The 128,995-nt window shown below is 50.0% G+C and overlaps 9 protein-coding genes across 12 annotated transcripts; 6 read left to right on the forward strand and 3 right to left on the reverse strand.

Moving 5' to 3' along the window:
- Positions 1-12,639: 12,639 nt before the first annotated feature.
- Positions 12,640-16,930, forward strand: LOC136450089 (uncharacterized). Of its 3 annotated transcripts, XR_010758265.1 has the most exons (10): positions 12,640-13,000; positions 13,100-13,152; positions 13,575-13,634; positions 13,974-14,051; positions 14,304-14,433; positions 14,551-14,603; positions 15,478-15,627; positions 16,159-16,400; positions 16,523-16,587; positions 16,675-16,930. XR_010758265.1 is itself a non-coding variant. In XM_066450373.1 (8 exons), the coding sequence occupies exons 1-8, from the start codon at positions 12,682-12,684 to the stop codon at positions 16,303-16,305; spliced, it is 990 nt and encodes a 329-aa protein (XP_066306470.1). In that variant the 5' UTR covers positions 12,640-12,681; the 3' UTR covers positions 16,306-16,448. The 3 variants fall into 3 exon arrangements, 2 of the variants coding, with proteins under 2 accessions (XP_066306470.1, XP_066306478.1); XM_066450373.1 differs by lacking the exons at positions 16,523-16,587; positions 16,675-16,930 and having other exon boundaries at positions 16,159-16,448; XM_066450381.1 differs by lacking the exons at positions 16,159-16,400; positions 16,523-16,587; positions 16,675-16,930 and adding an exon at positions 14,712-14,860 and having other exon boundaries at positions 15,478-15,614.
- A 1,730-nt stretch (positions 16,931-18,660) lies between these two features.
- On the forward strand, positions 18,661-24,604 carry LOC136450076 (C-terminal binding protein AN-like). Of its 2 annotated transcripts, none has more exons than XM_066450362.1 (7): positions 18,661-19,847; positions 20,587-20,758; positions 20,875-21,005; positions 21,876-22,664; positions 22,764-22,811; positions 23,561-23,677; positions 24,226-24,604. In XM_066450362.1, the coding sequence occupies exons 1-7, from the start codon at positions 19,272-19,274 to the stop codon at positions 24,298-24,300; spliced, it is 1,908 nt and encodes a 635-aa protein (XP_066306459.1). In that variant the 5' UTR covers positions 18,661-19,271; the 3' UTR covers positions 24,301-24,604. The 2 variants fall into 2 exon arrangements, with proteins under 2 accessions (XP_066306459.1, XP_066306452.1); XM_066450355.1 differs by having other exon boundaries at positions 18,663-19,850.
- A 31,036-nt stretch (positions 24,605-55,640) lies between these two features.
- LOC136450111 (anthranilate phosphoribosyltransferase, chloroplastic-like) lies at positions 55,641-73,023 on the forward strand. Its single transcript, XM_066450402.1, has 10 exons — positions 55,641-55,951; positions 56,050-56,193; positions 56,304-56,465; positions 56,550-56,633; positions 71,113-71,301; positions 71,624-71,714; positions 71,849-71,908; positions 72,163-72,281; positions 72,560-72,694; positions 72,775-73,023. The coding sequence occupies exons 1-10, from the start codon at positions 55,784-55,786 to the stop codon at positions 72,787-72,789; spliced, it is 1,167 nt and encodes a 388-aa protein (XP_066306499.1). The 5' UTR covers positions 55,641-55,783; the 3' UTR covers positions 72,790-73,023.
- A 259-nt stretch (positions 73,024-73,282) lies between these two features.
- LOC136450117 (uncharacterized) lies at positions 73,283-75,348 on the reverse strand. Its single transcript, XM_066450415.1, has 2 exons — positions 74,660-75,348; positions 73,283-73,728 (listed from the first exon to the last, which is right to left on the reverse strand). Exons 1-2 carry the CDS (start codon positions 75,214-75,216, stop codon positions 73,548-73,550), a joined length of 738 nt encoding a protein of 245 aa, XP_066306512.1. The 5' UTR covers positions 75,217-75,348; the 3' UTR covers positions 73,283-73,547.
- A 1,546-nt stretch (positions 75,349-76,894) lies between these two features.
- On the reverse strand, positions 76,895-81,923 carry LOC136450103 (DUF21 domain-containing protein At2g14520-like). The gene is made up of 12 exons (XM_066450392.1): positions 81,463-81,923; positions 81,137-81,297; positions 80,869-80,982; positions 80,044-80,130; positions 79,477-79,616; positions 79,310-79,397; positions 79,085-79,158; positions 78,702-78,868; positions 78,343-78,545; positions 77,970-78,016; positions 77,633-77,885; positions 76,895-77,341 (listed from the first exon to the last, which is right to left on the reverse strand). The coding sequence occupies exons 1-12, from the start codon at positions 81,638-81,640 to the stop codon at positions 77,294-77,296; spliced, it is 1,560 nt and encodes a 519-aa protein (XP_066306489.1). The 5' UTR covers positions 81,641-81,923; the 3' UTR covers positions 76,895-77,293.
- Positions 81,924-83,882: 1,959 nt separating this feature from the next.
- On the forward strand, positions 83,883-84,772 carry LOC136469959 (fasciclin-like arabinogalactan protein 1). The gene is made up of 2 exons (XM_066467965.1): positions 83,883-84,028; positions 84,232-84,772. Exons 1-2 carry the CDS (start codon positions 83,883-83,885, stop codon positions 84,770-84,772), a joined length of 687 nt encoding a protein of 228 aa, XP_066324062.1.
- A 6,410-nt stretch (positions 84,773-91,182) lies between these two features.
- LOC136508995 (uncharacterized) lies at positions 91,183-94,107 on the forward strand. The gene is made up of 2 exons (XM_066503787.1): positions 91,183-91,795; positions 93,910-94,107. Exons 1-2 carry the CDS (start codon positions 91,233-91,235, stop codon positions 94,082-94,084), a joined length of 738 nt encoding a protein of 245 aa, XP_066359884.1. The 5' UTR covers positions 91,183-91,232; the 3' UTR covers positions 94,085-94,107.
- Positions 94,108-94,840: 733 nt separating this feature from the next.
- LOC136509002 (DET1- and DDB1-associated protein 1-like) lies at positions 94,841-101,371 on the forward strand. Its single transcript, XM_066503799.1, has 4 exons — positions 94,841-95,065; positions 95,645-95,702; positions 100,573-100,634; positions 100,728-101,371. Exons 1-4 carry the CDS (start codon positions 94,898-94,900, stop codon positions 100,830-100,832), a joined length of 393 nt encoding a protein of 130 aa, XP_066359896.1. The 5' UTR covers positions 94,841-94,897; the 3' UTR covers positions 100,833-101,371.
- Positions 101,372-103,992: 2,621 nt separating this feature from the next.
- On the reverse strand, positions 103,993-107,872 carry LOC136450125 (probable serine/threonine-protein kinase At1g01540). The gene is made up of 7 exons (XM_066450428.1): positions 107,024-107,872; positions 106,168-106,272; positions 105,934-106,056; positions 104,984-105,154; positions 104,759-104,888; positions 104,466-104,675; positions 103,993-104,378 (listed from the first exon to the last, which is right to left on the reverse strand). Exons 1-7 carry the CDS (start codon positions 107,752-107,754, stop codon positions 104,274-104,276), a joined length of 1,575 nt encoding a protein of 524 aa, XP_066306525.1. The 5' UTR covers positions 107,755-107,872; the 3' UTR covers positions 103,993-104,273.
- Positions 107,873-128,995: the final 21,123 nt, after the last annotated feature.

The following is a 128,995-nucleotide window of genomic DNA, read 5'->3' on the forward strand; positions in this document are numbered from 1 at the left end:
CATCAGATGAAGATTTAAGAGAGTGACATCTCGAAGATAGCTTTCGTGACTAGGTATGGGCAGTATGAGTTCACTGTGGTGTCCTTTGGACTCACGAATGCTCCCGCATACTTCATGAACATGATGAATAAGGTTTTCATGAATGAACTAGATAAGTTCATGGTAGTATTCATTGATGACATCCTTGTCTATTCACCCACCGCTGAAGAACATGAACATCATCTGAGAACTATGCTTGAGAAACTAGCTAAACATCAGCTCTACGTAAAGTTTAGTAAATGCGAATTTTGGCTACAGAAAGTTGCCTTCCTAGGCCATGTGCTATCAGCTAAAGGGGTTGCAGTTGACCCAGCTAAGATTGAAGCTGTGAAAGAATGAGATCAACCTCGTAACATGACTAAAGTCAGAAGTTTCTTAGGATTGGCCAGATATTATCGCCGATTCATCGAAAACTTCTCCAAGATAGCCTGTCCGATGACCAACCTTCTAAAGAAGACTAAGAAGTTTGAATGGATGCCCGAATGCGAACAAAGCTTCTAGGAATTGAAACAGAGGCTTACCATAACTCCTGTGCTAGCATTGCCCGATATCAGCAAATATTTCGTGGTCTTCTGTGATGCATCCCGTCAAGGACTTGGCTGTGTATTGATGCAAGGTAGAAGAGTGATAGCTTATGCTTCTCGATAGTTAAAAGAACATGAGAACTGTTACCCTACTCATGATCTTGAGTTAGCAGCAGTTGTGCATGCCTTGAAGATCTAGAGGCACTACTTGATAGGCAACAAGTGTGATATCTATACCGATCACAAGAGCTTGAAGTACTTTTTCACTCAGGAAGATCTAAATATGAGGCAACGCTGATGGCTAGAATTGATCAAGGACTATGACATAGAAATTCACTATCATCTAGGAAAAGCTAATGTAGTTGCAGATGCTCTCAGTCGTAAGAGTTACTGTCACACGTTGATCACTGAATCCGTACCACCTAAGCTCAAGGAAGAGATTGAAGATTTCCAACTTAAGATACTACCGCATGACTTGTTGAATGAGCTTTGTATACAGTATGATCTCACAGATCGCATGCGTCAAGCTCAGAAAAGTTGTGAAGAGATCGAATATCTCCGTAGTCTGATGAAACTAGGCTACAAGACCAACCACCAGGAAGATGAATAAGGAACCATCTGGTTCAAGAACAGAATCTGTGTTCCTTCTGACCTAGTACTACGAGAGGAAATTCTATCAGAAGCTCATAATTCCAAGTACTATATTCACCCTGGAGGCTCAAAGATATATCAAGACTTGAAGAAACACTTTTGGTGGAAAGGCATGAAGACTGACATTGCGGGACATGTGGCACGATGTGACACCTATAATAGAGTCAAGGTTGAACATCAAAGGCCTGCAGGATTGCTAAAGCCTCTTGACATTCCCGAGTGGAAGTGGGAGAGTATATCTATGGATTTCATAGTTGGATTGCCCCGTTCATAGAAAGGCAATGATTCCATCTGGGTGATTGTTGATCGTTTGACCAAGATTGCTCACTTTGTACCAGTTAAGACCAAGACCGATGCTGAAAAATTAGCAGATCTATATGTTGAGCATATTCTCAGACTGCATGGGGCTTCCTCTAGTATTGTATCTGATCGTGGTCCTCAGTTTGTGTCTCGATTCTAGGAAGCCCTGCACAAGTCCATTAGCACCAAACTTGATTTCAGTACCTCTTATCACCCATAGACAGATGGATAGACAGAACAAGTAAATTAGATCTTAGAAGACATGCTTCGTGCTAGTGTACTAAATTATGGCTTTGATTGGGAGAAATGCCTTCCCTATGTAGAGTTCTCCTACAACAATAGCTACCAAGCCAGTATCAAGATGTCGCCATTTGAAGCTCTATATGGTAGACCTTGTCAGACACCTTTGATGTGGTCTCAACCGGGGGAAAGATCATTCTTTGATTCCGCTAAGATCCAAGATGAAGAAGGAGTTGCTCAAGTGAAGGAGAATTTGGGGATTGCTCAAAGTCGATACAAGAGCTATGCTGACAAAAGAAGAAGAGAACTTGAGTTCAATGTGGGAGACTTCGTCTATCTCAAGGTATCCCCGCTATGTGGAACTATCAGATTCCACATAAAAGGCAAGCTCGCTCCTAGATTTGCTGGGCCATACAAGATCCGTAAGAGAATTGGAAAACTCGCTTACAAACTTGAGCTACCTAAGGAATTGGTGGGTGTACATCCCGTATTCCATGTCTCACAGCTACGCAAGTGTTTGAGAGTACCCGATGAAGTAGTTCCAACTGATACACTTGACATCTAGAACACTCTCGAGTATAAAGAGCATCCTATCAGAATTCTGGGTAGAGATACCAAAGAGACCCAAAGCAAAACTATTCCTATGTGCAAGATCCAATGGAGCAATCACACTAAGAGAGAAGCAACATGGGAGAAAGAGTCTGACCTCCGGTTACAATATCCTTATCTCTTCGAAGGGTACGTTACGCTTTAATCTCGAGGACGAGATTTTGTTAAGGGGGTAGGACTGTAACAACCCAAAAATCCACACACCAAAAATCACAACTACAAATTTTTTTGTTGTTAACCCCATGCAATGTTGAGTGACAACTGAAGGAGCCAACCCTAGGGTTTTCATTAGTTGTAACCCAACTAGACAATTTCATGAGCATAGCATGTCATTTGTTAATTCTGTTTATTTAAATTCTAACAAATAAAGTAATGCATACATTGTCAACTCAAATTGTGATTTGGATTTCCAAATACTTTACAACTTCTTTAAAGTAATAAACCACAAAGTAATTATTAATCAAACCAAAGAATAAATGCTTAAAATGAAAACCATTTCTATTGTTGTATAACAAAACTACCACTATTGTTGTTAAACAAAATAGCTAAATAAAGTTCCTAATATATATAAAAGAGTGTTGTGGGCCTCATATCTAAAAATCCAATGAATAAGGTACACCAGATTTGAATTCAAACTCCAAATCAAATTTGAATTCAAACAAAGAAGAAGAAAAGTAAAACAGAAAAAGAAAGGAAATGGAAGAGGAAAATGGAAAAGCCATCTGGCCCAGCTTGCGGCCTGTCCATCTTCTTGGCCTAGCTCGCCAATGGCAACAGCAGCCCATCAACCGCTAATCGGCTTGCGCCCTCCTCTGCTGGCCCATGCACAGCCACAAGCAGGCCTGGCCCGACCATGCGTGGCCCATGTAGCCAGCTCGCACACCACCACGCCGTCGTTTTCCCCTGTTTCACTGACGGATGGACCCTCGATGTCATCCCCCTCCTTGGTCCCCTCCTCTGCAATCGGAAAACAGAGCACATGTGCCGTGGGGGAAAAATCCAATGTCGCCTCAGCCCCTCTCCGCCGTCCGTGCCTCACAACCGACTGTGAGGCCCCACTAGATGGGTGCCACGTAGGCACCGGCTGCCCGACAGGGTCACGCATGGTGCGTGACCACTACCGCACGCGCCTACCATGGCCATGGCCGAGCCGTGACCCTATCGCCTCGCTGTCCCACGCCTTTTTGATCAAGGAGCACGAAAATGATTTTGCCATCGCACCCACAGCCACGTCATGACCCCATAGCCCTAGCCTCGACGCGATCACAGCCCACCATGTGCCCCTTGGCCATCCCTAGCCGCTCGCTCCATGCCATGGGCGAGCTTCGGCTATAAAAACCAAGCCCTAGAGCCCTAGCATGTTCCCAAGCCCTACCGCCACCTTGTGGCCATCCACTGCACACCCGAGCCAAGAGAGAGAGGGGAAAAAGAAAAGGAAGAAGAGGAAGAAGAAGGAGCGCCGAAGCCGTCCGACGTCGCCAATGTCGCTGGAGTGGAGGACATCGCCCCAATCGACCATGTCGACGCTGCTGCTCGGCATGGCACGACAATGTCTTGACATGGCCATGACTCGCCATTGCACCGCCATCCTATCGCCTTCGACATCGACGGTGATCCCATGCACCGCCTTTCGCTCATCGTCACCGTGTGCACCATGGCCGCCGATGTGATCTCCCCACCTAGGAGGCCCAACGTCCACACCTTTTGCAGCCTTGGAGCATGGCACACTCATGCACATATCCACAACCACACCTACCCCCTTATCAAGCCCCAAAGGATCGGGCACCTCGGAGCCCTGTACGCGCACCGAGCATGCTCGCCATGGCTAGAGCACGACCATGGCAGAGCCATTCTGTCAGATACGAGCCAGTAGAGGTAGGACGGATCAACTTGCCTTGATCTTGGGAAGCCGTATAACACTTAGATCGCCCCGTTAGTGCCCCATAGGGCTCCTGCATGCCTCACCATCGTCACCGTGCCACTGCGGACGCCATAGTGCCCCTACCGGCCACATGGGGACCCGAAACCCCGCCTTGAGCCCCTGGATGCCCTTGCCGTGCCCCCACGGATCTGTAGAGGCCCTTATCCACCCAGCCGAGCCACCAGGGAGCCCCCACGCTCGGCCTCACCGCCGGCAAGAGCTCTGCTTTGGCAGAACACTGGTGGAGAAACGGGGGGCGGAGCCTCTCGTCACCTCGAGCACCGGGTGCACGATGCACCACACGGCCTGTGACTGCATGGACATGGTCCACCGTAGACCTACCCGTGGTCCATGGACCAGTGCTCCTGAGTCCACCATGGACCGTGCCTATGAACCAAAGCCCATTAGAGGCCCACTAGGAGCCCAACTGCGCCATGTGGCAACCTTCGCAGCGCGACACGTGTCTGGGCTGGCCCGACCCAAATCCAGCCCTACCCAGGCCCACCAAAGCCCAGTCGAGACCCAATCCCGTTGACCGATTGACCGGACCCACATGTCAGTGACACAGACTCTGGACCCACATATTAGTAAGTGACGTCATGCTGACATCATGACAACATCATGCGGGTCCCCCTGTCAGTAACAACATAGCCGAGGTGATGTCACGACAACGTCAACTGCTGACATCACGGCGACGTCAGCTACTGACATCACGGCGACGTCAGCTGCTGACGTCAGCAACTCTGGCCCCACATGTCAGTGACTATGACCCGTTGACCGTTGACTCGCCTATTGACTTGATGTTGACTTTGACCAGACCCACATGTCATCGACCTAAGAGCCCTGGCCCCACCTATCGGAACTGATGACGTTGATGACGTCAGTAGGACCCCACTTGTCAGCTCGGAGCTGAGATGATGATGTCATGCTGACATCACGCTGGCGTCAGCATGCCGCGTGGACCAGTCACAGTGTGACACGTGTCAGCCCAGGATTAATTCAGCCTTATCCATTTTTAGAGATGATTTAACCTTCGGAAAGTCATAACTAATTCATACGACCTCTGAAAAATACGAAACTAGGACCAAAATTCATTTAAAATCAAACTTTACGCAATGAACCCGTGTTTGAGTGCATTTGGCTCTTTTGAATTTTCATGGCTTCTTTGTGCTATTCTATAGACGTCGCTAACGCGACTATAATTCGATCGTATGTAGACTCAGAGGAGAACTAGACTGATGATGATCGTGAGTACCGTGAGGAGTACAGAGATGACTACACTGAAGGTGCCACATCCCACCCAATCTCGTAGCACCTATTATGCATGGCTAATATAGAACTGCTATTGCTTTACTTTACTATTATAAACATACTATGATAGGACTTGCATGATAGTATGCTTACTTGATGGCCTTTACCTTGACGCAACCTTACCCCTACATACCCTGCTATTAGGCTAGACACACGCTTACTGCTATATTTCATTGCTTATACTTCTACTACGCTTATACTACATTAATGCGTGGTGGAAACTGGTGTTATCTGGACTATGGAGAGAGTGCTGTATATGTGACTTGGGTGTGTGGAGGGTGAGGGTTGTGTCGACCAAGTTAGAGTATATGATGAGCCTAGGGCAAGTCTTGCCATGGGGTGCTACCTGGGCACCCCTAGAAATGGATACCTGTGGTGGGTAAAATGGTATATGAGGTGGCCCTGGGTGTGAACCTGTGATGGGAGGAGCCTAGGGTGGAGGTGCTGTGGTGGCACGGTAAATGGAAATCCTGATAAAGACATTCTGGCTTGGTCATCCCTAAGGACTTACTAGTACTCAGATTCATCGAGAAGTCTTACGTACCACTCGCCCTATATGGTGCGGGAAGGCCAGACTACTTGGTAGGATATTGCCACTACTGCTTGGTTGATAGCGGACAGTGTAAGGAGGTACGGGGCACGGAGGATTCCTCCCCACCCTTCCAAGACTTCATGGAGACCTTGTGGACCTGGCTCATGACTCACAGTTTTAGCCACCCCACACTAAACTTGGGGTGTACCAGGGCTGAATGGTAGAGTGGCATTATTCTAGGCTAGCAAGCGGCCGGAATCAGCCCAGTTGACGACGGTCAGCGAGGAAGGCGGATCTTGTGGTTATGTAAAACCTCTGCAGAGTGTATGGTTGATCGATCGATACATGTGCCAACTTGTCGGCCATGGACCTTTCCTAGGTTTCGCTTAAACTAGATAGTGAGATGAGTCCTTCTCTTCTTCCCCCATGAGAGAGTGTCGGTCGTAGCCAGGGGCTATAGGCCTTGAGACAGTACCGAGAGGGAGTTGGCCTATCGACTAAGTGATGGTATGATGATGGTGTGGAGATGGTGGTATATCGATCCCAGGATCGAAACCTGGCTCTAGATGGGAATGGGGTGGAATGTGTGGGAATGGTGTTAAAAACTTGACCAACTATTATTAAACTCTTGATACGCTAATACATAGGAAACCCCAGCCTTATAGGTTCCTTTTGATTATATCCAACTTGCATCCAATTTCCACAAAGCAATGCTCATAGGGTGGGAGTGGCCAGTACAAATCGTACTGATAAATTTTGGCACACAGGTTCTGCTAAGGAGTATAGCTCTGAAGAGTTTGACGGTTGAGGGGTTCGTTCCTACGCTCGAGTTTGGCGATCTTATCTTCAAGCTATTATGAATGAATGCTACTTTTTTATTCCGCCAATGCGGTGATATAATAATTTATGTAATTCCGCACTTTATGTACGCTGATATTATCGTTGTATGGATGTGGTATTTGACTAGAATTTGGGTAATATGATCTACAACAGTCATAATACACTTCGACTCTGTGGATTTCCCTTCGCGGAAATCAGGTCGTTTCATGCTCCACAGTCATGACCTATGCTATATCCACACTCATGAATGCACCCAGAAAATATAACACCATAAAAATGGATGCACCAGATTATCTCTTAGCCATTCTCTTTCATTATTCATCAAAACTCGACGACTCCTGTTTAGTGTGTCTGCCCTCCATTGCCCTCCCACGGACCTCCCACATGCATACGCCTACAATTCAGGCTTGCATTGATTTCGGCCGCGGAGGCTTCAACGCTGCGTTCAACGCACAACGATCTGTGTTTGAAACCTGGTGTCGCCGAAAAAAAAAGAAAAGAGAAAATAGCCATGGCGCCCAGGAGGTCGGGGCGGCCTGGAGCTTTGCCTCAAGTCGCATCGTCTTGCCCGCCGCCGGCTCCCTCCACACCTCCCCCAAGTGCGTAGCACCCGTGAAGCCCGATGGATCTATCAAGAGACCGCCTCTGGAGGCCATGTCGATTGCGGTGGCCAGCTAGAGCGCCAACGGCCAGGTGTGTAGCTAGGGCGGCCAGCTGGTGCCTGCGCCCAGGCTCCTCGCGCGCTCGCCCGACGCTGATGGTGTCATACATGCGGGAGCATGTGTCGTTGTACCACGACCGGATGCAGGACCCGACGCTGCTGGAGTCCACCACGTTGGAGTCCCTCTCCCTCTCGTAGGAGTTCGAGGTCCACCACTCATGTACCCTTGGCCTTCTAAGTTCTGTACCGCACCGCACCCCCGGCAACCCACACACTGAAGGTTTGTTCCTCTCTTCTGCCCATTAGTCCCATTAGCTTGTTATAATAGCGACTTTTGTTAATTTTGAAAGGGAACCCTAAAATTATGATGACTTGTATACATTTGTTCTTCAATTTTGACTTTTTGTTGATCATATAATTAAAACTTATGCATCTCTAATCGGCAGAGAGCATAACCCTAATGAATTTAAGGAGTTTCTAACTAAAAATTGTACGCATGTTTTGATATATGATTTTGCTTGGATGATTGTTCATCTGCTGATTGAAATATCTTTCAAACAATTAAACAGAATATGGTAGTGATCCTGCTTTTCTTTTTCCTTTATCAACTATATGGCGGTCTTTATTTCTTTTGGTCCTAATGAGACAGTATGGTATGTGACGTGGAGATCAGTACACAATGGTATCCAACCAGCCAGCCATGGTGGCCAGGTGGTCAGGGCGATTCCCCATCTGCGATCTACTTACTTCCTCCTTCGCCTCTCCCTCCCAGTCCATGTTTCTGGAGACATTGAGGTATGGACAACACCATGAATTTGATGTTTTCTCAAATTTGTTCTTCATCTAGGTTTTTCTGATTTCTGAAATTAGCAAGATTTTTTTCCAGTCTTTTTAGGTTCTCTTTGTTGGTATGGTCATATGAATATAAATTCTTCAATCTGTTTATGATTTATGTGAAATACATGTGAGCTTACAGTTTCATTATTATAGGCAAGTCGTCAATAGTAACCAAAGTGTGTGCAGCATGCAATCGGTGTTGCAAATAGCGGGGGTCAATATATTTCTACTGTCTTTTTTAGAAGAAAACAACAACCATCTGCTTTCCAGTAGTCTACAAAGAGAGGTTTTACTCTGTCTTAGTGCAAAAATCCAAGGAAAAAATGTTGGGATCCCTATCTGTGAAGGAGCTGCTATGTCAAAGTCTCCATGGGATGAACCTTGTAAGCTTTTCCATCATGGCTTGTGCCTTCACATGATACTTATGAACGCTTTTACTAATCGTTAGCCATTCTATATCATTGCAGAACTTTTCAATCTTTATGTCTTTGAAGGTGAATCTATCAGAGAATGGTTGTTTTTCTTTGACAAACCAAGGAGCACAGGCAGGTTCATGCAGACATAGACGCAGGGGTGATAGCTCGCAGCTACCACATCGTTGCAGCTGAACTCATCGGTGCCACAGCCGAAGCTCGGAGCTGGTGGTGTTGGTGCAGGTATGTTGCCACTGCTCCGCATCACATTAGGCTTTTGGAAGCCCATCCTGAATTTTGCATTAATAAAAAAATAACAATCCAAATTCAACTTAAAAAAGCATGCTATTCAACGGCAATCCCACACTAAGTTTAGGTTATATGAAATATATGCTTAGAATCTGCTAGCAAACTATCAAGTAATAAACACCATTGCAGATTGAACTGGTACAACTTGCTAGAGTGTAATTTCAGCCTATATAAAATCTGAACATTTCAGCTTGTGGCTTGTGCTGTGGAAAAATCCAAAATTGCTATGCGAGGTTTTGTTAAGCATGTGAGCCTGGTTGATATGGTACTACCGCATTGCAAGTGGTGTGTGTTTTGACATTTGGGATGTATAGGTAATTTGATGTCATCTATTGATTGCTGAAACTGGACATGCCTAATGTTATGCATTTTGCAAATGTAAGTTAAGTTTCATGATGAACAGAAAGCAGAACACTGATGGGACAACGTCTCACTACTGGATTGCTGAAAGCCTGAAACTTACTGAAGCATCCATGTTGATAACCTATGTAGGGATATGTCGAGAGTATGTGTTTTTCTGATCAAGTTTGCAGCAACTACCCTTTGGGGCTGCTTGTACACTAAAGGATCACCGTGATGGCCTGCTGGTCCAGTAAGGGTTTATCACCGGTTGGTTACCAAGGAGGGTCATGAGAATCATGTTTTTTATTCTAATATAATATGTGATCGATGATTTTTTTTTCAAAATCACCAAAGCATATACACCATTTTGGTTGTTTAATTTGTGTTGTCCAAAATGTCACCGTAGCGTTAGCACGGATAATATACTAGTGTACTGTAATCCCTCTGTCTCATGAATCAGATCTTATATGATCCAAAGTTTGTCTTCACAAAGCAAGACATTCTATCATTTCTTAGCACTATATTGATATAGGGTAGCACCGTTTAGCGCTCTTCATCAGTGTTTTCTGAGTGGTATCTAGACAGTTTGCTTCATCAGCGATATGTCAAAAATCTTACGGTGTCACTTTTCACAGGACAAAGGAGGCAAGTCGTAAGTGTAATCCAGATTCATCGTGGCGCGCGGCTGATTCAATAAGGCAAGTGTGACATGGATTCATCACGGCGCACGGTTCACTACACAAGGCAGAGTTCGATGGGTTTGTGCATGTTCAACGGTTGCATGGCGTCACCGTCACACCAACGGACCTGAGCTGCTTTTGTGGCGTGTCATTTGTGTCGGTGCAGAAAGTGACCAACTAGTGAATATTTATAGTTTTGATGTACGTTATGATCGGAGGTGGCCTAACACTCAATGACACAGGATTTATATCGGTTCAGGCAACGTGCCCTACGTCTAGTCGGGGTCGGTCGGTGACTTTATTCCTGAGTCTAGGTGCTCAAAGTTTGTAGTGGGTTACAAACGAGAAGGAGGGAGAAGGGGTGTATAAGAGGTCCGGTCGACTCCGGTCGGAAGGGCCGAGAGTGACAGGAACTTTGCTATGAGCTAAGTGTTCAAGCGGGTGCTTGAGGTCCGAACCCGATGGTTCTGTGGTTGTGAGCTATCGATCTAAGGGACTCTGATCCACTGGAATTGGTCTATTGGAATCCGTCGTTTTTGTTGGAGGAAGCACACCCCCTTTTATAGATGAAGGGGACGGCTTTACAAGTGAGAGGGTGAGGGTACGTATACTGTCGAGCCTTGTTGCCCACACCTTTCGAGCCTTGTTGCCCACACCAGCGGGTACAAGATAGTGGTTGGCGCCTATAACACTGTTGCTGTCACTGTAGAATGTCAGATGCACACGGGAGGTCATGCTGCCTTTTTCAGGGATGGTGGACGTCGGTACCTGCAAATATTGTTTGATGCCTAGAGGCATATGAGGAGTCACGCTATGTTCATCCGGTACGGTAAATCCTGGTGCCCATATCGCTATTGATGTCCAGAGACACACGGGGGGCCTTACCGTATAGGAGTTTTAGCGGCCCCTACAATACTATAGAGGGAGATGTCGGCGCCTACAATACTGTTTGTGTCAGGGTGGCTGCAGAGTACTGTTTCCGTGTAGGGTATGATCCCTGGTACAGTGGTTTTGACTTGTGAGCCTTGTCTTGCCTTTCTCTGCACGTCTTTTGGTTCCTACCGAGCGGGCGTCCCCGGTCGGATGGCTCCAGTCGGCTCTGAGTGCGCCGGTTGGAGAAGAGTGGTGAGCAGGGTTCTTACGATCCCCCGGTCGGAGATGTGGGGTTGGAGCCGGAAGTAGTGTTTTGGGCCAGGCCTTCCGATCGGAGAGGTTGTCCGGTGGCGGGTCGAAGCGAACGCTCCGGTCGGAGAGGTGGGCCGAAGCAGCCGACGAGAGGGTGCCGTTCCTCTTCGGCCAGTCCTTCCGGTCGGTGACTGGACCGCCCTCTCGGTCTGTCGTTTTAGACTCTTGGGCCGAGCCTTGGCGTGGAAGCCGATCCCCGAGGGACCCTGAGTTTATGAACCCGACACTTTGATTCACAGATTTGGGAGTTGGAAGCATCACCATTTGTCGAAGGATATGGACTGTTGTCGTCATAGGCACCACCGGAGGGAGAGGCCCCAGCGACAATGGTAGTATCGTGACACCCAGACAAATCTTGACAATATGCACCTGGGTGCCTATGGAGAAGATTACTCCGACAGTGGCGGCGACGAACCAAGCCACATCCTCCTTGACAAACAATAGGAGCGTGAAGCAGGGGTCACCAGTGGTAAAAGCCATGGACACACGCGGCAATCCAGGTGAATGATGACGTGGGGTGCTTCAGGCAATGCGCCATATGAAGAAGCGGTGGTAGAAGGGAGAATGGTGGTAGGTCGGTGGTCGGCAATCAAGAGAGGGCACGAGTTTGCGCTTGATTTAAACTCAGGTGGCCAATGGAAGAGGAGATGAGACGAAGATGCACGTGGGGAACGACGGGCACTCTAGTTAATACGAAGGCTTGCACGTGCGCCTAACATCATCATAGGTTTATAAAGTGGTACGGTTTAGGTAGATAAAAAAACTATAATAACAGTTAGTAGTGTCTCATAACTTAACTATATCAATTATTACGTACTATCTAAATCCCAAAAAGAACATCATTCTAAAATTAAACTAAATCAAACTTTATTAAATTTCAATAGATTTATAGAAAGTACTATCAACATTTTTATATCCAAATAGGTTCATTCTGACAATGTATTTCATGGCTGATCTAATTGTACTTATTATACATCATAGATATTAATGTTTTTTTATATTAAGTTAAGCTTAAGATTAACACCTCGAAAAGAAAGAATGACATTTTTTAAATGAATAAAGTATTTCTAGTAAGAATCCCTTCAGAACACAGAATTTCACGGAAATCACACAAATTTTTTCTACGGAAATCACTTTATTAAATTTTATAGAAATATAGAAAAATACAGGTCTAGCTCATAATTATATTCTCACGTGGTGGACCTAATTAGGCTGATCGTTTTTCTTCACAAAATGATCCTCTGATCCCTCATCCCCCAGTGCACTCTAATCTCTATCCCCTCAGCAATGGCCACCGTGACGCCCCTAACCGCCTCCCCGCTCCGCTTCCGCGGCCACCTCCTCCACCGCCGCCGCGGCCGCCTCCGCGCCAAGCAGCACCCGCGTCCCCAGCACCACCTAACACGCACCGCGCGGCTACACTGTGCGCCGGACGGTGGCAGCGCCGAGGTCTCGGCCCCTCCCGCTTCCGCAGCCGTCGAGGAGCAAGCGCCGCAAGAGCGGCCGGAGGACTTCATGCTCCTGGCTGCCAACCGCAGCGACTTCAATGAGATCATCATGGTCATCGACTCGCCCGTAGCGCGGTACCTCCTCCTCGACCACAACAGTACGTATGGGTGGTTATTAATTGCCTACAGCTATTCAGTTTGACAGTGGATTTGGTTTGCTGATCAGTCGGAGCTCCGTGTCTGGTTGTGTCGCGCAGGGAATATCCACAGCATTCTCCCCAAGACAACTGTTTGGACCAACTCGTACTGGGTATCCACACTCGACACTTGCTTAATTACTTATCTAAACCGACCTGAAAATTTTAAGATCCGAGACTTGGACAACCATTCATTAATAGAATACTGTACCGTTTTGTACATTACTCACCAATCTTTTCGAGCCCCTCATAGGAAATACTAGTTTGATACTTGATAATGTGTTTATCTTTAGCCGTTCAGCATTGAGCACTTGATCAGAACAATACTAATTTTTTGATTCTCCTGTAGTATCATCAAACAATCATATATAAGTTAAGACTAGCGAGGAATTTCTCATGTAAGAACTAGTGAGGGGATTCTCAGTGAACGAACTTATATGTTTTCATAACTCCTTGGCTTGCGTTCCTTCTTGGAACTGTTGTTGAACACTGATGCTAATTATATATAACCTGCTTTTGCCTTTGCTTCATGCAGGATGAGTTTGTGAGCCTGCCACCTATTGTTCCACGGGGTCCTTTTGCACTTCTAGGGTTGGTAAATCACCTAATGAGGATAATTGCAAACTTTTTTTTCCTGTCAGTCATAGTTCATATTTTCCCAGCAAAGCTACTGTGCATTAGGCAAAAATCCTAGCATGCTCAGGGGGAATGGGGGGAGGGATGCTTTCTGTCTTGTTCTAAGGATGATTTACCATTTTCTTAGGGCATATGATTTACCATTTATAATCAGACTTTACATGAGTAAACTACATTCTCTAAGCTCAATAAGCGATTTCTTTAGGGAAAGACCATACCTACTTATTTTCATACTTTGCTCTTCACTCCTGTGAATAGTCTATGCCTAATGACTGTTTCATTTCCCTGTTTCTTTCAGGGTGCTGGGACCGCAGCACATCTGATGCTAAAGTTTTGGCCTTGGTTACAACTTATTGGCTGGGAGATTGATCCTATGGTGACAACTCTTCTCATTGGTCACTTTTGTTCTGTTTTCTTATTAATTACACTGCTTAAAGTTTTTTATAATTTTACCAATTTCAACCACGTGAACGATATATGTTATCGACTTGTCAGTTGTCACAAGAACATTAGTAATCTATCCTTGGTTATGCTCAACTTATCTTGCAGACTTATCTATTGTGCTTCATGCACATGTTTTTTCATGTACCCAATTTTCATTGGAAAAGCTGATTGTGTGTCATGACAGATAATTGAATTGTCAAGGGATTATTTTGGTATGTCTGATTTAGAGAAGGCCACAGAATCAGGTGGGTCACTTTCGGTGCACATTGGTGACGCACTTTCTCCATCAGCTACAGTTCAAGGAGGATTTGCTGGTGAATAACTAACCTGATGTGAATGGAATACATATTTTGCACTTGTACCGCCTTACTCTTTGAGCACATAATTTGATTTATCTGTGGTTAAATTGAAGTCTGCTATTTGGCCTGCAGGAATTGTTGTAGATTTGTTTTGTGATGGAAAGGTCATACCTCAGCTACAAGAAGTAAATATCCTTTTCCATCTCGGTTACTTCTTTTATTTTTGTTCTGTATCCAATGATGGTTAGCATATCGTACCTTTGAGAATTATTTTCAATCCTTTTTTTTGAAAGGAGATTTGCTCGGCTTTTAAGAAAGCCAATAACAAAGGTCTTACAAGCTGGGGTTACCGGTTCTCAAATGACAACAAAGAAGCTCGAACCCATGGAGACAAAACAGAACTATCATACCAAAGACACGTACTAGTCTAGCGCAGTTAAAGGTACTGGCAGTTACATAACCATGATATCAGAACTATGACCTAGATAGGGGGTCTTCTTGCCCATCCATTCAGTTAAGCACTGAGCCATCTTATGCATCTTGTCCTTGTCGTCCTCCCTCTGAAGCTCTACCCAAATGTGCATGTAATTTATAGTCGCGTGAATCACAGCATCTGGGTTAGAAGGGAAAATCTTTTCAATAGCCATTTTATTCCTATTCTTCCATATCGCCCAAGCCAAACCTGCAAAGAAAGTAAAACATAAACGTTTAGGAATGCCGAGCCTCCTTGGCAGCCATTGCCGAATCACTTCTTGAATTGATGTTGGAAACCCCTTTAAGCCAAAACCATCCTTGATACAGCACCATATGTATTGTGCAAAAACACATTCAAAGAGTATATGATTCACAGTTTCAGGTTTAAGGCAGACACAGCGCAGTGGATTATTTTCAATCCTATAACGTGTAAACAAAATTACTAAGTTATATAATGGATTTATGAATCACTTATAAGAATATATAGCTCTGTTCTGAACTAAATGCCTGGATGATTGTTTTATGGAGCTTCATTTATTCTACCATTGTTTCACTGTGTCTAGTTTTGTTTCAATATTGATACAGGTTGAAACATGGTTGCAAATTGCAAAAAAGCTAATGCCAGATGGTCGAATCATGGTAAATTGTGGTGGAGCAGACAATGAAGAATCTCTTTCATCGCCTTGGGTTCAAAATCCTACAGTTAAAGCACTCTGTTCCGCATTTCCTAGGCAGGTATGATACATTCATCAGCCATGCACGTATTCACACTTCAATAACCGAAGCCACTTATTTTCAACTGCTAGTTTGCTCCTAGTTGGTGTTAGAATAATTTTTAAGCAGTAATTTCTAAAGTATGAAGGAGTTTGTGTTGTTGTTTCGTGCACTCGTCACCTTTCCTCTTTACCTTTGTATTGTTTATAATTTTTCCTCTGCATTAAATATAATGCACCTTTATTATTGTAAGTGATGTATTATTAAATTTTATGGGTAACCATGTAATTTTTAGGAACCCGCTTTTGTAAACATGCAAAAAACCTGAACTTCATGTGGTAGCCTACCATGAACTTTGCTAAACTGTAAACTGTAAAGATATAGAAGCAGCATTCAGAAGTCTGAACTCTTGTAGAATAAGGGAATTTTTAGCATTGGTTGCCAGTTTCTTGCGGCCTGTTTAAACCAGTTATCTTGTGAGCAATTGAGCACTATTGTGCCATTAGTTGGCTCTAGATTGTTTTGCTAAAATGAAATGGTGTTGAATTGCAGCTAAGCTGGAAGAGACTATCGGAGAAAGAGAGTGTAAACTACGTTGCCCTGACGGGACCTCTGCCAGACCTGGACGAGTGGTCTGCTTCGGTTCCTAGTGAGCTAAGCACGAAGGTGAAACAATGGGTGCCATGCGAGCTTGTGTGATGGAAGGACTTTTCTTTTTCTTCTAGTTGCACCTAATTTGCCTCAGCAACTTGTCCATGACCTCTGTGGCCTTCTCCATGCTCCTTCAATTTCTGGTGAGTAAGCTCAGCTGTCGGTGGGTGCCATCCACAGCGCTTCATTTCTGGATCTACTGTCGGACCATGCAGCCATCCGGCACACTGAAAGTCTTGTCGCTCTCGTCTCTTTTTACTTCAAGGTGTGTTTGTGGCATCATCTGCATTGAGTTTTGTTACTGAACCCTTGAGTGCAAGTACAACAGAGGTAGCCAAAGGGCAAACAGTCTCCCTAGCTGTTGAGAGAATCTGAACCATGATAGTAGCTTAATCCAACTCTTATTCTTTTCTTCAGAGAGAGGACAGAGCATGTAAAAGACAGAATTTTGCAGCAAGAAGGTTGGAGCCTGTCGACACAGAATTTCGTCCCGTGCCGGGCGGAACGTGCCGGTGTTGCCAGACAGTTCCGAATGTGCGGCTCTGAGAGCCGATATGAGAGGAGATAGACTAAATAGTCAATTCCAGCAAATTGTATAAGAATAAATCGGATAAAGCTCATGAGGTTGTGTAAGAAGAATCGGTTATCATCCAAGATAGATATAATTCGAGCAATAATTTAATCAATGGCAATAAGATATCAATGATGATTGGTTTAAACTGAGTCAATGATTACAAGTAACCGAACCCCTTTTTATATAAAGAAACAATTCAACACCACTTAACCATTTAATAAAGATAAATCTAATGAACATGTTAGATCTCATCTATCGTCATGACCAGTCGGGTATGAGGCAGAATCATGTAGGCCGTAGAAACAACAATAGACTCAACGACCTTAACTCATTACTAATATCAGTGGGGTATGAGACAGAATCATACAGGTCGTAATACAATAACAAGATTATGGGGCTAACATATCTTTCAACTTATCTCTACTTCAATGATCTCGTAATGTGAACTGTTCGTGAGAGCGCTCGATATCGGCTAAACAGCTGATTCAGGCATAGCGCACAGTTAAGGTCATGTCTTCTCGGGAACGGATCTATCAACTAACGATCCTCACTTCACGGTGCTAACAGTGGGATGAGAGGCAGAATCCCACAGGTCGTGATAATGAGCCATGGAACGATTCTCGCTAACCAATAGATCTACTCAAGATCGAACATGCCTTAACCGCATACTATGCACAATTAAGATTGATATAAAAATAGCCGATAAAAACATAACTCATCGTTTAAAATATAGATTAGATCAGTTTTAAATTAGCAAACGATGGGTTAAATAAGATATAAGACCGATCCAGATCAATCTCAATCGGGCAGAGTGATATTGTTGTAATTAGATAAACAATGAAAGCAATAAGCGATATCGGTAACTTAATGAATCTACCAAATACTGCCATTCAAAGGTAGAACCGATAACTTGACCTTGATCTAGTTTAAGCAGTGGGGTGTGAGGCAGAATCACACATGCCATACTTGAACTAGGCAAGAGTCAATAACTACCCTATATCAGAGTCGCAGTGGGGGTTGACCGGATCGATGCAGCCATACGAACAGAGATATAAACCATGACGGTACTTACATACAAGCAGTGGAGGTCGACCGGATCGATGCAGCCGTACTTGCTGAAGAACTCGCCGAGATCTACTCTACTCGTACTCCTAAGGAGTGGCCAGAGCCGAAAAAAGTAAATTGACTTGTATTTGATTGATTGATCGTTTTTACAATAGCCGGGGCTTGGTATTTATACCTGGAGCCTAAACATGAATCCTACTCGAGCACGATTTGTTACAATCTTTGGCATAAAATGAAAACATTCCTAATTTAAGATAACTTGGACTCTAATCTTTCCCTTTTTTGTAGAGTCCAACATGTTTTTGTCCTGGCGTCGAGCGTAGCCTCCGTCGTTATCTGCTGGCACTGCCCGAAGAAAGCCGATTCCTAGATTTTGCATTTGAATCAGCTGTTTCTGATCTGTCTGCAACTGATCCCTTGATGATACGATTCTGGGAGCTTTTGGGCCCTCCTTCCAAATTTTGATGTAAACGGAGCCCATACAACAGAACATTTTTTGGGGGGGGGGGTCATATTCTGCTGCTAGCACACATGCATGCCTTTGTGGTGCCGCAAAGTGCCAAATTCATTTATGTGAACAGCTGTCCAGTAGCATTCACTGACAATGACTGTTCGTTTAGCACCCAACACTGATGGCTACATGTTGTAGTCCTCTGCTGTTGCTGCGGATTTAACTGAATCTAAGCTCTGAATGCATGCTCGGTGTGCTTTGGACACCATAAACGTATTGAAAGTTCATCAGGTAAGTTTACAGTTGCAGTGTTAACATCTTTCTGATGTCATGTTGCTATCGTCCTACTCCTACCTGCATATATATAACTAAAGAAAATGTAAGATAGTGTCACTACATCCGCCACGGTGCTTCTGACGCAACACACTGCCATTTCTGCCTCAAGCTCAAGCTCCGCCATCATCTCGGTCTTGCTGGCCTGCATCCCCCTCTGTTTCCGCCACCGCGCTCGACGTCTTCGCGTTCGCGAGTCGTCACTCGCCGGCGCCCGGCGGCAGCCAAGTGGCTTGTCTTCGAATATTCCGTAAGGAATGTCACTGTCACTGGACAGTTGAGCGTTTTTTTTTTTTGACAACAAGGTCAGTTGAGCGTTAGCTGCCGTGCACCGCATCACGAGAGGACAGACACGAACACGAGCGCAGCCGCTGCGAAACGCTACAAGATCCAACGGCTGCAACTCTCCCCTCGTGAACCGGTGGTGTGGGGCTACCGCTCTGACACCGGCAGTCCCTCTCCCCTCTCCCCAAAGCAAAGCCCCGACCCCCGTCCGGCGCCTGGACTCCTGGACCAAAACCCACGCCACAGCCCCGCCCCCGCTTACCGTTCCCGATCCGAGCGCCCCAAGCGGAAGCGGAGCCATCCAGGATGGCCCATTCGCCGGCGCCCAGCGGCGGCGGGGGGCAGCAGCCGCTGGTAGTGTCGCTCAACTGCCTCGACGACCCCTCGCTGGAGCAGGAGGTGCTGGCGGGCGTGGCCGCGGTGGAGCACGTGCCGCTCTCCGCCGTCGCCTCCGGCCGCGTCGAGGCTGCCTCCGCGGTGCTGCTCCCCTCCCTCGCCTTCCTCCCGCGCGCCGCGCAGCGCCGCCTGCGGCCCTGGCAGCTGCTGCTCTGCCTCGGCTCCGCGGACCGCGCGGCCGACGCGGCTGCCGCCGCCGACCTGGGCCTCCGCCTCGTCCACGTCGACGCCAACCGCGCCGAGGAGGTCGCCGACACCGTCATGGCGCTCATCCTCGGCCTGCTCCGCCGGACCCACCTGCTGTCGCGCCACGCCTCGTCGGCCCCCGCCGCCGGCTGGCTCGGCTCTGTCCAGCCCATGTGCCGCGGCATGCGGCGCTGCCGCGGCCTCGTGCTCGGCATCATTGGCCGGTCGGCGGCCGCCCGCTGCCTCGCCACTCGTAGTCTCGCGTTTCGGATGAGCGTGCTCTACTTCGATCCGCGCTACGTGGTACTGGATCTGCAACTTCCTTCTACACGTTTATTGTTTCATCTGCTTACTAGTTCGTATTAGTACTTGCACAGTTCAACAACTATGGATCCTCATGCTTGCATTGCTGGTTATGATATTTTTGACTTAATTTCTCCTTTATCTTATTTGCTGCCGAGTATCCGGCTAATAGGTACTGTGTAGCTTTTTAGTTAAACTACTAGGTTGTTTTCTGTTCAGATCTTGGATTTTACAAATTTTGTAGAATTGAAGTTGACGGGACCCCAAGCATTTGGAACGTGGAATTTAAATGATCTCACCCCCTCAGTTAATTGGAGGAGATTGTTATATAGGCTATGTAATTTGAGTACTATGATTACTACTAACTGTTCTTTTTTCTATGCACAGCAAGGCTAAGTGAACATTAGTAACATATGATAATGAAAAAATGCTTATGATAAATGGCAACCTAAGAATCATCTTACTAGCTATTACTTCTATGATGCAAAAAGTAGGGGGTGGCGGTAAGAGAATCAAACCTAAATATCATTTTTTCAAGTGCAACATTGCTGTCTTACGTTAATAATATGATCACCAAATTCATAATTTAATACTCCTATAAAGCCTCCTTATGCTACAAAATCATGTTATTGAATTCTTCTCCAACTCACATTTCTCTTCCTTTTGTACTCATTTTGAAATAAGATGTAAGTTAAGAATACTGCTTTCAATATTCTGACTTCTTGCACATCCGCAGAAGGCAAGTGGAAAAACAAAGCGGCCCTCTATTGTTTTCCCTTCTGCAGCAAGGAGAATGGACACTCTCAATGATTTATTAGCAGCAAGTGACCTTGTTTCACTGCATTGCGGATTAACAAATGAAAACATGCATATACTTAACGCTGACTGCCTGCAGCACATAAAACCTGGTATGTCTTTTCTCCTTTAACTGTGTTATGTTGCTTCTTGTTGTCTGAAATACTGCACACCCTTCCTTCATTTTAGTTTTATAACATCCTGTCATCGAATGTTTTGAATCCTTCAGGAGCTTTCATAGTCAACACTGGTAGTTGCCAGCTAATAGATGACTGTGCACTCAAACAGCTCTTAATTGATGGTACCATAGCTGGTTGTGCGTTGGATGGCGCTGAAGGTCCACAGTGGATGGAAGCATGGGTATGCAAATTAGAAGTAGAGTATTAAAGAATGTTTGTAAATGGTCATTTAGGATGAATAAATTTATCTAAAATCAAACTTCTCATCATTTGTAATGTTATAATTAAGGTCCTCTCTGAACAAAAGGCTAGAGAAACGTTCTACTAAGTGTCCTATATTTATGTATTGAACTTTACTATTTACACACAGGCCCCGTTCAGCTTACCCCATATTCGGCTTGTTTTTCATCCGGAACAGTGTTTTTCTCTCACAACAATTCAACCAGAACAGTGTTTTTCAGCCAAGTTTCAGACCAGCGAACGGGGCCACAGCATCTGCTTATTATTTCACATAAAATTCTCAGTTGGCATAAGTGGTATTTTAGTTAGGAGCTTGCTTTATGTATTGTAATTGTCTTACATGACCAGCTTCTGGACTTTTCTGTTCAACCGGCTAATAGTTATGCCCTTGCAGATAATTACAAATAGTTGGTGTCCTTTTTCCACTGTTACTGTTGCATTACCTGCCTGTTTGGTTCCAGGGAATAATGTTTAGTCCCTGTCACATCGGATGTTTGGACACTAATTTGGAGTATTAAACATAGACTAATTAAAAAACTAATTGCACAGATTGAGACTAATTTGCGAGACGGATCTATCAAGCCTAACTAGTCCATGATTCGACAATGTGGTGCTACAGTAACTTGTGCTAATGATGGATTAATTAGGCTTAATAGATTCATCTCGCAAATTAGTCTCCATCTGTGTAATTAGTTTTATAATTAGCTCATGTTTAGTCTTCCTAATTAGTTCCGAACGTCCGATGTGACAGGGTCCAAACACCCCCTACATTTTGTTCTGCAAAGTGGCGATTAATCATTGTTGGGTGCAGGTGCGGGAGATGCCAAATGTTTTAATTCTTCCGCGGAGTGCAGACTACAGCGAAGAAGTGTGGATGGAAATAAGAGAGAAAGCAATCACTATGTTACAGTCCTTTTTCTTTGATGGTGTTCTTCCAAGTAGTGCAATTTCTGATGAAGATGAGGAAATAAGTGAAGCTAGAAATGAAGATGATTATCTAGATCCAGAGGCAAAGGATAGCCAGTCACAGATTTTTGATGCTGAAATAGATGAAAGCCACTTAACGCTGGAGTATGAAAAGAAAAGAGCCATATCCCACCATAAAGTGCCTCAGGTGTCTGGAAAGTCTGTAAACATTGGCTCCCGACCTGAAGGAAGGCGTAGTCGTTCTGGAAAGAAAGGGAAAAAGAGGCCTGCCCATCGCAGACCTCAACAGAAATCAGATGACTTGTCTGCTGCAGAGAGTGGCAGTAATTATTCGTCCCGGAGAGATGATGACACTGCAATGAGTAGCAGGGACCAGGTTGTAAGTTCCAGTTCACGATTTGCCTCTCCTGAGGACTCAAAATACAAGCATAAATCTCTTGCTGAATCCCCGATTGAAATGACATCTGAGAAGAAGGTGCCTGTACTACTCAGTAGAAAGTACCCTGATAGACTAAAAGATGGGTTTGTTGTAGCTTTGAGAGCAAGAGATAATTCCAGGTACCATGTTGCAAGACAGAGAGCAGTTGGTGGTGGTGGCTGGATTCTTGATGTTGTCTCAAATGCTACAAACAGGGACCCTGCTGCTCAGTTCCTCGTTACTTTCAAAAACAAGGTACAATTGTAGGCTTATGTCCACCGCTCCCTCCTTCAGTTTTCATGCCTGCTACGGTTTTATGCACAGGCAGGCACTGACAAGACATGTACTTTTCAGGATACTATGGGGCTCCGATCCTTTGTTGCTGGTGGTAAGCTACTACAGGTATAAGCCTGTCTGATTCTTTGGTTACTTGACTAGTAGTACAACAACAACAACAACAACAACAACAAAGCCTTTTAGTCCCAAGCAAGTTGGGGTAGGCTAGAGTTGAAACCCAACATGAGACCCTAGTGCTAATCCTTCCTCCATCATGTGGACCCTTATGGGCATGACAATGAGGTGACCAGTGTTGTATTGTTTTGAGAAATAAATGAAACTAGTAGCCAAGCTGCTATTACACAACCTGATCTATTCGGTGTTGTATTGTTTTGACAAATAAATGAACCTAGTAGCCAACCTGATCTACTCTATTGTCTCTTGACATGAACTATAATTATCACAAACTTTACTTATGCGAGCTGGAAAAATATAACTTACAAAAGTCAATATCCACACATGTATGAAACACCTAATATAACGAGCACATAGACCTCAACACCTAATTTATTGACTCAGCCACCTACTTGTCCACATTTTTAATTTGACGCTCACCTGTTTGGTTTTTTCTGTCAGTAATTCCTTGTTAACACTTGGGCCCACAAGTTTGTACCTTGGAAATTTGGAATCCTCTACTGTATACAATAAGTTCTACGTTATTAACTTTCAAGGAGAATGACAATTGCTTTAGTGTGAAACTGCAAAGATATTTTCTTTTGGTAACAAGAAAAAGTTTGAGAAATAGAGGCATCCTTTTGCTTGGTGCCCTTGTTCGCTGATGTTCTTATAAAGATTTTATCGCAATACATTGACAGATTAATAGGAAGACGGAGTTTGTCTTTGCAAGCCATTCTTTTGATGTTTGGGAGAGCTGGATGCTGGACGGTTCCTTGCTGGAGGGTAGCAAGCTTATCAATTGCAGAAATCCTTCGGTATGCGCCTTTCTAATTGCTATTCTTCTTAGGTCAAGACGACGATTGACGAGCTAGTTCATAGCTTTTTTTAATCAACATTTGTAAAACAACCCCCATGGACCGGCCTGGAATGAGGTGGTAGTGCTTGTAAGGGTCTGTTTCTTTTTTTTTTCCCTCTTTAATACAAAGATACACAACTCTCCGGGAGGTATAATTGTTATTTCTGAACAAAGGAAACTAAGATGTAGCAGTAATAATTTTTTAATAGACTATGTAGTACCCTTGATACCTGGGGGGTAGTAAATTTGAACAGTTAAATTGTTGCTGTCTTTTCCTCAAACAAAATTTTCAAGTTTATACTCTACTCCCAATTTGAAGGGCGGGCCTGGTGCAAGCGGTAGAGTCTTACCACCTGTGACCGGAAGGTCCTGGGTTCGAGTCGCGGTCTCCTCGCATTGCACATGCGAGGGTAAGGCTTGCCACTGACACCTTTCCCTAGACCCCGCCGCTGGATACGCCCTTTTATACTCTACTCCCAATTGATTGGATTTTTTTTCCTTCTGCAGGCTGTATTGGATGTCTGCATTGAGATCCTCGCAGCACCAAGTGAAGAAGATGGAGTCACTAGGTGGCTAGATTAGCCACGCTGGGGACTGTAAAAATGATCTGACCCATCATTGTTGTTTGCTTCGGTTTGCTTCTTTTTTTTTTTTTTTGAAAATTTTGCTTCCAGTTTTTCTGTCCCTCTCCTTAAGTTCCCAATTTTGTCCTTTCTGATGTAGGGACCATGTAGAGTTGTATGTAGAAATATATCAATATCATGTATGCCCATCACGTTTAATAGTGTGGTATGTGTCAGGGATGGCATGTGAGTTGTCGCTATGATCGACAGATCTATCCTTGTGTAACATGTTTGCAGCTTCCACAGTATAGCTTTGCATATTTCTCTTGCCTGGGGCACATGCAGAGGCGTGGTTGATGCAGTGGCTTATGATTGCTACAAGTAAACAGCGGCCGTGCAAATTCCGGGTCTAACGCCGTGCAAATTCCGGCACCAGACCGCCGGGCGCCGGGCAGTTACCGGCAACGGCAGCGTATAAGCTTCTCCACGGGTCTTTGGAATTTTCTGCGGCGGTGGATTACCACGACCGGTCCGAAGGTATGGTTCTTAAGGAATTTAGATAGTTTGGATGAATTTGTGAGAGAAAAACATTGTTCTGGATGAAAAAAAAAAGAAGTAGATTCAGTCGGGTTTAAGGCACGCGAACGGAGCCCAAACCCCAGGTCACATCTGTCACTCTTTCTTCGTCTGTACTCCCTAATCACAAAAAGGGCACAAACCATCTAAAAAAACCATATAAAAAAAAGAGGGCACACACAATTTTAAGTTTGAATTAAATTTATAGAAAATTTAGCTTTGAGTTTGGTTCAATTATAAAGAAAAACTAACATTTGTTATGCCAAATAACTATTATTAGGTTAATCATGAATATATTTTTATATAGTAAATAAACCTATTTAGAGATAGAGATGTTGATACTATTTTTATAGTAAATAAACCTATTTATAGTAAATGAACCTATTATATTAATAATTTTTTATAGTAAATAAACCTATTTATTTTAGATTAATCATGAATAAATTGTAAGTGTTGATACTATATTTTGTAAATAAATTCAGTTAAACGTGAATGATCATTCTCTTGAAAAACGAGATGTACAGTCTTTTTTATGCTAGTAGATTGCTAGTACTCAGGTCGTCGCTATTGAAGCACATGGTGAACGCATTTCGTTCTAATATCTTTCATAAGTGCTGGTCTTCTATTAGATACTAAGCATTTAGAGGAGAATACTAAATTATTCGGTTTTATCGGACACACCTAGGGGAGAACTCGAAAATTCACATTTTTGTCATCAGGATCACAAATGAGAGAATAAAGCTTACATCATTCTTAACCATTTCTTACATCACTTTTAATACAACATCAGAGTATAATATTTATTATTTATAACAACGAAATGTAGTCATATTATCAGAGTTATAAATAATTTAATTAAACAGCGAAATATAAACAAGTGATCAGAATTACTGCGAAAATAAATATCTAATCATGACATGATGAAGTATTGATATATAAACTACGACAACAGATTATGAAACTTTTATTTATAAAAGCATTTGGTGAGAGTTATAAATAATAACTACGATCGCAGCGTAAAGGAATCCTCGCTGAGCCCACCAGGAGGTATCCACACACAAGGGTCAGCTCTAGCATCCACCTATCACCTGCAACAGGGGGATAAAACCTTGAGTACTCAATTGTACTCAGCAAGACTTATCCGACAGGAGAAAAGAAAAGACTCCAAGGATATGCAAGGATATCTGGCTTGTGGGTTGATTGCATTTGCATGAATCATTACTAAACGTGTGTCCTTATATTTGATTTTTATTAATAGCCGCATTGGTTCATTAACTAACCATTCTATATAAGCACATAAGCTACTTTCAAGCAGGTGGTAAGCAATTAGATTTTTTTTTTCATCTTCCATCTTTCATATTTCAGTTCTTACTACGGTGCTAGACACGAAACAAGCCGTACCGGATCATCCGGCGATTCGCGAATCAATGCCCCCACCTGGGTACCCCGAAAACACACGCCCCGCTTATACCCAAGTGTGGGGGTATGACCCCCAAGACATGGGCCGCACCATCGGAGGTGGCTCAGCCCACAAGATCAAGGCGTGCACAGCGCTGCTCGGCGTGCACCGCAAGACATTGTATAGTACCAAATATGATACTTTACTTGTAACCCTGTCTCTCTAGACTATATAAGGAGAGGCAGGGGTCCCCTAGCGGATAGGCTACATCAAGCTACTTGGTCGTCCAGATCAATACAATACACCAAAGACACAGGACGTATGATATTACGTCGATCAGACGGCCCGAACCTGTCTAAATCGATGTCTCTGCGTCTTATGTCACCATCCGGTTCCTGATTACGTGCATCCCCACCGACAAATCTACCATCGTGGAATACCCCTCGGTGGACTGCCGAGCATATTCTGTCGACAGTTGGCACGCCAGGTAGGGGTGTGCGCTTGATCCATGGCGAGCTAGATGGACCTCAAATCAACAACGCGTTCTCGTCGTCAATCTCGTGAAGATCCATGCCGGTCCACGACGACGATTCATCGCCGCTACACCAGCCCCTATGATAGCAGAACTGATCTCGGAACCACCTCCAAGGTCATCTTCACCAACAACTCACCGCCCGCCAGGTGCTCGTCGTCAATGCCGACCAAATAACACCATACGCCGCCGACTAGACGCTCCGTCCAAAGCTAAGTCACGCTTTAATATTTTTCTAAATATTCTCCAATCTTCGTATATCGCCATAATGTTTCTCCGAGCTGTTTTCTCCATATTTGCTCTCCAAACGATTTTCCAAACCCTCGAACAGTCACGTTGATGCTCGGACGCCTTCAGAGACGGTCCTGTCTCCGGCTCCTCCCTACACGTGCTACGGGCTCCGCACTCTGCGTTATGGATGGTCGACAGCGGCTCCTTGGTCACGCCTGTTCCTCCTACATGTGCATGGGCTCCGCGCTCGACGTTATGGACTATGGGCTAGCTAGGGCTAGAGACTCAGCTACACACTAACTATTCGGGCGGTTTATATTAAACATAAATATATTTTCACACCAACTGATCGCCAAACTGCATACGCCGTTTCATCACCATTGCTGATTTTTCTCTAGAGTTTATTTATTTGTGCGTTATGTACTACCCGTTCTATATATTTGTATTGTAGGATCGTCGTCCAGGTGATCGGATCACCTGGTGCTTGGGCTTCTCCACCGATCAACTGGTCGGACCACTTGGTTCATGGACTCCGTCACCGACTAGTTGATCAGATTGTTCGTCGGTTGCTTCTACTCAATGCTTACTTCGCCGCCGACTAGTTGACCAGACTGTTCGCCGCTCGTGCTTCATCGCCAGCTACGCCGGTTACTCCTCAGTGCTCAGATTCTTCGTGCTCGAGGACTAAGTGGGCACACTTCACCACACGGACATCGTTAGCTACGTCGGTGCTCGGACCTCGCCGCCTACGCCGTGGACTCCTCGGTGCTCGGACATCGCCGCCTACGCCGGGGACTCCTCGGTGCTCGGACATCGCCACCTACGTCGGGGACTCCTTGGTGCTCGGACGTCGCCGCCTACGCTGGGGATGCCTCAGTGCTTAGTCATCGCCAGCGACACCGGGGACTCCTCGCTTCTCGGTGCTCTGTCATCGCTAGTGACACCGGGGACTCCTCGCTCCTTAGTGCTCGGTCATCGCCGCCTACACCGGGGACTCCTCGTTCCTCGCTCCTCGGTGCTCGATCATCGCTGCCTACGCCGAGGACTCCTCGCTCCTTGGTGCTCGGACATCGCCGCCTACACCGGGGACTCCTCGCTCCTCGCTCCTCGGTGCTCGGTCATCGCCGCCTATGCCGGGGACTCCTCGCTCCTCGGTGCTCGGACATCGCCGCCTATGTCGGGGACTCCTCGGTGCTCGATCATCGCCGCCTATGCCGGGGACTCCTCGCTCCTCGGTGCTCGATCATCACCGCCTATGACGTGGACTCCTCGCTTCTCGGTGCTCGGTCATCGCCAGCGACGCCGGGGACTCCTCGTTCCTCGGTGCTCAGACATCGCCAGCGATGCCGAGGACTCCTCGCTCCTCGGTGCTCGGTCATCGCCACCTACGCCAGGGACTCCTCGCTCCTTGGTGCTCGGTCATCGCCACCTACGCCGGAGACTCCTCGCTCCTCGCTCCTTGGTGCTCGATCATCCCCGCCTACGCCAGGGACTCCTTGCTCCTCGGTGCTCGGTCATCGCTAGCGACGCCGGAGACTCCTCGCTCCTCGATGCTTGGACATCACTAGCGACGCCGGGGACTCTCTTGCTGCTTGAATCTTGCTACGTCTCGTCGGTGTGCTATCAAGCTGCTCCATGCTGTTCAGATCAGTGTGCTGATCTTAGGCAGCATGACTGGGGTCTTGATACGTGCATGTCAGACGACGTCGGTAAGCTTTCAACTTCTTTGACCCTGCTACAAGATTCATTCTTCATCTTCCAGCAGGCTCGAGGACTAAGTGGGCACACTTCACCTTGCGGTGAATGTGCTTATTCTCATCTCGAGGCTACGCTCGGGGACTAGCTACCTGCTCGGCTGGTCTTCTACTTTATGACCCTGACACCATGTGACTGCGTCACCTACTGTTAGGCTCAGAGACTAGCTGTGGGGGTATGGCCCCCAAGACATGGGCCGCACCATCGGAGGTACCCTGGCCCACAAGATCAAGGCGTGCACGGCACTGCTCGGCGTGCATCGCAAGACATTGTATAGTACCAAATAGGATACTTTACTTGTAACCATATCTCTCCAGACTATATAAGGAGAGGCAGGGGTCTCCTAGCGGATATGCTACATCAAGCTACTTGGTTGTCTAGATCAATACAATACACCAAAGACATATGATGTAGGGTATTACGTCGATCAGACGGCCTAAACCTATCTAAATCGCTGTCTCTGCGCCTTGTGTCACCATCCGGTTCCTGATTACACGCATCCCCACCGATAAATCTACCATCGTAGGATACCCCTCGGTGGACTACCGAGCATATTCTATCGACACCAAGGCACAAGCAGGACCAATCCATCACCCTCCTATTCTGGGTGTCCAGGTCCCCGTCCAAACTGGGACTCCAAGCTCCCGCCCCTGAGTCCCGGACTCAATGCGGTGCAAGGACCTCCTCCACAAAAAAACCCTGACAGTCGGTCCGAAAAGAGCCGGATCTACGACAAGAGAGCAACAAGTCTTCTAAGCGCCCATACCCAAGTATGTGCTTGGGATAATAAGTCTATGACTTGCCTTGATGGCTTATGCAACGATCGGTCCTTAACCGACACAGACTGGGAAAAGTAGTGTAACCAAGCCATGCCCCGCGTCCACAGCGACACAACTTCTTACACCCACCAATATCCAAACCATATCCCTGTCCGGTCACCATTTTTCCTTTCCACCATTTATATTTTCCAAGTGATAATAATCCAACAATATATTTTCTATCTCTCGCGAGTGACAGGCAATCACTCGACTTCTACCGGAGTCCTGCAGCATAGCAATCTACACGATCCTGTCGTACTAGTAAGACTCATAGGGTGTGTATATATATATATGCAAGTGGGTTTCATTCAACTCCTTTAAACTTAATGCACAAATATAATTTCAACTACAGAAAAGTATGGGTTATGCATAAGGGCTTGCCTAGGTAAGATATGTATTAAGTTAGTATTTGCATCTTCAGATCATCCACCATCATCTGAATAGAAAGCCCATTGCATCATCTCCTCGAGAGAATATCATTACACCATCTCGGATTCCCAATCAAACTTCAATTGACCCGTTGATCCATCATCGTACCTATATGATATGCAATGCGATGTAATGCAAGGACGTAATTAATTAACTGCAATCGTGACTCGTAAAATACGATTTACGCCTCTCAAGTTAACGAGCTAGTTCTAACGACGATCGTACTTAGGCCACATATTCATCTTGTCGAATTAAGTGTTATTTCCCAACAATTATTTTAGTTATATAAATCTAAGTAGTTTCTTTATTTTATTCTATTGATTTAATCATTATTCGAAATAGGACATCATTATCTATTTAGCAAACTAATTATTCTAGAGCTACAAAAATTACAGTGAGTACCTAATATTGCTAGGAGCCTACTATATAAATTTCAGATTCAACAATATTACCAATTGATCACAACAATTCCTACAAGTTATATTTTTACTATATTAAATATTTTAAATTAATTATATAGCTTCCAAGAATATTATCAAACTATGTGAACAAAATATACTAATAGGTAGATCAATATTTTAGGAGACTAAAAAAATTGATTTCACCATTTTTCGATCCTTATATTATTTTATATTGATTTTATAATTTTATTCCCAAGACCAAATTGGCAATCGCTAAGAACTAAAGGGCCAGCAGCCCTCAAAATCGGCCCAGCGGAGCACAGTGCGCATGCAGCGAGAGGCCTAGGCGAGACGCGCGGGCAGGACGGCCCATCGGTGTGGCGAGCAACAGGCTGACCCAAGCGGGGGCGGCGCGAGCGGCCCAGCCGAAATGGCCGACGGCCCACGCGGCGTAGGCGGTGGCCCAGCAGGGCGTGCGGCGCGCGCGGCCCATAGAGGAGGCCGGTGGCCCAAACAGACAACGAGCGCGCCCAACCAGCCAGCCCAACTGGCAAGCCCAGGGTGTGCTGGAGGTTTTACAAAAAACGACCCTACATTTACCTCTATTCAACTCGAGATCCATAGGCACTATTTAAATGAGTCACGTATTTCGCACTGAGAACCCCATACAAAAAAATTACTTAGATTCATACCCTTCACTTCATCTTCTTCATACCGAGGAGCATAGGAGGTCCGGTCGGACGGACGGCGGCAACGACACGATAGCGGTCAAGGCCGAAGGTGAGCATGGCTCAGGCAGGGGAAGGCGGTGGAGGCTCGGCCGAACACCGCCAGTGATGGCCTAGCCATGCGCGTGGCAACGCTCCGGCAGCAGGCGATGGCGGCACGCCAGCATGGTGCTTGTGCAAAACCACATGAAGCAGCTGTGTTGTCCCAGAAGCGCGGTCAAGCGCGGGCGCACACGATGGCCTGGTGCGCTAGGGTGTCGTGGGTGTGGGCACGGGCGGCGGCGTGTGGCCACAGTGGGCGCTGCCGGAGGAGTAGTGGCGTCTGTGGCACGGAGGCAGTGGAGCGCCGGCACGGCCACAATGCATGGACCGTGGAGGAGGCGCTTGGAAGGGGGCAACGCTGAGGAGATGGAGGTCTAGCGCGACCGTGGGGCACGCGTGTGGGGAGGGCCGGTACCGGCGACGCGAGGCGCATGAAGGAGAAGGAGGGGCGACGCTGCGGGCACACGGCGCATGGGAGGGAGAGCAAGGGAGGCGTCGTGCCGACGGTGGGGCACTGGGGCTGCTGCGGGTGGGAGCAGGCATGGCGGGCGCCGACGTCCGAGGCAGGCAGAGCGGAGAAGGATGACCCAAGAGGAAAAGTGAGGTGGCAGCATTGTGGGCACGAGAAGCAGCAGCTTGGCGTCCTCAAGAATCAAAGAAAAGGGCAGCAGCAAAGAAAAAGGGAGAAGGAGACAGCGTGAGGTAGGCAACGTCGTACACGAACGCAGTGCAGCTGTCGGGTACCTTAGAATGGGGTACCCCAAGCAAAACATCAAAATGGGTTGCTAAAGTCCCATCAAAAAAAAGAAAAAGCTAGAAGGTAAGTCGTGGGCCCCTCACCCGCCACGACCAAGCCCACCGGGTCCTCCCCCTCCTCGCCTCGAGCCTCGAGCGGGAGGTCTCGGCATCCTGACGCCAACTCCGCTTTGCGCGAGGCTCCCCAGGGAAGGCCTCGGCAGGGAACGCTGTCTCCGCCCCGCCCGAGGCTCTCCACGGAAGGCCTCGGTAGGAAGCGCATTCTCCGTATCGCGTGAGGCCTCTCACGTGAGGCCTCGGCAAGGAGCCTGATCTCCGTCTCGCGCGAGGCCTCATTCTCCGTGTTGCTCGAGGCCGGCTCATCCACGGTCCGTCGCCCCCCACCTCGGCCGACCCTCCCGACAACGCGTCACGTCTCATTAATACTTTCAATCACTTCCGCAATCTCAGCCGGACAGCGGCTCAACGTCACAGAATGGCCGACGCGACCCGAAGTCGCATCAGCGCCGTATCGGCTGGGACAGGGCACGGTGGGGGTTATCGGCAACTGTGTCCCAGCACTATGTCCACGATCAGCGCCTGGGATAGGGTATGATGGGGGTTACCGGCCACTGTGTCCTAGCACTATGTCCATGATCAGCGCCTGGGACAGGGTATGACGGCTGGGACAGGGCACGGCGGGGGTTACCGATAACTGTGTCCTAGCACTATGTCCACGATCAGCGCCTGGGATAGGGTATGATGGGGGTTACCGGCCACTGTGTCCCAGGACTATGTCCACGACCCGTCGCCCACCCAAGGCCTCGGCACTGTACACCGGGGCCTCGGCAATCTCGGGGTTCATGCCTACCGAGACCCCCCCACCGCAGTACAAGCCTCGGCATCGACCAGGCCTCAGCTTCACGCACAATCTATCCACCGGGGCTTGCACGTTCGCCGCCATGTCCGCTTCGAGACATTCCCGGGGCTCCCACGACACACAGGACCTGATGGGACAACCACGCCGCTCCAGTACTCCAAGGACGGATCGCTCCTATGACCACGCCGCCACCGGAATGGGCCACAGGGTTCGGACGTGCCACTCCTATTGGCACGACGTCGCATAGTGATACATGTACTGCCCTCGTCCTCCCTTCAACTATAAAAGGAGAGGACTTGTGCCTCTTAGGGGGGGAGGAGAAAGACGGGATAACACAGACACACACGCACACATTCTAGCCACTTGAGAGCAACGTCTCAGACGGCCCACTCACACCCTGCTAAGACCTGGGACTAGATCCCTCTCTCTCTTAGCTTGTAACCCCCTACTATGAGCACTTCGGTGCAAGGAATACAAGTTCTATCCCTCAGACTGGACGTAGGGTGCCGATCGCCCGAACCAGTATAAACCTTGTGTCTCTTTGCATCACCATCCGAAATCGGGAGCACGCAGAACAAATTCACTAGTCGGTCGAGGACTCCCTGGTCCAAAACACCGACAGTTGGCACGCCAGGTAGGGGCGCTGCGTGTCAGTTTCGTCATCCCAGTAGGTTTCGGATGGCAGACCCGATACGGCCATTGCATCTCGGCACTGTAGTTTGGTTCGGGAGCCTAGAGTTCATGTCTCTAGGGCATAAGTATGACATGGTACTCCTCACTCCTCGAGCCCTGCCGTCCAACGATGAAGTTACGCACCAGTAGCCCAAGCGCAGGCGGCGCCCGGGCGGCCGCTCTTGCCGCGCTCGCCAGGCACGACGCGAGCAGGGCCACCTCGACGCTACGCGAACCCAGGGCGACATGCCACTCCCCGCCGATATCCTACGACCAGCTGTTGGTATGGGGTCCCTGGCCGGGGACCTGTTTGGCCTGAGCTTGGACAAAGGGAAATCACCGGTGGCTTGCGATGGTGCCCAGTCGTCAAGCTCCGCTCCACCACTCCCTAAAGAACCAACCCCGGCGGAGCAGAATCTGGCAACGGCACCATCCTCATACCCCTTTGGGTTGAGAAATACCACCGCTTCTTACACCTACGCATACGCTGCCACTCACGAGGATCCCTCAGAGCGCTGCCAGCACTTCGGTCTTGACCTAAGCATCCATGCCGACTCCCCGGATCAGGACGAGGCATGGCCCGGAGTGGATTTCTCCGGGCTCCACGACCCTGGGGCTTTGCGACAGTTCTTGGCCGCAAGCGACTACTGCTTTGGTTGCTCCGACTTCGACGACGAAGGCACTTACGACCCCACTCGCGAGTGTTTCCATGTCGGGCTCGGGATGCCGAGGGCAGGCGAAGAGGATGAGGGGACAGGTAGCCGCTCCCCACTTCGTCTAGGGGCGGGCGCCGTCACACCCCCACACAATGTCCTGCCGGCCGCACGAAATGAGAACGTCGCTCTTGCACGACCTCAGCGCCCAGACCTAGAGCAGCTCCGTGAGCTCTAGGCCAAGGTCGAACAAGACCAACTCCTTCTATAGCAGCTTCGGGACTCTCTCGAACAGGAACAGTGAGGCCACGATGAAGGCGGGGGAGCCCGACGAAGAGCCCGCGATGTGCATCACCGCATCCATGACGACGAAGGGAGCGAGCAACCCCTAGTCTTCAATCGCGCCAGCCAGAATGTCGTGGCTGCGGCAATGCTAGTCCGCGCAATGCCCGAGCCATCTACTGCGGAGGGGCGGCGAGTCCGCGGTGAGCTCCACGATCTCCTAGAGACCGCTGCGGTTGAGCAGGCTGAGAGTTCCGCCTCCCGATGGCACGAGGGCGCCTCAAACCTTCTCACAGCACTGCCTCGGTAGGACAGGGAAGCCCGGGCTCGTCCCGAGCCTGACCGAGCGCCAATAGCCCACAGGGTCCCCGTGCTTCTGGACCGCCTCGGCAATCGACGTGAGGTGCAGGGAGACCATGAGGTGGTCAGTAGGCGACGATGCCACAACAATGAGGGGCCTGCTCGGGGCTACCACCCACACCGAGGCGGTCGCTACGATAGTGGTGAGGACCGCAGTCCTTCCCCTGAGCCACCAGGCCCTCAGGTCTTCAACAGGGCCATCCGCGCTACTCCTTTCCCCGCCCGGTTCTGACAGCCAGCCAATCTCACGAAGTATAGCGGTGAGACCAACCTGGAACTCTAGCTCACCGATTACCGCCTGGCCTGCCAGCTAGGTGGTGCAGACGATGACCTACTCATCATCCGCAATCTCCCTTTGCTCTTGTCGGACTCGGCATGAGCCTGGCTCGAGCATCTCCCCCCTCGCAAATCCACGACTAGCGTGACTTGGTTAGGATCTTTGTCGAGAACTTCCAGGGCACATACGTATGCCCTAGGAATTCCTGGGATCTTAAGAGCTGTTGCCAAAAGCTGGACGAGTCTCTCCAAGACTTCATCCGGCGCTTCTCCAAACAGTGCACCGAGCTACCTAGCATCAGCGACTCGGAGATCGTCCAGGCTTTCCTCTCTGGCACCACTTGTCGGGACTTGGTCCAAGAATTAGGTCACAACGTCCCGCGCTCTGCTGCCGCGCTCCTCGACATCGCCACCAGCTTCGCCTCAGGTGAAGAGGCTGTCGGAGCCATCTTCCCCGACACTGACACCAAGGGTAAGCGGAGGGAAGAGGCCCTCAAGGCCTCAGCCTCCCACCTCCCTAAGAAAAAGAAAAAGGGGCGCCTAGGGAAGCAGGAGGTCCTGGAGGCTGATCTGGTCACGGTCGCAGAGCACAAGAATCCCCGAGGCTCCAAAGGCCTTAGGCCCTTCGACGACATGCTCAAGAAACCCTGCCCTTACCACCAGAGCCCGGTCAGGCACGCTCTCGAGGATTGCACCATGCTGCGGTGCTACTACGCTAGGCTTGGGCTCCCCGATGACGACACCAAGCAGAAGGGCGTTGGCAGTCAGGATGAAGATAAGGATGATGGGTTCCCCGAGGTACGCAACGCTTTCATGATCTTCGGTGGGCCCTCGGCATGCCTTACGGCACGGCAGCGTAAGAGGGAACGCCGAGAGGTCTTCTTGGTCAAGGTGGCCACCCCCCAGTACCTTGACTGGTCTCGAGAGGCGATCACCTTCGATCAAGATGACCACCCCGACCGTATTCTGAATCCCGAGTAGTACCCATTGGTCGTCGACCCGATCATCGGCAACACCTGACTCTCCAAGGTGTTGATGGACGGAGGCAGTGGCCTCAACATCCTTTACGCCAACACCCTGGAGCTCTTGGAGATCGACCGGTTGAGGCTCCGAGGCGACGTTGCACCCTTCCACGGCATCATGCCAGGGAAGCGCACGCGACCCCTCGGGCGTATCGACCTTCCTGTCTACTTCGGCACCCCTTCCAACTATCACAAGGAAGTCCTCACCTTCGAGGTAGTCGGGTTCGGGGGAGCCTACCATGCCATTCTGGGATGGCCGTGCTACGCCAAGTTCATGGAAGTGCCCAACTATACCTACCTCAAGCTCAAAATGCCAGGCCCTAATGGTGTCATCACGATCGAGTCCACGTACGAACATGCATACAACTGCGACGTCGAGTGCATCGAGTATGCCGAGGCTCTTGCGGAGGCCAAGACCCTCATCGCCCACCTCGACCAACTCAGTGGCGAGGTGCCTGACTCCAAGCATCGTGCGGGGGCGTTCGAGCCCACTGAAACCATCAAACTCATCCCGGTCGACCCCGCCTGCCCCGACGACCGAGCGCTGAGGATCAGCGCCACCCTCGACATCAAATAGGAAGCCGTGCTCGTCGACTTTCTCCGTGCGAACGCCGACATATTCGCATGGAGTCCCTCGGACATGCCGGGCATACCAAGGGAGGTCGCCGAGCATGCCCTGGACATTCGGGCCGGATCTAGATCGGCGAGGCAATGCCTGCGCTGCTTCGACGAAGAAAAGCGCAGGGCCATCGGAGAGGAGGTGCAGAAACTCTTGGCGACCGGGTTCATCAAGGAAGTGTCCCACCTAGAGTGGTTGGCTAACCCCATTTTAGTCAAGAAGAAAAATGGGAAATGGAGGATGTGTGTAGACTACATGGGTCTGAACAAAGCCTGTCCAAAGGTCCCCTTCCCATTACCTCGAATTGATCAAATCGTTGATTCCACCGCAGGGTGCGAGACCCTGTCTTTCCTAGATGCGTACTCTGGTTACCATCAGATCAAGATGAAAGAGTCCGACCAGCTCATGACTTCTTTCATCACACCATTCGGCATGTACTGCTACGTGACGATGCCCTTCGGCCTCAGAAACACGGGTGCCATGTACCAGCGATGCATGACCCAGGTTTTTGGCGACAACATCGGGCAGACCATCGAGGCCTACGTAGATGACATCGTGGTCAAAACCAGAAAGGCTGAGAATCTCGTGAATGACTTGAGGGTAACCTTCAAATGCCTTAGAGAGAAGGGCATCAAGCTCAATCCTGAGAAGTGTGTGTTCGGGGTCCCCCGAGGCATGCTCTTGGGATTCATAGTCTCGAAACGCGGCATTGAGGCCAACCCAGAGAAGGCCTCGGCTATAACCAGCATGGGACCAATCAGAGACCTCAAGGGAGTACAGAGGGTCATGGGATGCCTTGCGGCCCTGAGCCGCTTCATCTCGCGCCTCGACAAAAAAGGTTTGCCTCTGTACCGACTCTTGAGAAAATCCAAGCGTTTTTCTTGGACCCTCGAGGCCAAGGAAGCCCTCGATAGACTCAAGAGGCTGCTCACCAATCCTCCCGTTCTGATACCCCCGACCATGGATGAGGTCCTCTTACTCTACATCGCCGCAACAACCCAAGTGGCCAGCGCCGCCGTAGTAGTAGAGAGGCATGAAGAAGGACATACTCTGCCTACCCAACGACCTGTCTATTTCATCAGTGAGGTGCTCTCCGAGACCAAAGTGCGCTACCCCCACATCCAGAAGCTAGTCTACGCCATGGTCTTGGCCCGGCGCAAACTGCGCCACTACTTCGAGTCGCACCCAGTGACTGTGGTATCATCCTTCCCCCTGGGTGAGATAGTTCATAACCGGGAGGCCTCGAGCAGGATAGCCAAGTGGGCTATCGAGCTCATGAGGGAAACCTTGACCTTTGCGCCTCGAAAAGTGATCAAGTCTCAGGTCTTGGCCGATTTTGTGGCTGAATGGATAGATATCCAACTACCACCTGCTTAAATTCAGATGGAGTGCTGGACCTTGTACTTCAATGGATCCCTAATGAAGACCGGGGCAGGCGCGGGTCTGCTCTTCATTTCGCCTCTTGGAGTACACATGCGCTATATGGTGCGGCTCCACTTCGCCGCCTCCAATAACGTGGCTGAATATGAGGCCCTCGTCAATGGCTTACAAGTCGCCATCGAGCTTGGGGCACAGCGCCTCAACGTTCGAGGTGACTCGTGGCTCATCATAGATCAGGTGATGAAGGAGTCAAACTGCCTCGACCCTAAAATGGAGGCTTACTGCAAAATGGTACGACGCCTAGAAGACAAGTTCGACGGTCTCGAACTAAATCACGTTGCGTGAAAGTATAACGAGGCCGCCGACGAGCTGGCAAAGATGGCCTCGGCACGGGCCCCAGCCCCCCCAAACATCTTCGCCAGATACCTTCACAAACCTTCCATCGGCTGCACCTCGACAGTAGAGGAGGGCCCACCTGGGGAACCCATTTCAAAGCTCGACGCCCCCTCTGCTACCAAGACCCCCTCGGCCGAGCCTGAGGTCATGGAACTCAATGCCGAACCTCCACAGACTGATCAGGACGCGGATTGGTGAGTCCCGTTCCTCGATTGGCTTGATCAGGGGGAGCTTCCCAACGACCGAACTGAAGCACAATGGCTTGCGCGCCGAGCCAAGACCTACGCCCTCTACAATGGCGAATTATATAGGCGAAGTCCCTTAGGTGTCCTTCAACGATGCATCAGTTCCGAGGCGGGCCAAGCCCTGCTTTGGGACTTACACGCAGGCGCCTGCGGGCACCATGCGGCGCCTCGGACTCTCGTAGGGAACGCTTTCCGCCAAGGGTTCTACTGGCCGACAGCGGTCACCGACGCTACCCAGCTAGTATGCTCCTACGAAGGATGCCAGTACTACGCTTGGCAGACACATCTCCCGGCCCTGGCCTTACAAACCATCCCCATCACATGGCCGTTTGCCGTGTGGGGGCTCGACATGGTTGGGCCTCTGCAAAAGGCCCCCGGGGGCTACACCCATCTACTGGTATCAATCGACAAGTTCTCCAAATGGATCAAGACCCATCTGATCAATCGAATCAAATCCAAGCAGGCAGTGCTGTTCTTCACTGACATTATCCACCGGTTTGGGGTCCCCAACACCATCATCACCGACAACGGGACGCAGTTCACCAGCAAAAAGTTCCTAACGTTTTGCGACGACCACCACATCCGTGTGGCCTGGTCGGCCGTAGGACACCCAAGGACCAATGGCCAAGTAGAGCGTGCCAACAGCATGATCCCACAAGGCCTCAAGCCAAGAATTCACAACCGGTTGAAAAAGTTTGGCAAGAAATGGCTCACCGAACTCCCATCGGTCATCTGGAGCCTAAGAAACACTCCAAGCCAAGCCACGGGGTTCACGCCTTTCTTCCTAGTCTATGGGGCCGAAGCCATCCTCCCCACCGACCTGGAATATGGTTCCCCGAGGCTGCAAGCCTATAACGAACAAAGCAACCGCACAACCCGAGAGGACGCCCTCGATCAGCTGGAGGAAGCCTGAGACGTCACGCTACTACACTCGGCCAAGTATCAGCAGAGCCTGCGGCGCTATTAGGCCCAACGTGTCCGACGCCGAGACCTAAAGGTAGGCGACCTGGTGTTGAGGCTAGCACAGAGCAACAAGGGTCGCCACAAGCTGACCCCACCATGGGAAGGACCGTACATCATCGCCCAAGTCCTAAAGCCCGGGACCTACAAGCTGGCCAACGAAAAGGGCGAAATCTTCACCAACGCTTGGAACATAGAACAGCTACGTCGCTTTTATCCCTAAATTTCTAAGCATTGTATATGTCGTTTCTCAAAATACAATTAAAAAGCGCTCTTTAGTTGGTCTTTACTTTTCGAGAAACCCCCCGAGCCCACCGTAGGTCTTGGCAGTACAATAAACACAATAAGGGAGACTCAGCTCTGCCTCAGCAGAACCAAGCCTCCCTCAGGGGCTAGATGGGGGACTCCCCCTAGGTCCCACGCACCATTTTTAGTTGCTTTTCGAAAAAATTCCTACGCCAAGTCTCTAGCAGGTTCTGACGAATCATTTGTAAAGACTCGCCGGACCAAGGTCCGTTTCCTAAGCAAGAGGCCGGTAGAGTCACGAGACGGCCTACGCCCCCGGGCTACGGCACTCCCTCACTACCTCTCGCTCAAGGGACGGCTTAGGCCCCACAGGGGTGTTTTGCAAACGAAATCTGATCAGAAGCAACAGAGGGCAAAGGCTCGGAAACATGAGAAAAACAACTAAGAAACACAAATACGTCAGAAATAAAGGCCTCGACGGCCACAAACGTTATGATACAAAAATAACCCCTATTCTATCTTTACATAGCCCCCAGGGCCCAGATTAAGGCTCAGGGCCTCCAGCACCGGCAGATGGCAGGGGAGGAACCACCTCGTCTTCAAAAGAGTGTCGCCAGCGCCGTGCCAGGGCCTTCCGCCACCTCCAGCAGCTTTGTGACCGCCGTGTGGGCCTCCTCCTCATCATCAGGTAGAACGTAGCCATCACTGATGGCCGGGAGGTTGACGCCAAGGTAGTGAGAGGAGATGACGGCCATCGCCCGCTTGACACCCGTGTGCAGTGCCCCTCGAAGCCGCTCGCGCATCTGGCTACTCAGCGCAATCAAGCAGCTCCCAAGGGAGCTACCCGACTGAACCCCCTCGACCTCCAGGGCCTCGCAGGTGGAAAGGGCAGCATGCTTTAGCGCCTCGTGCTCCCCGATCTCGGTCTCGAGCACCGTCTGCACCGCGCTGGAAGCCTTGGCGGCCCGAATGATCTCTGCCTCAGACTCTACACCACGGAAAATGGAATAAGGTCGAGCCAGAGAAGAAACAACCTAAGTTAGAGACGGAAGCCCACGGAGCTCACCCTTGGCCTTCAGCTCCTAGCGTCGGGTCTCGGCCTGACAGGCCTCGGCTTTCTCCTTCAACCGCTGGGCCTCGACCCGAGAGGCCTCGGCCGCCCTGGAAGCTTCACTCCCCAGCTCTGCGTCATACAAGGAAGTTAGGGAGCGAACATAAGAGGAAGAAAACAAAACAAGGGGACTCAAACTCACCCTCGACCGTCCCCCTCAAAACCACAGCCTTGATTTGCGAGGCCTCAACCGCAGCAAGGGTCTCGTTTAGAGCGCCTTTGGTCAGCCGATGCGCACTCTCCTCTACCCCCAGCTGCCTGGCGAGGGCCTTGCCCGAGGCTGTCGCTTCTTCAGCCCGAGATTTGAAGGCATCCCGATCGCTGACGGCGTGGGTAAGCTCCTCCTCCAGCTCCTTGATCCACGCTGCCAAGGGAGCAAGCTGTGTCTGGGCTGTGGCCGCCTCGACCTTCGCATCGGCACAGCGAAGGCGGAGGTCCTCCACCTCCGTGCTTCGTGCCGACAGAAGCTCGTTAGCATCGGTAAGAAGGCCCCTCTGCCTCTGAAGCTAGTCCTAGATTCCCCTCTCCCACCGAAGGAAGACCAACTTCCCGAGGGACCGGGTCTCGAGCTCATGAGGAGGCAGAGCAGAGGTCGTCGATTGCGACAAAACCAAGGAAAGAATAACGTCGCGTGAGAAAGGAAAACACGAACCTGGGTGACTCCGGGCAGTTCGTCGGCCACCACGGACAGCGCCATCCATAGCGACCGCTCCGCTAGCTCGCGGTACTGCTCGAAGGTACTCCAGCGCCCGCCCTTGGCCGTGTCCTCAAGGGCGAACAGAGGCTCCCCCTCAGGGTCGTCCCGGCTCCGCCACAGTACCCGTGGGTGATCCCACCCGCGGGGCTCGGGTCACACCCGCACGAGGGCCGAGCTTCCCTCGTCTAGGAGCGGTGCTGGCTGCTCCACGGCATTGGTCTCCTCGGTGCCGACCACCTCCCGCGCTCGAGAAGTGTCGTCGGAGGAGATTGGATAGACCTCCGCCTCCCGGGCACTCTCCTACAACAACAGTGGGCCTTGAGCCAAGGGCATGGCCGAGGCCTCCACCGCCTGCATCTCCGCCTCCTGCACAGACGGCCTCACCGCCATCACGACGGCCGTGGTGACCTCGGGGGCTCCGGCCTCTGCAATCATGGCCTCGGCGGTCTCGGGGGCTCCGGCCTCCGTCATTGTGGCCTCGGCAGACGCAGAAACGCCAACCGTGGACACTGCGGTCTCGGCGGTCATGGGCGTAGGGGCCTCCTTCGCCTCAGCCCTAGAGGCCCCGGGAGCCTCGGCAACAAAGGGTACGATGGCCCCATCTGACCGTGTAGGGGCCGCCTCGGCAACCCCTCCTTGGGCGACCGGTTCCTTTGGGTCGACCCTCGCCGACGCCGCGCCGCGTTGGATGGCGGCTTGCGCCTCCGCCACCCAGTGGGCAGAGGAGCCGGGGCCTGCCTTAAGCGCCTTAAGGGGCGCCAAGGGGAGGTCGTCCACAGGCCATTTCCGACTAAAGAAAATTAACCTACAGGGTCAGCGCGAGACCAAAAAAGCGAATGGAAGACACCATAACCCAGCCAAAAATACACTTACTTTGAATGGGGCAGCCCCAGCTTCGCCACAGCAAACCTCATCCGCGACGGCGGAGGCGGCGGCGGTGGCGTCGCATCCGTATCCATCGGCGCCGGTCGGTCCTCAGCGGACCCCGATGCCCCTTTGGTCCTCTGCAGGGCCAGTGGCGTCGCCTCCACCGCCACCAGCTCTGCCGTGACCGCTGAGCTTACCAGGCTAATGGCGCGTTTGCCTAACGCCCGCGCCTCGGGCGTGTCGGCCTCGGCCCCGGGTCCGCTTCTCCTTCCCTTCCCGGGGGTGCCGGGCTGCTTGCCGATGCCCCGGGCGCCACCTCCACGATGTCAGGAAGGTGGTCTAGGGGGCCTCGCCCTACCTCGCCCTTATCGTTCCCGTCCAAGGCCTCCGTCGACAACGACGTCGATGGGGATTCCTCCAACGGGAGACCATCCTTCCGTTGCTGACAGCGGCGCTTATCCAGCGCCTCGCGCGCAAGGATGTGCTTCATGCGCTTCACCGCCTTAGCATCCTTCCGCTTCTTCTGTGCATCGACATGAGCGCGGTTGATCGCTCGCTGCCCCGCATCCTTGGGAACGGGCGACGGGGAGGAGCGCACGTCCCTCATCCCCTGAAGAAACGACAAATGCTCATAAGGAAACAAGGGATAAAGGGAGATTGAGGAGGTTCAGAGGCTGCAGCGGCACTCGACTTACCAGCGAAAGGAACCCCCACGATGGTCGCATCACGAAGGGGGTGAGGTTGCCACCCCTCAACTTCACGTCTACCATCTCCCCCACCCGACGATGAATTTCCTCGTCAGAGAGGGCGGAGGAAGACATCTGGGTGCCTTCGACGGGCTCACCCAGCCTCATCTCGAACAGCCGCCGCCGCCGAGCCATCAGCGGCAGCACCCTCCGGTGGTGGAAGGCGGCCACGACCACAGCGACGGTGAGGCCATGGCCCCGTAGCCTCGCCAGCCCCTCTAGGAGCGGCTCCAGCTTGGGCTGGTCGACCTTCGGGACACCCCACTTCCATTTCTCCGGGCAACTGCCCACAATCCGCCTAGTATAAAAGGGAAGCCCTCCGTCGTCGTTGCAGAGGTAGAACCAACTTGTGTACCATCGGTGGTTGGAGGACGTGAGTTGGGCCGAAATGTAGAGGTGCAGGCGGTCCGGACGCACTTGGAGAGTGCAGCCTCTGGCCCTTGATGCCATCCTCTTGCCCGACGTGCCCGTCGGCTTGGTAGTAAGCCCCGCCCGGAACAGGTGGAGCCACAAATCCCAATGGGGAGCGATCCCCAAATACCCCTCACAGACGGCAACGAAGATAGCCGCCTGAGCGATGGAGTTGGGATTGAAATTGTGGAGCTCCACGCCGTAGTAGTACGGGAGCGCCCGCATGAATCGGTTCACTAGAACGCCAAGGCCGCGCTCGTGGAAGGAGACGAAGCTCACGACGTAGCCATCGCGGGGCCTCGGCTCTAGCTCGCCGTACGGAGCAATCCACTCTGGCCTACTAGGGTCGGTCACTAGGCGGAGGAGTCCACTGTCGACAAGCGACTGGAGCATCTCCTCGGTGACGTCCGATAGATCCCAAGGGTCCGCCTCGACAATGACAATGTTGCCGGCCATGAGTGCGACGGAGGAATCGGGTGCGGTGGTGAGTTTTTCTCTCTCCCTCCACGCTCTCGCTTTTTTCTCGCTTTCTCCCTAGGCTCGCTCTTCTCTCCTCTTCTTTCCGGCACCTGCTGCTCTAGCGACGGCTCGACGGAGGTGGCAGGCAAGGTAAGACAAGGAGGGGCAAGACTCTTTGGGTATTTATGTAGGGAGGAGGCAAAACGAACAAGCGACGAAATTGGGGAGGTCTTCCCCATCCGGCGCGGTTAACCACGAGCCGATTTCAGCAGCCCACGCACCCACGTCTCTCGCATTAAATGCGAGGACAGTTACGTCCCGTCCATCGCATCGTGCTCGGCCACTACAGCAGCAGGCGTCATTTCGCCTCCCCATGAAACCGCCTCAAAAGACGCGCCACCCGCGGCCGAGCCGATAGGGAAGATATTTCCCGCGGCCTGTTCCTTTCATAGGAAGGAACCGGGCTCTGAGCCTATTACGATCCAGGGGTTCGAAGGCTGGACCCCAAAGGGTTTCGACAGCCGCCCCAGGATAACAGAGTTAGGGGCGACTGCGGGCGAGCCTGTACGGGGCCGAGACCCAAGCGAGCGAAATGCTTGGGACACCCAAAGTCGTGTCCGAGACCGGCAGGAAAGTATCCGAATGGGATCCCACCGTAGGGAGGCACCGAGCCACCGAGGCCCAACGAACGGCCTCGGCACCCACTAGAGAAATCCTCTGGTACTCTTGGAGTGTGTCTCTGGACCGCTAGCCGTCCTCTAACGAACGGGGTTCGGACCTCCACTCGGACTACCTGATAATAGCTCACCGGAAGTGCCACCGCTCGTGCCCATCGAGGGTAGCGAGGCACATTCCACCCCTCCTTCCGAGCGAAAAGGAAGCGCGAGGGTCGCATAAAAAGTCAGCGGAACCCCTAATGGCCTTCTCGCCCTATGCAGAGGCTAGGGGCTCCTCCTGCAAATATGCCGAGACCCCACGTTCCGGGCTCGCACCCAAAGGGGCCTCGGCAAACAAACCCTCACGCGCGAGGGGCGTATAAAAAGTCAGGAGAATTCCCGACGGCCCTCTCACACAGAGGCTAGGGGCTCTTCCTGCAACCTCGCTGAGACCAGAACGGGCTCGGCAAACTAACCCTCCATTCGAACGAAAAGGACATGTGAAGATCAGATGAAAGGGCCAGAACACCCAAGACAAAGATAAACAGCCCAAAACCGCGCTAGAGGTTTCGCTACAAACACGATAAAAAGGGCGCCGAGCCTGTTACGGTCCAGGGGTTCGAAGGTTGGGCCTCCAAAAGGCTTCGACAGCCGCCCTAGGGCAATAAGTCAGGGATGACATCGGGACGAGCCTACGAATGGCCTAGGCCCGAGCGAACGGTCGCTCGGGGCGTCCTAAGTCATGTCCGAGACCGGTGGGGAAGTATCCAAATGGGATCCCACCGTAGGGAGCCACCGAGGCCCGCGAACGGCCTCGGCACCCACTAGAGAAACCCCCTGGTACTCTTGGAGTGCGTCTCTGGACCACTAGCCGTCCCCTAGCGAACGGGGCTCGGGCCTCCACTCGGACTACCCGCTAACAGCTCACCGGAAGTGTCCACGCTCATGCCCATCGAGGGTAGCCTGGCACATTCCACCCCTCCTCCCGAGAGAAAGGAAGCGTGAGGGTCATACCCAAAGTCAGGGGCCCCCTGACGAACCTCTCGCCCCGCGCGGAGGCTAGAGGGCTTTTCTTCTGCAGCCTCGCCGAGACCCCCGCAACCCGAACTTGCGCTTGGGGCTCGGCAAATGCAATAAGAACTACTCGTTCAGACACGGAAATGAAGAAAGCCCCTAGAGGAATAACTCCACTCCCCCAGGGGCTTAGGGGCTACATTCAACGGGTGCGCTCGTGCGCACCCACCAGAACCTCAAAAAAAACCCCAATTCCTACGGGGCAGGTATGAACCAAGCCTCGGCAAACCCTCAGGGGGAGTGCACGCACTCCCCCTGAGGCTCGAGGGCTACTGTCGGGTACCTTAGAATGGGGTACCCCAAGCAAAATATCAAAATGGGTTGCTAAAGTCCCATAAAAAAAAAGAAAAAGCTAGAAGGTAAGTCATGGGCCCCTCACCCGCCACGACCAAGCCCACCGGGTCCTCCCCCTCCTCGCCTTGAGCCTCGAGCAGGAGGTCTCGGCATCCTGACGCCAACTCCGCTTCGCGCGAGGCTCCCCAGGGAAGGCCTCGGTAGGGAACGCCGTCTTCGCCCCGCCCGAGGCTCTCCACGGAAGGCCTCGGCAGGAAGCGCATTCTCTGTATCGCGCGAGGCCTCTCGCGTGAGGCCTCGGCAAGGAGCCTGATCTCCGTCTCGCGCGAGGCCTCATTCTTCGTGTTGCTCGAGGCCGGCTCGTCCACGGTCCGTCGCCCCCCGCCTCGGCCGACCCTCCCGACAGCGCGTCACGTCTCATTAATACTTTCAACCACTCCCGCAATCTCAGCCGGACAGCGGTTCAACATCACAGAATGGCCGACGCGACCCGAAGTCGCATCAGCGCCGTACCAGCTGGGACAGGGCACGTCGGGGGTTACCGGCAACTGTGTCCCAGCACTATGTCCACGATCAGCGCCTGGGACAGGGTATGACGGGGGTTACCGGCCACTGTGTCCCAGCACTGTGTCCACGATCAGCGCCTAGGACAGGGTATGACGGCTGGGATAAGGCACGTGCGGGGGTTACCGGCAACTGTGTCCCAGCACTGTGTCCACGATCAGCGCCTGGGATAGGGTATGATGGGGGTTACCGGCCACTGTGTCCCAGGACTGTGTCCACGACCCGCCGCCCGCCCAAGGCCTCGGCACTATACACCGGGGCCTCAGCAATCTCGGGGTTCGTGCCTGCCGAGACCCCCCACCGCAGTACAAGCCTCGGCACTGACTAGGCCTTAGCCTCGCGCACAATCTGTCCACCGGGGCTTGCACATTCGCCGCCACGTCCGCTCCGAGACATTCCCGGGGCTCCCATGACGCACAGGACCTGATAGGACAACCACGCCGCTCTAGTACTCCAAGGACGGATCGCTCCTACGACCACGCCGCCACCAGAACAGGCCACAGGGTTTGGACGTGCCACTCCTATTGGCACGACGTCGCATAGTGATATATGTACTGCCCTCGTCCTCCCTTCAACTATAAAAGGAGAGGACTTGGGCCTCTTAGGGGGGGAGGAGAAAGACGAGATAACACAGACACACACGCACACATTTCAGCCGCTTGAGAGCAACGTCTTAGACGGCCCACTCACACCCTACCGAGACCTGGGACTAGATCCCTCTCTCTCTTAGCTTGTAACCCCCTACTATGAGCACTTCGGTGCAAGGAATACAAGTTCTATCCCTCAGACTGGACGTAGGGCGCCGATCGCCCGAACCAGTATAAACCTTGTGTCTCTTTGCATCATCATCCGAAATCGGGAGCACGCAGAACAAATTCACTAGTCGGTCGAGGACTCCCCGGTCCGAAACACCGACAGCAGCGCAGAGATAAAGCCGAGACAGACAGAGACGTTGATGGTGAACGCACGGGCAGCGCACGAATAAAACCGAGGTAGACAGAGGCAAGCCGTGGTAGGCAAGCGAAGGCAGCAGAGGCAGCACGACAAGGTTTTCAGTTTGACAAGACAATGAAGGCGGTGGTTACTCAGTGGTGCATGACAGAGAGAGGACATGACGTGGGCAGGGGCAGAACCACGTGCGCCAATTTCAAACGCCCATCGCAGTGGACCAGTTCAGATGCGACTGGATGGAACGCTTTGCAATGTAGAGAAATACAGAGGCACGACGAGAATGAGACGGTGAATAATTGCCATGCAACAAATACGCTGTACGTCAGAAAAAATGAAACTGCTGCACCCTCTCTCTCGTCAGTTCATGCTTATCAAAATAAACCCATGAGTATATATATATATATATCGTTCTATTTAATAATAGATTTATTTTATTTATAATAGTCGTTTTTCATGCTTAATCTAATAGAACCAACCATTTGCCAGAATCATCGTTTGACATTCCTGAATATCTTTACGCACTGAGGGCATGTTTGGTTGGAAGCCTGGATGACTTGCCTGGAGAAAAGTGTTGCCTGAGAGTTGCCTGAAATTCTGAGAGAATTTACCTGGCCAGGCAAGTTGAGAGTTATTTATTTGGTTAGATGCCTGGCCTGAGAAAGCTAATGAATAGAGATCATGTGTTTTCTTCTCTGCTGGAGAGGTAATTAATTCATTTTCTTAATTAATAGTGCCTCAAATATACACAAATAAACATACGGTGACAAAATAAAAACAGATAATAACGTGGATGTAATCTTAATCTGGATTTGAAAAAAATAATGGTTATGAACAATAAAAGATCCTTTCCATGCCTATGTGATAATAACGTGGATGTAATTTTTTTAGCAAACTTGTGTATCTTTTGTGAATAATAAAAGAACAGAACAACAATAGTTAATAATAGAACAAAACCTGTGTATCTTTTGTGAATAATAAAAGAACAGGACAACAATAGTCTTCGATCCTGAAAAGAAGAACGTAACATGTTTCTAAAAAAACACAATCCGAACTTCTCATTAGTTCATGTTTATTAGTATACGTTTTTTTCATGGAATTTCGTGTGCACAGTACCAGCTAATACAAAGAATAGCAGTAAATAAGGCAACAAGTGATTAGACGGGTGATTAGTCCAGGCAAGCCAGCAGCTGCACCCTAGGCGACCATTTTCATGCGCCTGAGCCTAGGGGTTGATGCCTGGGACAGGCAGCTCACCAGGGCTGCATCCAAATACCGCACAGGCAGCATCCAGTCATGCTACATACCAGGCATCTTCTACCCAGGTTTCAATCCAAACACGCCCTGAGTAATTTGACTTGGACGTTAATTCTAGTCCACAAAATTAAATCACATACGATTCCCTTACCACGACAAATACGTTTTAATTAAAAAATCCAAGAAACTCGCTTCAAAAACTTTTTTAGGCCTAAATTACGGTGCTAAACGAGCTCGTAGCACCAGGCTATTGCAGAGCTCTGGTTGGTTTCGGTTTCTCCGTGCGTTGTTGTAAGAAGTCATTTTATCTTTTTTTTCTTCAAATCAAAATAAATTACAAGCTTGCTCAACTGGGGTTGTAACACCCTAGGTGTTTGGCTTCCATGAAATTGCATGTCATTTTATAAACATATGCATCATCTATGTCATCATGCCATTGTCACTGAAACACACATATGCAACATTCACAAATTCTGTTTGTTTCATACTTGATTGCTTATGAATGGTAGTAGTGCAACCTGTGAATGCAACATGAATTTCTCATACCTTGAAACATGGCAATATGGTAGTAATGTGACAAGTATAAAATAACAACAAAATCATGAAACATGTGAAACATTGCATTGCAACATTTGGATGAATTGCTTGTTTTGTTGTTTCATCACATGTGATCATTTGACATGGGTATAGCACTTGTGTAAAGTGGTTGATCATGGTCTAATACACCTTAACTACACTTAGGGAAATTGTTTGGACATTGTTCATGTGGACCAAAATGACCAAATTGCCCTTTTGGAGAGGTTTGACTTGAATTGACCCTTAGAGTGCCACTATTTGACTGATTCAAAAGACTAACTTAGAGACTTTGCATGGCTGTGCACTCTTTACCAAAGTTGTAGCTAATTTATCAAGGAACAAAAGTTGTTTTATGACCAACTCATGAAAATGTGTGGAACATGGTCAAACAAGGCCCACAAGTCATATTTCCCTGTTGATTTCATACTTAGAATTTTTCTAAGTCCTGAAGTTGAGTTACAGTGTCGTGTACCAATGTTTGGAGACTTGTATCTTCCTAACCAGGCTGAACCAACTTGTGCTCCAATTGAAGAAGTTGTAGTACTCACTTAGGTCTTCAATTTTGTTAACTAGACCATGAACTAGATCACCACCGTTTGGGAGTTACGGATCATTAAAGTCACGCTGTCAGGCGTAGTCGTTGAACACTGAATCACCGTTTCAGAAAACGGTAAGAGCTTGCCGTGGCCGACCGGCGTAGGAGCTGCTCGCCGCGTGGCGCGCATGCTCTTCCGAAGCCTCTACGTCGCGCGTCCGAGCTCCAGAAGAAGGCCAGTGCCTGCCCGATGCACTCGCCTGCTCCATTTGCCTCTCTCGCCTCCACCGCGCGCAGCGCCGGGCCACTGCAGCTCCGCTATTATCAGCCGAGTTTCGCCATCGCCTAGCTCACGCGCCTTTGCAAAAACGCGTTGCCCAGTTCGCCCAGAGCCTCACTGTGATCCCCTCTACCACCTCCATCTCTCAGTCGGTTTGTTTGAGTCTTGGTAAGCGCGAATTTGTCAGTTCTTCCACCGCCGCCATGGCGGGACTCACCGGAGTTGGCGCTCCACACGGCCAACTATCATCGCGTCCCTTGCCATCCCTTCTCTCCCTTGCGCTAGGTCCAGTGAAGGCCACTGATGCTCGTAGGGACACCCAATAGCGCCGTGATGTAGTAGCCTCGCTGGAGTCGGCCATGCTATGGCCGTGCGCCGCCATGATCGTCGCCACCCCCTATAGCCACAGCAATAGCTTCAATTGAGGGCACCACTAGATGCGCATGGGTGAGGTGATCGCCATAGCACCGCTGGACTCATCGGAGCTATCACCGACGACGAGCTACGCCGTCGTCTTCCTCCTTTCCCCTGCCTGTGTCACTATCGCATGGGCCTCCTTTGTCAGTCGCTGCTGCAGAGGCGAGAGCCAGTCTAGGCTACGCCGTTCTGGGCCACGCTGGCTTTGCTTGTGCATGCACTATGGGCCGCCGGATCTGTTCGGGCCGGCCCAGCAAGTAGAGTTAGGGTTTCAAATCCATTTCTGTTTTATTCTTTTCACAGAATTGTGTATAGATTCAAAAATATGTATCTCCTAGTTGGTAGCTTCAAATGATGTGGTTCCAATTTTGTTGAGTTCATGATAATGTCTAGTTTTTATTAAAAATATAAATTATGCTATGTTCTGTTATGAAAAATGGAGTTGCTATTTATCTCTTTTAATCATGGAGGAAATAGGGATAATTATATCTTTTTCTATGTAGCTCCAAATGGCATGAAATTTTTATGGTGTACTGCTCATCTCATGAATAGCTTGTAGTTAAATTTTCATACAAATTGGACACTATATGTAGGAGATATAAAATTCTCTTGTTTGCATAGATGGATCTTGTGTGAATTTTCATAATTTTTCTATAAATCCAGTAAAGGTAAAAATTGGTGAGTGCTGTTCTTATGCTAGAATGATGTTAGGAAAAATGAGAAATCTGTTGCTTGACACTTTTTAATAGGGTTTCCTAATTATGCTGAAAATAGACATGCCACCTGTTGTTTTGGATACAGCAAGTTCTGCTTGCCCAACGGCTTTGAAATTTTTATGGTAGTCTATGTGAAGCATGAGATAGCTACTATGAATTTTGTAGATTTTTCTGAATAGTTTTACTATATATTGCTTTAATCACCTAATTAACTAAATAAATTAGAAAAGGATATTAAATAATTTATTTAGAGGTTGGCACTATACTTTTTGATATTCCTCTGGTATGTGCAACAAGTTGGTAATCTTGGTTTGGTCCAATTATGCTTTTGCATCATCATTAAATAATTAAGTTAGCAACCCTGTCATTTCTGGACAGATTCTAGGTTTACTGAAATTCAATTTGGTTAACGTAAGAATCATGATTTGATGTTTACAAATGATTTGTAGAGAATTTCATAAGCTTTCCAGAATATCCTCTTGCAAGTCATTTGAATTTATAGAACTCTGATTATGATTGAATTAAAGAACTACCGTGTGCATATGAAACTTTAACTGTTGTTTTAAGTATGCTTTTACTATTTCTAAGTTTGTGGTAATGTTCCTAGGTGTTAGGCCTTTAACTGAAAATAAGCATCTTTATCTTAGGTTATGCAAGTTAGGTAAGTTAATCTTGTTCTTCAAGTTCAGTTAGATACATGTTTTAAAGTGATTTGAATAGAGCTATTCTTAATCGGTAAACGAGTGTCCAGTGATGCTTTCATTAAACACTTACTGTGATTCATTCATCATGTCATTCCTTATGCATCAATGATATTTATCTTGTGCATCGACATGCAATAGGTGTACCGGAGGGTGTGACACTGCTGGAATTCGAGGAACCGAGCGAGCTACAGCAGCCAACACCGGAAGTTCAGGAGGTGCAGACTTCAGGAGAGGTGCCAGACGAGGTCGCCGTTGAGTGCCCGGATCACCGTCCGTGCAACTTTGTGAAAGGCAAGCCCCGGAGCATATTAAGCCTCCTAATTTTCGAAATGCAATTACAGTATTATTGTTACATATATATATTGTTGCATTAAGTTTAGGTGTTGGATGCAAACACTTGCTGTATTGGTTATCCAATCCTTGTCCAGATATTATTACCCTAAATCCTATGTAGCTCAGGCTCGTGTAGTGCTTAGCCCTGCTTAAACATGGTAGAAGTCATGTGATTTTGCTGTCACCTGTGAGATATAGAAAGATACATATGGCACGGTTGGCTATATTTGCTATCGTGGAAAAGAACCAGTCTTAATTTGAAATGAAGACCGACCAGAGGCTTGCCGGTTTGTAATGACTTCGTCTGTGTCGATTAAGGACTGAATCTTGGAGCCTTTCCTGTTCATGTTGAACGCATGCCTCTCTCTTAGTTGGCCGTGTCTGAAGACCGACCGCGAAGCCGAGTAGCTCACCTCAGGTCGAGAGTTGATAAGTATAAAGTGCGCCTCGAAAGGGAGCCATAGGCATGAGTCCAAGGGTAGGTGATTTAAAAGTCCTGATCGTCCTGGTAGAAGGGTAATCCCTGAGAGTGCTGGCACTGATCGAACCCGTGAATTTGGTTCCTAAGTTGTTCCAAAGGTGACCCACGGCTACCCTTGCTAAGTATGCCAGGGTGAGAGTTAGGAATACCCCCTCAGCTGAGTTGTAATTCGATTCGAGTCGCCGTCTCTTCCGGTTAGTGAGAACTTGACAGGCTTATCTCCAATGTAGATACACTAAATAACATAATGGTTCAGAAATGATGATATGATGATGACAACCTTATTATACCTGCTATGGTTAATATTGTTTGCTCCTAATAAGTGAGTGCTCTAGTACAGGTGTAAATCTAGTGGACAGGTAAATGATGATAACTTGAGGCAAAGTTTAAATTAGTTACTATATTCATAAGCTCTTTTATGCAACTGTGTCAAGCTAGCCCACCTCAAAAGCCTTGCATGACCCTTGGTGTCTTTTATTTCTGGTTTTGACGGATAAGTCTAGCTGAGTACCTTTTCGTACTCAGGGTTTATCTCCCACCTGTTGCAGATGACCAGTTCTACTTTGGTTGCTGCAAGTATTGCCTTCTCCCGGCTGGGGATGAAGACTAGACCGTTTGGCACGGTCTCTACTAGTTCTCGTACCTGATGATGCTTTTGTGGGACAAGACGCAGATCTGGCAATGTATTTGAAAACTATGAAGTTATGTACTAAACTATGTTGCTTCCACACATTCAAACTTGGTTTGTAATATTTTATTTGAACTCTGATGGATGTAATCCGAATGCTACTTGTGAAATATTTATAACGGATGATGTGTTGTGTTGAATCACTACGGTCTTGGTTTGTATGTCGAGAGTTGGTTGAAATCCTTCGTGATTTCCGGACTACCGGGATTATGGGAGCTTAAGTACAAGAATTTAATCACTTCAGTGATTGTTTTTGTACTTACATTCTCATGATTTGGTCGATTCTATTACATGGGTCGTTTGGAATCGTGCCAAACGAGACAACCTCTGATGAGGATTGAGGAGCCCGGCTGAGTTTTATTGAGATGGCTGATTTCACAAATGCAAATCGAGGATGATTTAGTCTTGAAACCACGTGAACCCCATCTCAAAGATATAATAATAGTAACCCACGTGAGACGTGACGATGATCAACAGCCGATTCGGCAGGCCGTAAACGATCGTAAATTATTTACCGCCGATTGATTTAGTGTGAAAAAAAATAATATTTTAACTTATAATCCACGATCATATACCATCCAAGCGAACATGACGAAGATCTCGTTTCTTCTCAATCGTCATCGCCGCCGAACGAGATGAGCAAGTTGTTGCTGGTACGTCCAGTCAAATAGGCAAGTTGTTGCTGGTACGTCGAGTCAAATAGGCGTACAGTCGTACAGAAACAAAAACGTTTAGAGCCCGTATAATTGGAACAGGACACATTTCAAGAAAGAAAAAGGAACAGGACGACACAAAAGAAAATCGATATTATGCTCGGTTAGTTAAGTCAGTTAGGTTTGAGACTCCGACTTAGGTTTGTGTTTGTATGCATGGGACTAATTGTAGTCCTAAATCCTAATCTATCTAAATAGGGGCTAATAAGTTAGGTTTGAGACAATTTTTTTACTAAGCCAACACTAACTATTCTAGGTTAATTTTTAGTCCATCTATCTAATAACTAGCCCTAACTGAACAAACATATCCTTAAAACAGATTGTTTACATTTATAACCACTGTTTTTTTGAATCACAGTACAAACATTCATATGTGCATGTATATTTACCTTTATATGAATGTACACATACACATTACTCTATGAACACATCTGACCGACAAATCTCGAGGTCGATAAAGTCACGATAAAAAGCAAACTTTACAAATCTCAAGACATATCATCTTGATATCTTGGAGATAATCATAGGATAATACTTCCTCCCCAGATAAATTAACTTTTAGAATTATCTTAAGTCAAAATATTTTACGTTTAATCGATTTATAAAAAATGTCAACATTTAAATACCAAATAAGCGCACAATAAAAATATATCTCAGGGTGCATCTAATGATATTGATTTAATGTCATAGATCTTGATGCTCTTTTTTACAATTCTAATCAAATTTAAAAAGTTTGACTCGCAATAACTTTAAAAGTTAATATATAAGTCGATTTTTTTGGGATGTGGGATTACATTGTGTTTAAAAAATGGATTACGGTACAGATGAAAAGTTCATATGCCTGCTGCAGCTGGAAAGACAAACACTGTTTACCAGCGGCACGGTCGCACGGGGGCAGTAGGTGGTTTGGTGGAGACCAAATCAAATTCGCCATCAGCCGCCGTGTCATCTACTGACCAAAATTAGGGCCTCTTTAGTTCCCCTCTAAAACACCAAATTTTTCAAGATTTTTTTGTCACATCGAATCTTTAAACACATGCATAAAGTATTAAATATAAATAAAAAATAAAATTAATTACACAATTTAGACGAAATCCACGAGACGAATCTTTTAAGCCTAATTAAATTATGATGGGATACTAATTACTAAATAACAACGATTTTGCCAAAATTTTCGACAACGCCTTACTAGCAAGTCCAAGTGTGCTCCGTTTCTGTGCATAAAGCTGCTCGCGTGGACGGCCCTCTCGTGCGGTGCCTCCTCCTGCCCCGTCTCATCCCACGCCAGAATCCGGAAGGAATCCCCCACTGCGCGCACGGACGCGCGCGCGGGCACCAATGGCGGCCGCGTCGCTCAAGCTCGCCTCCCCCAAACCTCTCGCCTCCGCGCCGTCCGCGCTCCTCGGCGGGCGCCGCGCCCAGGCGCGGCCCCTCCCTCCGCCCGCCCGCGTCGCCGTGCAGCCCACCGCCGCGCCGGCCGCGCCGCGCATCGGCTCCTTCGACAAGGTGCCCTCCCGTCCCCGTTGAGCGGATGTACTTCTGCCTTGGGTGTTGTGGTGGTGGTCGCTTCATTTCGTTTGTTGCTGTCGTGGTGGTGGCGCCAGGTGCTGGAGGCGCTGATCGGCGGGACCGACTTCTCGGAGGAGGACGCGGAGACGACGCTGCGGCTGCTGCTGGACGAGAAAGACGAGGCGCGCATCTCCGCCTTCCTCGTCCTCCTCAGGGCCAAGGGCGAGACCTACGAAGAGGTGTGGTTTGTGTTCGGGAGGACGCGGCTGATTTCGTTACCGGCAGCCCGGGACGGCTTGGATTATTTCTGCGGATCCCTGATTGGGTTTTTGTCGCCGACTTGTTTCAGATCGTGGGGCTAGCGAAGGCGATGCTGAGCTGCTGCGTCCGGGTCGACGGGCTGGACAACGCCGTCGACATTGTCGGGACCGGCGGCGACGGCGCAGACACCGTCAACATCTCCACCGGGTCCACCATCCTCGCCGCCGCGGCCGGCGCCAAGGTCGCTAAGGTATCGTGTTTTTGCGCTTTTGGGATTATAGACCTTGGGTTTGGACGCTGGCGGTCCTGCTGATGCGTTGATTGCGTTGAGCAGCAAGGAAGCAGGGCCAGCTCGTCGGCGTGCGGCAGCGCCGATGTGCTGGAGGCGCTTGGGGTCAACATCGAGCTTGGACCTGAGGTACCGACACATATTTCTTAATCAATCATCAGATCCTGCCTACAGCATCCTAAGTACCACGATGGCAGCTCCGCTAGTGCACTGTTTTCTAGTGTCCCTTGACTTTTCCATTTGTTAGCGTCCTAGTACCAGGTCATAGGGTACCACTGACGGGCCTCTTACCATCCACAGAAGTGGTATGGACTTCAGATCTGACTATCCTAGTGAAACATGCTTATTAGTACAACAGGAGCTGCCCCTTTCTCTAAAGAAATATGCTGTGTGATGGCTATAGGATGATTGATATGAAGATTGGGATCTCTCAATTTCATTTTATTTCGACAACATGCTTATTAGTACAAAAGGAGACACACGTGAAGTGTTAGTATCCAATTATTCGGCCTGTTCGTTGGTTGGTTTCTGGGCTGGTTTGGGCTGGCTGGTGCTGGTTTATTGTGAGAGAAAAACACTGTTTGCTGGCTGGTTTGGGCTGGCTGAAACCAACAAGCGAATAGGCTATTGTGTGTGGATTACAATGCAAGACTAGTCACATCCTGAGGCTGAAAGGTGCTTCATACTTATGAATTTATTTCCACATAACTCAACATTTACGGACTGAGTTTCACCCATTAGTTCAAATGCAATTCGTAGATTAGGAGAATATTTATCCAGAGATGCTTCTGCTCCTGCTTGGCTGATAAGCCATGGCTGAAAGTACTGTTGGCTGATTTGTTGTGAGAGAAAAATACTGTTCGTTGGCTGAAAAAGTACGGCTTATAAGCCAAGCGAACAGGGCGCTACGCTCATTGGATTACTTTTCTCCAGAGATGTCTGTATGTTCAATTGTCAGGAGAGCTTTCTTGATGTTTCAGTTTTTCAAACTGGCTGCTCATTGGATTACTTTTCTCCGTGAGTTTGACAATATGCTTAACACGTATAGGCTCATGTCTAGTTCATGCTCCTCACTTATGAGTTTATCTATTATATGATCTATTTCCAGAATGTACTGTTAAGTGAAAATAAGGTTGTCTGCCTCTAATAACATTTCTGTTTGTCAAACTTTTGAACTATACTCTTGAGTGGTTAACTACAACATACAGGAATCAACTATACCTACCATTGATTCTATAATCGAGAGATATTTTAAATTGCTCACGCTCAGTTGGTTTAAATAGGTTATGTTCAGATTCTGTAATTTGTGCACTATATGGTCTGATCGCATAGGCAACCCCTCCAACCTTGTTGTGCTCTGAGTGCATGAATCTACTATTGTTATATGATACTATGTGTCGGTGTTTTGGAACCGGGCGTCCCTCAACCAACGAGTGAATTTGTGCTGCGTGCCCCTAATCCCGGATGGTGATGCAAAGAGACACAAGGTTTATACTGGTTCAGGCAATCGAGGCCCTACGTCCAGTCTGAGAGATCGATCTTATGTTCCTTACACCGGAGTGCTCGTAGTAGGCGATTACAAGCTAGGTGAGAGAGGGAGCTAGCCCCAGGTCTCGGCGAGGGTGGTGCGGGCTGCTTGAGGCGTTGTTCTCAAGCAGCGTAGAAGTGTGTCGTTCTATCGGTGTGTTCGTCTCCCTTTTTCCTCCTCCCCTACGAGGCCCAAGTCCTCTCCTTTTATAGTTGAAGGGAGGACGAAGGTAGTACATGTATCACTACGCGACGTCGTGCCAATAGAAGTGGCACGTCCGAACCCTGTGGCCCGTTCCGGTGGCGGCGTGGCCGTAGGAGCGATCCGTCCTTGGAATACTGGAGCGACGTGGTTGTCCCATCAGGTCCTGTGCGTCGTGGGAGCCCCGGGAATGTCTCGGAGCGGACGTGACGGCGAACGTGCAAGCCCTGGTGGACAGATTGTGCGCGAGGCCGAGGCCTGGTTGGTGCCGAGGCTTGTACTGCGGTGGGGGGTCTCGGCAGGCACGAACCCCGAGATTGCCGAGGGCCCGGTGTGCAGTGCCGAGGCCTCGAGCGGGCGGCGGGTCGCGGGTGCAGCGTTAGGACACAGTGGCTGGTAACCCCCGTCATACCCTGTCCCAGGCACTGATCGTGGACACAATGCTGGGACACAGATACCAGTAACCCTCGTCATACTCTGTCCCAGGCGCTGATCGTGGACACAGTGCTGGGTCACAGTTGCCGGTAACCCCCGCCGTGCCCTGTCCCAGCCGGTACGGCGCTGATGCGACTTCGGGTCGCATCGGCCGTTCTGTGACGTTGAGCCGCTGTCCGGCGGAGATTGCGGGAGTGGTTGAAAGTATTAATGAGACGTGACGCGTTGTCGGGAGGGTCGACCGAGGCGGGGGGCGACGGACCACGGACAAGCCGGCCCCGAGCGACACAGAGAATGAGGCCTCGCGCGAGACGGAGATCAGGCCCCTCGCCGAGGCCTCGCGCGAGAGGCCTCGCGTGATACGGAGAACGCGCTTCCTGCCGAGGCCTTACGTGGAGAGCCTCGGGCGGGGCGGAGACGGCGTTCCTTGCCGAGGCCTTCCCTGGGGAGCCTCGCGCGAAGCGGAGTTGGCGTCAGGATGCCGAGACCTCCTGCTCTATAAATGGGGGCGGCGTGTCCGAGCCCTGTAGCCGGCCACTGTTGTGGTATGGTCGATGGAGTGGCCTCGTCCTTGTCGTGCAGAGGTGACGCGCCGGTCATACTTGATCTTGTGCGTCGTGGGGCTCCAGTACAGCTTGATGCAGGATATGGCGGGTGACGTGCTGGTCATCGTGCGATGACGTCGTAGGGAGCTGTGGCTCTGCAGGTGGCGAGGCCGAGCCATCGTGGGGGGTTCGGCGGACATGGATCCTCAGGCAGCCGAGCCCCTGAAGCGTACTGCCGAGGCCTTGGGGGGAATTATTGATCCTGGGTGCTGATTCCGAGGCCACAGTATCTCAGGCGTGGCTCCCCACGCTGCGTTGTTCTCGGAGCAGGAGTTGGCAGCACAGTGAGGCATGGGCGTCAACCACGTGCTTAGTGGTTAGCACAGTGGCGGGTAACCTCTGCCCAGTCCTGCCTCCTGTCCCGTCGGCCATTCTGCTGTACTGTGCCGAGCATGCGGCCGATGTCAGGGGCAGCAGTTGGCTGAGTTAATGTGACACGACGTTTTGTCAGAGGGGCGGGTGAAGGAAGAGGCAGCGGAGTGCTGCCGAGCCCGCCTCGCGCGAGACGGAGAGTCGGCGGCTCGGCCGAGGCCCTTGGTGGGGGGTCGCTCGAGGCCAGCGGTGAGGGGGCCTCGGGCGAGTCGGAGAATCGGCCGAGGCCAGCGGTGTTTAGCTGATTTCGACTTTTACGAAGTCTAAGCAATCGTTTTTTGGTTCTTGCTTAGGGTACCCCTTCTTACTTTATCCGACAGTAGCCCCCGAGCCTTGGGGGGAGTGGAGGTACCCCCCCTGAGGTTCTGACGAGAATTGGCTCTTGATAGTTCCTGTTGGGATGGTGTTTTGTACTTGAGGTTTCGGTGGGTGCGCGCGAGCGCACCCGCCGGGTGTAGCCCCCGAGGCCCTGGAGGAGTGATTTCACTTCTTCAGGGGCTTTTTTCTCCCTCGAGCGAGGGGTTTTCATCGTGTTCGCCGGGCCCGTGGGTGCGAGTTCGGATCGCAGGGCCTCGACGATGCTGCGGAAAGAGCCCCTTAGCCTCCGCCCGGAGCGAGAGGGCCGTCAGGGGTTCCCCCGGCTTTTTGTACGACCCTCGTGCTTCCTTTTCGCTCGGAAGGAGGGGTGGAAGATGCCGTGCTACCCTCGGTGGGCGCGAGCGACGGCATTTCCGGTGAGCTGTTATCGGGTAAGTCCGAGTGGAGGCCCGTACCCCGTTCGCTGGGGGTCGGCTAGCGGTCCGGAGACGCGCTCCAAGAGTACCGGCGGGTTTCTCTAGTGGGTGCCGAGGCCGTTCGCTGGGCCTCGGTGGCTCGGTGCCTCCCTACGGTGGGATCCCATTCGGAGACCTCCCTGCCGGTCTCGGACACGACACAGGGCGCGCTCGTATAGGCTCGTCCGTAGCCGTCCCTGACTCTTTTGCCCTGGGGCAGCTGTCGAAACCCCTGGGGGCCCAGCCTTCGAACCCCTGGACCGTAACGGGCTCGGGTCGCTTGTCTTTATCTTGGGTGCAGGAAGAGCCCTCGAGCCTCCGCACGGAGCGAGAGGGTGGTCAGGGGCCCTCCCGACTTTTTTGTCCGTCCCCCGCACGTCCTTTTCGCTCGGACGGGGGGCTGTTTGCCGAGCCCACTCGCGTGCGAGCCTGAGCCGCTGGGTCTCGGCAAAGTTGCAGGAGGAGCCCCCGAGTCTCTCGCACGGAGCGAGAGAGCGGTCAGAGGTCCCCCTGGCTTTTGGTTCGCCCCTCGCGCGTGAGGGTCTGTCCGCCGAGCCCCCCTCGGGTGCGAGCCTAGGTCGCGGGGTCTCGGCGTCTTTCGCAGAAGAAGCTCCCTAGCCTCTGCACGGAGCAAGAGGGCCGTCGGGAGATCTTCTGGCTTTTTGAACGACCCTCGCGCTTCCTTTTCGCTCGGAAGGAGGGTTTGTTTTGCCGAGCCCCCTCGCGTGCGACCCTAAGTCGCTGGGCCTCGGCAATGGTTTGCAGGAAGAGTCCCTTAGCCTCTTCGTGGAGCAAGAGGGCCGTCGGGGATTCTCCTGACTTTTTATTCGACCCTCGCGCTTCCTTTTCGCTTGGAAGGAGGGGTGGAACATGCCGCGCTACCCTTGGTGGGCGCGAGCGATGGCATTTCCGGTGAGCTGTTATCGGGTAAGTCCGAGTGGAGGCCCGTACCCCGTTCGCTGGGGGTCGGCTAGCGGTCCGGAGACGCGCTCCAAGAGTACCGGAGGGTTTCTCAAGTGGGTGCCGAGGCCGTTCGCTGGGCCTCGGTGGCTCGGCGCCTCCCTACGGTGGGATCCCATTCGGAGACCTCCCTATCGGTCTCGGACGCGACACAGGGCGTCCCAAGCGTTTCTTTTGCTTGGGCCTCGGCCTCGTATAGGCTCGCCCGTAGTCGCCCCTGACTCTGTTGCCCTGGGGCGGCTGTCGAAACCCCTAAGGGCCCAGCCTTCGAACCCCTGGACCGTAGCGGGCTCGGTGCCCAGTTCCTTTGCCTGAAAGGAATCGGGGGGGTTATTTTTCTCCCTACGGCTGATAACGGCAGGCGCGTCTTTTGAGGCGGCTTTTCCGGGGAGGCGAAACGGCGCCTGCTGCTGCTGTGGTCGGACGCGACGTGGCGTCAGCCGACGGGACGTACCTGCACGCGCGATTAATGAGGAGGGAGTGGGCGCGTGGGCGATAAGACCGGATCTGGATAACCGCGCCAGATTTTTTGGGGAAACTTCCCCGATTTCGTCGCCCGGTGGTTTCGTCTCGTCCCTGCATAAATACGCAAAGAGCCTCGCCCTCCCCCTTCTTACCTTTTCCGCATTCGCTTTCGCTGCCCCTGTGCCGTTGCTGAGAGCATAGAGCGCCGGGGAGGAGAAGGGCGAGAGCGAGAGACTGAAAGAAAGAGAGAGAGATTACCGCCGTAGCAGCGACCTCCACCGCGCAATGGCTGGTGGTCCCGTCATCCTCCCGGCGGATCCCTGGGAGCGGTCTGACGTCACCGAGGAGAAACTGCAGTCGCTCGTGGAGGCCGGTCTTCTTCGCCCGATCACCGACCCTGACGAGCCGGAGTGGATTGCTCCGGGGGACGAGTCGGAGCCGAGGCCGCGCGACGGCTACGTGGTGAGCTTCGTCGTCTTCCACGAGCGAGGCCTCGGGTTGCCGGCGGATAAGTTCATGCGGGCGCTCCCACACTACTACGGCGTGGAGCTTCACAATTTCAGCCCCAACTCCATCGCGCAGGCGGCCATCTTCGTCGCCGTCTGTGAGGGGTACTTGGGGATCGCTCCCCACTGGGAGTTGTGGCTCCACTTGTTCCGAGCGACGTTCACCACCAAGCCGGGGGGAACGAGGGGGGCTCGGAAGGTGCAGAGGGCCGGCGGCTACACCCTTCACGTGCGCCAAGACCGGCAGTCCCTCTACATCCCGGCCCAGCTGTCATCGTCCAACCGTCGTTGGTACGACGGCTGGTTCTATCTCCGTAATGACGGCGGAGGACTTCCTCCTTATACCGGGCGGGTTGTAGAGAGTCAACCAGAGAAGTGGGGATACGGCGTCATCAAGGTTGATCAGCCTAGGCTGGAGCCGCTATTGCGGGCCTTGGGGAAGCTACGTGACCGCGGACTTTCGGCGGCCGTGGTCGTGGCGGCCTTTCACCGCCGGAGGGTGTTGCCGCTGATGGCCCGGCGGCGACGGCTGTTCGAGATGACCCCGAGCGACCCGATTGTCGGTATCAAGATGTCCGCCTTCGCCCTTACCGACGACGAGACCCTGCGTCGGGTGAGAGAGGCGGTAGACGGGAAGCCGAAGATCGACGATTTGATGCCGTTCCCGATGCGCCCGTCGCGGGGGTACATCTCGCTGGTGAGTTGATTGTTGCCGACGCTTTCGCGGCCTTCTTGTTTTCCGCCTTTTTTGTCTGTTGTCTTACTTCATCGTTCCCGTAGGGGATAAGGGACGTGCGAGGCTCCCCGCCGCCCGTTACCGAGGACGCCCGGCTGCGAGCCGTGAACAGGGCGCGCGCCGAGGAGAAGAAGAAGAAAGATGCCAAGGAGGCGAAGCGCACGAAGAAGCTCCTCGCGCGCGAAAAGCTGGACGCCCGTCGCCGGCGTCAGAAGCTCGATGGTCTCCCGTTGGAGCCGTCTCCCTCGTCGTCGGTGTCGGATTCTTCGGGCGACGGCGGCGGGCGCGAGGTGGGGACGGCCTGCTTGGAACACCTCCCCGACATTAAGGAGATGGTGCCCGGGGCGCCGGCAAGGAGCCTGACGCCCCTAGGAGGAGGAGGTGTCCCGGGGCCGGTGGCGGCCCGTCTCGGGGCCGAGGCCGACACGCCCGAGGCGCGGGTGTCGGAGGAGCGTGCCGTCAGCCCGATGGGTTCGACGGTGGAGGTGGAGCGAGCGACGGTGGGGCCGACCCCATCGTCTCCGCGAAGGTTCGAGGAGGTGCCGGGGTCCGGCGGAGGCCAGCTGGCACCGGTGGATACCGAGGCCGCGCTGCTGCCACCACCGGCGCCGTTGCAGAGGAGGCTGGCGGTGTCGAAGCGGCTGCATCCCCGTTCGCGGTAAGCGTCTTTTCTGGTGGAGTCCGTAGTACTTCTTGTTTGTCCCTTGGTCGCATGCTGACCTTGGGAGTGTCTTTGCTTTCAGCCAGAAGCATCTGGTGGAAGATCCTGCCTTGGCGCCCCGTAAGGCGCTCAAGGTGAACGTTAGCTCCTCCGCCCATCAGGCAGCGGAGGCGCAGGCTGGCGTGCAGCGTGGCGCGGCGTCGGGCGGGGCCGTTTCGGAGGAGGCGGCTGCCCAGGAAAAGGGTGCCGAGGCGGCCGCGGAGCGAGTGGAGGAGGAGGAGCCCACGCCTCGCGATGTCGTGAGTCTTGGGGCGAAGGAGGTTGGGGCGTCCACCATTGCCGAGGCCATTGAGGGTGAGGCCGGAGCCCCCGAGGCTTCCGAAGTCAGGGCGGTGGACGCCGGGGCCACCGAGGTAGAGATGGCGGAGGCCGGAGCCCCTAGATCCATCGAGGCCGAGGCGATGGAGGTGGAGACGGAGCAAGTTTTGGCGCCGCCCCTGGTTCAGACAATCTCGTCTGATGATTCCTCCCCAGGGAGGGAGGCGGCGGACGTCGAGGCGGCCAGTACCGCGGAGCAGCCAGTCCCAGATCCTGCCGAGGGGAGTTCGGCCCTTGCCCGGCTACGGCCCGAGCCCCGTGGGTGGAACTTCCCGCGTGTTTTCTGGCGGGACCGGGCTGATCCCGAGGGGGAGCCTGTGTTCGCCCTTGAAGATATCGCAGAGGGGGGGCGGTGGGATACCCTCGAGCAGTACCGCCAACTGGCAGTGCGGTCGCTGCAGACAGCGATGACTATTATGGGACGGGACTTGCCTGGTGTCACCCAGGTAAGTACTTTCCTCTCCCGTGCCGCGTTGTTTTCTCTCCGAGCCCCCTCGCAATGTTTGACGCGCGCTCTTTGTTTTGCCTCTTTAGGAGCTCGAGACCCGATCCCTTGGGAAATCGGTATTCCTACGAAGGGAGGTTGGTGAGCAGTGCTTTGAGCCTGGCGAGGGCTTCCTCGGCCTCGGTGGTCCAAGAAAAGCGCTCGGACTTTCTCAAGAGGCGGTACAGGGGCAGGCCTCTTTCGCCGAGGCGCGAGATGAAGCGGCTTAGGGCCGCAAGGCATCCCATGACCCTCTGCACCCCTTTGAGGTCTCGGATCGGGCCCATGTTGGTCACGGCCGAGACCTTCTCCGGGTTGGCCTCGATTCCACGTTCCGAGACTATGAACCCCAAGAGCATGCCTCGGGGAACCCCGAAGACACACTTCTCGGGGTTGAGCTTGATGCCCCTCTCTCTGAGACATGTGAAGGCAACCTCCAAGTCGCCGACGAGATCGCCGGCCTTCCTGGACTTGACTACAATGTCATCCACGTAGGCCTCGATGGTTCGCCCGATGTGTTCGCCAAAGACTTGGATCATGCACCGTTGGTAAGTAGCCCCTGCGTTTCTGAGGCCGAATGGCATGGTTACGTAGCAGTACATGCCGAATGGAGTGATGAAAGAAGTCGCGAGCTGGTCGGACTCTTTCATCTTGATTTGGTGGTAACCGGAATATGCATCAAGGAAGGAGAGGGTTTCGCATCCCGCAGTGGAGTCGACGATTTGGTCAATTCGTGGTAGTGGGAATGGGACTTTCGGGCACGCTTTATTTAGACCGGTGTAGTCCACGCACATCCTCCACTTGTCACTTTTCTTTCTGACTAATACAGGGTTAGCCAACCACTCTGGATGGAATACTTCCTTGATGAACCCGGCTGCCATGAGATTCTGCACTTCTTCGCCGATGGCCCTGCGCTTCTCCTCGTCAAATCGGCGCAGGCGCTGCTTTACCGGCCTGGAGCCTGCCCAGATATCTAAGGCGTGCTCGGCGACCTCCCTTGGTATGCCCGGCATATCCGAGGGACTCCACGCGAACATATCGACGTTCGCACGGAGAAAGTCGACGAGCACGGCCTCCTATTTGCTGTCGAGGGTGGCGTTGATCTTCAGTCCTCGGCCGTCGGGGACGGCGGGATCGACGGGGACGAGCTTGACGGCCTCCGCGGGCTCGAAGGTCCCGGCGCGCCGCTTGGCGTCGGGAACCTCGCTACCAAGCTGGTCGAGATCGGCGATGAGGGTCTCGGCCTCCACGATGGCCTCGGCGTACTCGATGCACTCGACGTCGCAGTCGTATGCATGTTCGTACGTGGACTCGACGGTGATGATGCCGTTGGGGCCTGGCATCTTGAGCTTGAGGTAGGTGTAGTTGGGGACCGCCATGAACTTGGCGTAGCACGGGCGCCCCAAGATGGCGTGGTAAGCCCCCTTGAATCCAACCACCTCGAAGGTGAGGACCTCCTTGCGGTAGTTGGAGGGAGTGCCAAAGCAGACGGGTAAGTCGATGCGCCCGAGGGGTCGTGTGCGCTTTCCTGGCACGACGCCGTGGAAGGGTGCGGAACCGCCTCGGAGCCGTGAATGGTCGAGCTCCAGGAGCTCCAGAGTGTTGACGTAGAGGATGTTGAGGCCGCTGCCTCCGTCCATGAGCACTTTGGTGAGCCGGGTGTTGCCGACGATCGGGTCGACGACAAGCGGGTACTGCCCGGGGTTTGGAACATAATCGGGGTGGTCATCCCGATCAAAGGTGATTGCCTCCCGAGACCAATCGAGGTACCGGGGGGTGGCCACCTTGACCGAGAAGACCTCCCGGCGTTCCCTCTTTCGCTGGCGCGCCGTGAGGCATACCGAGGGTCCGCCAAAGATCATGAAGGCGTTGTGTACCTCGGGGAACCCATCATCTTTATCGCCGTCCCTTTCGCCGGCGCCCCTTTTCCTGGCCTCGTCGTCGTCGGGGAGCCCAAGCCTGGCGTAGTAACGCCGGAGCATGGTGCACTCCTCGAGGGCATGCTTCACCGGACCTTGATGGTAAGGACAGGGCTTCTTCAGCATGTCGTCAAATAGCCCGGGGCCCCGGGGGCCTCGGGGATTCCTGCGATCTGTCGCGGCGACATGGACGGCCTCGAGGACCTCCTGCTTCCCTGGGCGACCCTTCTTCTTTTTCTTGGGGACGCGGGCGGGCGAGGCCTCGGGGGCCTCGTCCTTCTGCTTCCCCTTGGCGTCGTTGTTGGGGAAGATGGCCCCAACCGCCTCTTCGCCCGAGGCGAAGTTGGTGGCGATGTCGAGGAGTGCGACCGCTGTGGTTGGTACGTTCCGGCCCAATTCTCGGACCAGGTCCCGGCAGGAGGTGCCAGAGAGGAATGCTTGGACGATTTCCGAGTCACCGACGCGGGGCAACTCGGTGCATTTCTTGGAGAAGCGTCGGATGAAATCTCGAAGAGATTCGTCCGGCTTCTGGCGGCAACCTTTGAGGTCCCAGGAGTTCCCGGGGCGCACATAGGTGCCCTGGAAATTCCCGACGAAGACCCTCACCAAGTCGCGCCATTCGTGGATCTGTGCGGGAGGAAGGTGCTCGAGCCAGGCTCGCGCTGAGTCTGATAAGAACAAAGGGAGGTTGCGGATGATGAGCAGGTCATCTTCCGCACCGCCTAGCTGACAAGCCAGGCGATAATCGGCCAGCCATAGCTCGGGGTTCGTCTCGCCGCTATACTTTGTAAGGTTGGCAGGTTGCCGGAACCGGGCTGGGAAGTGAGCGTTGCGAATGGCTCTACTAAAGACCCGAGGGCCCGGTGGCTCGGGAGAAGGACTGCGGTCCTCTTCACTGTCGTAGCGACCGCCTCGGTGTGGGTGGTAGCCCCGGGCGGCTCCGTCGCCGCGGCGTCGTCGCCTGCCAACTACTTCGTGGTCGCCTTGTGCCTCGTGCTGGTCTCCAGGTCGATCGCGCACCGAGGGGGCCCCGTTGGCCGCCGGCGCGCGAGCGGGCTCGGGACGGACCGAGGCATCCTGGCCCCGGCGAGGTCGCGCCGTGGGTTGCTCCGAAGTGCCTCCGCGCCGGCGGGAGGCGGAACTTTCGGCCTGCTGTACCGCAGCGGTCTCGAGGAGGTCGCGGAGCTCTTCGCGGACCCGTCGCCCCTCGGTGGTGGAGGGCTCGGGCATTGCTCGGACCAGCATCGCAGCCGCTGCGACATTCTGGCTAGCCCGATTAAAGATTGGGGGTGGCTCTCCCCCCTCGTTGTCGTTGATGCGGTGATGGACGTCGCGGGCCCTCCCTCGGGCTCCTCCGCCCTCACCGCGCCCTTGCTGCTCCTGCTCGAGAGTGTCCCGAAGCTGTTGCAGAAGGAGTCGGTCTTGTTCGACCTTGGCTTGAAGCTCGTGGAGCTGCTCCAGGTCTGGGCGTCGATGCCCCCCGCGGACGGGGTTCTCGTTTCGCGCCGCCGAGGCTACGAGACGCGGAGGCGTGGCATCGCCCGCCCTTGCCTGGGGCGGGGGATGGTTGCCTGTCCTTTCGTCTTCTTCGCCCGCCCTTGGCATCCCGAGCCCGACGTGGAAGCACTCGCGAGATGGATCGTAAGTCCCTTCGTCGTCGGAGTCGGAATAGCCGAGGCAGTAGTCGCTTGCGGCCAAGAATTGGCGCAAAGCCCCGAGGTTGTGGAGTTCGGAGAAATTCACCCCGGGCCATGCCTCGTCCTCGTCCGAGGAGTCGAAGTGGGTGCTCAGGTCGAGAGCGAAGCGCTGGCGGCGTTCCGAGGGGTGCTCGTGAGCGGCAGTGTAGGCGTAGGCATAAGAGGCGGCGGCATCCCGCAACCCAAAGGGGCATGGGGACGGTGCCGTCTCCATATTCTGCCCCGCCGGGGTCGGCTCTTCAGGGAGTGGTGGAGTGGAACTAGACGACTGGGCGTCGCCGCGAGCCACCGGCGATTTTCCTTTGTCCAGGCTCAGGCCAGACAGGTCCCCAGCCAGGGACCCCGTACCAACAGCTGGTCGTAGGATGTCGGCGGGGAGTGGCGTGCCGCCCCGGGTTCGCGTAGCGTCGGGGTGGCATTCCTCGCGTCGTGCCTGGCGAGCGCGGTGAGAGCGGCTACCCGGGCGCCGCCTGCACCTAGGCTGCCGAGGCGTGACTTCATCGTCGGACGGTGGGGCTCGAGGGGCGAGGAGCACCATGTCGTACTCATGCCCCAGAGACATGAACTCTAGGCTCCCGAACCAAACTATGGTGCCGAGACACAATGGTCGTATGGGGTCTGCCATCCGGGTCCTACTGGGACGATGAAGCTAACACGCAGCGTCCCCTACCTGGCGCGCCAACTGTCGGTGTTTTGGAACCGGGGGTCCCTCAACCAACGAGTGAATTTGTGCTGCGTGCCCCTAATCCCGGATGGTGATGCAAAGAGACACAAGGTTTATACTGGTTCAGGCAATCGAGGCCCTACGTCCAGTCTGAGAGATCGATCTTATGTTCCTTGCACCGGAGTGCTCGTAGTAGGGGATTACAAGCTAGGTGAGAGAGGGAGCTAGCCCCAGGTCTCGGCGAGGGTGGTGCGGGCTGCTTGAGGCGTTGTTCTCAAGCAGCGTAGAAGTGTGTCGTTCTATCGGTGTGTTCGTCTCCCTTTTTCCTCCTCCCCTACGAGGCCCAAGTCCTCTCCTTTTATAGTTGAAGGGAGGACGAAGGTAGTACATGTATCACTACGCGACGTCGTGCCAATAGAAGTGGCACGTCCGAACCCTGTGGCCCGTTCCGGTGGCGGCGTGGCCGTAGGAGCGATCCGTCCTTGGAATACTGGAGCGACGTGGTTGTCCCATCAGGTCCTGTGCGTCGTGGGAGCCCTGGGAATGTCTCGGAGCGGACGTGACGGCGAACGTGCAAGCCCTGGTGGACAGATTGTGCGCGAGGCCGAGGCCTGGTTGGTGCCGAGGCTTGTACTGCGGTGGGGGGTCTCGGCAGGCACGAACCCCGAGATTGCCGAGGGCCCGGTGTACAGTGCCGAGGCCTCGAGCGGGCGGCGGGTCGCGGGTGCAGCGTTAGGACACAGTGGCTGGTAACCCCCGTCATACCCTGTCCCAGGCACTGATCGTGGACACAATGCTGGGACACAGATACCAGTAACCCCCGTCATACTCTGTCCCAGGCGCTGATCGTGGACACAGTGCTGGGTCACAGTTGCCGGTAACCCCCGCCGTGCCCTGTCCCAGCCGGTACGGCGCTGATGCGACTTCGGGTCGCATCGGCCGTTCTGTGACGTTGAGCCGCTGTCCGGCGGAGATTGCGGGAGTGGTTGAAAGTATTAATGAGACGTGACGCGTTGTCGGGAGGGTCGACCGAGGCGGGGGGCGACGGACCACGGACAAGCCAGCCCCGAGCGACACAGAGAATGAGGCCTCGTGCGAGACGGAGATCAGGCCCCTCGCCGAGGCCTCGCGCGAGAGGCCTCGCGTGATACGGAGAACGCGCTTCCTGCCGAGGCCTTACGTGGAGAGCCTCGGGCGGGGCGGAGACGGCGTTCCTTGCCGAGGCCTTCCCTGGGGAGCCTCGCGCGAAGCGGAGTCGGCGTCAGGATGCCGAGACCTCCTGCTCTATAAATGGGGGCGGCGTGTCCGAGCCCTGTAGCCGGCCACTGTTGTGGTATGGTCGATGGAGTGGCCTCGTCCTTGTCGTGCAGAGGTGACGCGCCGGTCATACTTGATCTTGTGCGTCGTGGGGCTCCAGTACAGCTTGATGCAGGATATGGCGGGTGACGTGCTGGTCATCGTGCGATGACGTCGTAGGGAGCTGTGGCTCTGCAGGTGGCGAGGCCGAGCCATCGTGGGGGGTTCGGCGGACATGGATCCTCAGGCAGCCGAGCCCCTGAAGCGTACTGCCGAGGCCTTGGGGGGAATTATTGATCCTGGGTGCTGATTCCGAGGCCACAGTATCTCAGGCGTGGCTCCCCACGCTGCGTTGTTCTCGGAGCAGGAGTTGGCAGCACAGTGAGGCATGGGCGTCAACCACGTGCTTAGTGGTTAGCACAGTGGCGGGTAACCTCTGCCCAGTCCTGCCTCCTGTCCCGTCGGCCATTCTGCTGTACTGTGCCGAGCATGCGGCCGATGTCAGGGGCAGCAGTTGGCTGAGTTAATGTGACACGACGTTTTGTCAGAGGGGCGGGTGAAGGAAGAGGCAGCGGAGTGCTGCCGAGCCCGCCTCGCGCGAGACGGAGAGTCGGCGGCCCGGCCGAGGCCCTTGGTGGGGGGTCGCTCGAGGCCAGCGGTGAGGGGGCCTCGGGCGAGTCGGAGAATCGGCCGAGGCCAGCGGTGTTTAGCTGGTTTCGACTTTTACGAAGTCTAAGCGGTCGTTTTTTGGTTCTTGCTTAGGGTACCCCTTCTTACTGTATCCGACACTATGTTTATTTGTCCCCTACCAAAAAAAGGCTTTCTGTCCACTGTCCCTTGACTAACCTTGATGTACTGTATCTCAATCTTAGCATTAGCTGGCAAGTGGGATTAATAGCTTAACATTGCTAACCTTTCCTATTGCAAGGGTATTAAACGATGTGTCAATGAGGTGGGTGTTGGATTCATGATGTCTGCAAATTATCATCCTGCAATGAAAATTGTCAGACCTGTGAGGAAGAAGCTTAAGATAAAGACAGTTTTCAATATCATTGGTCCTCTATTGAATCCAGCAAGGGTGCCTCATGCTGTTATTGGTGTTTACCATGAAAATATAGTAAGTATACATTCATCTAGTCCTTTCTTGTAGTAGTATGATGCAACTATACAACAAGCATAGTATGTCCCATGATTATCATCATAAAATGGAGATCAGATAAAAGCAGCTAGAAGATTCAATCAATCCATTAAACAAAGTCTTTCAGATGAATGCTCTTTTTCAGTTTTTTTTTACTCTGTTGGAAAAAATATTATTGATAGTTTCTACAAATATAATAGCGATTTATTGAAAATAGAAATAATCTAACAAGCTCCATATGATTACTGTTGATCCAATGCAATACTCATTGACCCAAAGCGTTGCAATCTTTTGGCAATAGGTTACCAAGATGGCTAAGGCTGCTCAGAAATTTGGAATGAAGAGAGCATTGGTCGTCCATTCAAAGGGTTTGGATGAAATAAGCCCACTTGGTATGCACACTTTCAAATGGTTTCACTCTGTTAATGCCACTGTTTTGCTACAAATGGCTGTGCTTACACAAAAAGTTACCTCGTATCTTCTTGGTCAACTATGTTTGACAGAAGATTCTTTTTAATTGCTGCAGGTCCTGGATATATCCTTGATGTTACTCCAGGGAAGATTGAAAAAATGCTCTTCGATCCATGTAAGAGTATTTCTTACTTTTCTCTTGAAATCTGCAAAAGTAGACTGCAATGGGCATCCTTTTATGCGATATCATTTTATTTTGGTCCCATCAATTTGCACTTCCAACTCATATTGTCTGCTTTCTTTTCTATGTTATATATGTTTGGCTACTGCTGAAGTAGGAGTATATGATAACCAAATCAATGAACTAGTGGATGAAGGGAAACAATATAATTCTTTGATCTAACATCTTCTGTATGTATTGCAATCTAGTGGATTTTGGCATTCCTCGTTGCACATTGGAAGATCTGAAAGGAGGTGATCCAGCATTTAATGCAAAAGCTCTCCAGGATGTTCTTGCTGGTCAAAGGGGGTCCATTGCAGATGCCCTTGTAAGTTAGCCCTAGCTACCTCTTTCCAGTTTTTGTCCATTTTATACTTACTGAAGAAATGGCTGCATATATCTTAATGGATTCACAATGTTCTATACCCAAGATCTTTTTAAGCAGCTGGCTGACTAAAATTTGGTGTGTTGATTACCACTTTTTTTGTACAAATCCGTTTTCATGTAGTACCTGCTTAAAATAAAATGATTAAAAATTGTTGGACTGCACTTGTAATGATCAATTGGTGTCTATAAGCTTAGACTAATTCCTATTTTGCTACACAGGTTCTAAATGCCGCTGCATCCCTACTTGTCAGTGGTAAAGTGAAGAATTTACATGACGGTGTTGCACTAGCACAGGAGACGCAGCGGTCCGGGAAAGCCATTAATACACTTGAGTCTTGGATAAAGGTTTCAAATGTAAGCACATAATAGCTTCTAATGGGTCTTCTTCATTAGCTAAACATTGAACATGACACCTTTCCCATACCTTGTTATAGAGTTCCAGAGACTGAGTGACGTTGAGTAGCAATAGATGGATTTCTGCAATAAGACACGAGGAATGGTGGCAAATAAGGGCTCTGCTAAGTCCATCTGTAATCTGTCGATGATTGGGTTTTTCTTCTCGCGTTTTGTTGTGAACTTCTAGTCTGCTTTATGTATTAGCGGTGCTGTTGTGTAGAAAAATCTGTCAAGAAGAGATTCTAAGCTTTTTGGATAGAAAGGCGCGGCGCGTGCTTCATTCTGCTTGACACTGTAGATGAGCATAGGTTAGATGTTGTGAGCTTGTGGTGCTGCATTACGTTTGCAATGGATCGTACATTCTTCAATGGCATGGGAAGAAATACCCATTTGTAATGGAGAGAATAAGGACTTAAATGTTTTTGCAATGGCATGGGAAGAGTTATCCCCATTGGTAACGCATGTCCTGAAATTTGAAAGCACTGCAGTCAGTTCAAATTTTGCAACTGAAAGTTCATATCCCCATTGAATATATCAACCACACTGTTTTTGTCTGACCAGCTGTATTTTCCATTTCTTTTCAATGGAGTCAGCCCCGGGAAGGCCAAGCCTCTGTTGTACATAACAGTCCAATCCAAGTGAGAATATTACTAGTATACTAGAAACACTAGAGTGAGCAAGCTAAACAAAACTCATCAGTAAATTCAGTATATCACATCACACGCAGAGCATATATGTACAGACAGTCGTACAGCACAGAGCTGCAACTGGAAGCCAGCAACGCATCCGGCAGCAGACGAAAAGAAACGGCTCAGATTTTGGACGGCGGAGCGGAGTGCTTGGCCGCTTTGAGGATGGCGGCCGACGCGGTGCGGATGGCGGAATCGCTCTCGCTGGGCGGCGCGCCCGGGTCCCGCCGGCTGGACTTGCGCCACCGCCGATCCCACAGCAACGACCAGCACTTGACGGTCTCGGCGTCCGGGTCCCTCTCCCTGCACCACCACCAACCGCACGGCGCATCGATCGGTTATTATATCAGTCATCACAAACATCAAGATAATAATCGAACCAGGGCCATGCACGCACTTGAACTGTATGTGGTCACCAAATTAACAAACAAGAGTGCACGGCACTATGGACTGCTGCTTCACTTAACAGTACGTGGTTACCACGGCAGCTACGGGCTGATTGGTACGAAGACGTTTTCCAAGGTGTGGTTGTGTGGTAATCAACCTATCTATGCTTTAAAAGGAGTCGCTTTCACAGGACTTGGCTATCAGCCTTCAGTGCCTGCCAATTGATAGGTGCATGATGATGCATGATCATGCTGCTAAGTAGCCAGAACTAATACATTGTAAGATGATACGTGGACGGACAGGGATGGAATAAACCATCGGCAGTGGACACTTGACACTTAGACCAAGGAAGGAAGTGTCTACACATCTCAGCTTGACACAGCTTGGCCTTGGCGGCACCCAGCACCTCAGCTACGACCATTTGTATTCAGAAGACGACGACTAGGCGCGTTTCCCTTGGAAATGTCGTGCCGGCTTTGGATTACTTTGCTCGGATTTGTGCCAACTTTCAACGCATGGATTTGATTTGATGGGGCCCTATACTATACTATGATTACCATACCAAACCAAGTATATTCCTAATTCAACGAAATTAGAACTGGAACAATAATACTTGCACACTTGTGGGTCTGCCATTTTTTTATTTAAAAAAACAGACATATTTTTCGACCAATATAAAAAAACAAACATATGAATTCGCCATTCATATTATGCTACGTGTTTTGGGATCAAATTAAACTGATCGATCAAGTCATATGGCAAACGCCTACGCAGTGTTTGGAGATGATTGAATTTGTTTGTTTGTTTTTTTTTTTGGAGCTTGGAGATGATCAATTATATTTATTACCTCTTGTTGCAGTCGGATGCGACGCTGGGGCTCCGGCAGCCGGAGGCGGACGACGTCCGGGTGTGGCGCGGCGTGGTGAAGCTCCGGGTGAGCGACCGCGGCATGTAGAAGTTGAGCAGGACGCCGTCGCTGCTGCTGCGGAAGCTGCCCCCGCCGACGCTCCCGCTGTCCCGCCGCCGCGCCGACGCCCTCCGCTCGGGCTTCCCCGCTGCCGGCGGCGCCTGCTGCTGCCCGCCAGACGCCGACCGCGCGGCCGTGTCCTTCCCCTCTGTCTTCGCCGCTGGCGCGGGCGCGGGCGCAGCAGCAGCAGCAGCAGCGTCGGCTTCGCCGCCGTCGCCGTCGGCCCCGCCGCCGGCCTTCTCGACGAGGTCGGTGAGCGAGAGCTCGTACTCGGACTCGGGGAGGTCGTGCAGCATCCCCAGCATCTCCTCCCGCCGCCGCGCGATCTCCTGCGCCCTCGTCGACAACCCCGCGTCCATCGTCGGCCACGGGCTCATCCCGGGCACCCATAGCAGGCCCGCCGCGGCCGCCGGCCGCTCTGAGCTCGCCTGCAGCATGCCTACTCCGTCGCTCCCACAGCGCTACCACCTCGATCGACCGACCCGGTGCCCGTTCCGCGCGCGCGGTCGTCGTCCACCACTCCGCCGACGATGGAGCGAGCGAGCGGGAGCGGATGGTCGCAGGTAGCCGCGTGGAGCCGTGTGTTTGGGCGCTCGCTGTTCGTGGCCGCCAGCCCGCTACGATATAAAAGAAGGAAGCGGTGGTGGTGGTGATCGAGGGGTGCGAGCGCGACGACCCGGCGACTTGAACGGGGTGGTGGTGGCGCGGGACGCAACGCGCGGACGCACCGCGATACACGCCAGGCCCCCGTCCCGTCCGGAAAAAAATTCGGTGAAGTCCATCCCATCCAGAGGGGCGGCGGATCTTCTTCGGCTCACGAAACCGATGGGTGGGCTGTGGGGCAGGGGCACGCTGGAGTCTAAAAGCCAGGCACGAGCAGGCGAGCGTGCGGTGCGCGGTGCGCGCATCGCATTTGCCCGTGCCTTCGGTCGCAAGCATACAAGTCTAGAAGTCTAGAAGATGGGTGACTGGGTGAGTGACGGGCTGACAGGCCAGTTCAACGAACGCCGCCTTGTCCGGGTCCGGTCTCAGGCTCGGCAACGCGGATCCGCCGCAGTCGCAGTCGTCGTTCAGTGAGCTGCACTGCACTGCACCCGTTGAGTGGAAGACTTGGGAGAGGGCATGGCTGGCCGAGTGGCCGTTGGAGTACGGTAGTGGTCGTTACACTCTTTACCAGCGGCACTGTCTGTCCCTGAATTTCTCCGCACCAGACGTCATTTCTCTTTGCAAGATAGTCGCACGTACCACGGCATCAGCGCTAAGGCTATCTCACCTAAAATATAAGATTTATTCATACTTTGAGTAACGCTACAGGCAAAAAGTTCAATACATATTCGATATTTTTTTCAACAATAAGATTAAAAAAAATCCTTTCTAGAAATAGGTTTTCATGAGAGATGATGCATATATTTGGGTTGTGTCTCTGAGGCAACCTAAAATAGGTCTTTCGTATAGGTACTCTATTGGAGGCTAATTTTGGATCTCTTGCTACCAATTTTAGGTTTAGATGCCCATATAAATTTCTTGCTGGAGAGAGTCTAATCGACTGTATCTTGCAGCTTGCCAAGAACAAGAGTAGCTGCTCATCTGGGCACGTTTTTTTTCAATGGTTAGTTGCAGTGTCTCACGTCATTGCGGCATGTTCGCGGGTTGGTTTTGGGCTGATAAATCTGGCGGGTGCTAGTTTACTGTGAGAGGAAAACACTATTGGTTGGCTGATAAACCCTGACTAAAACCAACGAGCGAACAGGCTGATTGACAAAAAAAAAAAAAAAAAAATCACTCGTAACCAATAATTTATGAGACTCTCAACGGATCGGGATTCGGTATCGTACCTAGCAGGCTGCTTGGTGAGATTGCATTGCTCCTTTCCTGGACACAGAAACAGCAGCTTGCAGGCATGTAGCGGAGGACCAGGAGCTGACTGCAACACTTTGATCATTCTATTGATGCTGCTGACACAACAACCATTGACTAGGCCTGATTATACACAAAGCCTGCTTATTGTTAACGATGAAGATCGAGAGCTGTTCTGCACAATCACATCTGAATTGTTGTCTCCACCGAGTCCATGAAAACAATGCAAAGCCAGCTGAGATAAAGGGGGCAGGGATCGATCACAAGTCGCAAAATCGGCTTGATTTTTGCTTAAATCAGCATGTTCGCTTGTTGGTTTCAGCCAGGGTTTATCAATCAGCCAATAATGTTTTCCCCTCACAACAAACTAGCACCAGCCAAACTTATCATCCCAAAAACCAACCAGCGAACAGGCTCATTGAGTCCTTAGGAAGACCTCTACAATACATAGTGAGGATTAGGCCATACTGAGGTCCGGATGCTGAAGCATATATATACAGGCAAGCAATCAATAAATATGGGCTAATAACCATACAAGAGAGCTGTGCTACTTATATTCGCAGCTTAATCCTACGCTAGCAATGTCATAATTTGATCATGCATGCCATCTTGGCTCTTGAGACGAGACCTTCATCTGAAAAACAATCTTCTAGGATGTTAGCTCTCACCGTCCTTTTTATGTTGACCGTTGGAATTTATTGAAACCTACCAAAAAAGAGGACAACATTGAGACCTTGGAGGCTTCTTTTAATAGCTATTGAAAAAATTAAGTACAAAGTTCACACAACAGTCTAAAAAGGACGTGCCCAGTGCAGAGAGCTTCCACTCTATGCGGGGTCTGGGGAAGGGGGTCGGTGACAAGCCTTACCCTCGCCTGTGCAATGCGAGGAGACCGCGACTCGAACCCGGGACCTTCCGGTCATAGGCGGTAAGACTCTACCGCTTGCACCAGACTCAGTTAACACAACAGTCTATTAATGCAAAATGAATGCTCACCTGACTTCCACTTGGTGAACTTTGCCCAGGTGTTTGTGCAGTAGGTGATCTTCCAGGAGAAAGTATTGTCGGTAAAATCCCAGGTGACTGACCATGGTTCGAAGCTGGGGAACGTAAGACAGAACTACCATGGTGGTATGGTGAGAACGGAGATGCCATAGGAGTCCTTCGAAGCCCCTGAGATAAGGGTCCACCACCAGGAGATATAGTAGGTGACAGTGATTTGCCTGGAGGTAACATGTTTATCCTGATCCTGTAACAAAACAAGAAAATCATGAGCTGTGGCATAGATTTAGATTAGCTATTCAGCATAAGTGGGAATTAGTGAAATACTTACTTGTTATGTACATCAACATACTCATCTGTTTCATCATAGATTTCTTCCTGCGAAGAGAGTCATGTCAGTTTACAATATCAGCCAAACTTTGTTTGAGAAAAAAAGAGAAGACAAACAAATCACCACGATTTAAGTTCAACTACAATCTTTTTTTCTAGTTTCTCTCCTAATTGAATAGAACCTAAGATGGCTAAAATGTTGCAACCAAATGATGTTTCCATAGGATATGGAGAACACTCATATAGCATCATTATCTAGTGATCTAGGTGCATACTTCGAAAAAAGAAAGAAAACATGATCAAAATGTTATGCTGTGAACAATGTAAATACTTGTTCCACACCATGGGAATTTTAATTAAGAAATATGCGCAACCTGTAGCAGTTCTTCCATGACATCTTCCATTGTGATTATTCCGACTGCCTCATCCATTGAATAGCTTGGAAGTGGATCGGTGTTAAAATCAAGAATATTTTCCCGCTTCCTTTCTGATTTCTTATTATATGAGCGCCCGTCTCCATGCTTCTCTATGTTAATTCTACGACTTCCAGCGGTGCTAGCAAAAGAGGGGGATGAGCCTGAAAGCCAAAGACAAATCGCGGTCATTTCCTGGAAATGCGTGTGATCAGCAAAAGGCTAATGGAATAGTACTGCATACACAGAAACAGACATCTTTTAGAGTGAAGCTTAATCACCGCAGAAAATTTACTAGAAAAAAAATAAAAGGCATGTACCATCAGCATGAGCATCTTTGGGGTTTATTTTATAATCTGCAGTTGTGCTCTTTTGCTTTTCAGTGGATGCTCCTGCTTCCTTTGTTCGTTTAACTACCACAGCCATGTGGCTGTGACCTTTCTGGAACTCATTTAGAATGTCATAGAGAGGAAGATCATCAGCCACCCTGATATACAGAACAGTGGCAACATGTTGTGGAAATTAGAAGACAATCAATGCAGATTACTAAGGAGAAAGATATGCACCCATATTATCCAAAACATTTATGAATAATATATTGAACGCAATGAGTTCTTATACAGTTATGAACCTCAAAATAAGATTGCACAAATAAGAAATAATTTATGGTTGCCCCTAGGGGCTAGGGCTGGTCTGATGATACCTTGGGATTTTTCTGATAGTAACATTACGAATGGGCACTTCATCCTCAGCTCGGCAAGTAATCAAGTTTTTTACCTGAAAGGAGGGATTTTTACTATTGGTCAACAAACAAATAGGAAATTTATAAATTGTTCAATTTTTTTTTACATTAAGGATACCCTGGAAAAAAATAGACCAGGGTAGCAATTGATGTTATCCAAAAGTGCAATCAATTTAGGTCACTCACCAATATGAGGCCGATAATATTGCTTGGAATCCCAGAGTATATAGGAACACGACTATGCCCTCTAGTCATTATCATACCCATCGTGTGTCTACAGAAAGATCAAATAATTCTATGAGTATAATATAACAATTATGGAATGCAAATACTCTAAGTTGAAAGATTCATACAAGTCCAGCTTAGCATTTATGTCAAGTGAGAAGGTTTCGGATATAGGAGTCATGGCATCTTTTGCAATCTTTTGAGTCAGCTCCAGAGCTCCTGTAATGATAGTGGTTTCATCATGAGTCAGCTCTCCACCTTTTCCAGCCTAACAACAAAGTAACAAAACACCATGAGTTAGATGGTAGCCAATATTGTTGTTTAGTTGTTGAGAGATAAAATTAAATAAAAGTCAAAAAGTTAATATTGATGCCATAAAGGAATGTGCAATCACAATTGTTTGGGCGTTCGTCCTTGTTCACTCATATTAAGTGCTAAAACATAATGAAAAAGGTTATCTGGAATCCAATGAACGAGAAAATGAGGAACTTAAAGATAACTTTCGAGTTGCATGAGTAAAATAGGCACAGAAAATGAGGAACTTAAAGATAACTTTCGAGTTGCATGAGTAAAATAGGCACAATAATTCAAGCGGCATAAACATGTAACAGATGAAATAGCACAACATGAATGCAAGAAACTGATAGGTACATAAAAACTGGATATGAAACTTTCAAAGAGAAGTGTATACTAACCTCATTGCCGTGCATATCAACTAACGTCTTTAGCTCAGCTCTTCTCATTAGTGCAAAATGTCCCTTTCCCAGTAGCCAGTCCAACAACTAAATGGAGACAATTATAAGAATCAAATAAGGTACTGCAAAGCGTAAGTAACACATACATATGCTACAGAAATAAGGAGTTTGGTGCCCTCAACCAAACTGGTTGCCTTGTTTTTATGTGGTGAAAAATATGTTTCTGATGTTCACGTTCTATAGAATTGACAAGTTGTGGCATTCACTTCACAATCAGATGTATAATTAATTCCATAGAATTGCTAATGGGTAACAGTCAGGTTATCGTGGAAGTGATTAAACTTTTCTTTAACTGGAACTGGTTTGCCCTAAATGAGTCAGCCACATTTAGAATTGTGCATATATACAGACATCTCCATTTACTTAATCCGGCGACATTATAAGATCAAGACAACGGTTCTTGCTTCACGTTTCCAGTTACTTCTTCTTGTGTCATTGGGCGGATACCAAGTTAAATAAGTGACTTCATAGTCAGCGTGCGCAATCCAATCCAATTTTATAAAAGGACGAAGCAGGGCCAATGACACCGTGTAACTTGGACGACTAGACGAGCATGGGGCGAAAATCCCTTTTCGTTGTCAAATGAAATTAAAATAATGAACCAGCTAGCGATCGATCTGTATCCTGCTCGCGGCCGCCCACCTGTGCCGTCCCATCCCAAATTCAGGCGGACAATCCGCCAAGCACAAGGCTTCAATCCCTCACTGCCTCTTTCAAGCACGAGGAACAAATCAGCAGCCGGAAGAGCAGCAGCACGTAACGTACCTTACTGATCGGATAGGCGACGGGGAAGAAGAGGATGAGCAGTACGCGGACCACGGGCGCCGCCTTGGCCCCCACGCTGAGCCCGTAGCGCGTGCAGATGGCTTGCGGGATGATCTGCGGGAGGAGGAGGAGCAGCAGGAATCGAATCAGATGGTGGCTCAATTCATTCGTCAGGAAGCAAAGAGGGGAAACTATTTTTCAGGACGAAAGGGCGACGTAGCAGCAGGAACCGAATCAGCAAGTGGATGAATGAAAGCAAATAGAGCACCTCGCCGAACGCGAGGATGAGCGTGACGGAGATGAGGATGGCGACGTAGGGCGGCACGAGCGTGTCGAGGAATATGGGCAGCGCCTCCATGGCGAGCGAGTTGCCGATGAGGAGCGTGCAGAGGAGCAGGTGCTGGTTCTTCACGACGGGGAGGATCCTGGCTGCGCGCGAGAGAGGGGCGAGGGCAACACATGACACAGCTTAGAATCAGAATAGAAACAAGGGTGCGGGCTAGCTGCTGCTAATCAGAAGCAGCAGCAACTGCTCCGGCCATGCCGCCGCCGCCGCCGCGGGTGAGACGAAACGAGGAGGAGGAGGAGGAGTACCGGCGTTGCGCTTGTCCTTGGGCGTGCCGGCCTTGGAGAGCACCTCGAGGTCGACGAGGCTGAGGGACATGAGTCCGAGGGTGAGGCCCGACATGAGGCCGGCGAACATGACGAGCCCGAAGCAGGACATGAGGTACACCCAGAACATGGTGCCGCAGCAGGCCTCATGGCTGGCCATCGGCGAATCGCGCGGCGCCGGCGGGCAGGCGGGCTCGGCGCTCTCTCTCTCTCTCGGCCGCCGCGGGGGAGGGGCCGGACGGCACGGGTGGCAGGCAGGGGCCTCCCTCCCTCACTGCTGGAGCGCGTGCCGCCTGCCTGTGCCTTGTAGGCGGCTAGTAGCTAGTAGTAGTACTAGCTAACTGGGGAGGTCAGGTCGCGTGTCCCGGCTTGCCGCGGCAGCAGCAAGCGTCGCGGGGTCTGCAGTCTGCTTGGCTCGGCTGCCCCTCCTCCTCGGCTCCAGGGCAGTCGACGGCCTCCTTCTTATGGGAGGCCGGCTCGCTTGGCTACCGGGGCCTCGCCGCCTCCTGAGTCCTGAGTCCCTGTCCCAGTGGCCAGTGTCCCTCGTGCCGTTTTGGCGTCGCGTCGGGCTGGCTTTCCGGTTCCCTTGTCGTTGCGCGCTCTGGCTGTCTGGCTCTGCCTCCCCGGCCCGGCCCGGCAGCCAGCACCCGCCCGCGCGGGCTCCTGCTTGCTTGGGCGCACCACCCGTCACGGTCAGTAACGGCAGCTGGTCCCGCCTGGCGCCTGCCCTGCCCAGCCCCTGGGGTTTGGGATGCCCGCCATGCCAGTCGGTGCATGCTCAGGTTGGCCTGTGGCCTGGCCCCAACCGATGTCGCGTTCGTCGGCAGTGGAGTGCAGTGCGGGGGTTCCGATCAGTTTCACTTCACGTCGGCTCGGCGTGTTGTCGTGTCGTGTGGTGGGATGGCATCGGCAGGCGGCGGGAAGCATCGGCCACCACGCCGCTCGCCGCCCAGTGAACCAACCTTCGGCCAGTGCAGTGCGTTCAGCGACGATCCTTGCACGTCTCCATGGACACTGGACTGGGCTCGGTGGGTGAAACATGCGTGCGTTACCGGGCTGGTTGCCCAAGCTGCCTGCTGCGTCTGCGTGCGTGGGATGGGGCGGGGTCAGAAACGTGACGGCATCCTCATCTGCTAACGTGCTGCCTGCTGCGGGGTTCATGGGCACCCTTGCCTGCCTTGCCAAGCCGGTGCCGAGTGCCAGCCCAAGATATTCCTCAAGCAGAGGCTCCCTCCAAGGGGTCTGGCCATTGTACTCCACTACCACGGTGATCTTCACACGGCTTCCTTGGTCTTCTACAGATTGCGTAATTCACAGGCTTTCTTCCTCCTCCTCTTCTTCGGACAAGAAAATTGGCACTCGTTGCCGTTTTTTTTCTCCACCCTGGATATGTCATATACCGTTTACTCCCTCACTTTGAAAAATGTACATCTCGTTTTATGAGAAAACGAACATTTCTAATTTGACTAAATATATTTAAAAAGGTACTAATATTTATGGTATGAAATAAGTATCACTATATTAACCAAAGAATATATATTTCTATATATAATAGTTTTATTAGAGGTATAAATATTGATACTATTTTTTATTAATTTAGTCAGATTTTATTTAAATTATTGGGAAATGAGACGTATATTCTTTTTGGATGGATGGAATACGAATTAAAACTGGTTTATAATTTTCACGTCTACATATTACAGGCATGGACGACGGCCAATGTACTAGCACGGTACTGCATTTCGTTTTTCTACGGCACTACCTCACCATTGACTTGATCGAGTCCTCAAGTTCAGGAGCTGATGGTGCTTTCAAATCGCTCCAAGTGATCGGGAGTCAAATTCACGAAAATAACGGAACAGCTTGCCGGGAAAGATTTTTTATACAAGTTGGCCATTCACGAGTAGGAGTCAAATTGGCCATGCACCGGGGCTATGCGAAGTGAACTGCAGCTGGTTAATTAATTATATATTTGAGTAAATTTTACGGTCGGTCCTTAAAGTATTGGTCCGATTTTATCTGGGTCCTCAAACTATGAAATCGTACTTTTAGCTCCATAATGTATTTAAGTGATCTCATCTAGGTCCAAAATAGACATGAGGAGGTTAAAAGCTGACGTGGTTGTCCACATGGATATGATTTAACCCAGTCACTGCCACCGTCGGTCAACAAGCGATCTGGACCGTGGATTTTGGATCGGGCGGGGTAGGAGGAGTCGTCCTCCCCTGTAGCTGCGCAGGGGTGCTCTTCGGCGGCGTCCTCATTGGAGTCGAGCCGGGACGGAGCTCCGGCGGACGATGATCTCCGGCGAGCGGTGGAGCGGGAAGAGGAGGCCACAGCAAAGTCGTCTGTCGCGTTCTCGATGGCGGGGAGGCAGCGGGGAAGGAAACCGAGGCAGTGGGATGGACGGTGGCAGTCTCGCAGGCGGGCCGCAGCCGTGCTTTTCGTCGCCATGGACGGCGGCGGCTACAGCCCGCGGTTCCAGCGCCAGGCCTCCTGCTCCTGCGCCCCCTCCATCTCGTGGCGGGGGTTCATCCTCGCAGGCTTCGACCTCGACGGCGACGATGACTACGACGACGACAACGTCGCCTTCCACTCCTCGTCATCCTCCTCCTCCAAGGTCAGCGGTCCGGGGGCGCCCTACTACTCCGCGGGGGGCCCGCGACCGTTCGTGCGTGCGAGGCTGAGGGCGCTGTGGCGCCGCATCATGCGGGAGAAGAGGCGGATCCTGCTCTGCTCCACCGGCTATGTGCCCAACATCACGGCGCTGATGTCCAAGGGCGGGTGCAAGGCATTCGCGTCGCTGGTGTCCAAGTCCCCCGACGCGCTCTCCGCGTTCCAGTTGGCGGTGGATGGTGACGTGACGGCGTTCTGCCCAATGGACGACGTCGTGCGCGGGTTCATGCCCAGCTACCGGATCCTCAGCGCGAACGGCAAGGCGTCGTTGCTGCTGTTCCACGCGGTGCCCGTCTACTACACGCTGCGGGGGCTCAAGTCCAACAACGGGCCCATGAACACGCTGGCCACCGACGGCGCCGCCAGCAACTACAACCTCATGGTGCAGAACGCGGGCGACCAGGTCACGCTGTGGACGCCGGCGTCCAACGATCCAGCCCGGGTGCGCTCCATCGTGTACGACAGAGACCCCGTCGCCATCTACGCCGTGGACGCGGTGCTGGAGCCTGTCGAGCTGTTCGACCCCGTGGCGGAAGCCCTCGCGCCGGCGCCCGCGCCAGTGGCGGTGGGGGTGGGGGTGGATTCGGGCGCTGGAGCGAGAGAGAGGTCACAGTGAGGGGCAAGACGGCATGACAGAGCAGCAGCAGGAGGAGGTGGCGTGGCGGTGCGACGTAGCGGCAGCAGGCGGCAGGCGCATGGCCGAGCCGCCACCGCTCTCTCATGGTTGCCTGCCCCGACGCGACGGCAAGGCCCGTGGCTCGCACGCTCGCCCCCGTGTGCCAGCGGCGGCAGCGTGACCGGCGGCACACGCGCTCGCCTGCCCCAGATAGGAAGGCGCGGCCCGTGGCCCCCGCGCACACCTGGTGAGCTCGCATGCCAGCGGCAGCTGGAGTTGGAAGATGAGCTGACACATGGGCCTGGCCTGGCGGTGACTGGGCTAGAAGATCCGGGCCGCGCAAGCCACGTCTCAGGGTTTTGTACTTAAATCATATCTACGTGGACGGCCACGTCAGTTTCTAACCCTCCTCGTGTCTATTTTGGACCTCGATGAGATCACTTAAATACATTAAGGAGTCGAACGTGCGATTTCATAATTTAGGGACTCTGATGAAATCCACTCAATACTTTAGGGACCGGCTGTGCAGTTTACTCTATATATTTTCAGACTAGGAAATTGTCGGTCTTCGTTTCTGCCAGGGCCTGTTCGCTTAAACTTATCAGCCGACTTATCAGCTAGAATCTATAATATTTTTCTCTCACAACAAAACAGCTTCAGCCGGCTTTAATGTCAGCCGAACAGAGCTAAATGGCGAGTTGCCACCAAATCCTGTGGGTAAACACCAACAAAGATCAACGGCCAGCAGTGGAGCTTACACGGTTGTACTAACTAAGAAACGATGGTGCGACGTAGAGCAGCAAGTGTGAGCGCGAGCGTGCGTCATGCTAGCCGGCACGAATGGCGACCAGCGTAGCGAGGCTGGTAAACCCGGCGGTGATCCAGGCGTCGGCCTCCTCCACAATGAGATGAAACAGCTGCAATGGAGTATACCCCGTTGAAGGTCCGGCGGTTACGTTCCACAAATTCCAGGTAAAGAGGACCGCGGAATCGAAGGGCATACGAGTTGCGATCCTTACTTTTTTTTTTGTAGTCTATATGTATATCTACACTAGGCAATTAAGGACGATGTAGTACTTGGAGCTTTGTTTTTTTTTTTCTTTCAAAGCTACTACCTTATCACTACTTTGATCCAGTCGCCAAGTCCAAGGGTACTACAACTGTACAATCAATCCAAGTGATCCAAAATCAAATCAAACGATAATATCTGAAGAAACTTGCTGCGGAAGATTTGAAATTTAACAATGTCCCAGATACACTACCTTTCAAAGATCGTTGAACTCTGACTAATATGTAATATGTACTCCATATAACGTCTGCAGATCATTGTGGGTTTTCTTTCTTCCGTATAGTAGTTATATTCGCGATAGGAGGAAGTATACATAGCAAATTAAATAAATACCTCATATTTTAATGGATGGAACATATGAATGTTCGTTTTTTTTGTTTATGACTGAGAAATATATAAATTATAGCACATCCTCCTAGCAACTGATGGCCATGTAGTATTTTAATTTGCTGGCATGATTGAGTGATCAACAGCACTGTCCTTAGTAACAAGGAGCCAGCACACACTGCACAGGTGAACATACACAGATCACTAGTGCTAACAATTTTTTAAACACAGTGGGAGTACTCGAGGTTACTTGTTGTGATCTCTGATCTGATGGATGATTCTCTGATAATCCCTCTCGGTGTTGGTGGCGCTTGCCTTTCAAAATGGGCTAAAAGGACAGATGCAACCGGTGGCGGCATATTCTGCTGGGGCGCATGGATTTGGGGGCGGACCATCCGGTGGCCACATTGTTGCCGAATGGTGATGCGCGAGCACGACGACGACGAGCTTGGAATATATGGCCGGTAGGTGCTGCCAACGTAAGGAAAAAAGACACCCTTTTTCGCCTCATTATCGTCTTCTCATGCTAGCTAACGCTAGCCCTCCCAGCAACCGGCTCCTTAACCGCCTCTTGACGAAGCTATACCAAGAGCATGTTCGTTTGCTCGTATACGATCGTGAATTATAAGTTAAAATAATATTTTCTCTCACATCAAACCAGATAGTAGTAAATAATCCACGATCCTTTACGACGAAACGAATCACCAGAAGAAAAAGTACTGCACGCAAGAAGCACACACACAAGATGGAGGCAAAAAAGAAGTGGTATGTGGCCTATTATCCTCCCTTCCTAAGGGCACCTCCAGTGTACAAGCGAACCGGAGAGGACGCCGCTCGCCCGGCCGCACGGCCGGCCTGCCTGCCTGCTGGGCGCTGCGGCAGCAAGGCGTGCGTGCCCCAGCGGCGGTGAGGCCCTCCGGAGGGGACGATGCGGTTGGGGCATGACCTGGACACTCGCAACTCCTCAGGCTCTAGCAACATCGGCTTCTCTAGTCCCTTGAACACAGTAAGTTGCTGACACTGATTTTATTTTTGAAAAGCAACACTAGAAGGTTCAGTTACAAGACTAACTAGGAGCACAATTACATTCCAGAAAAGAAGAAGATAATTAGATAGTACAATATTTAGTACATAAAAACAGGACTAATGCATACATAATTAGTGCCCAGGTTGGTTGGGTCCAAATTTTTCCCAGATGTGCTCAGTCAAGTCATTCTTGAGTCGACGAAGCATTTTTTCACTCCGAATAGCCACACCTATCTCAAGAACGCTATCAAATCCATGAATTGGCCCTTGACCCTATGCATTCAATGGTACAGGAGAGCTCCCTTGCTCATAGTTATAGTCACGGCGACCTTGATAAGCCTCTCTCTCCCCGACGATCATGTTATGCATTATAATGCAAGCATACATGATCTCACCAAGAATCCTTGCTTGCCACATATGTGCTGGGTACGTAAAATGGCAAAACGAGATTGCAACACACCAAATGCACATTCAATATCTTTTCTTCCTGATTCTTGATGCTGAGCAAATAGCTGGTGCTTCTCACCTTGAGGAACTTTATATGATTTGACAAAGGCCGCTCACTCAGGATATATGCCATCAGCTAGATAGCAACCCATGTCATATTCGTTGCCGTTGACTGTAAAGTGAACCTCCAGAGCTATTCCTTGTCTTTGTGCTGTGAACAATGGTGATTGGTTTAACACATTGATATCATTATTTGACCCAGCCACCCCAAAAAATACATGCCATATTCACAAGTCATGTGAGGCAACAGCTTCAAGCATGACGGTCGGCACGCCATGATCACCTCGGGTGTACTGTCCTTTCCATGCTACTAGACAGTTTTTCTACTCCCAATGCATGCAGTCAATACTTCCCAACATACCAGGTTCGCTTTTAGTTCTGACACGTATGGTTCGCATGCTCTAGTGTCTACGGTTTGGCTCGGATGTCCCATGGTTCGCTTCCACCCCAACACTGGAGGTGCTCTAAGCATTCAGTGTCCACAAAATTACCCATGCTGCCACTGTGTAATTGTGTTTGGCGAATGGTTTTCAAAAAACAAAAGTTTTAACTGCTGCAGTAGAGGAGATTGCTACGGTGGAGACAGAGCAATTTCAGTAGGAGCCAAAACCCTGACAAACTGACGCCGCCTGGGACTCCTTTTTTTTTTTCGAACGTGCTCTTTGCACGACATTCATTAAGCTGGAGTAGAAAAACTTAAAATACAAATGTTCCACAGCAGTAATCAAAGGATTACTGAAGCCGCACGACCACTGGTCACCACGCGAATGTGATTACAGGGAAAATACGCTGCGACCTAGGGAGCACGACAACATCACATAAGCGCCAGCAGCGGTAGCAGATGCCTGTATCCCGCCAGGCACCACTTATTCACCTCCTCCTGAATTAACAACGCCAAACGACTTGGTGCAGAGTGCCATTGAAAGTCCTAGCATTCCGTTCCTTCCAAATACTCCACCCGACGAGGAAGAAGAGGGAATCGAAGCCCTTGCGCAATTGCTTGTGCAACAGCTTCCTAGTTCTCAACAACCATTCCAACACTCTCTCCTCCTGAACGATCAGGACTTCCTGCAGCTGAAGCTTAGCTAGCAGAATGCTCCAAACTTCCTTGCTGAAGGGACAGCCAAGGATGAGGTGGTCCATTGTTTCCGACATCTGATCACAGATGATGCATGCATTCGAATCCTGAAATCCATGCCGATGACGTCGCTCCGCCGTCCAGCACCTGTCGTGCATGACCAGCCAGAAGAAGAATCGCACCCATAGTGGTGCCGCCATCTTCCATATTTCCTTTACGCCCAGTGGTCTCGAGGACCCGAGGAACATGGCCCCATAGGCCGATGCCGACGAGTAGGTTCCGTCCGTCGTGAACCTCCAACGAAAGATGTCCGGCGAACCCGGCACAAGCTGCACGTCCTGCAGTAATCGCCAGACCGTCATGAATCCGGCGATCACCGGCACAGTGAAGGCTCCGGTGATGTGGCGCACCCACGCTCGACCAGACAGCGCGTCACAGACAAGTGCGTTCCGCCGTCGCGCGGCCACTGCCCCAAACAATTTGCCGCGTGATGAGACTCAAATTTCAAAAAATAGAAAACCCTTCAATACGATGTCGGATGAAGATAATTTTTATATGTAAATTGTAGACCTCGATGAGATCTACAACTTTGTAGTTTTGAGTTTTTTCATTTGAGGACAGTAAGATGCTCGAAAAAATAATATAAAATTTCAGCACCATATTTTGTCGCGTGATAAGACTCAAATTTCAAAAAATAGAAAACCATTCAATACAATGTCGGATGAAGATAATTTTTATATATAAATTGTAGACCTCGACGAGATCTACAACTTTGTAGTTTTGAGTTTTTTAATTTGAGGATGTTAAGATGCTCGAAAAAATAATATAAAATTTCGGTGCTACCCAAAAATATAAAAAGTTACTGTTCACCAGCAAACACAAAGTTGTAGGGTGTAAATTGGACTTTACCCTTAAATGAATAATCCAACAAACACAAAGGGCATGGAACTTACCAAAGCATTCTGCATATTTCCAAGAGATGCAGAGATGAAAATATCACTATGCATGCTGATATAATAGTCAAGAACTGCAAGAACTGAAGCCTTCCCTTCAACATTATCAAGTTCCTCTACAGATGCAAGGCTCCTCTTGTCCTCCATATTTGGGACAAGTTCCTCTACAGATGCAAGGCTCCTCTTGCCCTCCACATTTGGGGACTTCCATAAAAAAAACTGCAAGCTGTATTCGTTGGACAGGAAACAGTGGTAGGCAAAAACTGCAAACACTAAAGCTGCAAATCTGACTTTGTCAAGCAGAGAACAAGACTGGGCATCACCTAAACATGCATAGTCCTGAATGACTGCACGACCAAACTTGGTTGCTACTTCACAATACTGTCCGTTTGACTCGACGAATCCAAATTCTGAAAGACTGAACATCATGATATATGAACACGATGTCCAGTGTGAGCATTCAGCATGATACAGGTTCTCAACACTTCGCCGCTCCTGTGTATCTCTGAGAACCAGCTAATTGCATGGCCAAATTACGAAGTTATCATTCATCTTGAGACATGACAATTTCATGTGTTGGATAATACAAAGCTGCAAGGTGCAACAATAGAATAAACAGGAACATATTGTACCAAAGTTTAGAGTTTTTAAAATGAAAGAAGAGTTCAGAGCTATTGGAAGAATTACCATTGTAAATCTGAATAAACAGCACCTATCCCGTAAACCAGCAAATCTGAATACACAGTGACACAACCTATTCCCGTAAACAGAAACTCTGAATAAACAGCAAATCTGAATAAATAGTGACGCCTATAAAATAGTGATTTATCTGTGATACACCTATTCCCGTTGCAAACTTGAATAAACACCTTTCATCAATAACAACTTTCATCACCCACGCATCGAATCGATCAAGATTATTTGTCCTATGAACTGCACTACATACAGCAGGCGGGCGCCGACCCCTGCCCGCAAGCGACGCTGGTCCCTACCCCTGGCAAAGAGATATGGCAGAGAATAGTAACCTGATTCGCAGAGCAGATATCGTTGAGACGGCGGCTTGCAGGAGATCGGAGACCGTGTGCGTCAGGGGAAGGGCGCTGATGTGCCTGTGAGTACCAGGACTCCGCCACCGCCTGCCCGTTCCGCAATGGAGGATGCAAGCGCGGCAATACCTGCAAGTTCGCGCACGACGTCTTCAAGTGCTGGCTCCACCCGGCGTGTTAGTGTTACCGCAGGCAGCCACGCATAGCCTTCCGCTGCCTGGCGCGATGCAGAGCGGGGGCCGGGTCCACTGCACGCGCGGGCGAGCGAAGGCATGCGCCAGGCGAGCGATTTTTCGCACGACGGCTGAACGATTCCACCGGGCTCGCATATAACAACTTTCCACGTTCTATAATCCTAATAACTACTTAGATCCAGGCCACCCGAGAGTGGGGTGGCGGCGCGTGCATGTCCATCCTCTCCCCACAAACAGCCTAACAGCTCCGCCCTACATAGATGGAGGCGGCCATGGCGATGATCCACTCGCAGCCGCACCTAAGCCTGCCGAGCTACAGCGACCTGGAGGACGACGACGGATTCTCCTCCAGCGGGGAACTACTGCGCGGCGGCGGCGGCACCAACAGCTCGGGCGGCCGGTCGTCGTCGCTGCGGCGGCGCTCCTACGGGGACGACGTCGCGATCCTTTCCACTGGCGGCGCCCCGCTCCCGCGCAGCAGCAAGCCGTCTCCGCGGCACGTGAACGGAAGAGGTGGGACGACTGACGAGCACGCCGTCGACGCCAACTTCCATGTCTGGACCACCGACGAGCACGCCGCCGAGGCCTACTTCCATGTCAGTGTCGCGCCCGGGTACGTGAGCTTCGAGGACGTGATCGGCGGCGCCGCCTTGTACCGAGACCGCAGCGGCCAACCGCTGGAGGCGGCCATCAGCGACCCGCTCATGAGGACGGCGTCGCGGCTGTACGTGCGCGAGGATGGCAGGTCGCACCACTGCCGCCAACAGTCGCCGGGCCCGCTGGGGACCCGCCGCGGCAGCGCCATGCACGCGATCATCAAGAAGTACGTGCATCCTTTGCAGGGCTTTCTCGCGGGCATCTTCTGTTGTATCATGCCTCGTGATCGATCAGCGACGACTCAAACCAACGGTTTATTTTGAAGTAGATTTTTTAGTTAACATTAGATCTTGGAAACTAGTGGCATAAGATTTGTAAGTGCTCACTCCGTTCTAAATTATAAGTTGTTTTGAATTTTCTATGTACGTAGCTTTTGATATGCATCTAGACATAGCGCATAACTAGATACATAGCAAAAGCTACCTACTTAAAGAAAAGCCAAAACAACTTATAATTTGGAACGGAGGGGTATTAGTCATGTGATGTTGGAAGTTGGAAGGCAAAAGCTAATGCTAGTTAGCTAATTAGTTAGTTAGTCATTGGTCATTGTCATAAGTTTCATGTTTTATTTATTTGAACCAGATGTTAGTTTTTGTTGTTTGCCGAAGATTCTCTCTGTCAGCCTGTTTTGCAGGTACACATCATTTGCAGTAGCTCACATATACTAGAAAAAGTTACACATCATTTGTTAGTACCTCATACTAGAAAAGGAACAATTGACGAGCATAGCAATTTGCAGCTGCAACTATTGTTTGGATGTGTATCAGTAAATCCTATTGGAACCAACTAGGAAACATGACTCTTTTGTTTTCAATGTTACATCTCACAAAAATGTCAAAACAATTTATTTTGTTCTTCCTATCCCATTGTCAAAATCGACGAGATTCTCTGACGAAAACAATAAATCAAAGTCATTTGCATAATAGGCAATTTCAAAGTAACGATGAAATTAGTTTAGAAAAATGACAATGAAATACAAGTCCTTTGAGATATAATGCAACCAATCTTGAAAGCAAATATTTTTGTTGAACAACATAAATGCAGCTATTATTGCTGCCTTGGGACATAAAGGCTTGGTTGGGTGCTACAATTTACCCTTCTTTTGCTCAGAAGATATATTTAGAAAGAGAAAACATTATTATGAAACGCATAATCTTTAGTTACCATTAATGAATATTTGAGCTTTAGTAAATGCCACAATTTTATTTATCATATGACAGTGCTACTTTAATGATTTTCAACAACTGTTTTGCTTACCAGTTTAGTAACCATACCCAGGTCTCTATACATTCCTATTACTTTCCTAAATTATCCTAATAAGTGCTTTTCCATACGGTTCGTTCCTACCAACAACAGGATGCTTTTAAAAAAAGAATTTGGAAATCGGTATCATATAGTACACATATTGTGCTGGTCTATTTATTAAAACTATGGTTGCATTTTAGAAATGTATGAAGCCTAATAGTAAACAACATACTAGGTTCTTTAATTTGGTTTTCCATGTTGGTCGTGCGCTCCTTTGTCTATGCTTCACTCTTTTCGCACCCTCATAATTATTTTTCACATGTCGTCGTCAGTATGCTGCAAGTGGACATTTATTGGTTTCGAAAATACCACCCTGGATGTATACTCAACAGCTAATGGATTCCCGCAGTCCTGATTTACTCAGAGCGGCTCAGTTTCTTCTTCAGTAGTTCAATAATTCCACTTTCAGTCCATGCCATAAGACTATTGTTTTCCTGCAGTCCTGCTTATTTTGCTCCCCGTGGACATGGATAGTTCAGAAGAATTTGTGTGCAAAATACATGGACCATAACCTACAATTTGAAGGCTATGGTCTAGAGATGCACATGCTGGATAACAATACAGAGACTAATCTTACTGATATTAGAATAGGAATCATAGATTATGATAATTTATTCATGCCGTCATCTAAATAAATTCCATTTTCTATATGTCACTATACAGAGACTGATCTTACTGAATAATTGGTCATGACAAGGAGATAAAGTTGTGCTATATTTCCAGCCATGCGGCTGGTTTGGGTAATGATATTGGCCATCAATTTATTCTTGCATACAGTTTCTGCTGCCAAATTATTCAGTTTCAGTAGTAATTACTTGCTTTTTTTTTCCGACCAGTAGTTACTCGCTTTTATGCATTTACTGTTTGCTGGAAGGGTTGTGCAGTTAATTTCATTCTTTTTATTGTTTTATAGTTCTCTCAGCCCAGTTTGTATTGCTTTGTCAAGGCTTGTCTCAATTTACCCTAACATTTCAGGGCTGGCCGTTACGAGGTGGATGGGTATGTGTACAGTGCAGCAGAAGAACCTAAAATAATGATTACAGGGAAATGGAATAAGTCTCTGACAGCCTGTTCGTTTCGGCTGAAACGATCGTGGATTATTACTGCTGACTGGTTTGGTGTGAGAGAAAAATACTGTTCTAGCTTATAATCCACGATCATTTACGACCAAACGAACATGCTGCCAACCCTGTGACCAAGAAGGCGATCCTCTTCCAGGCTCGTACTTTCTGTCACTTTCTGTTACTATGGATAACTTCTGTTATATATCCAGAAGATGCAATGCTGGTCACATTTTTGCGGATGACTGATGCACTGAACTGGTCACACTTGACTCTGCAGATCTGGAGAGCTGCTCTTGCCCCACAGAGCGACAACTATCAGTACACACACTTTGCACACAAAATAAGCAGCTTGGACACAGCACCTAAGAAGCTGTTGGCATCTGATACGGCCGGTTAGGGGAGTCCATGTCGAGAACACAAGAGGGCGAAGGAAGTCGCCGAGATCGCCATGTCCTTGCTACATCGATGGCAGTATGGCACATTGATCATCGGCAGTGCTACCTTCATCCGCGGTCTTTATTTAGTTGAAATCTTAGGGTCGATAAAAACAACTTCCGCGTAGGAGTATATCATGTCCTTGATGAATATAGTTTTGGCCCAGATACCACGACCCAGCCCCGGGAAACACTGGGCTAAATCGAGACCCATCTCTCTCCTTGAGACAGGAGGGCTGCATTGGCAGCCCAACAATCACGTCGTAGGAACACTGGGCCAAATCGAGACCCATCTCTCTCCTGGAGACAGGAGGGCTGCATTCGCGGCCCAACAACCACGTCGTAGGAGCCCACTTTGTGGCTCGAAATTTGTAACCATCACTCTTTTTCCCCGAAACCAAAACAGAAAAAAGGGGAGTGCTGCTGGCTGCTGCCTGCCGCCTGCTGCCAACCACCCGTGGTCCCATGGAAGAGAAGAGAGCATCGCCGGAGTCGGGGACGGCGTGCCGAGAAGGAACACATAAAGAAGACGGCGGCAGGGCGGAGATGGGGAGCCCTCTGGGCGGGTGGCCGTCGTACAACCGGCATAACTTCAGCCAGCTCGTCCCTGCCGACCCCTCCGTGCAGCCCTCGGTCGGTCAGCAACTTGCCCTTCCTGGCGATCTGCCCTCTAGTATCATGCTGTACTGCTAGGCTCCTTTCTTCCTGATGAGCTTACACAAGCTTGAATGTGTTTAATTGACCGTGTTCATCTGCGCTTGACCTGTTTCTTTCTCTGGTTTCTGATGCCGTCGAGGAAAAAAAAATCTCTCTCTTTTTTATTCCGTAGTATCACTTTCGGGCAGGAGGATTACTACTAATCGGTGCCCGTATTGCTAGTTTTGGCTGGAATTTTGGTATGGATGGCTGGAGAAATGGGGTCTCACTGTTTGATTTTAGTTCAACTGCCGAAGACCTGTTCAATTTGAGGGGACTGTCTGGCCAATTTCCAAACATAGAGTCTGGATTTCTCATGGTCATGTCTACCCTGGGTAGATTCAGTTGATGTGGTACTGGTGGACTAACGGTAGTTCAGTTCATGGCTGCTAATGCTACCGGTTGATTTTTATAACGTCAGAAATTCGTGCTGGCAACTTATATTATGAATGATATATCCATTTCACCTGGTGCTAACGTTAGTTCTTTTTTCTTTCCCTGTGCGTTTCTCATCAGAATGTCACACCCGCCACTTATGTTGCGGCCCACAGGACTGATCCGCCACCCAATCAAGGTAACCCCTTTCCATGTCCTTAAGCCAATGATATTCTGCTGCATCCATCAGCAAATTTGTCCCATCTGATTTCCTCGTTATGCATTCGCATGCAACTAATACTATGCAATTGCTTATTCGCATTAAGCCAAGAATCCCCTTTTTTATTTATTGTAGTACTTTGTAGTTTGTACGTTATACATTGCAGAATAGGTTTCCTGAGCTGTTTCGTCTGAACTGACGTTCTTCAGGTAGATGACTCTCTTTGCTTCAATGGAGCATGATTAGCGATAAGCTTTTGTGCATGTGTAGTCGTGTAGAATGTGTCTGCAAGTCACAGATGGTGGTATCAGCCATAGTGACAGAAGCTCTGAACACCTTACCCTACACAAACGACGCCCTCTGCAGCTTTGCTGTGTTTACCTGAACCCAGCAGCTCTGAACCTCAATCTTGTTGCTGGTAATCTGAACTCAGGATCTAGTAGATATGATAGATAATTCAGCAGTTGCTGTCTTAGCCATATACTCCAATACAATACAATACATTACGTTCCTTGCTGGCCAATTTACCAGTTGCAAGTACTAACAGTACCAGGCTATCAGCTTTGATTATGCGATTTCATATAATTTTCTTTGTTTGTTGCAAAATCCTATAGAAATTCTAGCGTTAAGCCTTAAAAAACGCAACTGGGAAACATTGCCTGTTGTATTTAGGAAATTCTAGATTCTTAAGGCTAGCTTTCTTATTTATTTTTTTTAGATAATGGATAAAACAATATCCGGCCTCTACATCCATAGATGTACACAGCCCATTATTACAAAGTTTTGGAGGAAAAAGAGAGAGCCAGTCTTATAGATCGACCCGGACGCTAATTCAAACAGTATAAATGTTTCCATCCTTTATTGGATATCTCTAAAGCAATTATTTCCAATTTCTTGCTCATCGTAGAGAGCGCGTCCTTGGCTATCTCATCACGCTGCAGCTGGGCCCAAGAGCGTAACCAGTACGCTCCTCTGAAAATTACCTACATCATAGAGTTAGATCTCATTTGATTAAAAACAGCATCATTACGGCATCTCCAAATAGCCCAAAACATGGCAGCCACCCCCATCCAAATCAAATTTCTAATCCTTTTATTTTGATTAGTTAGCCAATTACCAAACATGTGGCTGATTGATCTTGGTTGGGTCAGACTAGTAGCAAAAAAGATAATCCTCCATATCATTTTGGTAAGGGGACAGTCTAGTAACAAGTGTTGGATAGTTTCATTCCCATTACAGCAGATGCACTTCTGACTCCCCTTCCAATTTTTCCTAGCGAGGTTGTCTTTGGTTAAGACGACACCCCTTTGCAAGAACCAAAGAAAGATTTTAATTTTTAGAGGAATTTTTATCTTCCAGATCTTCCTATGACGAAAAGGTGTTTGTGTATCTATAAGATAGAGATACATAGAGCGGACAGAGAATAACCCAGATTTGGTTAAACTCCATCTGAAGTATAATCTGAACCTTCCACCAATTCGACATTTGAGATCCGTGCTACTAAACTAAGCCATTCTGCAAGTTTATTATCCACCAGAGCCCTTCTAAAAGAGATGTTTAGTGGGCTAGTAGTCATCACTTTTGAGACTGTTGCGTGAGGATCCCGCACTATATTATATAAGGATGGATATTTAAATTTCAGAGGCTTATCTCCTACCCATGTGTCGTCCCAAAACCTAGTGTTGGTTCCATCTTTAATATCGAATGAACCATTAGCCAACACCTCATCTTTGATATGCATGAGTCCTCTCCAGAAATGAGAGTCCTTGGGTTTGGCTGCCACCTGAGTTAGGCTCTTGGAGCTTAAGTATTTATTCCGTAAACGAGATTGCCATATGCCTTCTGAGTTTAGCAGATTAACCAGCCATTTGGCTAGAAGGCATTTATTTTGCAATTGTAAATTTAGGATACCTAATCCTCCTTGGTCCTTAGGACGGCAAAGGATGTCCCATCTGGCAAGACGATATCCATGTTTATCTGAGTAGCCTTGCCAAAAGAACCTTGATTTATAATGATCCAGGTTTTTAATGACCCCCTTAGGGATTTCAAAGAAGGACATCATAAACATAGGTAGGCTGCTTAAGACTGAATTAAGCAGAACTAGTCTACCCCCATATGACAGGTATTTCGCTTTCCAACAAGAGAGTTTCTGTTCGAAACGATCTTCCACCTTTCTCCATTCAGAATTCAGGAGTTGTCTATGGTGCATTGGGATCCCTAGATATCTGATGGGATATTCCCCTGCATTGCATCCAAAGAGACTAGTATAAAAGGATTCCATCTCTTTAGCTGCACCATAGCAGAAGACTTCGCTCTTGTGGAAGTTGATCTTCAGCCCAGATAGCTGTTCAAAAGCGCAAAGCAACAGTTTCAGATTCTGTGCTTGTTCTGGGTCGTGATCAATAAAGATAATGGTGTCATCTGCATATTGTAATATGGACAGACCATCGTCTATAAGGTGGGGGACGACACCTCTTATCTGACCATCGGCTTTTGCTCTGTTAATAAGTAGAGCTAACATATCTGCAACGATGTTGAATAAGATTGGTGACATTGGATCTCCTTGTCTGAGTCCACGTTTGGTCTGGAAATAGGGTCCTACATCATCATTGACCTTGATTCCCACACTTCCTCCGGTGACCATAGTTTCAACCCATCGACACCATTTGGGGGAGAAACCTTTCATTCGTAGCGTTTGTTGTAGGAAAGGCCACTTCACTTTGTCGTATGCCTTTTCAAAGTCAATCTTGAAAATGACACCGTCTCTCTTTTTGGTGTGAAGTTCATGGATGGTTTCGTGTAAGATAACGACCCCTTCCATTATGTTCCTACCTGTCATAAAGGCAGTCTGCGTTGGTCTCACCACAGTTTTAGCTACCATATTAAGCCTATTTGTGCCCACTTTATATTTTAAAACTCACGTTAAGAACACAAACTGGCCTGTATTGCTGAATTTTTATGGCATTATTCACTTTTGGGATTAAGGTAATAATACCAAAATTAAGACTGTAGAGATCAAGAGCCTCCCTATGCAGCTCAGCAAATAAGGGTAGAAGATCATCCTTGATCACTCCCCAAAACACATGATAGAATTCCGCAGGAAAACCATCCGGCCCTGGAGCTTTATTACGCTCCATCTGGAAGACCGCCTCCCTCACTTCAGATTCAGTGAACGGGCTGATGAGGATGTCGTTTTCCTCCGGTGATACCTGTGGAATATCCAGGTTTTGGTCTTCCCTAAGGGAGATATCGAAATTCTCCGGCTGGCCAAAGAGTTCTTTATAATAAGTCGTAATATGACTTTTGAGATGATCATCACCGATCACAACACCTTGATCATTTTCAAGTTTATAGATATGTTGCTTGCGATGTTTCCCGTTGGCAACTAGATGAAAGAACCGAGTGTTAGCATCCCCTTCCAAGAGGGTTTTAACTTTGGCTCTCTCATACCATTTTAGTTCCTCCTCTCTCAGAAGGTTAACTAAACGTTCTTTTAGATAATGCTTCAGATTAATCTCTTGATCAGATAAGGGAGAGATCTCAGCTTTCTTATCAAGATTCTCTAAAAGAGCTAGCAGAGTCTGAAACACACTGACTATTAACACGTTAATATTGATTCATCTAGTCACAGCAAATGGTAAATTTGTTTTTGACGCTAATTCAGACTACTGCATAGTTAGTGTTCACCTCGAATACAGTAGTCCAGCAGAGTTAAGATCTATACCATAGCTGATCATCGCTCTTGATATCTCAGCATTTGCCGTGCCAATGGCCTTGTGTGGCTTATATATACCTACCATGGCTGAGTTGGTTTGCCTTTGTTCCATCGTGTAGGTTGCTCGGGAGATTTGCACTGTTTTATATACTTAACCTCCAAAGATTTTCTCAGAGCATGAGAAAGAGGAAGAAAATTTTGAGTTAATTGGTCCTTTATGGGTCAGGGATGTTGATGTTAAAAATGAACCCAGAGACTAGTTAAATGTATCCGTCATAATAGACCTTAAGAGTGGAGTCTCTAAGACTTCAGTAAAGTTGGAGCCGCCCATTTGAAAATGAAATCCACAGAGTTCTAGAACTGGCATGACCTTGAGAGAAGTTAGGTTAATTTACTGCGAAATGGTAGCCTAATGGTCACACTAACTAGGATTTTGGCTCGAACACTCTGGTTGTCAATTTCTATAACATATGTCGCTCTTTGTTGTGGTCATTCTCTGGTCTTGAACAATTTACCAGGTTAGGCGAAACCACAAGAAGTCCTTATTGAATTCGTGCCTTTTGGCACAGCTGATTCCACATCCTGTCGGTGAAAATATAATTGTGTGCTGTCTACCAACTGTATAAAAGGTCCCAAAAGGAACAAGCTATGATTGTGCCTTTATCTGGGGCTGATGACATATTTTCAGAGATGTTATTTGTCAACAATTGAACAATCCAAAACATTTAAGGGATACTTAATCCTGAACTATTGTCGGCACTTCAGCCAGAGACTTCTGGTGAATCGCAGTGATAACAGCAGAGATATCCCAATTTGTGGCAGATAAATGTACTGAACAAATCATGGGCATTCTTTAACTACATGCCTAACAATTCTCTCTTTTTAGTTTCCTTTTTCCTTATCATACCGCTGCACTATTTTATAGATAGGTCCATGGTTCACAGTAGTTCAGGCTCAATATCTGCTTCCTACCATATCAGTTTATTTACTTTCAATTCCTGTGGGGGCACTACTCCGTTTCCTGCTAACATTGTCACAAACCTCCCAATTCCTTTATCAACTTTGCTGCATGGAAACCATCCTTGTTATATTTTTACCTCTTACTGCGGACTGAATCGCACCCTGGAATTGCAGTGATAATAACGGAGGCCAGGAACATCCTGCTGAGGCACTTCTACCAGAAATCCGCGGAGAAGGTGAGCTGCTACTGCTAGTAAGACTTCACTATCAAGGCTGCTTAAAACCACATCACTAATAAAGAATCTAAGAAACCCTGTCCTGAACTGTAGCTGAGGCCAAAGAGAGCTGCTCCGGACAACCTCGCTCCGGAGAACAACAAGCAGCCCAGGGGACCTGTGGGCGACGTCGGTGGCCAGTCAAGCACAAGAAGCTGAAGCCACAGCTGGTGGGCATCCTCCCCTGCCTCTGATCTCTCGGTGTCATGCAGATGCAGCCTGCATCTCTCACTCACAGGTCACAGCTGGTGTTCGGCTGATCCACTCTTGGCTTATTTCGTCTAATTCAATAGCATTATGTGAGAAAGAATAAGCTGAAACAAGCTGAGACTAGACTAAGAACAGCCTGTCATGGCACCTGAGAGACGAGACGAGACGAGGCGAGACGAGTTCGGTGCTTGCCATTTCACATGGCACTAGTGTGTGCTGTGCCCGTGCTGCTAGCTAGCTAGGGTATAGCCCTACCACCCTGTGCTTTGGATCGTGCACAGTGTCAACAGCTTTTTCAAAGGCTGTTGGTGATGATTGCACTCTGAAAATCTCGTCTTCTGCTGTCAGATTATACTATACTGCTGCCGTGCAGCTGCTGCTGCTGCGCCAGCCAGGGGCAAGCCATGGCATGGACCGTGGTTACGAGCGTAGCCTGTTCGCTCGATCGTTCGAATAATATTTTTCTCTCGTACCAAATCACTCAATAGCACTTTCAGTTATGGCTTATAAGTTAAACCAGTCCAAACGAATAGGATGCATATCTCTAGAGACATATTTATAAAAAAATTCAAAAAAAACTAAAAAATAAAAAAAATGGGGAAAAGGCTACCAAGAACCTTGCTGTAATTATTAGCCTTGCTTTCAGGGATGATCTGCTTATCCGTCTCTTCCTCCTAGTCGCCGGAGGGACGAGCGAGCCGAGCCGCCGCCGCCGCCCGGGCCGTGCTGCCGTCCTTTGTCTCGTGTGGCCACGGGATTTCGATGCGATTCCGCGGGGGTTATTTTCCTGCTGCTAGTGTGTTTTGTCTGCTCGCCGAGGCGGGCCGGCGCGGCGTGGGCGTCGCTGTCGGAACAGCCGGGCGTGCACGGCAGGCAGTCCTTGCTCCTTGGTTGCTCTCCAGCTAAGCTGGCGCATGGCGTTCCGTTGCATGCGACGCGATGGCGAGGGCGGCGTCAGTTTCGGTCGCCGTTGGAGTCGGACGCGGACGCGGCAATGCCAATGCGCCGAAAAGGCCCGGGCCGAACGTTCGATTCCTTCACGGACCACATGGTGCGCCACCAAATGCCAGCAGAGGAAGACGTGAACACCCCCGATACTGGGCGAGGCAGCGGGCGCTGAGCACGGCAGCCGCAACGTAAGCATACACCGAGTGCCGGGAGATAGCCTCGGGCGTTGGGAGCCAGGCCAGAACAGGCCGTCAGCAGCAGCCGACCCAGAAGACACTCAGTCACAGAGAGTGTTTGGCTGGACTGAAATTTTTACTGTTCATACGGCGGGGAATACTATTTGTGCTGGAACATTGTGAGAGAGAAATACTATTCTGACTAGAAAAATAAGTCGAAATTCAGTCGAGCCGAACACTCTCACAGGCGTGCCACTTGGAATTTTGGATGCGGCTTGCGGCGCCACTGGCTCGGCACGGGCACGTCGGCCCATCCATTTCTGAACAGCTCACGGTCACGGGGGCACTCACAGTCACAGTCACAGCTCGCTAGCTAGTAGCGCGCCATGGATAGAGGGCGTCGATTGCCTGTACTATGCTGTCGGCTCATGTTTTCATTAGCTTGTCACTAGGTGTGTGACCGGTGCAGTGGCAACCAGGTGTGTGATCTGCGACTTTCAGAGACGTCCAATGTGAATTGCCAAGTTAGTTCGTGAAATTTGGAAATTTGACTACGGTAGCATTTTCGTTTTTATTTGACAATTAATGTTCAATTATAGACTAATTAAGCTCAAAACGTTCGTCTCGCAATTTCCAACCAAACTGTATAATTAGTTTTTTTCGTCTACATTTAATGCTTCATGCACGTATTGCAAGATTTGATGTGATAGCTACTGTAGCACTTTTTGAAAAAAAAAATTAGGAACTAGGCTACCCATCTTTATCTTTCACAGACAGTCTAATGTGAATTGCCAAGCTTGTTTAGCATAGGCTACCCGTCTTTTATCTTTCACATACAGTCTAATGTGAATTGCAAAGCTTGCTTAGCATAGGCTACCCGTCTTTATCTCTCTGGATTAAATGGGTGAAAGGGACGACGAGTCAGAATCACATTACTGTAGTCATTAGTGTCTTCTGTCTTGGACACTTGGTGGAAAGAACTCGCTGGCGGCCAGGCCAGCTTGCGTGCTCTTGTCGTTTTCTGCCCTCCAAACAGTCAATCTTCTTCCAGGCCGTTGTTTTTTGGACTGATCCACGACTCCTCTGAATTTTTTATACTAGTATACGTGCAGCTCTCAACTCTCATCGTTTATGAACTGTACTGGTACAGCGACGCCAAGCTAGCCGTTGAAAACGAAAGCGACCCTTCTCCGCTGCCAATTGAATAGCAGACGCCGAGACGGCATGCATGGTCCGGTCAGTTCAGACACTCAGACCTGCAGCATAGCATTGGCATTGGCATGTTACACTTCAGACTTCACAAGCCACCATCCTCCATCGCACAAGGCCACAAGCGGAGAGCACCGAAGGAAGGCTCTGTTCGCCTGATCTATAAACCGCTTGTGCTGATTTATACGACTGATTTGTTGGGAGAGAAAAATATTGTATCATGACTGATAAGCCGGCTTATAATGACAGCCGAACAGAGCGGAAGTTTCTTACCGGTTGGTCACGTGACAGCATCATCTATCTAACCACTTCATAGTTAACCACCTCTGTCAGTGATCAGGTTTTAGCTATAATAAGCGCTTCCAAATCCAGTAGGGCTTGGTGCGCGGTAAAAACTATTCGAAATTAGTTGCTCAAGTCTCATCCCTTGTCCATATAAACAAACCACAGGCCAAGACAAACCGAAGCACAAGAGCTGACCCAAATGCTATTGCCAGATACGAGTATGCTAGACAAAGAAAGGCATTTTGCCAGAAGAATATAATAAAAAAGCTCTAAGCATCTGCACAAAGACGGCTCATGGTGACCCTAATCAAACAGATGCAGTGCAGGGATGGATGAAAGTGTGTTGCAGACTTGCAGTGGCATGTGACCTCATGTGCAGGCAGCAATGCACTGACCAACCAGCAAAGCTACAAAGAAGGGATCAGCTGTTCTTCCAGTACAGTTAAAGCAGACGGGAATCAAGAATGGACGACTGAACAGGATGCAGTGTGGAGTAGACAAAAACCGTACTTGCATTTGCTGGATTCCTAGCATTTAAAATTGCAGGTTTTTGGCCTGGGCATGTTAGTCAGTCACAACACCATGCTACTACACTTGTGTGTCATTGTGTGTGATTGAAGTACCAAGTATCGTCACAGAATGATGGATGCTCACATATAATACAATCAAAGACCAGTGAGATTGAAAGAGAGGAGAAAGAATGTAGTGATGGGAACATGGTTAATATGGCTACTCTCTAATGGCAATCCATACAACCTCATATGCCGGTCCATCATCTGTACCGATGGTGGTGCTCACGCTTGCTGAAGCTCCCTTCCTCCTTGGAGCTGTATCGGTCTGAACCCTGAGGATGAGCATCTCTCCCGGGCTTCTTATCCTGTTCATATCAAAGTAATTGGCTATGTGATTACTACTGTTCAGTAGATGAGAGAAGAAGACAAAATGGTCAATGGCTCAGACATACATCTCGGAATAGGAGATCATCCATCTCGAGCATGTGAATGACATGCCCCATTTTAGGCCTCTTGTTCGCATCAGGGTCGACGCAGCGAAGCGCAACCAGAAGCGCCCGCTTCAGTGTTTTGGGAGAAGGCTTTTCAGTCATCTTAGGGTCCATTACTTCCTCCGCTTTCCTCTCTGCGACCATGGTCTTGAGCCACTCAACCAAGTTCACCTGCACACACATGGTAGAATTCAGCTTTGCCAGACCTCGATATTCTGGATAAAGAAAGTTATAAAGATGGGAACTACACTAACCTCTCCAGCTGCTCTTGTATAATCTACAGGAGATCTACCAGTGATGATCTCCATTATGAGTACACCAAAGCTATATACATCACTCCTCTCATTCAACATTCCGGTGCTGGCATATTCAGGTGCCACATAACTGCAACAGTATCAATAGTTCAGTAATGACAAGATCTAGCTTCATTTGCAGTAGATTGAGTAGCAATATGGATGGAAGGAGTTCTCACTACTAACCCAAAGGTTCCCATAACACGGGTTGTAACATAGCTTTTCTCTGAGCACAATAGCTTTGCAAGCCCAAAATCTGATACTTTAGCGTTCCACTGCTGGTCAAGAAGAATATTGCTAGCTTTGATGTCACGGTGAACAACCTTTGGTTCCAGCCCCTCGTGAAGATAGGCCAGCCTGTGTATGTAGAAGTTGGATGTCAATTTTCGGATATTTCACTATCATTTGCATCAAAAGGCTGTGACCATTTAAGCAAAGCCAATATTGCTTCCAGGCAAAGATGTTTGCTAATGCACATGATGCTTGAGTTTGAATTTTGACTGGTAAGCAGAATATCAAGATGTAGCATAAGCATTTATAAAGAGTGTTACACAGCCCATGGACAAATCGCAACAACCCTGGTGCTCTGAATAAAATAAAGCAAGCTGGCAACAGGAAGCGAAAAAGAAAGAACCATTAAAGGTAAGCACATGCATTGCCTGAGTAATTACATCTTTTTTTTCTTTCTATTTAAATGGTTGGGTACTGTGCATTGCGTGAGTAATTACATAATCACAATCAAAAGAATACTGTGCATAATAGGAAAACTTTTTTTTGCACGTCTACCAGATATAGGTTATAATGTGTTGTCTCTTTCTATAACTTCTTAAAAGGGAATATGTGCATGCCAAGTAATAGGTCCTAACAAACTTGTATAGTGAAGCGCCAGATTTCCGTCGACAACGAACTCTCACCTTAACTAGGCTCCATTACCCCAACCAAGACGCGTGACCCGTAACAGAACATAGCTAATCAGTTCGAAAGAAAAAAAAATGAATATATCTAATCATGCCAGCTCAGCTAGCGCCTGACTTCTTCTAACGGTTATGGCCTATAATTGTTCAGAATTAATTTCTTTCAAGCCAGAATAGAACAGATGGCAAACTAAGGAATAAATTGAGGAATAGAATAATTACCCTTTAGCAGTTGCAAGCATAATGTTCATCCTGATGTCCCATGTTAGTGGGCTTACTTCCCCGACATCACCATGAAGCCACTGATCAAGATTACCATTGTCCACATACTCATACACAAGCATCCTGTTCAAGCATAGACGACAGTGATATGAATCAAGCTTCCATTATTGAGAATTCAAACTGAGAGAAGTAGGTGTCACCGAATGAAGAAGAGATTGCAATATGCCAACATACCTGTAAGCACCCTCTACGCAGTAGCCAAGCAACCTAACGAGATTTTTGTGCCGAACACGACCAATTGCTTCGACCTCCACCTTGAACTCCTTCTCGGCCTGGCCCCTGGTGTGGTGAAGCAGAAATAAAAAAAATAGAGAATGTTATCAGAAAGCAGGATGAAATGAGGTGAAGAATGAAGGATATGAAACGGCAACCCAATTCTAGAAAACAGTGTACTAGTATTCAAATCTGTGTCACAGAAATCGAGAAGAATCGAATAGGTGTGGGCACACAGAAAGAGAGGCCATTATTAGAGCAATTTGAAAGTTCTTGAGCCCCACAAACCAACCTTTCGTCAGCAAAGCATCTCAAGAGCAGCAAACTTGCAAGACACAAAATCTGAACAAAAATAGGGTGAATGAATATATTTCTTCAATTGGTAATACTACTAGTAGCAGAACATAGTTATAGTCGTTTCACGTTCCAACCCACAATCTGCAGAATTTTTACTCGCCCGACAGTACCATCCGTCCTAATCTCACTCAGCCGCACTCAAGGAATGAACCAGCAGAGAGACAGTTATTTTTTCCCCTTCCAAATCCAATCAAGCAACAGGGGAGACTTGCTCCCCTTTTCAACATCTGAAATGCAAACATGCAAGAAGTGACTGACGTTCATAGATCCTAGTTCAGCCCAATCACAATCATCGGTGTCAAAATCAAAATCCAAGCCAGCATGAATCGAAAGACAACAGATTGGTGCCCCCATTCAAAGTCATAGTCAAAATGAGCAAAAAAATTTAGATAATGGGTCAAGATGAGCAAAATGGGCAAAGAACTTTCCACGAAAGGAGGACACCAATTAAGTACTGTACCTATTATTGAGCAGATTCTTGACGGCGATCAAAGTGGAGTCGTGCAACGTGCCCTTGTACACGATCCCGTAGCCACCCTCCCCAATCACATTCTCCTCGGCCAGCCCGTCGGTGGCCTCCTCCAGCTCACGGAGCGTGAACCAGTGGCCCCACCCGAGGTGCGAGACCTCCGGCATCCCCGCGCTGCCGGTACTCCTAGGCGTGGCCCCGCCCCGTTCGCTCCCGCCGCTCGTCGTGGCCGACATGCCGCTGCCCGGCGTCTTCCGCGCCGGTGGCCTGTGCTGCTGCTGCTGCGGCGGCGGCGGAGTCTGCGGCTCCGCCACGGTCTTGGCGAGCTGCACCGCGGGCTGCGGCGCCGCCGTCGGAGGCGGCGTCTGCGCCTGCTGGCGGCGGACGATCTCCTGGATGTCCTTGGTGGGCGTGGGCGTGGCCTGCTGCTGCAGGTGCTGCTTGAGCAGCTTGGTGTCGGCGGCGGGGTAGAGGTTAGCGGCGAGCAGGTCGCCGCGGCGGCGGCGGCGGCGGGAGAGGCAGACGAGGATGAGGAGGAGCACGAGCACGATGGCGGCGGCGACGGCGATGCCGATGAGCACCCAGAGGCGGAGCCCAAAGATGAGCGTCGGCTGCGACAGCCTGCCGTTGAGGTACCCCGCGCTCCAGTCCGACGGCGGCGCGCCCTGCCTGTGGTGGTGCCCCGGCGGCGCGTCCGCCAGCAGCCGCCTCCGCGCCCCCATCGCCGCGCTCCGCAGCTGATGAAACAGAGATGGGAGAGAGACCCTTCAGCTTTGGATTCTTGCCTGCCGCTACTGCTTAGATATGCATGCGACTGGCTTCGAGAGAGGTGCAGATGTGATGAAGGCGAAGGGAGGGGAGCGTGTTGGGGGAGGCTTTGACGGGTGCGCGTAGCATTTTCGTGGGCGGGGGTGTGGGGTCGCGTGCTGCGGTGGCCGTTAGCTTTGGGCTGCTTTTCTCGGTGCGCTACCTCTGACAGGTGGGGCCGGTTTGCGTGCTGGCCCAGGGGCAGTGAGGCGTGAGCGCAGAGCGGAGCGGATATGGCTTTGTGCTTATGCTTGTGCTTGCGCAGGCCTGGTCCATCCTTAAGTGCGTGCGCCACTGAAATTTGATCTCTTTTTCTTTTTTTTCATTCAGATTCAGAAAACAAATGCTGTTTGGTTTATTAGTCGCTCCTAAAATTACTTCTATTAAGACTAATTAGTCCACAACTTTGATAATATGATGCTACAGTGAATATGTGCTAATGATGAATTAATTAGGCTTAATAGATTCGTCTCATGAATTAGCCTTCATCTGTGTAATTAGTTTTATAATTAGCTCATATTTAGTTCTTCTAATTAGTATCCGAATATTCGATGTGACATGCATTTTAGAAGCGACCGAAGAACCTAGCACCCCCAAATTTTGTGAAAAGCTCTCCTCGTCAGTATAACAATAATACGTACTGTGATGAAGAGTTTGAGGTAGCGAACTTTCTCTCTTTGCAGAATATTGGCGCTACAAATGAGGAGCGGGCTTTGGTGCTTTAGCAAAGGCCCAGGCACTAACCAACGATTATTCAGCCTGTTCGCTTGGTCGTATTTGGCTTATAAGTCATGGCTTATCAGTCAACGAACAGTATTTTTCTCTCACACCAAACCAAACAACAGTACTTTTAGCCATGGCTTATAAGTATAGATGGCCAACGGGCCGGCCCAGCACGGCACGGGCCCATGCCAGCACAGCACGATAGCCAACGGGCCAGCACGGCACGCCGTGCCTCCTGGGCCGTGCCTCACAGGGCCACTGGCCTGGCCTTCGACCCAGGCACGACCCTATGGGCCAATTTCCGTGCCGGGGCAGCCCGAGAAGCACGACCATTTTCACAGGTCGTGCCAGCCCGAGGCCCACTGAGCGGCCGCATGGGGAGGCGAGGCGGAGGTGGCCGCCGAGGCTGGGAACGACGGAGCTTCGGATCTCGGGGGAAGGAGCTGCGCAGGCGACGCCCTCCCTCAAGCGATGGAGAGGAGGAGATGAAGAGGGGCCGAGGGGGTGAGCGAGATGGAGAGGAGAGAAAACAACGAAGGGAGGGAGTCGTCGGATCTGCCCACCCACGCGCTCCTAGTCACGCGCCGCCGAGGGAGAGTGAGGGAGGCAGGGACGGGGAGGAGGCGTCGTGCTAGCGTCGAGGCAAGGGTGGGGAGCCGGATCCATGGTGGAGAAGACCCAGCGTGGCCAGATCCACGTCGGAGATCCAGCGCCGCCATGGAGGCGAGGGATGGTGAGGAGGACAGATCTCGGGGCACCAGATCTGCGTCGGGGCAGAGCTTGGGGCCGACACTAGGGTTCAGGGTGACGCAAGGGAGCGGTGTCGGCGCTAGGGTTTAGGGTGAGGCATGAGGGAGAGGCGGAGAGGGAGCGACATCGGTGAGGCGTGAGGGAGAGGCGGAGAGGGAGCGGCTTCGGGGTGAGACGTGAGGGAGAGGCGGCGCTAGGGTTCAGGGTGAGGCGAGGGAGCGGCGCCGGTGCTAGGGTTCGGGGTGAGGCGTGAGGGAGAGGCGGAGAGGGAGCGACGTTGGGGTGAGGCGTGAGGGAGAGGCGGAAGGTGAGGCGTGAGGGAGAGGCAAAGAGGGAGCGGCGCTGGTGAGGCATGACTACGTGAGGGAGAGGTAGAGAGGGAGCGGCTTTGGGTTGAGGCATGAGTGTGAGGGAGAGGCGAAGAGGCCGAGAGGGAGCGACATCACGCTGGCCCTTAGGGAGGGGAGGAGGAGTGAGGAGGGTGAAAGCTCTAGTTTGGTTTTGGTTAATTGATAAAACCCTAAGTGCTAACCTAGTTTATCAAAGTGGTCATGAGATGGATAGCACTATTCTAAGTGATGAAGCAATGACGAAGATCATGACAATGGTGATGGCATGGTTATGATCAAAGGCTTAAACTTGGAAAAGAAAAAAGAAAAAATAAAAGGCTCAAGGTAAAGGTATAAAATGTAGGAGCCATTTTATTTTAGTGATCAAGACACTTAGTGAGTGTGATCACATTTAGGATAGATAGCCATACTATTAAGAGGAGTGAAACTCGTATCGAAATGCGGTTATCAAAGTGCCACTAGATGCTCTAATTCATTGCATATGCATTTAGGATCTAGTGAAGTACTAACACCCTTAAAAATATTTGTGAAAATATGCTAACACATGTGCACAAGGTGATACACTTGGTGGTTGGCACATTCAAGCAAGGGTGAAGGAGATAGAGATGATAAAGGGTCAGTCTCGCTGTTTTTCAACTGACCGGACGCTGGTCTCAGAGGGACCGGCGCGTCCGGTCAGGCGTGGTAGTGATAACCTGGTGTCGGTCATGTGACCGGACGCTGGGCCTCTAACTGACCGGACGCTGGAAGGCAGTGTCCGTTCAGAGCTAACATAGCTACACAGAAATTAGAGTGACTGACCGGACGCTGGCTATGTCTGATCAATTACCACCGGACGCGTTCGGTCTAGTTTTTCAGTCTTTGGGAGCTTACTGGAAATGACCGGACGCTGAGGGTTCAGTGTCCGGTCACTTATGACTGAGCGTCCGGTCATGTCATGACCATTGTGATCAGACGACTCTTGTTGAACATAGGACGACACGTGGCCACCATCGGGCAACCAGACGCTGAGCCCTGTGTCCGGTCAGTAGGACCGAAGCGTCTGGTCACCCTGATCAGTACCCAATGAAGGAGTACAATGGCTCTATTTCATGAGGGCTTCTATTTAAGCCCCATGGCCGGCTCTAGCTCACTCTCTTGCACATTTTTATTGACATAGCAATCTTATGAGCTTAGCCAAAGCACTCCCACTCATCTCTATCATTGATCCATCATCTTTGTGAGATTGGGAGAGAATCCGAGTGCATTGCTTGAGTGATTGCATCTAGAGGCACTTGGTATTCGTGTTGCGCTACGGATTTCACTTGTTACTCTTGGTGGTTGCCACCACCTAGACAGCTTGGTGCAGTGGTGGAGGATCGACACGAGTTGGTGATTGTTCATGGCCGCATTCGGTGATTGTGAGGGGAGTTGTACCTTCCTCGGCGGAGTGCCAAAAGATAACTCTAGTGAATTGCTCATGTCATTGAGTTACCTCACTTGTGAGTAGGTTCTTGCGGTGTCTAATTGTGTGGACGAGGTTTGTGAAACACCTCTTAGCCACCGAATCACCAAGTGTTGGTCGACACAACAGGGATATAGCATGTTGGCAAGCACGTGAACCTCAGGAGAAAATCGATTGTCTCTTGTCATTTGCATTCTCCCGGTGATTGGCGTAATCTTCATCTCGTGATTGGTTCATTCCTCTATATGGCGGTATAATCACCCTACTCACTTATTTATATTCTTGCAAACTAGTTATGACAAGCGCTTTAGTGTAATTAGAATTGAGAGCTTGCTTTGTTGTTTTAAGTTCATCTAGTAGAGCTCTTTAGAGTAGCAAGTTTGAGAGCTCTTAGTGAGTAGTAACTTTGCAAGTTATGTGCCTAGTAATCATTGCAACTAGAATTATTGGATAGGTGGCTTACAACCCTTATAGAGCTAGAGCAAGTTTGCATTTTGCTATTTGTCATACTAATCAAATTGCTCTAGTTGATTTGTAGATTTTTAAATAGGCTATTCACCCCCTCTAGCCATATTAGGACCTTTCAAAGGGGGAGGCGGTGGGCTGGGCCGCTAGCGGGTCGGCTACTCTATAGCAGGCCGTGCCGTGTCGAGCCACGTGCTTGGGGTACGGCCCAGGCATGGCCTGCTCCTCCGGGTCGGGCCAACCTAGGCCCGCTAGCCACCGGGCTGGGCCATGCTTGGGCTAGGCCAAAAAACAGGCCTTGGGCCAGGCCGACGGGCTCGAGCTGCATGGCCAAATATACTTATAAGCCAAACCAGTCCAAACGAATATGATGATTATCTTATGAGCACTTTGTTATCACATCTTGATGAAATGGTGATGAGCTCATGAAAGCTCTCACCGTTTAGTTTTTAGTGTCACTATCACGGCTATCAAGTTTAGCCGATCAGCTATACAAAAGCAAGATTACAGTTGCTTACCACCACTACACTAGCTTTGTTCAGTATAGTCAGATTAGGATTCATCATCCAATGCCAAATCGAGTGTGTCTTGCACACATGGGAGGCGGGACCTAGCTATAGGCATGGAGCTCAGCTATAGTCCAGTTAGATCAATCACTGCACGATTCATCACTCGTTGCCAACCTCAGAAGTGTTAGGCTAGTCTAAATGGAGAGTTTTATTACGTTGTTTCTAAGATTGCCATATCACGTGAAATAAAATAAAACTTGGATAAAACACCCACTCTCAATAGAGAGTTTCATTCCATGGTTTCATAGGTATTTAATTTTAAGACTCATAGAGAGTTGGTGTCAGTGCAGAAAGTGATCAACAAGTAAATATTTATAGTTTTGTCGTATGTTGCGATCGGAGGTGCCCTAGCACTCAATAACATAGGGTTTATACTGGTTCAGGCAACGTGTGCTACGTCTAGTTTGAGTCGGTCAGTGATTTTATTCCCGAGCCCAGGTGCTCGAAGTTTGTAGTGGGGTTACAAATGAGAAGGAGAAAGAGGGGGGATACAAGAGGTCCGATCGACTCCGGTCGAAAGGGCCTAGAGTGACAGGAGCTCCGCTATGAGCTAAGTGTTCAAGCATGTGCTTGGAGTCTAAACCTGACGGTTCTATGGTTGTGAGCTAGTGAACTTGATCGATCTAATGAATCTAGAAGCACTTGAATCGACCTGGATTTAACTGAGTCTCTTGGGAGAGAGCGCATCCCCTTTTATAGATGAAGGGGGTGACTTTACAAGTGAGAGAGAGAGTATGTATGCTTCTAAACCTTGTTGCCCACGTCGGTGGGTACAAGATGATGGTAGGCGTCCATAATACTATTGGATGTCAGATGCACATGGGAGGCTGCGTCGTTTTGTTCGGGTATGGCAGATGTCGGTAACTGTTATACTGTTGATGCCCAGAGGCATGTGAGGAGTTTCACCATGTTCACTTGGTACGGTAAATGCCAGCGCCCACAATACTGTTGATACCCAGAGGCATGTGGGGGCCTAACTGTATGGGAGTTAATGGCTCCCACAATACTATAGGGAAAATGTCGACGCCTACAACACTATTTGTGTTAGGGAGGTTGCAGAGTACCGTTTCTGTAGGTGTACAAGATATGGTCCCTTGTATCGTGGTTTGACTTATGCGCCTTGCCTTACTTTTCCCGTTCATTCCCTGGTCCTTTCTGAGTGGGTGTCCCCGATCGGTTGGTCCTAGTCGGTTCTAGTTGTGCCAGTCGGAGAAAAGCAGTAAGCACGGGTTTTTGCGTACCCCGGTCGGAGACGTGGGGTCAAAGTCGAAGATAGTGCTTTGGCAAGGCCTTCCGGTCAGAGAGGCTATCTAGAGGCAGGCTGAAGACCGAAGTGGTGAGCCCCTCGATCGGAAAGATGGGCCAGAGTCAGAAAATGGGCATCGCTCCTCCTCGGCCAGACCTTCCGGTCGATGATTGGGTCGCCCTCCCGACCTGTTGTTCAGATACTAGGGCCGGCCCATGAGTTGCGCATTGTCTACTTGGGCCGAGCCTTTGTTGGGAAGCCAGTCCGTTAGGGACCCTAGGTTTATGAACCCGACAAGAGCCCCTGAGCCCTCGGAAAATTCGGGTAGAATCGTTTGGGGGATTTTTGTCTTGACGGCCGGTGGGCGCGAGCGCACCCGTGGGTGTAGCCCCCGGGCGATTCGGGCAGAATCGTCTGGGCATGTTTGTTAGCGAGCGTGCGTGCGTGTTTTTTAGTCGAGATGGAATTGTCAACCAAGGTGTCATTGCATAGTCGAGGCGTTTAGTTTTGGGATCGGGCGAGGTAGAGCTCGTGGATCCTGATGTTGGTGTGCGCCGTGGGATCGGGCGAGGCATTTAGTTTAGGGATCAGACAAGACAGAGCTCATGGGTCCTAGCGTCGGTGCATGACATGGGATCCGGTGAGTCAAAGTTGTGGATCCTAGCCTTGGTGCAGCCCACGCAGCCGAGGTAGTTAGTTAGTTAGTTTAGGGATCGGTCGAGATGGAGCTCGCTGATCCTAGCGGTGGTTCACACCGTGGGATCGGGCGAGTCAGAGTCATGGATCTCGATGGGGCGAGTTTGGGGTCACAGACCCAGGTAGTTTTGGAGTGCAGTCGAAGTGTAGCTGGATGGGGCGAGTTCGGGGTCATAAACCCAGGTAGTTTTGGAGTGCAGTCAAAGCATAGTCGGATAGGGTGAGTTTGGGGTCGCAGACCTAGGTAGTTTTGGAGTGCAGTCAAAGCATAGCCAGATGGGTCGAGTTCAGGGTCACAGACCCATGCGTTTTGTGTCTTGAGCCCCGAGCCCTGTTGGGCTTTGATAGGGGTCGGTTTGAGTTGTGTATGTTACCATGTCCTCTATTTCTCACAACCAGAGGGGCTAAGTTTTATCCCTTGTCCCGATCGCTCGGGCTCGAGTGACGCGCTCGGTGAGTTTGCTAACGAGTATGATCGAGTGAAATCTAGGTCCATCGGTCGTGATAGGGTTGGCATAGCCCTCTTGTGATATTCCACTGCTCCTTTACTTGCAACCCGGCAGATGCTTAGGTCATTCCGAAGATCGACCTAGGTGGCCTAACAGCCTCCCCTCGATGGAGATTCTGTGGGCTTAGCAGAGGCTTAGGATCAAATGAGAAGGTTGAGATGGCCCTATCTACCGGACTAGGCAAGGGTCGCATGGGGCTCATCTGCATTTTTCTCCCCTAGCTCTGTTTGACATGGGGCGGCCTCAAGCCCTTCATGGGCCAGCCTTTGAACCCTGGTCGGTCGTTGCTCATGTGGAATGAGGCAACTGCCGCTTCGTGATGCAACACGGTGCGTTGTGAATTTGTGATGCATTTCGCTACATGTGCGATGCTTAGTTTCCGAGCCCCCGGGCGGTTTAGGGCCCGAATCGTCTGAGGGGCATGGGTGTATGGAATGAATGCGCGTATGGATGTATGAAATGATTTATAAAGAAATAGAGGGGGTCGGTAGTGTTACCTTGATGACTCGAGTGACGGAGTTTGGAGAGCTCCAGTTGGAAATGTCCGACCGGGACCCATGCTCCTTGTTCATGATAGAGTCGGCATGGCCTACATGGGGGTGTCCCTTCACTCCCTACCTGTCTCTCGGTGTGTTTTTCTGAGCCGTTTGATCAACTTATGAAGCCTAATGGTCTCTCCCGGTGGAGATCCTATTTTGGGTTTTTCCAAGTCCCGCCTAGGGAAGCCGAGGGCCACCTACGTGCGGTGGCTCTTTGGTTCTTGTGCCCGTCGTGTAGTAGTGGTTGGCATGTGGGAGTGGTGGGCCATACCCAGGCCACGTCCTGTCTGATCAGGATTCATTCCATTGGGCAGGGCGCGTCTCATCTGCATTAAATGGGAAAGAAAGAGGGTTTTTTGTTCTGTCGTTTCATCTTTCCCGATTGGCACGCCCTCCCCTAACTATTGTACCCTTTTCCTTAAGTAGAAGGGAGAAGGTTTTTGCCCTATTCTTTTGCCTATTCTTCATCTGCCGCTTCCTTTCCTTTTCCTTCTTGCCGAGAGTGTTCTTGAGAGCCGTGGCGGTTTCTAGGAAAGAAAACAGAGAGAGCGAGGGAGAAGAGAAAAACTCACAAATCCTTTTAGGATCCTGGAGTGAAATGTCAGACTAGAGGTCATCCACTATGAGGGAGTCGGTGTTGAAGGCCTTCGCCGTGAAGGGGTTTCTACCACCGAAGGAGGTGGCGTACTGGAGGGCTCCTAGGACGAAGGAGTTTCTGCAACCTTGGCCCGGCGAGGTGGTTTCCTTTCTCACCTTCCATGAGTGCGGGTTAGGATACCCTTCACATAGGTTCATGCACGGACTCCTCAATGAGTGGGGTCTGGAGCTATATCACCTCAATTCAATGGGGGTGCTACACATCACTGGCTTCATCGCCGTCTGTGAGGCTTTCCCCGAGATGGAGCCACACGCGGACTTCTTTCGGTGGCTATTCTCTGGGAGAGCCTTAACGCTGGGGAATCCGCCTGAGGTCATGCCAATGGGGGGTTTCGCCATGTAGAGAAAACCGAGCGCAGGAGGTTCATATCCCAAGTACATCCCCTATGACTCCAACTGGGGGTGGCATGGGGAGTGGTTTTATATTAGGAATCTGGTGGAGGTGTCATTCCTGGCGTTCACCGGTGGGAGGCTAGAGAAGCAGGATAGTTGGTCATGGGGCTATTCTCATCGGGAGAAGAAGGTGGAGATCATCGAGGTGGAGCTCCAAAAGCTCGTATGGTGCAGCCTTGATAGATTGTGGGTGTTCCACACCCTCTACCACCGCCGAGTCGCTCCATTGGCGGAGAGGGCACGGTCGATGTGGAGGTACAGTGGCGCGTCGGACCCTGATCGTACGTCATCGGAGGAGCTGCCAGATGACGAGGTCTGGAGTCGCCTTGACCGGGTGCTACAGCTGAATCCCAAAGAGAAGGTCGAGGGAAAGCCCATACCTCTCAAAGCCTCGGTGGTGTCCAAATTGGTATGCTCCTCTTTCTTTACCTTGTGCTCTTTCCCCTTTTGCTTTCCTGCTTTTTGATCTTGAGTCGCATGTTGCGTAGGGGCTTGATGCTTATAGGTCCCTGCCGCACCTTTCGAAGGGTCCGGAGGGCGTGGCGCGATAGGCCACCCAGAAGGAGGCAGTGGATGCTAGGAAGAAGATGAAAGCTGAGGTGGCTCACTAGAGGTATAAGAAGGAGAAGGAGATTGCCTGATGCGTGAAGGCCGTGGAAAATAAGAGCGACGTCTAGTCCGAGCTCGAGTCGAGGAATCCCACATATGTGGATGACATGGTTTTCTCTGAGGAGGAAATTTAGGAGGTCGTTGTGACCTCCATAGAGCGTCGTGACCCTACGGCGTTGTCCGCTGGTGATGAGTAGGAGGTGGAGAGGTGCATGGTGGTTCCTATGTTGAGGAAGCGTGCAGCGAGCGCGGATGCCGTCGGTGAACGGGAGGCGAAGCGGACGCGGTCACCGCGTTCCTTGGTGGCATCACCTGTCTTGTCCCCGCCTACCGCAGACATGGCTGAGCAAGCCGAGCGGTCTGAGGAGTGGGCTGGCACCCGTGCGTCATTGGGACCGGTGCCAGTGCATGACCCGCTGTTAGAGGAAGCCCCGCCTACTGCTCCGGTAGGGGCATCCCGAGCCGAGGGTCGCAGTGGCTCGTAGGCCGGGCATGAGCCAGTTGAGATGACTCCGCCCCCGGCTAAAGTGAAGGGGCATGGGTCGCAGCCTAGGAGCGGTCCTTGCCCTACAGGCCCGTCGACGTCGGGTATTGTCTTCAAAGTTGTGCCGCTTACCTCCTGGTATGTTTTTCTTTGTTTCTTTTGTTGTTGAGTCTTTTTGGAGTATGACTTATCTGCAATTTTTTGCCAGTGGCCGGGTGATGACGGGGTTGAGCATCGCCCCAACTCCCATGCGGGAGGTTTGGAGGCCCACCCTACAGCGCGTCGCAGCAAGCAGTGGGGGGAACAGGGTGGTGGTGTCGGCATTGGCGGCGATCCTGGTGCTGACGGTAGAGGTCGTGTCGAAGGTAACTCTCATGACCCCTCCTCCATCAGCAGAGGCAAAGGAGACTGAGCTCCCTGCTTCACTGGGTGGAGGGCTGCATAGCTCACCCTCGTGGTCAAAGCTGAAGGCATAGGGGGAGACGTGGCCAGGACAGAGTCAGAACGCCCGGCGGTGGCCCGCGCACCCAAGGTGGTGGATATCCCGTCCGACGATGAGGCGGATGACATGGTGGAGCTGTCGGTGTCATTGCAAGAGCTAGCGGTGGTTTAGTCAGAGGCTAGGCTCTCTAGCGGGCTACCGGATGGTGACCTAGAGTGGCCCTGCCCTGAGGACCCAACAAAGGTGCGGTTCATCCTTTGGAATTCCCAGGAGTGTCAGCTCTGGGACATCCTTGGGGGAAAGGACTTACCATGGTGTCTAAACTCGCCAACCTATTCTTGAAGCTTTAGGATGCCTAGGAGCGGGTTAAGTCCACCTAGCAGTTAGTCTAGGTCGACCTGCAGCTCGCCACGGAGGTGAGTTTCCCGTATTTGTCCTTGACCTCTGAATCGCTTGTTGGTTGCCTTAGCATGCTTGCTTTTCGTAGGGTCTAAAGGAGATGTCATGTAACACCCCTGGTTTTACGATCTTGTCTAGCACCATGATTTAGGCCTAAGAAACATTACCAAGATGATTTTTTGGATTTTAAAATTTAAAAACCAGTTTTTCATGTCAACGGTAACAATCAGAAAGTATATTTTAAAGCGTTGTTCGTGGCGAATTGTTTTGCGTAAAATAATCACATAATGCTTTAATATTTTGTTCCATGGCTTGGTACGAGTATGAGCTACCGTGTCCGATGTTTTTAGGTGAGCGGTAGTTGCACCGAGCATTCAGGCAGCAGCAGGCCCTTTTTCTTTTCCCCGCTCTATCTCGCGTGCCTGCTTTTCAATGCCCCTTGTCTTGTCTCTTTGCCTGCCTTGCGTGGTCTCATCCTCGCCTGCCTCCATTGTTTTGTTGAACTAGTGACCTTGGCATGGTGCTCTCGTTGGCACTGCCCTGCGCACGCCTTGGTTGGCCACCTACGTGCGTTTGCTTCCTCGTCGGCTCCGCTCTCCTCCTTTTGACCATGGCCGTGCTTGCTGCTGCTGCCTCCATTTGTATGCTTCTTCATTATCTCTGGTGCGCATTGTTGAGAAAGAGTTGTGCCACTACTGTTTTGTGCACAGGTCGCATGCAGAGGCGCTTTTGCCATGTCATAGCGCGTGGAACATGTGTCGGGCTGCTGCTGTTGTGTCCTGCGTTGCTTGCATTCCCTCCCTCACTCTGCTTGGTATGCTTGGACCTACCTCATTTCCTCTCCTCCCGATGTTCGTTCACCATCAACGTCATTGTCTGTCTTGCCTTCTCTGCCTACCTTGCTTGTCTTGGCTACCTTGCTTGTCTCTGCTGCTGTCTGTCCCTGTGCCAAAGTCAAGCCGCTGTTGCAGTCATGTGCTCTTCCTTTCTTTTTCTTCTTTGCTACCGAAGGGAGGCGTCCCAAGTTTCGCTCGCTTGCTCTCTCACAGTGGCACCTCGACCACATGCACCAACGCCCATCACCTTGCAAAGCCAAAGTCCCATACTCGCAACGCCCGCTCCTCCATTCTCCGGCCTCATTTTCCTCGCCGCACCACCAAACCCTGGAGCACCGTTGCAGTCACCTCACGGGGAAGCGCTGTGTGTGCAAGCCTCGAGGCATCCTAGGGCACGCACTGCTCATCCGCTGCCCTTAGCCCCACCGCGCCTCCATCGTCATAAGCCTGGCCTGTGCTGCTGCTGCCGCGGGGTCCCATCTCCACAGCTCCTACCGTGCCTTGCAGCACTAGGCCACGACGCCAGGTTTGTCGGTGCCGAAGAGGCCCTGCCCATCGCCGGTTGTCGCATGCTGTTGCGCCTGGGCCCCACGCCGTGTCCTGTCATGGCCGCGCCACTGTCGCGCCTAATCGGACTGCGACCTGCGCTGGAACGAGCCGTAGCGCTACTCCTCCTCGCATCCCGAGCCACAGTGCCACTACCGCTGCTCCATGGTGCTTCCCCTCTAGTCGTGCCATGGCTGGGCCACCGTTGTAGCGTCTCGTGTCCGCGTTGCTGTGCCTTACGCGGACGACCAAGCCGACGAATCGAATCAAGGTTGCACCCTCAGGCGTTGCTCCGGTCGACCTCCACTGGCACCTACGCTGTTTCCTTGGCCGGCCATCCCTGCGCGTGTCCCGCGGTCCACTCTGGACTGCTGCCGCGCCCGTGCTCCCACCATCGTAGCGGCTCACGCCGTCACCTTGGCCTGCTGCTCGGCCACCGCCACACCTTGCCACCACTACGCCTTACCGTCGGTGCTGAGGACCCACGCCGCTCCACCATAGGGCACCACGCCGTTGCCGTGCCTCCCTCCGCCATCGCATGTGCGTGCGTGCGCGTCAAGCCGTGGAGCCGTCTCATCTCGACAATGGATTTCCCGCTGCCGCCGTGCCTCCTCTGCTCGGTGTATTGAGTGGAGGGAGAGAAGTAAAGGTGAGAAGGGTATGGATCCAAGCTAAATTTTTGTACGGGGTTCTCATTACGAAATACGTGACTTGAATAAATAGTGTTTGTGGATCTCGGGTCGAATAGGGAAAAGCACGGGGTTCTTTCTGCAAAATGCGCATTACGCGTGTGCCGTTGGCTAGGCCGCTTGTGCTGTCCCCGTGTTGGGCCGCTGGCCTGCCTATTGCCTGGGCCAACTGCGCCCTGACCCGTCTAGGCCGCCAGCGCTACTTGGGCCGGTCTCGTGCCGCCTGGATGGGCCGTTGCCTGCGCATGGGCCACTGCCTGCGCTTGGCCCATGCCTGGTCGGTGGGCCACGCTACGTTGCTAGGCCACTGCCGTGTCCGCTGGGACGAATGGTGGCCGCTGGCTTTTAGCTTTCTAAGCGATTGATAATTTAATTTAGGTAATAAAATTGTAAAATCGATATAAATTGTGTAGGTGTCCAAAAATAGTGAAACTAGTTTTTTTAATCTATTAAAATCATGATCTACCTAGCAGTGTATTTTGTTCACATAGATTCAGTATGTTTTTAGGGTTGCTCTAATTGTTCTAAATGCTTAATAGTGTTAAAAGGTGAACTTGTAGGAATTTCCATGATAAATCGGTGCTAGTATTAACCCTAAAAATTTTACAGTAAATTACTAATATTATTATCTGCTCACTGTAATTTTTGTAGCTCAATAATAATTAGTTTGCTAGGTAGATAATGGCGCTCTATTTTGAATAATGATTAAATCGATAGAATAAAATAAAGAAACAACCTTGGTGTATAGAACTAAAATAATTGATTGGGAAGTAACGTCCTATTCGACAACATGGATACGCAAACCAGCGTTAGAACTATCTCATTAGCTTGTGAGGCGTAATCGAATTTCCAAGCGTTTCGGCTGTCGTTGATTGTTTACATCTATGCATTTGCATCAATGCATATCATATAGGTACGATGATGGATCAACGGATCAATTGAAGGATGATTGGGAATCCAAAGATGATGTAATGGTATTCTCTCCAGGAGATGATGCAATGGGCTTTTTTATTCAGATGATGGTGGATGATCTGAAGATGCAGATACTAATATTTTAATATATATCTTACCCGGGCAAGCCCCGGTGCATAACCCCTACTTTCTGCAGTTTAAATTATATTTATGCATTAAGTTTAAGGAGTTGAATGAAACCCACTTGCATATATATATATATATATATATATATATATATATATATATATATATATATATATATATATATATATATATATATATATATATATATCCTATGAGTCTTACTAGTATTATAAGATCGTGTAGAATGCTATGCTATAGGACTCCGGTAGAAGTCGGGTGATTGCCTGTCACTCGCGAGAGATAGGAAATATATTACTATATTATTATCACTTGGAAAATATAAATGGTGGAAAGGAAAAATGGTGATCGAGCAGGAATATGGTTTGGGTATTGGTGGGTGTAAGAGGTTGTATCGCCGTGGACGCGGGGCATAGCTTGGTTACACTATTTTCCCTGTCTATGTCGGTTAAGGACCGGTCATTGCATAAGCCATCGAGGCAAGTCACAGATCTATTGTCCTGAGCACATATTTGGGTATGGGTGTTTGGAAGACTTATTTCTCTCTTGTTGTGGGTTCCGACTCTTTTTAGACCGACTGTCAGGGTTATTTTTTGATGGAGGAGGTCCTTGCATCGCACTGAGTCTATGATTCAGGGGTGGGGGCTTAGAGTCCTAGTTTGGATGCGGACCTAGGACCCTAGGATAGGAGAGTGATAGGTTGGTCCTGCTTGTGCCTTGGGTACAAGTGGGGTGTGTGTTTTCGGGACACCTAGCTGGGCACATTGGTTCACGAATCGTCGTCGAGTCGGTATGGCTTGTCTTATGCCTAGCACCGTAGTAAGAACTGAAAGATGAAAGATGAAATGGAAAAAGGAAATCTGATTGCTTACCACCTGCTTGAAAATAGCACAGGTGCTTACATAGAATGATTAGTTAATGAACCAATGCAGCTATTAATAAAAATCGAATATAAAGACGCACGCTTAGTAATGCTTCCTGCAAATGCAATAAACCCACAAGTCAGATAGCCTTACATATCCTTGGAGTCTTTTCTTTCTTGCTGTCGGGTAAGTCTTGCTGAGTACAATTGAGTACTCAGGGTTTTATTCCCCCTATTGCAGGTGATAGGTAGATGCTAGAGCTAACCCTTGTGTGCGGATTCCTCCTGGTAGGCTCAGAGAGGATTTTCTTTACGCTGCGATCATAGTTTTTTTTATTTATAACTCTCACTAAATGCTTTTATAAATGAAAGTTTCATAATCTGTTGTCGTAGTTTATATATCAATGTTTTACCATGCCATGAATAGATAATTATTTTTGCTGTAATTTTGATCACATATTTGTACTCCGTTGTTACATTAAATTGTTATAACTCTGATGATATGATTACATTCCATTGTTGTAATAATAAATAGTATACTATGATGTTGTATTAAAAGTGATGTAAGAAATGGTTAAATGATGTAAGCTTTATTCTCTAATTTGCGATCCTGATGGCAAAAATGTGAATTTTCGGGTTCTCTCTTGGGGTGTGCCCGACGGAACCGAGTAATTTAGTGTTCTCCCCTGAATGCTTAGTGTCTAATGAAAGACGAGCACTCCTGAGAGGCATTAGATTAAGCGGTTCTACCACATATCATCACGCAAGTCCTGCTTCCTCCGGATGCAGCGTGCAGTGGAGCTGGTGACCACCGTCGAGTGGGGGCTTGATGCAGCGAAGGCCTACCAGGCGGAGACCGAGGCGAGGTTGCGGAAATCCCTGGCGGACACCGAGGCGGCGCTCCAACGTGCCCTATGTCCAGTTTGAGTCGGTCGGTGACTTTATTCCTAAGCCCAGGTGCTCGAAGTTTATAGTGGGGTTACAAACGAGAAGGAGAAAGATGGGGGATACAAGAGGTCTGATCGGCTCCGGTCGGAAGGGACTAGAGCGATAGGAGCTCCGCTATGAGCTAAGTGTTCAAGCGTGTACTTGGGATCCAAACCTGGCGGTTCTGTGGTTGTGAGCTAGTGAACTTGATTGATCTAATGAATCCGAATGCACTTGAATCGATCTGGATTTAACTGAGTCTCTTGGGAGAGAGTGCATTTCCTTTTATAGATGAAGGGGATGGCTTTACAAGTGAGAGGGAGAGAGTACGTATGCTTCTAAACCTTGTTGCCTACGCCAGTGGGTACAGGATGATGGTAGACGCCTATAATACTGTTGGATGTCGGATGCACGTGGGAGGCTGTGTCGTTTTGTTCGGGTATGGTAGATGTCGGTACCTGTTATACTGTTGATGTCCAGAGGCATGTGAGGAGTTTCACCATGTTCACTCGGTACGGTAAATGCCGGCGCCCACAATACTATCGATGCCCAGAGGCATGTGGGGGGCCTAACCGTATGGGAGTTAATGGCTCCCACAATACCGTAGGGAAAATATCGGCGCCTACAACACTGTTTATGTCAGGGAGGTTTCAGAGTATTGTTTTTGCAGGTGTACAAGATACGGTCCCTGGTATCGTGGTTTGACTTGTGCGTCTTGCCTTGCTTTTCTCGTTCGTTCCCTGGTCCTTTCCAAGCGGACGTCCCCAGTCGGCTCTGGTTGTACCAGTCGGAGAAGTGGAGTGAGCAGGGGTTTTTGCGTACCCCGGTCGGAGACGTGGGGTCGGAGTCAGAGGTAGTGCTTTGGCCAGGCCTTCCGGTCGGAGAGGCCGTCCGGAGGCGGGCTGGAGACCGAAGTGAGCCCCCCCGGTCGGAAAGATGGGCCGGACTCGGAAAACGGGCATCGCTTCTCCTCGGCAAGACCTTTCGGTCGGTGATTGGATCGCCCTCCTGGCCTGTTGTTCAGATACTTGGGCTGGCCCATGAGTTGCGCGTTGTCTGCTTGGGCCGAGCCTTTGTTGGAAAACCGGTCCACGAGGGACCCCGGATTTATGAACCCGACAGTTGATAATCGTGCCAAGAGAGTTTCATCTAGATAAAATCCATTTTTTCTCTCTTCTTAAATACACTGTCATGTCATCCAAAATGGTATGTGGCAACTTATTTAATGCAAATGAAATACACATGAAACTTCCATTGAGACTAGCTTTAGAGCAAGGTCATTAATAGAGTCAAGTTGCTTGGCTATAAGTCAAGTTACAAGAGACAAGTACAATAAGTGTCTCTTGTCTGTCTTAAAAAAAAATCTCTCCTGTTCCTCCTACAACACTGGCTATTTAGGCCCACTAATGCCTATACTTTCATGCCCAGCTTAGTATTTATATGGGAGCTAAACTCTTATCTCTCTTCTCTCTTCTTTCCTTCACATCAGCATTGGCAGGGCTTTAAGCCCATTATTGCAACTGCGCTTACATTATCCATTCAGTCACAGCTATGCCAAAGCATGTAGACCCCAGAGCCTTAATGTAGCCGGAGCCGGATGACAGCCCGGAGGTTCAGGTCCTTGGGGTGGAGATTTTGGATTCGGGGGTGCTGCTGTTGTGCTGTGTTGTGCCCGTGTGAGATGGCTCCAAGATTTGCATGGGCTGTCCGATGGCGCCGTGACAGCTCGGCGGCACGGGGCACAGGACGGACGGGCTCACACGGACAGACCGTAGACAGAGTCACAGACAGCCCGGGCTGGCGGCTGACCGCGCGCGCCGGGCGTCCGAACCTCCGAATGCCAGGGGCCCTCCCATCGAGGCATCGACATCGAGTCGAGTTCACGGGGACGTCGGATGGGCGCGTGTGCTTGGAGACGACCTCGGTCTCCATCCCTGGCAATGGCAATTGGCGTTTGGCGTCGCAAGCAGCGAAGCGATTCGCGTGAAGCCAGAAGCAACAGGTGAATCCCAATCCACGGCTGGCTGGCAGCAATTACTAGTAATGCCGTCGGTCAAGGCTAATTAATCCCCATTCCCATCGCGGCATCGCCTGGCGCGCAGCTCCAACCGAACCAACGGACGGCCGGGCGGCCGGCCGGACGCGGTCGCTGCGCGTTCGTTCGGCAGTAGGCCTGGCCAGGACATGGCGCTCGTTCGGCAGTAGGCCTGGCTGCTGCAAAAATCACATGGAAAAGACGAGTGCTGACTCCTGACTGCAACACAGACAGACATGAAATGAGACGCCCCGGTCTGCACGTTTCAGGCACAGACAGGATCTCTTTCTCGGCTATGCCCATGCATGCCATGTATCTACCGTGGCTGACGGCCCCTCTCCCTCCTCGTCCTCGCCATTCAAAACTAGTAGGAGTACAAGTTTACCACAGCCCACAGGTATACGCAGCGGTCAAAGTCAAGGTCAACCGATTGCTCAAAGCTGATGAGTGCCATGGCATCAGGGGGCAGGGTGCTTTTCTCTGCCGGTGACATCAACTGATCTGATCATTTCGTTGCGTTTCTCAAGCAACGGAGATCCTCCTAGTCCTAATCCCTTGCGTGTGGGTATGGCTGGAATAATCAACCAACCGGTCGGCAAAGATTCTGCTTGTGAACGAACCGCTTCAACGGTTCACGGCAAACAAAGAGTTTTTGGCCAAATTTGTCAGAGACGACGACGTCGCGTCTTTAGCTGCGGAAATGACGGGAAACGGAGGTCAGCGCTATTCCGTGCTCCATACAGTAGGGATTAGAGCCAAGTATAATAGCAGGCGGTAAGCCGACTAAATGCTGAGGTGGAGGAGAGAGGGGAAGAGAGAGAGAAGAAGTGGACTATAAGCTTACAGTCGGCTTGGGCACAAGTCTGTGAGAGAGACAAGTGGACTATGTATTAACTGTAAAGAGCTAACTACTATACGAGTGGGCTAAGAGAAGTCTACCAGAAACCTTACAGCCAGCAAGCCGGCTGTATTATTAGCCTTGTTCTTAGTAGGTGCTAGTATTCAATACAGTACCCCCTCCTCAGGTACACGTATATACTCTACCCCCTCCGATCTGGTATATAAACCATTCGTCTACATCAAGAGCCAAACTTTATAATCTTTGACTAAAAATTTTGTCCGACTACTTTTAAATATTCATAAATTTACTATTATATTTATAATCAAATATACTATACAATAAAACATAAATGTACAATCATGAATAATCTTATATAGAATAAATGAATGGTCAAAGTGTGAAACCCTCCCAATTTCCCGGGCCTTACTGGGCCATTGTGACCAAATGGGCCAAAAGCTTCGTTCCTGCTGGGTACTCCCTCCCAAATTATAGTCCGTTTACTACTACTCGCCCATTTCGTTATATCTCGTCAATTTAGTGTGGAGTAACTTATTTCTCTTTAGCCTTGTTTAGTTGGTGAAATTTAGGAATTTAACTACCGTAGTACTTTCGTTTTTATTTGGCAATTAGTGTTCAATCATGAATTAATTAGGCTCAAAACGTTCGTCTCGTGATTTCCAATTAAACTGTGCAATTAGTTTTTTTCGTCTACATTTAATGCTCCATGCACGTATCGTAAGATTCGATGTGATGGCTACTGTAGCACTTTTTGAACTAAACAAGGCCTTACAACTTTTCTCCAAAAAATAACACTAGTTTAAGATGTACTCCCTCCATATAGGAAATAAAAGTCGTTTAGGACATGATTGTGCTTACCAAGGTGTCATTAATTAAGTGGTATTTTTCCATGTTTACCCTTATTAAATACGTCTGTGGGTGACTCCTAGACGAGAACGATTCGTAGCTGGACTGGTCAGGTGGGTGGGACTTGAGGCTTGCGGGCAGGGTTCGACTTCCTTGGTCGGCGTTTTTTTTGTTTTAACAAGATTTTGCATGGGTCTGTGGAAAAATTGCATGGCACTGTGAACGTGCGGGTGGGATGGTTTGGCGCGTCGGTAGGCTGGTTTGGGCGCGTTATCTTCGATTTTGGCCGCTGTCGCTCTCGTTTTCTTTGTTTGCTGCTATTTTTTTCGCGTTTGCTTCGTTGGCGCTCACGGCATTTCAATTCTGGCGCGCACGAGTACAACGCTTGGAGTCCTGCTTATTCTATTTAAGACGCTTCGACGCTTGGAGTCCGACGCTTGCATCTACTACTTGCACGCCTAGCTTCTTCCTTGCATGCCTAGCTAGCTTGCCTGCTTCTTAGCTTGTTGCTATCCTATACGACATGGCTTAGCTCTTGTTCATCTACTTCTTCCACTCTACGGCACAATGGCTAATTTCCTTCCTGCGTTTGATCTCAACGTTCGATTAGAAGACGACGACGACGGCGACGTTGCATTTGATCTCAACGACCCTCCGTTGGAACATGACAACGGTATTACTTATTCGTCTCTTGTCCATTTTCTACCGTGCTATCTCTTCCTCTCAATCGTTTCTCATATCAAAAGGACTATTGTTACAGGATTTGATTTAAACTTGCCGCTAGATGAATTTGGTGCAGTCGATTTCAATTATCTACAAAATCTCGATGGTACGTTATTTTTTCCATTTATTTACAATATGCACATGCCGTGGCTATTACTATTATGCACATGCCGTGACAAATAGATGAATGTGCTTGTTTTTCTCACTATAAATAGAACACGTTGCCGAACAATAGTGCTTGTTTTTTCACTATAAATAGAACATGCCGTGACTAGTAGAAGAATGTGTTTGTTTTTTTCACTATAAATAGAACATGTTGCCGACCAAGAGTTCTTGTTTTTTTCACTATAAACAGAACATGTTGCCGACAACTAATGCTTGTTTTCTTTTAACAGAACCTGCCGGGGACAACCCCATCGTGCAAGAACAAGAGCAAGAACCCAACCGGAGGAAAGATATGACTGAAAAGCTCCGACAACAAGTTTACCAAGCTTTGTTGACTAGAAGCAAGTGTTGCCTGCCATTCGAGCTAAGTGAAGTGATCAGAGATTTTATGATCAACCAAGTGTTGCCTGCCATTCGAGCTAAGTGGCCAAGAGAGGATGTGGGCAAACCAATCTTCATTCAACAGGACAATGCACCTTCCCACTTGAAATTGGATGATCCGGATTTTTGTGAGGCCGCTAAGCTAGGAGGATTCGATATTCGCCTAATATGTCAACCACCAAACTCTCCGGATTTCAACATTCTTGACTTGGGTTTTTTTCGAGCTATACAAGCAATTCAATATAAGAAGAATGCAAAAACAATAGAGGCTCTAGTTCCAGCCGTGCAAGAGGTAATTTGCCCAAATTGTTCACACATGTTTCAATGTTTTCTTCCACAACAAATTTGCCCATTCATTCATTTCTTGCACACTTGTTTTGTAGGCATTCATGGAGTACTCGAGCCGCAAAGCAAACCGAATATTTCTAACACTACAAGGTGTTTTGATGGAAGCTATGAAGAAGAAAGGTTGCAACAACTTCAAGATACCTCACATGAAAAAAGAAACATTGGAAAGAGAAGAACGTCTGCCAACTTGCATCCCTTGTGATCCATCATTGCTACATGAAGCTGAGGCTACTCTTGCTGCATGAAAAAATTAGAATGATGCTAGTTAGCTTAAGTAGTAGAGTCATTCTCTTGTAACAATTAATTAGAACTAAATTTAGCCTGTGCTACTCTTGCTGCATGTAACAATCAAACCATATCTTACCGATGCTTTGGCATCATCCTTTCTCGGCAGCAACCAACCGTAATGCTCGATGAAAAGGTCGCAGTCCACCTCGACGCGGCCGGCAATGGCGTCACTCATGTAGTCCGCGTGGACGAGACCGCAGCGACGGCATGGCCTGAACCGCGAGTGTGCACGATTCCATGCTTCGCGGTCCTCATGGACAAGACCGCAACGACCGCAAAGAAAAGCGCCCGGCGGCAAGGAATCCGGCACGATGGAGTCC

The sequence above is a fragment of the Miscanthus floridulus genome, chromosome 1, assembly GCF_019320115.1.
Source record: "Miscanthus floridulus cultivar M001 chromosome 1, ASM1932011v1, whole genome shotgun sequence".
NCBI classification, from domain to species: domain Eukaryota; kingdom Viridiplantae; phylum Streptophyta; class Magnoliopsida; order Poales; family Poaceae; genus Miscanthus; species Miscanthus floridulus.

Coding starts and splice junctions, on each gene's coding strand:
- LOC136450103 (XM_066450392.1), bottom strand. CDS start 81,640: ATGGCCAGCCATGAGGCCTGCTGCGGCACCATGTTCTGGGTGTACCTC. Junction 80,131..80,868: donor TCGCCTATCCGATCAGTAAG/GTACGTTACGTG, acceptor GTCTCCATTTAG/TTGTTGGACTGGCTACTGGG. Junction 79,159..79,309: donor ATATTATCGGCCTCATATTG/GTGAGTGACCTA, acceptor CCCTCCTTTCAG/GTAAAAAACTTGATTACTTG.
- LOC136450125 (XM_066450428.1), bottom strand. CDS start 107,754: ATGGGGGCGCGGAGGCGGCTGCTGGCGGACGCGCCGCCGGGGCACCAC. Junction 106,057..106,167: donor TGCGTAGAGGGTGCTTACAG/GTATGTTGGCAT, acceptor ATGCTTGAACAG/GATGCTTGTGTATGAGTATG. Junction 104,889..104,983: donor CGTGTTATGGGAACCTTTGG/GTTAGTAGTGAG, acceptor ATACTGTTGCAG/TTATGTGGCACCTGAATATG.
- LOC136469959 (XM_066467965.1), top strand. CDS start 83,883: ATGGACGGTGGCAGTCTCGCAGGCGGGCCGCAGCCGTGCTTTTCGTCG. Junction 84,029..84,231: donor GGTTCATCCTCGCAGGCTTC/GACCTCGACGGC, acceptor CACCGGCTATGT/GCCCAACATCACGGCGCTGA.
- LOC136450117 (XM_066450415.1), bottom strand. CDS start 75,216: ATGCTGCAGGCGAGCTCAGAGCGGCCGGCGGCCGCGGCGGGCCTGCTA. Junction 73,729..74,659: donor GCATCCGACTGCAACAAGAG/GTAATAAATATA, acceptor GTGGTGGTGCAG/GGAGAGGGACCCGGACGCCG.
- LOC136450111 (XM_066450402.1), top strand. CDS start 55,784: ATGGCGGCCGCGTCGCTCAAGCTCGCCTCCCCCAAACCTCTCGCCTCC. Junction 55,952..56,049: donor GCATCGGCTCCTTCGACAAG/GTGCCCTCCCGT, acceptor TGGTGGCGCCAG/GTGCTGGAGGCGCTGATCGG. Junction 71,909..72,162: donor AAAAATGCTCTTCGATCCAT/GTAAGAGTATTT, acceptor ATTGCAATCTAG/TGGATTTTGGCATTCCTCGT.
- LOC136450089 (XM_066450373.1), top strand. CDS start 12,682: ATGGCCACCGTGACGCCCCTAACCGCCTCCCCGCTCCGCTTCCGCGGC. Junction 13,001..13,099: donor CCTCCTCCTCGACCACAACA/GTACGTATGGGT, acceptor TGTGTCGCGCAG/GGAATATCCACAGCATTCTC. Junction 13,635..13,973: donor CTTTTGCACTTCTAGGGTTG/GTAAATCACCTA, acceptor TGTTTCTTTCAG/GGTGCTGGGACCGCAGCACA.
- LOC136509002 (XM_066503799.1), top strand. CDS start 94,898: ATGGAAGAGAAGAGAGCATCGCCGGAGTCGGGGACGGCGTGCCGAGAA. Junction 95,066..95,644: donor ACCCCTCCGTGCAGCCCTCG/GTCGGTCAGCAA, acceptor GTTTCTCATCAG/AATGTCACACCCGCCACTTA. Junction 95,703..100,572: donor TGATCCGCCACCCAATCAAG/GTAACCCCTTTC, acceptor CTGGAATTGCAG/TGATAATAACGGAGGCCAGG.
- LOC136450076 (XM_066450355.1), top strand. CDS start 19,272: ATGGCCCATTCGCCGGCGCCCAGCGGCGGCGGGGGGCAGCAGCCGCTG. Junction 21,006..21,875: donor CACAGTGGATGGAAGCATGG/GTATGCAAATTA, acceptor TGTTGGGTGCAG/GTGCGGGAGATGCCAAATGT. Junction 22,812..23,560: donor CTGGTGGTAAGCTACTACAG/GTATAAGCCTGT, acceptor ATACATTGACAG/ATTAATAGGAAGACGGAGTT.
- LOC136508995 (XM_066503787.1), top strand. CDS start 91,233: ATGGAGGCGGCCATGGCGATGATCCACTCGCAGCCGCACCTAAGCCTG. Junction 91,796..93,909: donor ATGCACGCGATCATCAAGAA/GTACGTGCATCC, acceptor CTAACATTTCAG/GGCTGGCCGTTACGAGGTGG.